The sequence below is a fragment of the Lynx canadensis genome, chromosome X (assembly GCF_007474595.2).
Source record: "Lynx canadensis isolate LIC74 chromosome X, mLynCan4.pri.v2, whole genome shotgun sequence".
Lineage (NCBI taxonomy): Eukaryota > Metazoa > Chordata > Mammalia > Carnivora > Felidae > Lynx > Lynx canadensis.
In genome coordinates, this window is record NC_044321.2 from 58,511,989 (window position 1) to 58,656,167 (window position 144,179).

General features: G+C 38.6%; 1 protein-coding gene and 1 long non-coding RNA gene across 17 annotated transcripts; one reads left to right on the forward strand and one right to left on the reverse strand.

The window, feature by feature from the left end:
• Positions 1–27,831: 27,831 nt before the first annotated feature.
• On the reverse strand, positions 27,832–81,104 carry LOC115507568. 16 transcript variants are annotated; one of them, XR_003966715.1, is made up of 9 exons: positions 80,942–81,093; positions 71,184–71,324; positions 70,157–70,344; positions 69,622–69,725; positions 40,819–40,947; positions 38,045–38,204; positions 32,427–36,058; positions 31,333–31,391; positions 29,494–29,968 (listed from the first exon to the last, which is right to left on the reverse strand). It is a non-coding gene; the product is annotated as an uncharacterized LOC115507568 (long non-coding RNA). The 16 variants fall into 16 exon arrangements; XR_003966720.1 differs by lacking the exon at positions 29,494–29,968 and adding an exon at positions 27,832–27,871 and having other exon boundaries at positions 31,333–36,058; XR_003966721.1 differs by lacking the exon at positions 29,494–29,968 and adding an exon at positions 28,439–29,082 and having other exon boundaries at positions 31,333–36,058.
• Positions 81,086–91,719, forward strand: ZCCHC13 (zinc finger CCHC-type containing 13). The gene is made up of 2 exons (XM_030305986.1): positions 81,086–81,167; positions 90,921–91,719. The coding sequence occupies exon 2, from the start codon at positions 91,154–91,156 to the stop codon at positions 91,667–91,669; it is 516 nt and encodes a 171-aa protein (XP_030161846.1). The 5' UTR covers positions 81,086–81,167; positions 90,921–91,153; the 3' UTR covers positions 91,670–91,719.
• The last annotated feature ends 52,460 nt before the right edge of the window (positions 91,720–144,179 follow it).

Below are 144,179 nucleotides of genomic sequence, written 5' to 3' on the forward strand. Positions count from 1 at the left end.
CTGAAAGTAAAGGAATGGAAAAATATTTATCATGCAAATGGATGTGAAGAGAAGGTAGGGTGACAATACTCATATCAGAGTAAGCTTTAAAACAAAGACTGCAACAAGAGACAAAGAAGGACACCACATAATGATAAAGGGGACAATCCAAAAAGAAAATGAAACAATTGTATTTATGCACCCAATATGGAACAACAAAATATATAAAGCAACCATTAACAGACATGAAGAAAAACATCAATAGTAATATAATGATAGTAAAGGGCTTTAATACTCCATTTATATAAATGGATAGATCATCCAGACAGAAAATCAACAAGAAAACAGTGACTTTGAATGACACATTGGAACAGATGGATCTAACATATATATTCAGAACACTCCAGCAAAAAACAATGGAATACATTCTTTTCAGGTACACATGGAATATGCTGTAGAATAGATCATGTTAGGACACAAAAGAAGCCTCAGTTTTTTTTTAATTTGAAATCATATCCTGTATCTTTCCCAAACACAATGGTATGAAACTAGAAGTCAATACCAAGAAAAAATCTGGAAAGGACACAAGTACATAGAGGTTAAATAACATGCTACTAAACAATTAATTAGTCAACCAAGAAATTAAAGAAGTTTGTAAACACATGGGAACAAATGAAAACGAAATACAGCAGTCCAAAATCTTTGGAAAGCAGCGAAGGCTGTTCTAAGAGAGAAGATTACAGCAATACAGGTCTATCTCAGGAAGCAAGAAAAATATCAAATAAACAACTTAACATTACACCTCAAGGAGCTAGAAAAAGAAGAATGAACAAAACCCAAAGCCAGTAGAAGGAAGGAAATAATAAAGACTAGAGGAGAAATAAATGAAATAGAGGCAAAATGAATTACAAAAATTCTATCTATTCAGTAGAACAGATCAATGAAACCAGGAGCTGGTCCTTTGAAAAGATCAACAAATTTGATAAACCTTCAGCCAAACTCAACAACAACAAAGCAACAACAACAACAACAAAGGAGATAGAAAAAGAGAGAGCGTACACTCAAATAAAATAAGATATAAGAGAAATAACAACTGACATGATGGAAATAAAAAGATTATAAGTGAATATTATACAAAATTATATACGAACAAATTGGACAACTTAGAAGGAATGGAGGAATTTGTAGAAACATATAACTTTACAAAACTGAATAAAGGAGAAATACAAAATTTGAACAGACCAATTACTAGCAATGAAGTTGGATCAGTAAAGAAAAACTCCCAATAAACAAAATTTCATGACCAAACATTTAAAAGAATTAATACCTATTGTTGTCACACTATTCCAAAAAATACAAGAGGAAAGAAAGCTCCCAAATTCATTCTATGGGTCCAGCATTGCCCTGATACCAAACCCTGATAAAGATACCACTAAGAAAGAAAACTACACTCCAATATTTCTGATGAACCAAATTCTCAACAAAATATTAACAAACAAAATCCAACAACACATTAAAAAAATCATTCACCATAATCAAGTGTGATTTATTTCCAGAATGCAAGGGTAGTTCAACATCTGCAAACCAATTAAAGTGATACATCACATTCACAAGAGAAAGGCTACAAACCATATGACCATTTCAATAGATGAAGAAAAAGCATTTGACAAAGTACAATATCCATTCATGATAAACACTCTCAACAATGTAGGTTTAGAGGGAACATATCTCAAAATAATAAAGGCCATAAATGAAAAACCCACAGCTGACATCATACTTAATGGTGAAAAACAGAGCTTTCCCCTAAGGTCAGGAACAAAACAAGGATGTCCTCTCTCACCACTTTTATTCAACATAGTACTCGAAGTCTTAACCATAGCAATTAGACAACCAAGAGAAATAAAAGATATCCAAATCGGTAAGGAAGAAGTAAAACTTCCACTGTTTGCAGATGACATGATACTCTGTAGAAATCCTAAAAGGCTCCACCAAAAATTGCTAGAACTGATACAGTTCTAAATACGAATTCAGTAAAATTGCAGGACACAAAATCAAAGTACAGAAATCTGTTGCATTTCTGTAACCTAATAATGAAGTAGCAGAAAATAAATTAAGAAAGCAATCCCATTTACAACTGCACCAAAGAGAATAAAATACCCAGGAATAAATTTAACAACAAGGAGGTGAAAGGAACTCTGAACACTATAAAACTTCGATTAAAGAAATTGAAGATGACACAAAGAAATAGAGGGATGTTTAATGTTTATGGGTTGGGGGAAACTATTTTTTAAATGTCCACACTATTCAAAACAATCTACAGATTTATCAAATCCCTGTCAAAATAACAACAGCATTATTCAAAGAAGTAGAATAAATAATCCTAAAATTTGTTTGGGACCACATAAGTCCCCAAATAGTCAAAGAAATATTGAAAAAGAACAAAACTGAAAGTAGCACAGTTCCAGATTTCAAGATATGCCACAAAGCTGTAGTAATCAAAACAGTACGGTACTGGAAGAAAATTAGACACATAGATCAATGGAACAGAATACAGAGTTCAGAAATAAACCGATGCTTGTATGGTCAATTAAAATCTAACAAAGAAGGCAAGAATATATAAAGGGAAAAAATACAGTCTCTTCTAGAAATAGTGTTGGGAAAACTGGATAGCTACATGCAAAAGAATGAAACTGGATCATTTTATTACACCGTACATAAAAATAAACTCAAAATGAATTAAATATCTAAATGTGAGGGGTGGCTGGGTGGCTCAGTTGGTTAAGCGTCCAATTCTTGATTTTGGCTCACATGATCTCATGGTTCATGAGTTTGAGCTCTGCACTGGGCTCTGCACTGACAGTGTGAAGCCTATTTGAGATTCTCTCCTTCCCTCTCTGCCTCTTCCTCTCTTTCTGTCTCTCTCCATCTCTCAAAAATAAGTAAATAAACTTAAAAAAATACCTAAATGTGAGACCTGAAACCATAAAATTCCAAGAAGAAAATACAGGCAGTAATTTTTTGACATCTGCCATAGAAACATTTTTCTATATATGTTTTATAGATATAAAGGAAACAACAGAATTAAAGTATTGGGACTACACCAAAGCAAAAAGCTTTTGCACAGTGAAGAAAACCATCAAGAAAGCAAAAAGGCAACCTACTGATAGGAGAAGATATTTGTAAATTACATATTTGATAATGGGTTAATATGCAAAATATATAAAAAGCTTATACAACTTAGAATCAAAAAACAAAGTCCCATCTTAGCTATAGACAACAGATGGTTACCAGAGCGGAAGGGGGTAAGGGGATGCATGAAATAGGTGAAGGGATTAAGAGTATACTTATCTTGATGAGCATTGAGTAATATATGAACCTGTTGAATCACTATATTGTACACCCAAAACTAATATCACAGTGTATGTTAACTACACTGGAATTTAAAAACAAACGAAAGAGCATCATGGCACTAAAAAAAATTGACTTGAATAATGCCATTAAAATGGTCAGAGGACATAAACATTTTCCCAAAGATGACATAGAGATAATGAACAGACACATGAAAAGATGCTCAACAACACTGATCAGGGAAATGTAAATCAAAACCAGAGTGAGAAATCACCTCACACCAGTCGCATGGCTAGTATTGAAAAGACAAGAAAAACAAGTCTGGAGAGGATATGGAGAAAAAGGAATCCTCCTGCACATTGGTGAGAATGCAAACTTGTGCGGCCATTGTGGAAAACAGTATAGAAGTTAATCTAAAAATTAAAAATAAAATTACAATATTATCCAGTAATTTCCCCACTGGATATTTACCCCACCCCCCCCAATAAAATCATTAATCAAAACAATATATGCATTCCAATGTTTACTGCATTGTTATTTACCACAGCTAAAATATGGAAGCAATCCAAGTGACCATCAGTAGATGAGCAGATTAAAAAATGGTATATATGTGTGTGTGTGTGTATATATATGTATATATATGTATAAATATATATGTATATATATGTGTATATATATATACATACACACACAATGGAATATCACTCAGCCATGAAAAAGAATAAAATCTACCCATTTACAATAACATGAATGGGCATAGAGAGTATAATGCTAAGTGAAATAAGTGAAATAACATATGAATTCACTCATGTGGAATTTAAAAACACAACATATGAACCAACAATGAAAAAAAAGAGACAAAGACAGACTCTTAAATAGGGAGAATACACTGGTGGTTGCCAGAGTGGGGGTCGGTAGGGAGATGGGTGAAATAGGTAAATGGGACTAAGAGTACACTTAACTTGATGAGCACTGAGAAATGTATAGAAGTGTTGAATCAGTGTGTCATACACCTGAAACTATATAGCACTGAGAATCAATTATACCTCAATAAAATAAAGAGAAATAAGAAAATGGTCCAATTGTACCAAACAGAATAAAATATCTAAGAATAAATTTAACCAAGGAGGTGAGAGAAATTGGGGATGACACAAATGTAAACATACACCATGCTCATAGTTTAGAATAATTAATATTGTTAAAATATTCATATGGTGTAAAGCAATCTACAAATTCAATGCAATCCCTTTCAAAATACCAGTACCATTTTTTTCCTTTGCAGAACTAGAACAGATAATTCTAAAATTTGTATGAAACCACAGAAGACTTTGAATAGTGAAAACAATCTTAAGAAAGAAGAATAAAGCTGGAGGTATCATAATCCTAGATTTCATGATATACTACAAATATGTAATAATCAAAACAGTATGGTACAGACACAAAAGTAGACACATAGGTCAACAGAACAGAATATAGAGCCCAGAAATAAACCCACATCTATATAGTCAAACCCACATCTTTGTGACAAAGGAGATGAAATTATACAATGAGGAAAAGACAGTTTTTCCATAAAAGAATAAAATTGGTTCACTCTCTTCGATCAAATGCAAAAATAAACCCAAATGGATTAAAGAATTAAATATGAGACCTAAGAGTATAAAACTTTTAAAAGAAAACATAGGCAGGAAACTTTTGGCTATCAACCTTAGCAATATATTTATGGATATATTTCCTCAGACCAAAGACAAAAGCAAACATAAACTATTGGGATGACACCATAATAAAAACCTTTCACACAGCAAAGGAATCCAATAGCAAAAGAAGTGTAAGAAAGTGATCTAGTTTCATTCTTTTGCATGTTGCTGTCCAGTTTTCCCAACACAATTTGTTGAAGAGACTGTCTTTTTTCCATTGGATATTCTTTCCTGCTTTGTAGAAAATTAACTGACCATATAGTTGTGGGTTCATTTCTGGGTTTCCTATTCTGTTCCATTGATCTATGTGTCTATTTTTGTGCCAGTACTATACTGTTTTGATTACTACAGCTTTGCAAAATAACTTGAAGTCTGGAATTGTAATGCCTCCAGCTTTGTTTTTTCTTTTTCAAGGTTGCTTTGACTCTTTGGGGGTCTTTTGTGGTTCCATAGAAATTTTACGATTCAAAATGGATTAAAGACTTAAATGTGAGAGGACTCTGGAAGATGGCGGCGTAGGAGGACGCTGGGCTCACCGCGCGTCCTGCTGATCACTTAGATTCCACCTACACCTGCCTAAATAACCCAGAAAACCACCAGAGGATTAGCAGAACGGAGTCACCGGACCCAAGTGCAATGAGAGGCCCACGGAAGAGGGTAGGAAGGGCGGCGAGGCGGTGCGCGCTCCACGGACTGGCGGGAGGGAGCCGGGGCGGAGGGGCGGCTCGCCAGCCAAGCAGAGCCCCCGAGTCCGGCTTGCAAAAGCGGAGGGGCCTGACGGACTGTGTTCCGACAGCAAGCGCGACTTAGCGTCTGGGAGGTCATAAGTTAACAGCTCTGCTCGGAAAGCGGGAAGGCTGGAGGACAAAGGGAGGGTGAGCTGCGGAGCCCCCGGACGACAGAGCTCAGTTTGGTGGGGAACAAAGGCGCTCGCCAGCGCCATCTCCCCCGCCCATCCCCCAGCCAAAATCCCAAAGGGAAACGGTTCCGGCCAGGGAAATTGCTCGCTCCGCGCAAACACCCAACTCTGTGCTTCTGCGGAGCCAAACCTCCGGCAGCGGATCTGACTCCCTCCGGCTGCCACAGGGCCCCTCCTGAAGTGGATCACCTAAGGAGAAGCGAGCTAAGCCTGCCCCCCCTGCCGCCGTGCACCTTGCCTTCCCACCCCAGCTAATACGCCAGATCCCCAGCATCACAAGCCTGGCAGTGTGCAAGTAGCCCAGACGGGCCACGCCACCCCACAGGGAATCCCGCCCCTAGGAGAGGGGAAGAGAAGGCACACACCAGTCTGACTGTGGCCCCAGCGGTGGGCTGGGGGCAGACATCAGGACTGACTGCGGCCCCGCCCACCAACTCCAGTTATACACCACAACACAGGGGAAGTGCCCTGCAGGTCCTCACCACACCAGGGACTATCCAAAATGACCAAGCGGAAGAATTCCCCTCAGAAGAATCTCCAGGAAATAACAACAGCTAATGAGCTGATCAAAAAGGATTTAAATAATATAACAGAAAGTGAATTTAGAATAATAGTCATAAAATTAATCGCTGGGCTGGAAAACAGTATACAGGACAGTAGAGAATCTCTTGCTACAGAGATCAAGGGACTAAGGAACAGTCACGAGGAGCTGAAAACCGCTTTAAATGAAATGCAAAACAAAATGCAAACCACCACAGCTCGGATGGAAGAGGCAGAGGAGAGAATAGGTGAACTAGAAGATAAAGTTATGGAAAAAGAGGAAGCTGAGAAAAAGAGAGATAAAAAAATCCAGGAGTATGAGGGGAAAATTAGAGAACTAAGTGATACACTAAAAAGAAATAATATACGCATAATTGGTATCCCAGAGGAGGAAGAGAGAGGGAAAGGTGCTGAAGGGGTACTTGAAGAAATAATAGCTGAGAACTTCCCTGAACTGGGGAAGGAAAAAGGCATTGAAATCCAAGAGGCACAGAGAACTCCCTTCAGACATAACTTGAATCGATCTTCTGCACGACATATCATAGTGAAACTGGCAAAATACAAGGATAAAGAGAAAATTCTAAAAGCAGCAAGGGGTAAACGTGCCCTCACATATAAAGGGAGACCTATAAGACTCGTGACTGATCTCTCTTTTGAAACTTGGCAGGCCAGAAAGAATTGGCACGAGATTTTCAGGGTGCTAGACAGAAAAAATATGCAGCCGAGAATCCTTTATCCAGCAAGTCTGTCATTTAGAATGGAAGGAGAGATAAAGGTCTTCCCAAACAAACAAAAACTGAGGGAATTTGTCACCACTAAACCAGCCCTACAAGAGATCCTAAGGGGGACCCTGTGAGACAAAGTACCAGAGACATCACTACAAGCATAAAACATACAGACATCACAATGACTCTAAACCCGTATCTTTCTATAATAACACTGAATGTAAATGGATTAAATGCGCCAACCAAAAGACATAGGGTATCAGAATGGATAAAAAAACAAGACCCATCTATTTGCTGTCTACAAGAGACTCATTTTAGACCTGAGGACACCTTTAGATTCAGAGTGAGGGGATGGAGAACTATTTATCATGCTACTGGAAGCCAAAAGAAAGCTGGAGTAGCCATACTTATATCAGACAAACTAGACTTTAAATTAAAGGCTGTAACAAGAGATGAAGAAGGACATTATATAATAGTTACAGGGTCTATCCATCAGGAAGAGCTAACAATTATAAATGTCTATGCGCCAAATACCGGAGCCCCCAAATATATAAAACAATTACTCATAAACAGAAGCAACCTTATTGATAAGAATGTGGTAATTGCTGGGGACTTTAACACCCCACTTACAGAAATGGATAGATCATCTAGACACACGGTCAATAAAGAAACAAGGGCCCTGAATGAGACATTGGATCAGATGGACTTGACAGATCTATTTAGAACTCTGCATCCCAAAGCAACAGAATATACTTTCTTCTCAAGTGCACATGGAACATTCTCCAAGATAGATCATATACTGGGTCACAAAACAGCCCTTCATAAGTTTACAAGAATTGAAATTATACCATGCATACTTTCAGACCACAATGCTATGAAGCTTGAAATCAACCACAGGAAAAAGTCTGGAAAACCTCCAAAAGCATGGAGGTTAAAGAACACCCTACTAACGAATGAGTGGGTCAACCAGGCAATTAGAGAAGAAATCAAAAAATATATGGAAACAAACAAAAATGAAAATACAACAATCCAAACGCTTTGGGACGCAGCGAAGGCAGTCCTGAGAGGAAAATACATTGCCATCCAGGCCTATCTCAAGAAACAAGAAAAATCCCAAATACAAAATCTAACAGCACACCTAAAGGAAATAGAAGCAGAACAGCAAAGGCAGCCTAAACCCAGCAGAAGAAGAGAAATAATAAAGATCAGAGCAGAAATAAACAATATAGAATCTAAAAAAACTGTAGAGCAGATCAACGAAACCAAGAGTTGGTTTTTTGAAAAAATAAACAAAATTGACAAACCTCTAGCCAGGCTTCTCAAAAAGAAAAGGGAGATGACCCAAATAGATAAAATCATGAATGAAAATGGAATTATTACAACCAATCCCTCAGAGATACAAACAATTATCAGGGAATACTATGAAAAATTATATGCCAACAAATTGGACAACCTGGAAGAAATGGACAAATTCCTGAATACCCACACTCTTCCAAAACTCAATCAGGAGGAAATAGAAAGCTTGAACAGACCCATAACCAGCGAACAAATTGAATCGGTTATCAAAAATCTCCCAACAAATAAGAGTCCAGGACCAGATGGCTTCCCAGGGGAGTTCTACCAGACATTTAAAGCAGAGATAATACCTATCCTTCTCAAGCTATTCCAAGAAATAGAAAGGGAAGGAAAACTTCCAGACTCATTCTATGAAGCCAGTATTCCTTTGATTCCTAAACCAGACAGAGACCCAGTAAAAAAAGAGAACTACAGGCCAATATCCCTGATGAGTATGGATGCAAAAATTCTCAATAAGATACTAGCAAATCGAATTCAACAGCATATAAAAAGAATTATTCACCATGATCAAGTGGGATTCATTCCTGGGATGCAGGGCTGGTTCAACATTCGCAAATCAATCAACGTGATACATCACATTAACAAAAAAAAAAGAGAAGAACCATATGATCCTGTCAATCGATGCAGAAAAGGCCTTTGACAAAATCCAGCACCCTTTCTTAATAAAAACCCTTGAGAAAGTCGGGATAGAAGGAACATACTTAAAGATCATAAAAGCCATTTATGAAAAGCCCACAGCTAACATCATCCTCAACGGGGAAAAACTGAGAGCTTTTTCCCTGAGATCAGGAACACGACAGGGATGCCCACTCTCACCGCTGTTGTTTAACATAGTGCTGGAAGTTCTAGCATCAGCAATCAGACAACAAAAGGAAATCAAAGGCATCAAAATTGGCAAAGATGAAGTCAAGCTTTCGCTTTTTGCAGATGACATGATATTATACATGGAAAATCCGATAGACTCCACCAAAAGTCTGCTAGAACTGATACATGAATTCAGCAAAGTTGCAGGATACAAAATCAATGTACAGAAATCAGTTGCATTCTTATACACTAACAAGGAAGCAACAGAAAGACAAATAAAGAAACTGATCCCATTCACAATTGCACCAAGAAGCATAAAATACCTAGGAATAAATCTAACCAAGGATGTAAAGGATCTGTATGCTGAAAACTATAGAAAGCTTATGAAGGTAATTGAAGAAGATTTAAAGAAATGGAAAGACATTCCCTGCTCATGGATTGGAAAAATGAATATTGTCAAAATGTCAATACTACCCAAAGCTATCTACACATTCAATGCAATCCCAATCAAAATTGCACCAGCATTCTTCTCGAAACTAGAACAAGCAATCCTAAAATTCATATGGAACCACAAAAGGCCCCGAATAGCCAAAGGAATTTTGAAGAGGAAGACCAAAGCAGGAGGCATCACAATCCCAGACTTTAGCCTCTACTACAAAGCTGTCATCATCAAGACAGCATGGTATTGGCACAAAAACAGACACACAGACCAATGGAATAGAATAGAAACCCCACAACTAGACCCACAAACGTATGGCCAACTCATCTTTGACAAAGCAGGAAAGAACATCCAATGGAAAAAAGACAGCCTCTTTAACAAATGGTGCTGGGAGAACTGGACAGTAACATGCAGAAGGTTGAAACTAGACCACTTTCTCACACCATTTACAAAAATAAACTCAAAATGGATAAAGGACCTAAATGTGAGACAGGAAACCATCAAAACCTTAGAGGAGAAAGCAGGAAAAGACCTCTCTGACCTCAGCCGTAGCAATCTCTTACTCGACACATCCCCAAAGGCAAGGGAATTAAAAGCAAAAGTGAATTACTGGGACCTTATGAAGATAAAAAGCTTCTGCACAGCAAAAGAAACAACCAACAAAACTACAAGGCAACCAACGGAATGGGAAAAGATATTTGCAAATGACATATCGGACAAAGGGCTAGTATCTAAAATCTATAAAGAGCTCACCAAACTCCACACCCGAAAAACAAATAACCCGGTGAAGAAATGGGCAGAAAACATGAATAGACACTTCTCTAAAGAAGACATCCAGATGGCCAATAGGCACATGAAAAGATGTTCAGCATCGCTCCTTATCAGGGAAATACAAATCAAAACCACACTCAGGTATCACCTCACGCCAGTCAGAGTGGCCAAAATGAACAAATCAGGAGACTATAGATGCTGGAGAGGATGTGGAGAAACGGGAACCCTCCTGCTCTGTTGGTGGGAATGCAAATTGGTGCAGCCGCTCTGGAAAGCAGTGTGGAGGTTCCTCAGAAAATTAAAAATTGACCTACCCTATGACCCAGCAATAGCACTGCTAGGAATTTATCCAAGGGATACAGGAGTACTGATGCATAGGGGCACTTGTACCCCAATGTTCATAGCGGCACTCTCAACAATAGCCAAATTATGGAAAGAGCCTAAATGTCCATCAACTGATGAATGGATAAAGAAATTGTGGTATATATACACAATGGAATACTACGTGGCAATGAGAAAAAATGAAATATGGCCTTTTGTAGCAACGTGGATGGAACTGGAGAGTGTAATGCTAAGTGAAATAAGCCATACAGAGAAAGACAGATACCATATGGTTTCACTCTTATGTGGATCCTGAGAAACTTAACAGGAACCCACGGGGGAGGGGAAGGAAAAAAAAAAAAAAGAAAAGAGGTTAGAGTGGGAGAGAGCCAAAGCATAAGAGACTGCTAAAAACTGAGAACAAACTGAGGGTTGATGGGGGGTGGGAGGGAGGGGAGGGTGGGTGATGGGTATTGAGGAGGGCACCTTTTGGGATGAGCACTGGGTGTTGTATGGAAACCAATTTGTCAATAAATTTCATATATATATATATATAAAAAAACACAAAACTCTAATTTGAAAAGATATATGCAGTCCTATGTTTCTTGCAGCATTATTTATAATAGCCAAGATATGGAAGCAACCTAGGTTAAGATGTGGTATGTATGTGTATATATATATATATATATATATATATATATATATATATATACACACACACACATACATAATGGAATATTAGTCATAAGAAAGAATGAATATCTTGCCATTTGTAACAACACGGATGGATCTGCAGGGTCCAATGCTAAGTGAAATAAGTCAGTCAGAAAGACAAATACCATGTGATTTCACTCACAAGTGGAGTTTAAGAAAAAAACACAAATGAAGAAAGGAAAAAAGAGAGAAACTGGGGCGCCTGGGTTAATCAGTTGGTTAAGCGTCCGACTCTTGATCTCAGGGTCATGGGTTCACCCTGCTTTGGGGTGATTGATGGTCATGAAGCCTACTTAAAAAGACAGAGAGAGAGACAGAGAGAGACAGAGAAAGAAAGAGGAGAAACAAAATACCAGACTCTTATATATAGAACAAATTGGTGGTTGCCCAAGGGGAGGTGGTTGGGTCAATAGGTGAAGAGGATTAAGAGAACACTTACGATGAGCACTAAGTAATCTGTAGAATTGTTGAAGCATTATATTGTACACCTGAAACTGATATAACATTTTATGCTAATTATGAATGAATGAATGAATGAATGAATGGAATAGTACATATATATTCATTTTTCATTCGGCTCTTTTTAAAAATTCTTTTCTTAAACATTTAAATCCAAGTTAGTTAACATATAGTATAATAATGGTTTTAGGAATAGAATTTAGTGGTTCATCACTTAAATATAACACCCAGTGCTCATTGCAACAAATGTCCTCCTTAATGCCCCTTGCCCATTTATCTCATCCCTCCCACCTAACACCCATCCAGCAACCCTCAATTTGTTCTCTGTATTTAAGAGACTCTTACGGTTGACCTCTCTCTCTTTTTTTGTATTATTTTTACTTCTCTTCCCTTATGTTAATCTGTTTCATATCTTAAATTCCATATGAGTGACATCATATGCTATTTGTCTTTCTCTGACTTATTTCGCTTAGCACAATACACTCTAGTTCTATCCATGTAGTTGCAATTGTCAAAATTTTATTCTTTTTGATTGCTGAGTAATATTCCATTGTGTATACATACCAATTCTTTTTTATCCATTCATCAGTCGATGGACATTTGGTCACTTTCCATACTTTGGCGATTGTTGATAGTGCTGCCATAAACATTGGGGTGCATGTGTCCCTTCGAAACAGCACACCTGTAACCCTTGGATAAATACCTAGTAGTGTAATTGTTGGGTCATAGGGTAGTTCTATTTGTAGTTTCTTGAGGAACCTCCTGACTGTTCTCTAGAGTAGCTGCATCAGTTTGCATTCCCATTAGCAGTGTAAAAGGGTTCCCTTTCTCCACATCCTCACCAACATCTGTTGTTGCCTGAGTTGTTAATTTTAGTCACTCTGACAGGTGTGAGGTGGTATCTCATAGTGGTTTTGCTTTGTATTTCCCTAAAGATGAGTGATGTTGAGCATTTTTTCATGTGTCTGTTAGTCATCTGGATGTTTTCTTTAGAGAAGCGTCTATTCATGTCGTTACCCATTTCTTCAGTGGAGTATTTGTTTTTTGGATGTTGAGCTTGGTAAGTTTATTTTTAGATTTTGGATACTAACCCTTTATCTGATATGTCATTTGCAAATGTCTTCTCCCATTCTGTTGGTTGCCTTTTAGTTTTGCTGACTGTATCCTTTACTGTGCAGAAACTTTTTATCTAGATGAGGCCCCAATTGTTCATTTTTGCTTTTGTTTCCCTTGCCTCTAAAGACATGTCAAGTAAGAAGTTGATGTGGCTGAGGTCTAAGAGGTTGTTGCCTGTTTTCTCTAGGATTTTAATGGCTTCTTGTCTCATGTTTGGGTCTGTCATCCATTTTGAGTTTATCTTTGTGTATGTTTTAAGAAAGTGGTCCAGGTTCATTCCTCTAAGTGTCACTGTCCAGTTTCCCCAGCACCATTTCCTGAAGAGACTGTCCTATTTCCATTGGATATTCTTTCCCAAATTATCAAAGATTAGTTGGTCTTACATTTGTGGGTCCATTTCTGGGTTCCCTATTCTGTTCCACTGATCTGTCTGTTTTGTGTCAATACCATACTGTCTTGATGGTTACAGCTTTGTAATACAGCTTGAAGTCCAGAATTATGATGCCTCCAGCTTTGGTTTTCTTTTTCAGGATTTCTTTGGCCATTCAGCGTCTTTTCTGGTTCCATATAAATTTTAGAATTATTTGTTCTAGCTCTGTGAAGAATTCTACTGTTATTTTAATAGGAATTCATTGAATACATAGATTGCTTTGAGTAGTATCTACATTTTAACAATATTTGTTCTTCCAATCCATGAGCATGGAATATTTTTCCATTTTTTGGTGTCTTCATTTCTTTCATAACCTTTCTATAGTTTTCAGCATATAGCTTTTTTACCTCTTCAATTAGGTTTATTTCTAGGTATTTTATGGGTTTTGGTGCAACTGTAAATGGGATCAATTCCTTGATTTCCCTCTCTGTTGCTTCATTATTGGTGTATAGAAATGCACCTGATTTCTCTACATTGATTTTATATCCTGCAACCTTGCTGAATTCATGTATCTGTTCTAGCAAGTTTTTGGTGGAGTCTTTTGTGGTTTCCATATAGAGTATCATGTCATCTGTGAAGAATGAAAGTTTGACTTCCTCCTTGTTGATTTGGATGCCTTTTATTTATTTGTGTTGTCTGCTCAGGATAGGACTTCCATCCAACACTATGTTGAATAATAGCAGTGAGCATGGACATCCCTGTCATGTTCCTGACCTTAATGGAAAAGCTCTCAACTTTTCCCCATTGAGGATGATACTAGCTCCAGGTCTTTTGTATATGGTTTTTTTGTATATGGCTTTTATGATCTTGGGGTATGATCCCTCTATCTCTACTTTCTTGAGGGTTTTTGTTAATAAAGGATGCTGTATTTTGTCAATTGCTTTCTCTGCAACTGTTGAGAGGATCATGTGGTTCTTATCCTTTCTTTTATTCATGTGATGTATCACATTGATTTGCAGATATTGAAACAGCTCTGCATTACAGGAATAAATCCCCCTGGATCATGGTGAATAATTCTTTTAATGTATTGTTGGATCCGGTTTGCTAATATCTTGTTGAGCATTTTTGCATCCATGTTCATCAGGGAAATTGTTCTGTAGTTCTCCTTTTTAGTGGGGTCTTTGGTTTTGGAACCAAAGTAATACTGGACTCATAGAATGAGTTTGTTTTGGAACAGCTGCAAAAGACTAGGTGTTACTCTTTCTTAAATGTTTGGTAGAAATCCCCTGGAAAGCCACCCGGCTCTGGTCTCCTATTTTTGGGGAGATTTTTGATTACTGATTCAATTTCTTTACTGATTATGGGTCTGTTCAAATTTTGTATTTCTTCCTGTTTCAATTTTGGTAGTTTATATGTTCTAGGAATTTGTGCATTTCTTCCAGATTCCCCAACTTCTTGGCATATAATTTCTCATAATATTCTCTTATTGTTGTTTGTATTTCTGTGGTGTTTGTTGTGATCTCTCCTCTTTCATTTGTGATTTTATTACTTTGGGTCCTTTCCTTTTTCTTTTTGATCAATCGGGCCAGGGCTTTGTCCATTTTGTTAATTCTTTCAAAAAACCAGCTCCTAGTTTCATTGATCTGTTCTGTTTTGTGATTTTGATATCATTGATTTCTGCTCTTATCCTTATTATTTCCCTTCTTCTGTTGGTTTTGGGCTTTATTTGCTGTTCTTTACCCAGCTCTTTTAGGTCTAAGATTAGGTTATGTATTTGAGACTTTTCTTCCTTCTTTAGGAAGGGCTGGATTGCTATATACTTCCCTCTTCTGACCACCTTTGCCACATCCCTGAGCTTTTGGGCTGTCGTGGTTTCCTTTTCATTGGCTTCCATGTACTTTTTAATGTCCTCTTTAATTTACTGATTGACCCATTCATTCTTTAGTAGGATGTTCTTTAATCTACAAGTATTCATTGTCTTTCCAAATTTTTTCTTGTGGTTGATTTCAAGTTTCATAGTGTTGTGGTCTGAAAATATGCATGGTATGACCTCGACCTTTTTGTATTATTGAGGGCTGATTTGTGTCCCAGTATGTGATCTATTCTGGAGAATGTCCCATGTGCACTCGAGTAAAATTTGTATTCTGCTTCTTTAGGATGAAGTGTTCTGAATTTATCTGTTAAGTCCATCGAGTCCAGTATGTCATTCAAAGCCATGTCTCCTTGTTGATTTTCTGCTTAGATGATCTGTTCATTGTTGCAAGTGGGGTGTTGAAGTCTCTTACTAATGATGGTATTATTATCAATGAGTTTATGTTTGTAATTAATGATTTATATATTCAGGGGCTTTCAGTTGAGGGCATAAATATTTACCATTGTTAGATCTTCTTGGTGAATAGACCCCGTGATTATGATATAATGCCCTTCTTCATCACTTGTTACAGCCTTTGCTTTAAAATATAGTTTGTCTGATATAGGTATGGCTAATCCAGCTTTCTTTTGACAATCATTAGCATGATAGATGGTTCTCCACCCCCTTACTTTCAATCTACAGGTGTCTTTAGGTTTAAAATGGGTCTATTGTAAGCAGCATATAGATGGGTCTTGTTTTCTTATCCATTCTGATACCCTATGTCTTTTGATTGGAGCGTTTAGTACATTGACATTTAGAGCAAGTACTGAAAGTTATGAATTTAGTGCCATTGTGTTGCCTGTAGTGCTTTTGACTTTTTTGTTTTGTTTTGTCTTTTCTCCACTCAAAGAGTCCCCCTTAAAATTTTTGCAGGGCTAGTTAAGTGGTCATGAACTCCTTTAGTTTTTGTTTATCTGGGAAACACTTTATCTCCTTCTATTTTGAATGACAGCTCTGCTGTATAAAGAATTCTTGGCTGCACATTTTCCTGATTCAGCATGTTGAATATATCCTGCCACTCCTTTCTGGCCTGCCAAGTTTCTATGGATAGGTCTGCTGTGAACATGAACTGTCTTCCCTTATAGGTTAAGGATTTTTTTCCCTTGTTTTTTTTTTTTAATTTTTAATTGTTTATTTACTTTTGAGAGCGAGAGAAAGACATAGAGTGTGACTGGTGGAGGGGCAGAGAGAGAGAGATACAGAATCCGAAGCAGGCTCCAGGCTCTGAGCTGTCAGCACAGAGCCTGATGCAGTGTTCGAACTCATAGACCAGAAGATCATGATCTGAGCTGAAGTCGGATGCTTAACTGACTGAGCCACCCAGGCACCCTTCCCTTGTTGGTTTTATAATTCTTTTCTTGTCTATGTATTTTGTGAATTTGACTGATATGCCTTTTTGATGGTCGGTTTTTGTTTAATCTAATGGGAGTTCTCTGTGATTCTTGGATTTTGATGTCTGTGTCCTTCCCCAGATTAGGAAAGGTTTCTGCTATAATTTGCTCACTGACCCTTTTTCTTTCTCCTCAACTCCTATGCTCCTATGATTTGGATGTTATTCCTTTTTAATAAGTCACTGAGTTCTCTAAGTCTTGTATTGTGCTCTTTGCCTTTGTTTCCCTCTTTTTCCTGCTTCATTATTTTCCACAATTTTTTCTTTATAGCTGATTCACTACTCTGCTTCGTCCATTCTTGTCATCTTGGCATCCACTCAAGATTGCATCTCGGTTATAGCAATTTTACTTTCGTCCTGACTAGATTTACTTCTTTTATCTCCACAGAAAAGGTTTCTAGGCTTTCTTCAACTCCAGCTAGTATTCTTAGTATCGTGGTTCTAAATTCTACTTCAGACATCTTGCTTACATCTGTGTTCATTAAGCTGCTGGCTGTCATTTCTTCCTGTTCTTTCTTTTGGGGTGAATTCCTTCATTTCATCATTTTGGAGGAAGAAAAATATTAATAAAATTAAAACTTAAAATTAAAAAATTAAAAGCCAAACAAAAAATCAAATAAAGGAGGCTAGAACCTAGGTGTGTTTTTGTCTGATTGTTGAAAGAGGTTTGATAGAGTAGAGAAAAATGGGAAAGAAAATAAAAAGAAAAAAAGTAAGAAAAAATAAAAAATAAAAAATATTTATATAATAATATAGAATAAAATGTAATAAAATGAAATAGAAGAAAAAATTTAAGAGAAACAAAGAATAAAGTAAAAAATAATAGAAAAAAATTTTAAAAATTAAAAAAAGAAAATTAAAAATTTTCCCTTTCTGTATCCATGAAAAAGAAAAGAAAGAAAAAACAACAAAAACAATTTAAACAAAAATAGAAACAAAAAAACATGGAATGGGGGCGCCTGGGTGGCTCAGTCAGTTGAGTGTCTGACTTCAGGTCATGGTCTCACAGTTCATGGGTTCGAGCCCCATGTCGGGCTCTGTGCTGGCAGCTCAGAGCCTGGAGTCTGCTTCAGATTCTGTGTCTCCCTCTCTCTGTCCCTCTCCCATTCATACTCTGTCTCAAAAATAAACATTAAAACAATTTTTTTAAATGGAATAAATGAACCAGCAAACAGAATGAAATCCAAATGAAGTTACATACAGTTTCCCCTTGAACTCAAACTATGAAGCACTCTGTACACTAAGCAGTGGAGGGACTCATGCTGGTCTTCTAGGGGATGTGCCTGGAGGGCACAATTGGGCGGGGCTTGGTGTAATGGCTCTATTCTCCACTAGGTGGCGCTGCTTACCTTACTGGGGTGGATCAGTCTGGTGTGCATGCACGTGCGTGGGAGAGGTGGAAGTGGCTTCACCCAACTCCCTAGTCTGACACAGGAACTTTGGGTTTTTAGCGACCCACAATCAATCACCCTCTGTCTCAGGCATCCATTTACTCCCTGCCTCTACCCTCTCCCTGTCCAAGCCATCCACCAGCCTGGCAGCACATCCCTCCAGAGTTTTATGTCAGATGGGGTTGTGTTTCAAGACCCCACACTTCAGAGACCCCTGTGGCTTGGACCTGTGATGACTCTCTGGGGAAGGGTCTCATTGAGCAATGGTTGGGTGCCAGCTTGTCACAGAAAATCTTCATGCTATCACGTAGCAGCAGAGGTTCAGAGATTATGCCAAATCACAACTCACATCCAGTGCCAGGGTTCACTGTCCTCTAGTGTCCTTGTCCCATTATCAGCAAACTTGGCTGCTCTCCGTGGTCCACTTAGATCTTTGCCTATGGTGAGGCCATATGGCCTCTACCAAATGCTCTTCAATAAGGGGAATCTCTTCTCCCCGTGTGGCACTCAGACCCTCAGACTCCGCTGCCTGCTCATGGGAATTCACCCTATTTCTTCACCAAAGCACTGCCAGGCATTGAGCTCTGGAAATTCAGACTCTGCACTCCCTGTTTATAGAATCCTGGTGCTAGTGAAACCCTCTCCTTTCTTCCTGTCACTGGTTTTGGGGAACATGTTTCTTGTTCAGTCCCCTGTGTTTTCACTCTCTATCTCTTTCTTTCCAGCTACTTTCAGGGGAGTGTTTTTCCTGCACTCTCCTGATATGCCCTACTCTCTTCCTTTCTCTGTTCTCTCTCCGCAAAAACAGCTCCCTACCCTCTGAGGCTTTTCTCTCCCCCAGTTCGCCTCTCTGCACTGCATACCTGCTGAGTTCTGTGGCTCAAGTTACGCAAATTGTTGTATTAATCCTCAGATTAATTTTCTAGGCGTGCAAAATGGTTTGGTGCTGATCTAGCTGCATTTCAGGGACAAGACAAGCTGAGGGTCTCCATGCTGCTCCACCACCTTCTCTTCTCCTTCATTCAGCTCTTTTACTTTTTATTTTCATAGATTTTATTTAAATTAGTTAGTTAACATACAGTGTACCATTTAGTCATTCAACACTTACATAGGACACTTGGTCCTCATCACAATAAGGACCCACATCACCTATTTAACATCTTCCTATCCACCTCTCCATCAGTTTGTTCTCTATAGTTAAGAGTCTGTTTCATGGTTTCTCTCTTTCCCTCCACTATGATTGATTTTTTTTTTAATTCCAGGTATGAGTGAAATCATATATTTGTCTTTCTCTGACTTATTTCACTTAGCATAATACTCTCTAGCTCCATCTTTATCATTCCAAATGGCAAGATTTCATTTTTTTCATGGGTAATATTCCATTGTATAACACATCTTCTTCATCCATTCATCAATCAGTGGACATTTGGGCTCTTTCCATAATTTGGCTATTGTTGATAATGCTGCTGTAAACATCAAATTAGTATTTTTGTATCCTTTAGGTAAATATCTAGCAGTGTAATTGCTGGATCATAGTGTCGCTCTATTTTTAACTTTTTGAGGAACCTCCATACTATTTTCCACAGTGGCTGCACCAGTTTGTATTCCCAAAAGTGCAAGAGGGTTCCCCTTTCTTTTTTGGGGGGTTCCCCTTTCTTTAAATCCTCACCAACACCTGTTGTCTTTTGTTGTTGATTTTAGCCATTATGACTACTGTGAGGTGATATCTCCTTGTAGTTTTGATTTGTCCTACCCTGATGATGAGTGATGTTGAGCATCTTTTCATGTATTTGTTAGCCATCTCTATGTCTTTGGGAAAATGTCTGTTCATGTCTTCTGACCATTTTAAGCTCGATTCTTTGTTTTTTGGGTGTTGAGTTTGATAAGTTCTTTATATTTTTTGGGCACTTACACTTTATCAGATATTTCATTTGCAGATACCTACTCCCATTCCATAGGTTGCCTTTTAGTTTTGTTGTTTTTTTCACTGTGCAGAAGCCTTTTATTTGATATTGTCTCAATAGCTTATTTTTGTTTTTATTTTCCTTGCCTCAGGATACATGTCAAGTAAGAAGTTGCTGTAGGCAGTGTCAAAGAGGTTACTGCCTATGTTCTCCTTTTGGATTTTAACGGTTTCCTGTCTCATATTTAGGTCTTTAATCCATCTTGAATTTATTTTTGTGTATGGTGTAAGAGAGTGATCCAGTTTCATTCTTTCAAATGTTGCTGTCCAGTTTTCCCAATACCATTTATTGAAGGGACTGTCTTTTTTCCATTGGATATTCTTTTCTGCTTTGTGGAAGATTAATTGACCATATAGTTGTGGGTTCATTTTGGGGTTTTCTATTCTGTTCTATTGATCAATGTGTCTATTTTTGTGCCAGTACAATATTGTTTTGGTCACCTCAGCTTTGTAATATAACTTGAGGTTCAGAATTGTGTTGCCTCCAGCTTTGTTTTCCAAGTTTGCTTTGGCTATTTGGCGTCTTTTGTGATTCCATACAAATTTTAGAGTTGTTTGTTCTAGCTCTGTGGAAAACGCTGTTGGTATTATCAGAGGGATTGCATTAAATGTATAGATTGATTTGGGTAATATAGACATTTTTAACACTATTTGTTCTTCCAATCCATTAGCATAGAATGTTTTTCTATGTTTCTTTGTGTCATCTTCAATTCCTTTCATGAATGTTTTATAGTTTTCAGAGTACACATCTTTCACCTATTTGGTTAGGTTTATTCCTAGGTATTTTTTGGTGCAATTATAAATGGTATTGATTCCTTGATTTATCTTTCTGCTGCTTAATTATTGGTGTATAGAAACACAACAGAATTTTAAAAAATATTTTTAAGTTTATTTACTTATTTTGAGAGAGAGAGTGTGTCTGTGCCTGAGGGGCAGAGAGCGGGAGAGAGAATCTCATGCAGGCTCCATACTGTCAGAGAGGAGTTTGACATGGGGCTCAAACTCAAGAATTGTGAAATCATGACCTGAGCCAAAACCAGGAGTTCAATGCTTAACTGACCAAACCACCCAGGCACCCCATAATGATGCAATAGATTTCTGTGCATTTGTTTTGTATCCTGTGACTTTACTGAATTCATTTATAAGTTCTAGAAGTTTTTTGATGGAGTCTTTCAGGTTTTCTATGTATAGTATCATGTCATCTGCAAATAGTGCAAGTTTTACTTCTTCCTTGCTAATTTGGATGTATTTTATTTCTTTTTGTTGTCTGATTGCTGAGACTAGGTCTTCCAGTACTATGTTGAATAAAAGTGGTGAGGGTGGACAACCCCATCTTGTTCCTGACCATAGAGGAAAAGCTTTCAGTTTTTCCCCATTTAGGATGATATTAGCTGTGAGTTTTTCATATATGGTCTTCATTATGTTGAAGTAATTTCCCTCTAAAATCTACTTTGTTGAGGCTTTTTATCATGAATGGATGTTGTACTTTGTCAAATGCTTTTTCTGCATCTATTGAAGTGATCATATGGTTCTTATCCTTTGCTGTGATGTATTATGTTGATTGATTCATGAATACTAAACCACCCTTGTGACCCAGACATAAATCCCACTTGATTGTGGTGAATGATTTTTTTAATGTATTGCTATATTTGGTTTTCTAGTGTTTTACTAAGAAATTTTGCATTCATATTCATCAGAGATATTGGCCTGTCTCTCTCTTTCTGGTCTCTCTGCCTGGTTTTGGCCTCATAGAAAGAATTTGGAAGTTTTCCTTCCTTTTCTATTTTTTGGAATAGTTTGAGAAGAATAGACAATAACTTTTCTTTTATTGTTTTGTAGAATTTGCCTGTGAAGCCATTTGGTCATGGACTTTTGTTTGTTGGGAGTTTTTAGATTACTGATGCAATTTCTTTGCTTGTTTTTGGTCTGTTCAAATTTTCTATTTCTTATTTCAGTTTTGTCAGGTTATATGTTTCTAGGAATTTATCCATTTCTTCTAGGTTGTCCAATTTGTTGGCATCTAGTTTTTCATAATATTCTCTCCTTCCTATATTTCTTTAAGCAGTTTCCTTTAGTACTTGGAAATAAATTTCTTTGAACTAATGGTTACTTTGAAGTCTTTGTCTCTTAAACATGACATCTGCTCTCTTTCACAGGCAGTTTTTGTTGCCTACTTTTTTTTCCTGTTTATGGATTACATGTTCTTGTTTTTTTGAATATCTCACAATTTTTGTGAAAACTAGACATCTCAGGTAATATGTTAAACATTGGATCTTAACCTCCAGCCCTCTGCAAGACTTTTTATTCTTCTTTACTTGGTTGTTGCTGTTGTTGTTTTGCAGCTAAGATGATTTAGCGAAGTCTATTTCTTTGTGGTGTGAAGCATGTGATATTGTTCTTCAGAGGATGGAGACTTGAGTATATGCATAGTTATCTTGGGATCTCAGAAAGTTTAGCAGGGCTCTCTTTGACTATCTCTTTTTCTTTTTAACATTTTTAAAGATTTATTTTGAGAGAGGGTGAGCAGGGGAGGGGCTGAGAGAGTGAGAGGGAGAGAGAAAATTCTGAGCAGGCTCTGCACTGTCAGCGTGAACTCATGAATCGTGAGATCATGACCTGAACCAAAACCAAAAGTTGGATGCTTAACGGACTGAGCCACCCAGGCACCCGACTACCTTTTTCTGATTTATCTTTTCAGATGTTTGCTCTATATGTTATTATACTTCACCTATTAGTATCTACTAATTGCTAGTTGACTGTTACAATGTTTTCAACAATGCTGTGAAGCATTGATTGCTTAGCAGTCTGATTTAATTAGATTCACAAAGGTAGAGTTTGAAACTATCTTTGTAGTTTGTTCTACTTCCAGAAAGGTTCTTTTTAGCTCTGTCTTTCCCTGGTTTCTCTGGCAAATTAGCTGGACTATGGTATAGCCTCTTCTCTTAAATGGGAGAAAATAATTATTTCAAGAGTGCCCTTAGACTTGAGCTTCCTACACTCTGCTTCAAATAGTCATTTGCCTTGGGTATAGCTTTAGAGTTCACTTTTCTTATGGACTGTCTCTACCCCCGGGAAAACTCTCTGAAAAACTACTATGGGTACTGGGTGGAGTGGCAGTCTCTTGACTTCTAGGCTTTTTCTCTCCGTGTTGAACCTCCACCCCATGAAACAGCTGGGGCAAGGGTGAGAAGCCAGAGTTGCGGTGTTCTAGTCCTGACACATCTGGAGTAGAATCTCCATCCTATAAACAGGGACTGGATAAAAGAAAAGAACCCTTACACTCTGGGCTGCACTCACCAGGAATTTGATCTTTTTGACTTGGAATTGGAGGGCAGAAGAAATGTAGGCAGCCAGGTGAGATATGGTAAGCCTTGATAGAGAGCTAAACACAGACTTACATGCCCCACAAAACTTTATTTAAAATGGATCATAGACCCATATGTGAAATGCAAAAGTATAAAACTTCTAGAAGATAAGAGAAGAAAATCTAGATAGCCTTCGTTTGACAATGGCTTTTTAGATACAATGGCAAAGGCATAATTCATGAAAGAAAGAAGTGATAAATTGGACTTTATTAAGATTAAAAATTTCTTCCCTGCAAAGGACACTATCAAGAAAATGTGTAGATAAGCCACAAACTGGGAGAAAATATTTGCAAAAGATATACCTGATAAAGAACTGTTGTCCAGAATGTACAAAGAACTCTTAAATCTCAACAATAAGAAAATGAACAACTTGATTTTAAAGTGGGAAAAAAATCTGCAGACATCTTACCATAGAAAATATACGTATGGAAAATAAGCATATGAAAAGATGCTCAGCATTATGTCATTAGGGAATTGCAAATTAAAACAACTAGATATTATTACACATCTGCTAGAATGGCTAAAATCCTAAATACTGGCAATACCAGATATCATCAAGGATTTGGAGCAAGAGGAACTCATTCTGGGGGGAATATAAAATGGTATAGTCACTTTGGAAGATGGTTTGGCAGTTTCTTATAAAAGTAAACATAGACTTACCATGTCATACAGCAATTGCCCTTCTAGGCATTTATCCAAATGAGTGAAAACATATGATTACACAAAATGCACACATGAATGCTTATAGCAGCTTTTTAAATAATGGCCCCAAATTGGAAACAATCAAGATGTCCCATAACAGGTGAATGGTTAAACTGAGATTCATCCAAGAAATGGAACATTATTCAGGGATAAAAAGAAATGAGATATCAAACCACGAAGAGACATGGAAGAAATTTAAATTTATATTGCTAAATAAAAGAAGCCAGTCTGTTAATTTATTTTATGAATTAGGATATAGTTTATCATGGTGAGCATCCCATGTGAAATTGCAACAATATGAATTCTACTTCTGATTGGTATAGTGTTATACAAATGTCAGTTATAAGTTGATTCTGGTGTTGTTTAGATCTATTCTTTTTTTTTAATTCTTTTTTTTTTAGTCTTAGAGAGACAGAGCACCTTTGAGCAGGGGAGAGGGGCAGAGGGAGAGAGAGAATCTCAAGCAGGCTACACACCCAGTGTGGGGCTTGATTCCACAACCCTGGGATCATGACCCTAGCCAAAATCAAGAGTCACCTAGGTGCCCCTAGATCTATTCTAACTTTTTAGCTAATTGTTCTGTTAATTCTTAAAAGTATTGGAATCTCCAAACATAATTGTGGATTTGCCTGTGTTTCCTTGCAGTTCTGTCAGATTTTGCTTCAGGTATTGTTATGTCTTCTTGGTAAATTGTCCTCATCACTATGTAATGTCCTTCTTTATCCTGAGAATATTCCCTGTTGTGAAATCTACTTTTTGATGTCAATATAGCTTTCAAACTTTCTTTTGAATAATGGTTGCATAGTATAACTTATCTATGCATTTTTATCTAAATAGAGTTTCTGGTAGAAAGCATATAGTTGGGTCTTGAGGAAGATTTGAGCAACTACTTAATATTTTATGTGACTATACAAACTTTCTAATTTTTATTGTCAGTTTTGTTAAGTTACATTTTTGTAGGAATTTGCCTATTTCCTCTAGATTTTCAATACTATTGGCATGAATTGTTAGTACTGTTCCCTGATCTTTCAAATCTTTAAGTTCCCCCCTTTTTTCATATTACTTCTATACATCTTTTTTAAATATTGATGAGTCAGCCAAACATTTGTTGATTTTGTTTAAAGATTTTGTTATTTTTTAAAAGTAATCTCTACACCCAACATGGGGCTTGAACTCACAACCCTGAGATCAAGAGTCACATGCTCCACCGACTGAGCCAGCCAGGCACCTTGTATTTTATTAGTTTTATAAAAGAAACAAATGTAGGGTTTTGTGGATCTTCTTTAATGTAGCTTTGTTTCCTATTTCATGAATTGATGCTTTTACTTTTAATACCTCCTTTTTTTCCCTAATGTTCTTACTATATTCTTAGCTTGAATACTAAGCTAATTTTCACACTCTTTTCTCTTCTAATAGAAGTATTTAAGGCTATAAATTTCCCTTGAAACGTGCTTTCACCATGTCTCACACGTTTTTAATGTGTTTTCATTATCATTATATTTTAAGATGTACCTCATGATTTCTTATTTGATATACAGAAGGAACTGTGATGCACTTTTGGCAGGAAAACTAGCTGGTGCAGCAATAGTGGAAAACAGTATAAATGCTCCTCAAAAAATTAAAAATAGAATTACCACATAATCCAGTAATTCCACTACTGGATATTTACCCAAATAAAATGAGAACACCAATTCAAAAAGATATGTGCACTCCTGTTTATCACAGCATTATCTGCAATAGCTAAGATATGGAAGCAACACAAGTGTCCATCCATACATGAATGGACAAAGAAAATATGGTATATATATACAACAGAATATTATTCAGCCATTAAAAAGAATGAAATCTTGCCATTTGCAACATGGATGGAGCTAGAGTATAATGCTAAATGAAATAAGCCAATCAGAGAAAGACAAATACCATATTTAGAAATGTGCTTTAAACTATGAAATATATGTAAATGATTTATTTACCTTTTTTGTTAATATAGAACTTAATTGCAGTGTGGGAAGACAACATGAATCTTATAATGCCAATATCAATGCCAATTATTAGTGAATAATTTTTGTCTGATCTAATGCAGAATCAATTCTTGTAACTATTGCAAATGTGCTTCAGATCAATTATTTCTGTAATTCTTCAAAGCAGAGTGCATATATTTCCATTTGGTGAGGCTTGTGAGTTGGGTTGTTTAAATCTTTGTATGCTGTTGATTTGTAGATGTGATTTCTCAATAATAGAAAGGGTGTTGAATTTCACTCTCTTGGAGTTTTTCAATTTCTCCATGGACTTCTATTACTATTTTGTATATTTTGAGGCTATTTTTAAGTGTATGTGTAATATTATGTAACATTTTCACGGAAGCAGCATCCCATCAACTTTGGCCATGCCCTATTGGTTAGAAGCAAGACAGATCTTGCCCACAGTTAAGGGGAGATTATACAGTGTAAGGATCATGACAGATCTTTTAGATCTACCAGTTTTTAAAAATGTTTCTTATTTAGAGAGAGAGCACAAGTGGGTGGGAGGAGCAGAAAGACAGAAAGCGAGAGAATCCCAAGCAGGCTCCACAATGTCAGTGTGGAGTCCAATATGGGGCTCGATCTCACAAACTGAGATCATGACCTGAGCCAAAATCAAGAGTCAGATGCTCAAATGACTGAGTCACCCAGGCGCCCCTACATCTACCTTTAGAATCTTACTTTTACAATAAATATTTATTATTAAAAAACCTCCAGGATAATATAAGTGGTTTAGAATGCTTCAGCTCCATTTATGCCCATTACTACTTATATTGTCATATATTTGACAAGGTGGGACTCATTAAATTAAACACTGTTGATCTGAAAAAGGCATTGTTAATGGTAAAACAAGCCACAAACTCAGAAAACCCATTTCCAAACAACATATCTGGCAAAGGACTTGTATCAAGAATATGAAGATTTCACTCACATGTGGAATTTAAGAAACAAAACAAAGGAGAAAATAACAGAGGAAGACAAAGCAAGAAACAGACTCTTAATTATGGAGGACAATATGATGTTTATGAGGGGTGGAGGGATGGGTGAAACGGGTGATGGAGATTAAGAAGGGCACTTGAGAAGAGCACTGGGCATTGTATGGAAGTGTTGAATCACTACATTGCATACCTGAAACTAATAGAACACTGTATGTTAACTGGAATTAAAATAAAAAATTTAAAAAAGTATATGTATGGAAATCTAAACACGTAAAAGAAAAGGAACAACCCAGTAAAGGTCAGGGGGCAAAAGATTTGAACAGACACTTCACCAAAGATAGCAAATAAGCATATGAAGACATGCTCAACTTCATTATGCCATTACGGAATTGCAAATTAAAACTATAGTGAGATAACACTATATTCCTAGTAGAACGGCTAAACATTTAAAAAATATATACGGGCACCTGGGTGGCTCAGTTGGTTGAGTGTCCAACTCTTGATTTTGGCTCGGGTCATGATCCCAGAGTTGTAGGCTCGAGTCCTGGTTCAGGCTCTGTGCTGGGCATGGAGCCTCCTTGGGATTCTCTCTCTCTCTCTTCCCTCCTCTGCCCCTCTCCACAGCTCATGCTCTCTAAAATAAAATAAATAAAACATAAATAATAATGCAAAATTCTGGGGAAGATGCGGAGCGACTGGAACTCCTATATTTGTGGTGGGAATGCAAAATGATACAGAAAGTTTGGAAAAGTTTGGTACTCATTCCCACTCCTAGGCATTTACTCTATATACCCTATAGAGATGGAACATTTATGTTCACACAAAACCAGTACCTGAATGTTTATAGCAACTTTATTCATAATCACCCAAAGTGGAAACATCTCACATGTCCATCAATTAGTGAATGGATAAAAAACTGTGGAAACATCTCACATGTCCATCAATTAGTGAATGGATAAAAAACTGTGGTACATTCATACAATGGTGTACAACAATAAAAAGGGATAAACTAATGATTCTCATAAAATTTTATTTATTTATTATTTATTTGAGAGAGTGTTCATGCACATACACACGGGGGAGGGACAGAGAGTGGGAGAGAAATTTCCAAGCAGGCTCAGCACTGTCAGCACGGAGCCCAATGTGGGGCTCAAACCCACAAACTATGAGATCATGACCTGAGCCAAAACCAAGAGCTGGGAGCCACCAGGCACCCCACACGGATGAATCTTAAATGCACTTTACTAAATGAAAGAAACCAGACCAAAATATCTATATATTGCATAATTCCAATCATACAACCTCTGGAAAAGTCAAAAACCAAAGAGATGGACAACAAATCAGTGGTTTTTGGAGACTGGGAATGGGGAAAGAGGTTTACAACAAAAAGGACAATTGAGCGGGCTCCGCGCTGACAGTGAGGACCCTGCTTGGGATTCTTGCTCTCCTCTGAGTGTGTGTGTACACTCTCTCTCAAAATAAATAAACTTTTAAAAAAAAGAACAATTGAGAGAAATTATTAGTGATAAAACTGTTTGGAATGGTACTGGAGTAGTATGCCTGACTATATTTGTAAAAACCCACCCAACTATAAATCATGAGGGAATTTTACTGTATATAAATTACAAATAAAAAGCTCTAATAGAAAAGATGTATACTTCTGCCTGTCAAATGAGCAGGGATTTATAAAGACAGAATGGCCATATTTTGATGAATGTATGGAGAAATATGCACATTTATACACCACTGATGGAAATGTAATTTGTACAACTATATTGAAGACAATGCAACAATACCTTTCAGATGCCTTAATAATACTCTCATTCAAACTCAGTGAGTCCAATTCTGGAAATTTATTGCAAAGAAATAATTAGAAATGCACATAATAATTAACATACAATTATGTTTATTACATTTTATAGGCAAAATTGGTAATATCCAACATGTCCAGTAGCATGTGATTTTCTTACATAAATTCTGTTAGAGTCATATGAAATATTATGTAACACCTAATACTGTGTTTTAGAGGTTAGAGTGGAGGAGAGCCAAAGCGTAAGAGACTCTTAAAAACTGAGAACAAACTGAAGGTTGATGGGGGGTGGGAGGGAGGGGAGGGTGGGTGATGGGTATTGAGGAGGGCACCTTTTGGGATGAGCACTGGGTGTTGTATGGAAACCAATTTGACAATAAACGTCATATATTGAAAAAAAAAACACAACAGCCCTGTAAAAAAAAAAATACTGTGTTTTCAAAGAATGCCAATGATGTAGAAATATGTTTATTTTCAAATGAAAAAAGTTAGAGAACAACATATACAATATGTCAATTTTGTTTTTAAGTCACACTCCTGAAACTAATAGAGTGCTGTATGTTAACTAACTGGAATAAAAAAAAAAACACCTTAAAAATTGTGTTCCACACATTCTTTTTTACAAGAACAAAGGGAAACACTCAAATGCTGAGTTGTTTTCTTGGTTATAATATTATAGGTGTTCTTTACTTTTTAATTTATACCTTTCGTTTCATTTTTCAACAATGATCATGTTACTTTTATGGTCAAGAAAAAAAGTATTTTTAAAATTTTGAACAAACAAACAAGCCCAGCCCAATCCAGCCAAGTCCGTGATCTCTTCTGTTGCTATCTTCACTTAGAAGACCACACTGTTGTCCCCTGAAGGCTTGTTGCCCTCTTTGCTTCTTCAAACACTGGACTTGTATTGCAGCTGAACACCTGTCAAAGCAAGAGAGTGGCAGGATCTCTCCAACAGCACGATACTTCTATGTTAATACTGGCCTATGCAGCCACAGGCTGATACTAGTGTCAACTTCCATGATCTAGGTAGGGAACAGAAGTCTTTATTTTTTTTTATATGAAATTTATTGTCAAATTGGTTTCCATACAATACCCAGTGCTCATCCCAACAGGTGCCCTCCTCAATGCCCATCACCCACTTTCCTCTCCCTCCCACCGCCCCCCCATCAACCCTCAGTTTATTCTGTTTTTAAGAGTCTCTTATGGTTTGGCTCCCTCCTTTTTTTTTTCCTCCCCTCCCCCATGGTCTTCTGTTAAGTTTCTCCATATCCACATAAGAGTGAAAACATATGGTATCTGTCTTTCTCTGTGTGACTTACTTCACTTAACATAACACTCTTCAGTTCCACCCACGTTGCTACAAAAGGCCATTATTTCATTCTTTCTCATTGCCAGGTAGTATTCCATTGTATATATAAACCACAATCTCTTTCTCCATTCATCAGCTGATGGACATTTAGGCTCTTTCCATAATTTGGCTATTTGGAACAGAAGTCTTTAAAAGCTGTAATGCCCATATTACATAACAGGAAGCTCCCCATCTTTTAAATATGTTCTCTGAAAGAATCTTTTAGAACTTTTCTCCAAAGCAGCTCTCCTTGTTCTTTTAGATAATCTATCACGCTCTGGGGAATGACAAATCAATAGGTCTAAGGGCTAACCTTTCATTATATTGTTTCCTAATGCCTTACCAGGGGTTTGGAGTTGCCTAGAATCATTGTGCCCTCTGCCTCTACCTCGCCCATCCAATAAGAAAAACTAGGCTATCTGGTACTACTTGTGCTATTTCCTCTGTCCTCAACCTCTTTAAAACTCTGTCACTGAACCAGAGAGTTCTAAGTCGCAAACCTTGTTCTGGGTTGTTTCTCATTAGGGGTCAACAGAAACCTCCACAAAGGCAGCTCTACCTGAGGACAGTGCCTGGCAGTGACTTAACACAAACAGCAAAAGAAATAGTGCAGTGCAACAATTCCTCTCCAATCCACCTTAATAAGTTACTGGTTTATGAAGCAAGTCTCAGCACTCCCTCCACTGAAGTGAAGGACTGTATGACCTCCCTCACTTTTCTCCCCTCTCTTCTTCCATTACTAACAGCAGTAAGGAGTTCACTCCTATCTTCACTCACAAACATCAGAATCTCAGGTTTGCTTCCTTCTTTCATGTAGGCTTCTAGGTCCAATATCCACTAAAATGTCAAATTTTTGTTACTCCATGATGGCATTTCATAGCCTTCTTTCTCCTTATATCCATAGAAAAACATGGGTGTCATTGTAAACACTCACTGAGGTTTCATTCACTCATTCACAAGGCTCCTCCCAGATGAAAGGCTGTTACAGACGGCCTGAGGAAGGGAAAAGAAAAAACACCTGCTGAAATCCATCAGGATGGGGCAGGAAATAAAAGGTGGTTAGTGAGAGCAAGGAACACACTAGGAAAGCTTTGAAGAGGCGAGACCCAGGATTAGGCACCAGATGGTGTGACCAAGGGTGTCCTGAGGAATCACTGGGAATATATTTGAAAGGCACAAGACTTACCACTTATCCTTATGCCCTATCCTGCCCATCCCCAAGAGAGATAAAAGGTAACCAGGACTCCTGATACTGTTTATGAGATATCTGTCCTTATGTAACATAGGCCCTAAGACAAGTCCTGATCTCTGATGACCAACTCAGAAGGGGGCTGGGGTGGGGCAAGCCCTCCTACTAGTTTTTCACAATCAGTTGAGACATCAGGAGTGAGTCTTGGGGCTGGGGTCCATACGGTTGCTGGCCTTAGCTACAGCTCCTCCAGTGGCTGCCATGATTATCAGGTGGAAGTGGGTATCAGGCTGATTAACATTAGTATTCCCCAACTGCAGGAGGTAGGTGTGACAAGTTCAACCCCAACTCTAGCATTCATGACTCTCTGGGTCTTAAGAGATGGGAAGAAGGAAGTGCTGATAAAGAGAGAGTGACTCCTAAAGGCATATACGTAGGCCAGAAAAGTGCCAGCAGAAGGGGAAAGTATGGCTTTTTTGCTTTCATCAGTGGTATCTTAGTCAAGGGGCTGAAGGAAAAAGAAATAATAAGAATGCAGGGATAGGGGTTACTTTCAAGTCAACCGACTGCCTTCCTTCCAGGAAGCTGGGGTCCTTTGTTTCCGAAACCCAAACTCATCTCTGGTGGCCTGTATTACAGCAGTGGAGATCCAGCAATTTGTGACTATTGGAAACCTAACAGAACAAGCATTATACCTTATTTTAGGGATTTTTTTTTTTTTTTGCTGTGAACACGGAGTAGTCTTTATGGGAAATGATAGTTCATACATGCACATACAGTACAATTTCTGAATGTAGGAAGTAGCTGAGAGGGCCAAACGTGCAATTGAAAAGAGCAACCTGTGGTCTGGAGTCTCAAGAGAGTAAGCCCTCTGTTGAGTGGTGCTTTGTGAAGCTGATATGAAGACAGGCTGTAGTGATTCTCTGCTTCTTTCTTTTTCTTCTTCCTCACACGAAGTCTTCTACCAGATCCTCCTGAGGAATAAATATAAAGCGGCCCCAAAGGAGGGGATGTACGTACGGTCTAAGGGCCTGGGAACTCTGTCTCAAGGGCTCTACCCCTTCATTGAAATATTGACTCATTCAAAGACTATAACAGAGGAAAAATGATGACATGCAGTGTCACAGGATTCATGGAGATTCTCTTCTCCTAAACTTTACATTCCAAGTCCTAAGGGACACCTCTCTGCATCAATTTCCAGCCCTTCTTCCCAACAACAACAGGGAATATGTACAATATGGCCACTAAACTAGATGTATCCTGACCTTAGAGTGGCTGTCACAAAGTGCTGTTGTTACACACTGATGGGAGCTTTCTTTTGTCTATCCTTTATCTTAAAAGCTCAATTATGTAACAGGGCCCCCTTGTTCTAGTTAATTAATCTGTGCTTTTAATGTGCTGTGCCTGTTGTTTTTTAAAGGACAGTTCTAGCATACTCCTCAAGTCAGAGACTCAGAAGTCAAAGTACATTATGGAACAGCCAACACAAACTTGTACCACGTGGATAAAGTTAGGTCAAGGTCAAGGAAAAATTTGGGTCGAAAAGAAATCTTTTGATGCCACTTCAAGCTGACCAGTCTGTAGACACGGCCACAGCATTCTGTCAATTCAAAGGGCCAGCAGCTCCCCTAGCTGTCCTTGCTCGGGAATGCTGCTCATTTTCTCATACCTGATATGTGACAGACCCAGACGGGGTAAATGGTTAGCACACAGCAAGTTGCTGGGTATAGAGCAAGCACCCGATAGAGGAGGGGATCACTTTAGCTAGGCATTCTGCAAGCCAACACCTCGGAGCAATGTGCAGATCATGGTTTTGGTAACTTCTAATGATCCCTACCGCTCCTCCGTGGCTCATACAACTATCCCACTACATCGTTTCTTCTCTTACACCTGCACAGTTGCCATGTGCCAACCTCTAAATCACTCCTCAGGCATCAAGGCCTGTTACACCTGGCCTCCAGAGTTCATTCCCAGCTTGGCTTTTGCTATAGTCCCGGGTCACTTCAGTATTTATGTAACTGACCATCTGACAACCTCACTTCACAAGTTACCTTGACCACTCTGGTTTTGCAATCTTAATGTTTCAAAATCCACTCTCTGATTACAGGTTCTATTATTCCAATTTCCAACTACCCAACAACCATCTTGATCACACTAGGGCCTTTTTTCATTCACAGACTTTCAGCTCACTTCTGATCTAACTTCCTTCCACATATAGTCTGGAGTTTCAAATTCATTTCTGTGTAGCCCCTCTCTTGCTAGCTGTCCATCCCTCAACCAATAAAGGTCAGTCCCAGGCAATCAAGTTACTTGTGACGGGTGGCCTAAGACCACTTTAAAGTTTCTCGAGTTTCTGGTTTCTTACTTTAATTTAGTATATAATTTAATATAATAGTATCTCACTTTAATAGACCGAAAGGCCCCACTCTAGCCTTTTGGCCCAAATATCCCTTGGACTCTGGTTTGTCCCATAATCCTGTCCCTGGATTATTTGTCCCCATAATCCTGTCCCATAATCCCTGTCCCATAATCCTGTCAGCTTCCTCTCCATCATCCACATCAACAATTACAAATCTTCAACACCCTTGTCACATGTTTCTCCTAACTCCTATCCCTATGCTCCAGCGAGGAGGTAATTCCTTTCATCTGAGGTGCTCTCTCTCCCCCTATTTTAGAGTCATAGGTTTCACCCTCCCTTCTGCCATCATTTTTCAGGAACTTATTCCATCTGTTAGTGTCTTTCTTTCCCCCATCAACAATGACTTCCTTCTCTGTTCTTCCTGCCCCGAAGTCTGCAAGCATACTCCATTTTCTCCCACATTAAAGGGCAGCTTATACGACTCACTGTAGCGCCCTGACGGAATCATTTAACTTGTACTCTATTTGTCACATCTTCTACCAGAAAGAAGGCTTCTCATGGAACAAGAGTCATTAATCATACTAAAGAAGGAAAAGGAAATAGGAGCCTGTTGAGTGGTGAACGGAAAGTGGAGGCCTACCTTTCACTGTAGGTAAGGGGATAGCTGAGGTAAAGTTGAAAGGGGAAACTGTGAATACCAGCCACAGGAGCAACCCCCAGACTGTGAGGATGAAGTTTCTGATCAATGATCACTTTGGTCCTACCCAAGGAGCAATCAGCAGCAACTGTAGTAGTAGTAGTAGCAGCAGCAGCAGCAGCAGCAGGCATGCAACATCTGCAAGTAGCCAAGACTAAAATACAGGCATGGAAACAGAATATTTCACGGAAAACATATTAAATATGATATATATGCGGCACTTAGGCTGCTATTCCCCCTTCTCCCACCTTCAGTAAACATAGCTAATTAGTTATAACTCTCTTTCACACTGAACTGAGTGAGACCTGGCTTCAGCATCCTTTTTGTGAAACATAATCGAGGCAGGTACTATTGACCGATTGGAGATGGTACTTGAGATGAAGTATATCTGCTATCTTTGTACTACACAGAAAAGTCCTCGGCAAAAGAGTGAGAAGATAGGAGTAAGCTCCAGGAGAAAGCATATTGAAGACAGCTTGGACGTTGTAGGCAACTGGCGGGGAAAAGCTGAGCCCATGGAGATCACAGAGCAGGCGCCCAATTAATGTCTGTTGATGATTCATTTTTTCATTCAACAAACATTTAATGAGGCCTACAATGTGCACGGGATTAGGCACCGAATACAAAGATGAACAAGGCACTGTCCTTGCCTGTAAGGAATTTAGAGTCTGGTAGACGAGAGCCATAGACACGGACAATGATAATACAACCTGATAAGTGCGAGGACACTTAGCAGGTTGTATTATATCCATCCGAGTAGGATTTCTTCAGAAGAGCACAACTCCAGGTTGAGGTTGGATCCATGCAGTCCTCCCAGCCACCAGGGCCCGCTGTTGTTTCTGTCACGTGGTGAGTATCCCAAGAACTAACAATGACAGCTATGACTTAGTGCTTATGACATACACTTCACAAATATCCTCAGAGAAACCCTGCAAATTATTATATTCGATGAAAAAACTGAGGTTCAGTGAGGTTAAGTAACATGTCTTAGATCACACAGCTAGTAAGCAGTTGAGTCAGGTTTCAAGTCCAGTTTTGACCAACTCCAAAGCATTTTTCTACATTTTTAGGATAACCTTTATTCAGGTGTAACACAACTTTTCAACAGGTTTCTATTTGGAAATAAGAGCAAAGGCAATAGATTAGTGATCAGGGCATGGAAAAATTCATCTGGTTTCCCAACCTATTTGGCAGAGAAGAAAAAGAAGGTAGAGAGTTGACTTCATACTAACATACCATTGAAAACCTTCAGGCCAGTTAGTTTCCCTTTCTTTCTCACACCTGAAGAGCCTCATTGACAACGTAAAACATAAGCACCTCTGGTTAACTATCTTCTTTTAATCCCAGACATGGTCAACATCATTATTAGTGGCAACGACAGTTGATAATAGCATTTGGCACATTCCAGACTTGTTCTAAGAAATGTACAATAATCCCATTAAATCCTTACACCTACCCCCATCCCCATCCAAATCATCACAGAAAAGGCCATTACCCCCATTTTACATGCAGAAAAGACCATTACCCCTATTTTACATAAGAGAAAGGCAAGTCCCAGAGAGGTGAAAAACCATGCTCAATACCACACTGGTGAGTTTAAGAGCAGATTTGAGCCTAGGATATTTAGTCCCAAGGCCCAGACTCTTACGTATTGCTTTGCCGTCCTACTCAGAGCTTCCTCTCCCAATCCTTCTTCCCCCTACTGCCTTCTAGGATGGCTACTCATAAGGTCCATTGAAAATACATAAGGTCTGGGGCGCCTGGGTGGCGCAGTCGGTTAAGCGTCCGACTTCAGCCAGGTCACGATCTCGCGGTCCGGGAGTTCGAGCCCCGCGTCGGGCTCTGGGCTGATGGCTCAGAGCCTGGAGCCTGTTTCCGATTCTGTGTCTCCCTCTCTCTCTGCCCCTCCCCCGTTCATGCTCTGTCTCTCTCTGTCCCAAAGATAAATGGATGTTGAAAAAAAAAATTTGAAAAAAAAAAAAAAAAAAAAGAAAATACATAAGGTCTACTTAAATATAATCTCCTATTAATCATTCTAGTCACAGAAATCCATTCTCTGAATCCCTAAGGTCACTACTCTGAGCCTTAGGTGGAGAACTGTCCACAGAACATTTTTATATTGCTTTGAGAAAACAGGAAATGAATACTGAATATGTTTAGATTTTTGATTACTGGATATATTTTACTTGGAGATGTAACCACAAACCTTGTAAAATCCCTAAGCTGAGTCCATGGAGATTACAGAGCAGGTGCCCAATTAATGTCTGTTGATGATTCATTTTTTTCATTCAACAAACAATAAAACAATTGAGACAGTCACAACTAGGGCCATTTCTCCCCTGAGTGGGTTTTAGAGGGAAAAGCTTCCTCTCTGACTTTGGGAGACAATGTGATGGTGAGGGAAACCTACTACTGATGAGAAGGGCAAGGAAATAAGTAATACTATTAGAGGTCTACAGCTGTTCAGATGTCTTTCTGAGAATCAACATTTCATATACAGCTGCCATCCCAGAACAAAACTTATCAAATCTGTACAGTCAAGCTCTGGTCCAAAAGAAATCAATAGCAATGCCCATCTAAAAAACATGAGAGGATGGGGTCCCTGGGTGGCTCAGTCAGAAAAACCTCTGACTCTTGATTTGGGCTCAGGTCATGATCTCACGGCTTGTGAGATGGAGCCCCACGTTGGGCTCTGCACTGACAGCATAGAGCTTGCTGGGAATTTTCTCCCTCTCTCTCTGCCTCCCCCCAACTCCCACTTTCTCATTCTCAAAATAAATAAATAAACATTCATAAACATAATAAAGGTAAACATGAGAGGATCTCAACAAGGCCAGGAATGGAAGTAGGTGGACGCACATTTGCCAAAGTCTGAGAGCCCTAATTTTTCCCTCTTTACCACCTTAATTTTTCCATGTTCTAGAACTGTCCATGTTTTTATAGCCTCTTATTTAAGAGTCTATCCCCTCTTCTCCACTCCCAATCCTTTTGGCCTTCGATCATTTATCATCTTCTCTACTATGGTGTATTTCTAACTAATCTCCCTGTCCAGGTTTGAAAATCTTCCAGAACATACTCTATAGTACTGCCAAAGTGACCTTCAAAAGCATCCCCTACTTAAATGCTCCAAACGAAATCCAAAGTTCATGTATGAATACTTATTAGGATCTATTCTCAGCTTACATTTCTAACCTAATTTCAGGAACTACTTGCAGTTCCCCCATTTCATCATTCTATTTCCAGTGTCCATGCCTTTGCTTAAAAGGTCCTTCTCTGTTTTCTGCCTGGCCAACCTTTACTTCCTTTAAGAATCCACTTAAGCATCAGTTCCTCCAACCTCAGGCATTTCCCCACTCAATCAAATGATTTCTCTTCTGAACCCCATAGTATCTTGTACATACCTCCATTGTAGAGCATACCATATGTTGTAATTATCTGTGTACATGTCGAACTCTCTCACTAGACTGAGAACTCCTGAGGGCAGGAACTGTGTCTAATTCGTCTCCATATCCCCATCACCCAGCACAGTGCCTGGCAGCTCAATAGGCAGCAGAGAAGAAACTGAAGATGCAGGAGACAGAATAAAGCAATATTCTTAAGTTGGGGTACAATACAAATATGCTGATTAAGTTGAAGCTGCGGAAAAATATATTTTAGCTCAATACTGCAGAGGTCTTGAAAGAGACAAACTGACTTAGGAAGGACTTCCCCATAACTGTCACTGATTATAGTTACCTACAGGCTAAAAGGCCATTTGTTGGGTATATTTTATTTATTTATTAATTTGTTTATATTTTAAGAAGAGTTTATTTTTAATTTATCTTATTTTAGAAAGAGAGAAAGAGAGAGAGAGTATGTGAGTGGGGCAGAGGGAGTGAGAGAATCTTTTTTTAAAATATTTATTTTTGGGAGGGTGCACAAGCAGGAGAGGGGCAGGGGGGGCAGATAATCCAAAGTGGGATCTGTGTTGACAGCACAGAGCCCAACGTGGGGCCGGAACCCACGAACTGTGAGATCATAACCTGAGCTAAAGTCAGATGCTTAACGGACTGAGCCACCCGGACATCCCTTATTGGGTATATTGTAAAAGAACTCAAATTAGGATCAAATTGAAATAAGCTGGTTTGGATAGGAGACTTTTAAGGTCCTTCCATTCTTGAGGTGCTAAATCTGCAACCCATGCTATATTCAAGAGAGCCATCACTCTTGAGCCTATGTCACAGACTCATGAGTGAGAGACTAGTTAGCTCCCAGCAAGGGCTGGGGCTTCATTCCCAACCATACTAGAATGACTGCAAATGGACAACATAAACCATTCTCTCCTGCCCTGCTTCCCAGGTGTCCCTTGAACCTGGAGCAGGAAATACTTAATGCTTTCAGGGCTACCAAGAAGGACCTCATGACCCAAAATATCTTCCATAGCCTGCTCCCTAAAGCCTCAAATTTTCTCCTTAAACCTTTAGTGCCTTTGAACAATGTTTATTAAAACGCCACTTAATCTAATGTGGTGGGTTGGCATTAATCAAGCGTACACTAAAGGATGGATAAAAGCAACATAACACTTCTGTACCCCCAGGAAATCAACTAGCCTGACCTTCCCTTCCCCCAACACAAATCAAAGAATACCTACAAAATACCCTGATTTTTACTTATGGTACTCAGTTTCCTCAACTGCAAAATATGGTAGTTATATTGAACATTCTCCTAGATTCCTCTTGCTCCACAGAAACTCAAGGAGTTTCTAAACCTGGGGCACCTGGGTAGTTTTGTCAGTTAAGCATCCAACTCTTGATTTCAGCTGACAGTGTGGAGCCGCCTTGGGATTCTCTCTCCCTCTCTCTCTGCCCCTACCCTGCTCTTGCTCTCTCTTTCAAAATAAAAGAAGTAAACTTTAAAAAAAAAAGAGTTTTTAAACCTATGTTTTTCCACTTATAAAACAGACATGTGGCATCTGTTCTTCCGATTTTACCAAAGGGTCAAATAAAACCATGCTTGTGAAAGGTTTCTAAATGATAAAGCGCTATACAAACTTAAGGAATCACTACTATAAATTAAGATACACGAGAGAGGTAAAAGAAGTATACTCTGCCATTAATTAGATTAGTTGCCTTAAATTTATTCTACCTCTCTGGGATGCTCAAAAAGTTGTAGTAATTATTGAATGGGAACATGTGAAGTAGGCACACAATAATAGTTGCATTTGTCCTTACTGAGATAATCAGAATCTCAGAAATAAATGTGACTTTTAAGTGCATGTAATCCAGTATCTCATTACATGCAGGGAAATTCTCAAATTCTATTCCAAGTGGTCATAGAAACCACTAGGTTATCAGGTCATAGAAACCACTAGGTTATCACTTCCAAGAATGTTTTCATCTTTGGACAGTTCTTAAATTTGTTTATTCATTGAAGGCATTAATTAGAACTGCCTTGAAAAGCAGCAAAAATCAACCGTTCCCGACTCCATAAAAGATCTGGAAACAGATCATCAAACTCCTTATTCCGGAGGAATTGTCTCCCACCATCTAAACAGCTCTAATTCCTATGATGCTTCTCATAGGATCTAAGTTCAAATCCCTCTCAGAATCCTGGATGTTCTCTAGCTTCCCTCTCAGAGAGATGCTCTTAAAATGGAAACAGAACCAACCATCAAGTGGGAACAGAACTCTAACCGTTCTGATTCTACACTTTTGTAGTGATAACACAAATAGTTAGCCTTATATTGGAGGCCATGGAGGTCTTCAATGGGTGCATATCCTGTAAACAATGAGCACTGAGTTCCCAGAAGCAGGATGGAGGAAGCACTTCTAAATGGGAAAGGAGAGGGTCAAAGGGATGCTGATGGCACTAAAAAACAAAGGGCTTACTACATAGTTTTCCTAATATTAGAAACCACCTCTGTACAAAACAAGGATATGGAACATTATAAATAATGCAGACTTCTAGGGCCATGTGGAAGAAATAGTACCATTATATTGAAAAAAAAATGTTTTGTATGACCTTTTATACTGAAGAATCTAGTCTATGTAGATGACATCTTCTCTACTTTGCCCAACAGAATCTCAGTTCCTAAGACATCTGCCTATTTCTTTCAGAAACCAGGAAAAAATATTGAAGGTAATAAGTGGAACAGACATACACAATACTTAAGATCTGAATAAAAGGAGAAACATACCACATTCATGTAGGAGAAGATTATAAAGATGATCGCTCTCCAAAAATTAATCTACATGTTTAATGCCATTCCAACTGCAATTCCAATGGTATTCATGGTGAGAACTCAACAAGTTGTTTCTAAGGTCGCCTGGAAGAATAAGCACATGAAAATAAAGATATTTTTTAAAAAGAATGAGGCACTTGCTCTAAGGAAGTTATTAAGAACTCGGTATGTACAAAAGGACAGTAACCACACTAATCACAATGCAATAAAACAATACATATACTGTATATGTAATTATATATGTAATAAAAACACATAAGTTTACATATATACTTATAATATATACATAATTATATAACACATATCATGTATGTATAAGGCAGTTCAAACCAGAAATTCTCAATAGGAAGCATCACAGTAAATAATGGAGTCAAAAAAGAAATGTAATTATGATCGGGGCGCCTGGGTGGCTCAGTCAGTTAAGCGGCCGACTTCAGCTCAAGTCATGATCTCACGGTCCGTGAGTTCGAGCCCCGCATTGGACTCTGTGCTGACAGCTCAGAGCCTGAAGCCTGTTTCAGATTCTGTGTCTCCCTCTCTCTGACCCTCCCCCGTTCATGCTCTGTCTCTCTCTGTCTCAAAAATAAATAAACGTTAAAAAAAAAGAAATGTAATTATGATCAAACATATTTAACAAACAACAAACAATACTACTTATGAGATTGAGCCAGTACTACACAGAACCTTAAGTTCTCTTATAAGATAATGAAAAAGAATTAGTAAAGATAACAAACATAATGGGAGTCAAACAAAGGAGAAGAGGACAGAAAGAATATGTGAATGAATAATGGCCAAAACTTGCCAAATCTGATGAAAATATTAATCTATACATCATGTAAGAAGATCAATATATGCCACAAGGATAAACTCAAAGATATTCAAATCAAACCTAGACTCATAATAATCAAATCATCAAAGTAACTTCAGAATCTTGAATGCAGCAAGAGAAAAACAACTCATCGTATGTAATGGATCCTAAGAAAGTTAAAGCTGACTTTTCATAAACCATGGAGACCAGAAAATAGTGGGATGATATATTTAAACTCCTGAAGGAAAAAGAATGTTAACTGAGAACTCGGTATCCAGCAAAACTATCCTTGAGAAATGGAGAAATTATAACATTCCCAGATAAACAAAAGTTAAAAGAATTCAGTGCTAACAGATGTGCCCTATAAGAGATACAAAAGAGTCCATCAGGCAGAAATGAAAGGACACTAGACGGTAACTCACATATAAATGAAAAATAAAGAACATGAATAAAGGTAACTGCATAAATAAATTTAAGAGACAAAAAAAATCTATTTTTATATGTAATGTTTTTTCTCATTTCTGACTTAAAGATAAGAGCATAAAGGAGTAACTAGAAGATTGTGTTGATATGTTTACATTGCACACAGAAGTAATTTGTATAATAACAGCACCAAGAAGAGGGGAGGGAACAAAGATATAGTGGAGCAAATTTTGTACACAATTGAAATTAATCTGAAAACAATTATTTTAAGGTAAGATGTTAACTGAAATAGCAGAGCAATCATGAAAAAAGTAAGTTAAAAATACAGTAAAAGAAAAAAGGAATTAAAACAAAAAGACATAAGACACATGGAAAACAAATAGGAAAACAAGAGACATCAGTCCTACCTTATCAGTATGTTTTATTTCATTAAACATAAATAAAAATAATCTAATAAAAAGTCAGAGTTTGGCAAAAATAGATAAAAAAATATAACCCACCTATATGTTATCTGCAAGACATGTATTTTAGATTCAAAGACACAAAATGTTTGCAAGTAAAAGGATATAAAAAGATATACCAGGCAAACAGTAACCAAGAGAGCTGGATAACTATACTAATAAAAAATAGAATTAAATATTCTCCAGGTAGACCATATGCTAAGACATAAAACAAGTGTCAATAAACTTAAAGAATTGAAATCATACAAAGTATGTTCTCCCACCAAGAAATGAAATCAGAAATCCATAAACAGAATAAAATTTGGGAAATTTGCAAATTTGGGAAAATTAAACAACAAACTCTTAAATAACCAATGGGTCAAAAAAATAATCATAAAGAGAATGAGAAAATACTTTTAAAATGTAAACAAAACATATAAAATTTATAGAATGCAACAAAAACATTGCTTACAGGGAGAATTGTAGCTGTAGTTACCTATATTAAAAATGAAGATCTCGGGGTGCCTGGGTGGCTCAGTAGGTTGAGCGACCGACTTCGGCTCAAGTCATGATCTCACGGTTTGTGAGTTCGAGCCCCGTGTTGGGCCCTGTGCTGACAGCTCAGAGCCTGGAGCCTGCTTCTGATTCTGTGTCTCCCTCTCTCTCTGTCCCTCCCCTGCTCATGCTCTGTCTCTGTTTCAGAAATAAATAAATATATCAAAAAGTAAAAAAAATAGTAATAAAAATGAAGATCTCAGAATGCCATGGTGGCTCAGTCAGTTAAGCATCTGACTTTGGCTCAGGTCATGATCTCATGGTCCGTGAGTTCAAGCCCTGCATCAGGCTCTACGCTGATAGCGTGGAACCTGCTTCAGATCCTGTGTCTCCCTTTCTCTCTGCCCCTCCCCTGCTCATGCTCTCTCTCAAAAATAAATAAACATTAAAAAAATGAAGATCTTAAATCAATAAACAAACAATCTTAAATTTAAAAAGGGGCAAGCTAAACCAAATGAGTCAGGAAGAAGGAAATAATACAGGTTGGAATAGGAATATATAAAGAATAGAAAAAACAGAAAATCAAGAAAACTGAATTTGGTTTTTTTGAAACAATAATAATAAAAGACAAACCTATAGCTAGAGTGACCATGAAAAAGAGAGAGAAAATTCAAATAAATATGATCAGGAATAAGAGAAGGCACATTGCCAACCTTATAGGGAAAAAAAAGAATCGCAAAGAACTATCAAAAAATGTGTGCCAACTAGGTGAAATGGACACATTCCTTGAAAGACACAACCAAATCTGACTCAAGAAGAAAACTGTGAACAGACCTAGAAAAATAAATTTGATAATTAATCTATAAAAGTTCCCAAAAGAAGAGTCCATGAAAAGATGACTTCATGCTAATTCGGTGAAATGTTTAAAAAGAACTAATACCAATCCTTTGTTTAATGTTCAAAAAAAAAGAGACAGAAATGCTTCCCAAATCATTCTCTGGGGCCATTAGTAGTCTGATACCAAAGCCAGACAAAGATAAAATGAGAAAACCACAGAGCAAAATGCCTCATGAATAGAGAGTTCCAAAAAAGTCCAACATAATACTAGCAAACCAAATCCAGAAATGAAATGATTATATACCATGACCAAATTGGATTTACCTCAATACAGTTGGTTTAGTATCTGAAAATGAATGAATCTAATACACTATACAAAATAAAGATAACCTCATGATCATATCAACAAACGTAGAAATTTCATGACAATCATTCATGATTAAAAAAAATGAAAACCTCAACAAGCTAGGAACAGAAGGGAACTTTCCATACTTGACAAAGGGGATTTAGAAAAATTGTACAGCTATCATTGCAATTAAGGGTAAGTATATTTCCCCTAAGGCCAGGAAGACTGCTCTTGCCAATAATGTATAGGAGATTCTAGTTAGGGTAATTAGGCAGAAAAAAGAAATAAAAATCAATGAGATTAAAAAGAAAGAAGTACAATGATGTGTATTTGTAGGAAATATAATCTTATACATAAAAATCCTAAGGAATCTACCAAAAAGAAACTCACCCCACCTAACATTAAAACTATTAGAATAAAAAGAAGCAATTCTAATGAGTTCAGAAACCTTAGAATATACAGTACCAATAAAAAATAATTTTACTTGTATATACTAGCAATTAATAATCAAAATGAAATAAGAGAATAGTTCTGTTATCAACATTATGAATAAAAGTGGAGCATATAGAATAATTTTTTAAAGGTTTATTTTACAGAGAGAGAGAAAGAGAGCTTACATGTGCAGGTGGGAGGAGGGGTAGAGAGAGGGAGAGAGTGGGAGACAGAGAATCCCAAGCAGGCTCTGCACTGTCATTGCAGATCCCCATGGGGCACGATCTTACCAACTGTGAGATCATGACCTGAGCTGAAATTAAGAGATTCTTAACTGACTGAGCCACCCATATGCCCTTAGAATAGTTTTAAACAGAAATACAAGACTTTCTATACTGAAAATTACAATGTTGAAGAAAATTAAAGACTAAATTAATGGAAAGACATTCCATATTAATGAACTGAGAGAACAGTTAATGTGGCAATACTCCACAAAGCGATCTACAGGTTAAATGTGATCTTCATCAAAATTCCAGATCTTAATTTATAGCAATTGACAAAATGATCCTAAAATTCATATGGAAACTCAGGGTCCAACAATCTTGAACCAAGTCGAAGGATTCATAATTCCAGATTTCAAAATTTACTATAAAACTAAAATAATAAAGACAGTATTGCCTGGATATAAGGATACACAGATAAGTGAAAAATAATTTATAGGCCCCAAATACACCTTTGAATTTAGAGTCAATGGATTTTCAATACAGGTGTCAAGATAATTCAACAGGATAGTCTTTTCAATAAATGGTAGTAGGAAAACTGTATATCTACATGCAAAAGGATAAGGTTGAACTTATACTTCATACCATATATAAAAATAAATGCCAAATGGAGCAGACCTCAGTGTAAAATAATAGTGTCTTTGTTATGGCACCAAAATCAAAAGTGACCAAAAAATAGAGAAATTAGATTTCATCCATGTTAAAAACTTACGTACTGCAAACAAGAAAGTTAAAAGACAACCCAGAGAATGGAATAAAAAATATTTACAAACCACATACCCAATAGGGGTCTATTATCCAGTTGTATAAAGAATTCTCACAATAAAATGACAAAAAGACATATAACCCAATTCTAACGAACAAAGGATTTGAATAAGCATTTCTCCGAAGAAATATAAATAGCGAATAAGCACATACAAAATTGCTCAACACAGAAATACTGGTCAAAGCCACAATGAGACACTCCACATCCACTAGGATGGCTATTTTTATAGAAGACTGAAAGTAACAAGTGAGACTAGGGAAGAGCTGAAATCCTCACACATTGCTGGTGATACTGTAAAATGGTGCAGGCACTTTCATAAACTTTTTCAAAATTACAACATTAAAAATAAAGTTGCCATATTACAAAGCAATTCCAATGTTAAATGTAGGTATACTCAAGGAAATGAAAATATGTCCATGTAAAAACTTGTATACGAATGTTTATAGCACCTATTCTTAACAGAAAGTGGAAACCCAAATGTCCTTCAACAGATGAATAAACAAAATGAAGCTAATCCATAAACTGGAATGTTAATCAGACATAAAAATGGATGAAACACTGAGATATACTATAATATGGACAAACCACCAAAACATGCTAAGTGATAGAAGTCAGATATAAAAGACACATTGAATGATTCCATTCAAATGAATGTCTAGAATAGACAAATCCACAGGGACAAAAGTTAGATTAGTGGTAGCAGGGTTGGCAAAAGAGGAAAAGGAGGAATTACTGCTAACAGGTATAAGGCTTCTTTCTGGGGTGATAAAAATGTTTTACAGCAATACAGAAATGATGATTGCACAATTCTATGAACGTACTAAAAGCCACTGAAGGGGCGCCTGGGTGGCGCAGTCGGTTAAGCGTCCGACTTCAGCCAGGTCACGATCTCGCGGTCCGTGAGTTCGAGCCCCGCGTCGGGCTCTGGGCTGATGGCTCAGAGCCTGGAGCCTGTTTCCGATTCTGTGTCTCCCTCTCTCTCTGCCCCTCCCCCGTTCATGCTCTGTCTCTCTCTGTCCCCAAAATAAATAAACGTTGAAAAAAAAAATTTAAAAGCCACTGAAAAGTAAACAGGTGAATTTCAGGGTATATGAATGATGTCATGATTATTATTTTTTTTAAGTTAATTGCCTTATTCAGAGTCAATCTGATTAGCAGGGTTGCTAAGATAGGTGTTTAATCTTCTAAAGCATTTAACCTTATTACAAAATTGAGAGGACACTTGTTAGCTATAAGTCCATTGACAGGTTGCCCCCAAATAGTGGTTACTGGTATCTTGGCCATGTGTGAAGGTAAAGGATTTGTAAAGGATCAAACTGCCCAGTAAGTATAGGTATAACACATAAACATGTAAACAAAGATTAGAGACAAAGGAATACCAACTACATGGAGATTAGCCCTACCACTGAAATATTTTCATCCACTAGGAGATATAAGTTTTCCAGTAACACCGTGGAGTCAAAACAAGATCCCATATTATAGTTGGGCTAAATAATGATCTAGTAGTGAAGTACCAGAGGCAAGACTCGACAAAGAACCGTCACTACAGAACTTCAAAAACAGAAGGTACTCCTACATTTAACCACAGGTGGTAAAAAAAAAAAAAAAAAATCCTTGCAGGACCGTATCTACAGGACAAAGGAACTGCTGAGTCAACAACTAGACAACATATACTTTCTGGCAACAGATAGGAAAATATGATAACTCACAACCAAACAAGACAGTGGAATAGCAAAATTGTCTTTTTTTTTTAAGTTTATTTATTTATTTTGAGAGAGAGAGAATCCCAAGCCCCGAGCTGACAGTGTGGAGCCCGACACAGGGCTTGAACCCAAAATTGTCTTAATGTGGAAAAAGTCTAAGACTTTCCAAATAGATTTGAATCATCATGGTGACTATGGTTTAGATTAATACTATTCAACAAATAATGAGAGCACACCACGATAAAATTGTGGGTACATTTTTTTTATTAAGTCAACAATGGCAGTATAACAACTCATGGACTTACGGTTTCATAATATGGCAAATAACAGTACTTCCAAAACTACTCATCCCATGGTTGGCAGATCCTAATACTTAATATTTTGGTAACAGACAAAATTCCAGGCGGTCAACTGAACTGAAGGGGCAAAAGGCAGTTAAATAGCTAATACTATTAGAATATACCCAATCTAAATAGCAACACTGAACTAAAACTAAACAATGAACAGTTACACATGTAAAGCACTGTAATGTGCTGAGCCACACAGGTAACAACACTAAAGCAAAATAATTTGCAGCGAATTCTTTAAAGCCTCATTGTATTGGCATAGAATTGAGGGATCCTAATGAAATGCAACTGGAAAATACCCTGAGAAGTGGGTATGTAATGACATCTCTAAAGGGGCAATGCAGAATAGACCATTAGGAACTCCATAAACCCATACTGTTGTTTGTAAGCCTCTAGGCAGTGTTGTCAAATGAAGGGAAGATGACTGAAGCTATAAGTATAGGACATTAGTAACATGAGCTAATGTGAATACATAAATATGTAGAAGTATAGCTATCCAGGTTTCCAGTATTATCATAGCATCTGATTACAATATCAAATTTCCCACAGAAAATTGTTATCTGATAGCAAAAGACTACATTATTGCACTATAGAACACAGTTAATGCTTCAGTATTTCGAAAATGGGTGTCCAGGCTATAATCTTTTTTTTAATGTTTATTTATTTATTTTGAGAGAGAGAGATAGATAGTGAGTGAGCAGGTGAGGGGCAGAGAGAGGAGACAGAATCCTCCTAAGAAGGCTCTGCACCATCAGTGCGAAGCCCGATGCAGGGCTCAAACTCATGAACCGCGAAATCATGACCTGAGCAGAAATAAACACTTAACTGACTGAGCCACCCAGGCACTCCCAGTCTGTAATCCTACTGGGCAACTTGATTGTACTATTTGCACAGGATGGAAGTAGCCCAACTAGGAAATAGGCTTTCTAACTAATATTAAACATTGCACCTAAAACATAGTGGCTGATGTGTATCCCTGTGTGTTTATATGTATATGAATGAATACATAATTCCAAAAATCAAAAGCCCTTAAGATGCAGTATTTTTTAATAAGCAGCAAAATTTTACTAGGTCTAAACTTGGAACAGAGCTCTGCACTAGAAGGACAAGGTTGCAGTTACATATAAAAGATTTACTTGCTTCTCATTTGTCCATACAGAAACCAAAATTGGAAATTCATTACAACCATACACATGGGAAGATAATCCTTTGCTGAGTTTAGCTGCTGACTGGATGTTAAGTCCCATGTAAAGAATCAGTTAAGCTAGAAAAATAAAAGCAGCACCATGTCTGAGATCTTTATTCTACTTCAGGACAGCAATTCTCCAGCGGTGGCTGTCAGCAATACAATACAGGGTCTACAAGAGCATACTTAGGAAGGGCAGATGGATAGTCAGAGAAGTATGACATTAGCACACTTTTAAGAAAACAAAATATCCCAAAAGCGTTTATTAAAAAATTGCTAAGCTTAGCTACACTACCAATGTAGGAAATTATCTGTATAATCTTAACTTTATGAAAATTTAAGTAATATGTCTTAGGCAGTAGAATGCTTGAAATGAACAATAATGGCTACCAATAGTAATAGACATTAACAAACTAGAAAAATACAACCCAGCCCATCAGGGGATAGTTGAGAACCCCGGTGTTTTTAGAAGAACGCCAGTTGGCTAGGGGCACCTGGTTAACTCAGTAGGTTAAGCATTCAACTCTTGACTTCGGTTCACGTAATGATCTCATAGTTTGTGAGTTTGAGCCCCATGTTGGGCTCTGGGATGACAGTGTGAAGCCTGCTTGGGATTCTCTCTCTCCCTCCCTCGCACATGCACACGTGCACATGCGGGCTCTCTCTCTCAAAATAAATAAACTTAAAAAAAAAAAAAAAGAACACCAGTTGGCTAAGACAAAAAGTGCTAGCACTACACTAAAACAACTTCTTGTCTGCTTGCAGGAAAACTGGCCTTGAAACCAATGGGTGGAAATGCTATTGCAATCATATGGTTCCCAAAGAGCAGGGGCACTAAAGGCAACAAAATCCTATTAGAACATTTTCAGACAGCAAACATGTTGAAGATAGGAACTAAGACTAATTAGGCATTAGAGAATTCCACCACTTCAGGAGTCCCTGGAGAAGGAGTACAGCCTGACTTTCAAGAAAGCTGCAGTCAACACCAGAGACACAAAATCTGACACCCAAAGCCCACTGTCCTTCTACCCTGCCAAAGCAAGTTTCTGTCAGGGCAGTGAGCACTAACAGCCCCAACCACTGCCACAGGTATCTTTGAAGAACACAGTGTTCAAATCTCCCTCTGTGCACAGCTGTTTTCTTTCCTATTGAAAAAAAAAGCTTACTGGCGGGTATTATGCTAAGTGAAATCAGTCAGAGAAAGACATATCATATGATTTCACTCATATGTGGAATTTAAGAAACAACAAATAAGTGTAGGAGAAGGGAAGGAAAAATAAGATAAAAACAGAGAGGGAGGCAAACTATAAGGGACTCAAATACAGAAAACAAACTGAGGGTTGATGGGGGTGGCAGGGTGGGGAAAATGAGTGATGGGCATTGAGGAGGGCACTTGCTGGGATGAGTACTGTGTATTGTATGTGAGTGACGAATCATGGAATCTACTCCTGAAGCCAAGACTATACTGTATATTAGCTAACTTGAGAATAAGATTAAAATGTCACATAAAAAAAAAATCTTACTTAGAAAAACTGTCTTGTTGGAGGAGCCTAACTGCACTTTCACTGAATCAAAAGTGCAACTGCTAAGGAACCCTATGTTTCTCTTAGACAAGGACATGCGTGCATACAGCTCATCTGTGGCCAGGATGATATTGGGAAATTTTCATGTGTGAAGGTTAGCCATGCTTATCATTCTGTGATATAACTGAGTTAACTGAATCCTAAATAATTCAAAGCTTTCCTTGGAATGTGAAATGCCATAAATTGAGCCTTCAAATTCAAACTATAACTTAAAAACATTCTGATCTCATTGAAATTCTCTCTCCCCATTCACACTTTCATGATACGTATAATTTAGATGATATTAACACCAATTATAATTAACTCATTAGAGAATGTGGGGAAGAGAATATCTGCAATGCCCATGGTACATAATAATCAATAGGAATAGTGGTACCTGCATGGCTCAGTAGGTTGAGCGTCTGACTCTTGATTTTGGCTCAGGTCATGATCTCATGGTTCATGGATGGAGAGGACAGCTTGGAGTCTGCTTGGGATTCTCTCTATGTCCCTCTCTGCCCCTCCCCTGCTTGCGTGCACTCTCTCTTTCTCTCTTTCAAAATAAATAAATAAACTTCAAAAAATAATCAATAGGAATATAGACATAAGATACTCAGGACATAGTAAAGCTATGTTGTTAATGGGTTTTCTGTAAAGTTTTTTTTATGTTTGTTTATTTTTGAGACAGAGAGACAGAGTGCAAGCAGATGAGAGGTAGAGAGAAAGGGAGACACAGAATCTGAAGCAGGCTCCAGGCTCTGAGCTGTCAGCACAAAGCTTGACGTGGGGCTCAAACCCACGAACCATGAGATCATGGCCTGAGCTGAAGTCGGACACTTAACCAACTGAGCCACCCAGGTGTTAATGAGTTTTCTTTAAAATCAATCAATTGGCTAATGCATATAGTTCATAATTTATTCTGTAGTTTAAATGAATAAAAAATTTTCCCCTCTGACAGAAAGCCCTCTTCCCAAATGGGATAGTATGACTCCTCACCTGAGACTTAATTCCACAATCCTCAGTGAACATGATGGGGAGTCAAATGGAGGCTGAAGACCTGAAGGTAGAGGGAGTTCAATTTCCAAAACTGGGGCAAAACAATTGACTTGATGACGCATTGGTTCCTAGGAATCTGTCCCAGCAGCCAGATAAAAGAACCAAAAGGCATATATCTACTTGGGAAGCCAATGGAGTACTTTGGAACAAGTCTCATTTTAAAGGGCTTCCCCCCTGGAGTGTGGCTAAGTTGCAAAAACATGTGCATAAAATATTGGCAGGGTGGAGACATCACAAGAGGAAACACCAGAGATGTCAAGGGTATCAGCAAAGCCCGAAGAGGACACTGTAGTATCCCAGGGCAATTAAGAATTTAAGCCTTTGCACCATAAGACATGGGTTCAAAAAAGGAGTTTACAATTTACTGGCTGGACATTCATGGCCAAGTTCTGAACTTCTCTTGGGTTGAAAACCTGTCTCTGAAATTTACTAAAAACCATACTAGCATGAGTGTTGGTGAGATTATTATATCAAGTAGAAATGATCAAAACAATCATGTTTGGCTATCTTTAAAACAAACCAACCTTGGGAGGAAATGGCCTTTATTAAAGGTCATTTCTGAGGCTCATTGTGCCTGCCATGTTTGAAAACCAGATGTGGGGACATGGATCACATCCAGGTGTTCTGCTAGAGAGGTGCCCCAGTTAATCCTGACACTCCTATCCTCTAAACTCTTCTAACCGTATCTACTATGCTGGACCAGCATTTAAACTTAAAAAAAAAATACTCTTAAAGAGTTCCTAATCCTTGCAGGAACACAGTCACCATCAGACACTGAAAAGGACCTCATTTTTTTTTCTTTTTTGAACCACAACTAAAGCATCATTGATAAAGAAGAGAGAGAGAGCCTATAGAGACTGTGGGGCCAAACTGCCTGCTCTGTGACATTTGGGGGCAATGTTACCGAGTGTAACTGACCTCAATTACCTCATCTGAAAAAGTAAAGGATAATATTAGAATGTACTTCCTGAGCATTAAAACTGAGTTAATGCACATGTAGAACAGTGTGTAATGCTTACTGTGTGTGCTCAGCTAACGTGAACTATTGTTATTAAAAGACTAGTATAAACAAAGAATACTGTATAAAATGGAATGCTGCCTGAAATAGAACAAATAGATAAGAGATAATTAAGAGGTACTGAAATGAAAAAAAAATAGATGTATTTGGTAGAACGTGCCAGGAAAACCAATTAAAATGGTAAAACAATCTTATGACCATTAAAAGTATATCATTTTGTGAGAAAGAAAAATCTCATAACAGAGGGCTGAGAGAGGAAAGCAAAGAATAGTGGATGATAGCAGGGCATGAGATGATTATGTTTGTCAGAGGTGAGAATGAATTAAGTGTGAAGAGATGTAGGGGATATATGAACAATATTTGCTCTAATTACTTTACACTTGACTTTGTTCACATTAGCTAATCAAGAGATGCAAAATGGACAAAAATAATCAGTGTCTAACAAGATTATAGTAAAACAAATAATCAAGGAGATATGCACAGAAAAATGTTTCTACAAGTACGTTAACGACGTTATGTTCAAGTGTTTAAAAAAACTTAAAATAATCCTAATGTTTAAAAAAATATGTAAGTATTATATAAAAAATCATGGCCCAAATAAAAGACTTGTGTGTATTCCTAAAGATATTCCTAAAGATAGGAAAATGTTCTTGGTAACTCAAGAGCCATCTAATCACTAAGTTGTATACCTGAAACTAATTTAACATTTTATGTTGACTACACTCAAGAGTATCTAAAAACCTTATTAATACACATATACTAATTATTTATGTAATATACATACATACTAGAAAGAAAGAAACCAACAATCTGTTTCTGTGTATTCTTTATTTTTTAAAGATTTTTTAAAATGTTTATTTATTTTGAGGTAGAGAGAGCATGCATGTGTGAGCACAAGTGGGGGAGGGGCAGAGAGTAAGGGGGGGGAAGGGGAGAGAGGGAGAGAGAGAGAGAGAGAGAGAGAGAGAGAGAGAGAGAGAGAATGCCAAGCAGGCTCCAACGTGGGGCTCAATCTCATGACTGTTAGATCATGAGGTGAGCCAAAATCGAGATTTGGATGCTTAACCGACTAAGCCACCCAGGTGCCCCTCTGTGCATTCTTTTTAAAAAAAATTTTTTTTTAAATTTTTTTAACATTTATTTATTTTTGAGACAGAGAGAGACAGAGCATGAACGGGGGAGGGGCAGAGAGAGAGAGGGAGACACAGAATCGGAAGCAGGCTCCAGGCTCTGAGCCATTAGCCCAGAGCCCGACGCGGGGCTCGAACTCACGGACCACGAGATCGTGACCTGAGCCGAAGTCGGACGCTCAACCGACTGAGCCACCCAGGTGCCCCTAAAAAAAATTTTTTTAATGTTTATTTATTTCTGAGACAGAGAGAGACAGAGCATGAGGGGGGGAGGGGCAGAGAGAGAGGGAGACAGAATCCGAAGCAGGCTCTGAGCTGTCAGCACAGAGCCCGACGCGGGGCTCGAACTCACAAACTGTGAGATCATGACCTGAGCCGAAGTCGGACGCTCAACCAACTGAGCCACCCAGGCGCCCCTGTGCATTCTTTTTTAATTGTGCTATGGTTCTTTCAAATTTTTTACAATGAATATCTATGCCTTTTATACTTTAATACAATGTATAATGGAGGAAAGAAAACAATTTTTTGAGTGATAGGTATAGATTTGAACTTATTCTTCCCTAGAGAAACTGACTAAAGGCCCTGAGAAAGTATGAAGAGAATAAGAAAGAAAAAAGGAAAGCAAAGAGATGTTTGGGAAGTGGATAATAATACAATTCTACCTAGCATACACTATAGCCTACATTAAAAATAATGGCTAAAAGAAAAATACTTTTTAAATCACCAAACTACTCGCCCAATCAGTGTTACTGTTTAATTTTAACTGAGGAAAATATACGATGATGCCAAAGGTATCACACCTAGAATAAGAAAACATTTTTGTTAATTTTTGGGTAAATTGTGCTAATATTGATACAGATACTTCCTAATTCCAGTGGGCTGAAGTTTTATCTTGATACTCCAGAGACATTTTCAAGATTTTATTGCAAGAGTTAAATAACTTCCTATTGCATAGTTTACTATGACCAATTTAATCAGACTAATGAAATGTGATAACAATTAACCAAAAATATGTTCTACGGCAGTGCTATCCATTAGCTAGATGGTAAATAAAATATGTATATAAATAAATATATACTAATGTATGTATCTATAAACAAAACATGGCACATATACAAACTGAATGGCTAAACAAAATGTGGTATATACATACAATGGTATATCATTCAGCCATAAAAAAACATGAAGTTCTGGCACATGCAACAACACAGATGATGAACCCTGTGGATTTGTTAAGTGATGCAAGCCCTACACAAAAGGACAAATATTGCACTGCTCCAATTCTGTGAGGTACCCTGAACTGACAAATTTACAGAGACTGAAAGTAGATTAGAGTTTAACAAGGGCTGGGGAGAGGGGGAATATGACAAATGTGCCATAGTAATATAAGATGTTAATATAAGGGAAACTGAGTGTGGGGTATATGAGAACTCTTTGTAACTTCTTTGTAAATCTAAAACTTTTCTGAAAACAGAAAGCTTATTTAATACTGAACAGAATGGTGGCATCCACCCCAAAAAAATGTTTACTTCTATAAAGAGGTTATCACACATTTTGATACTTTGTGTGTGTTAAAAATTAGACTTAATACAAATTCAATAAAGCAAATTGAATCAAGTTTATGATATCCTTGTGGGGCCCCCCTAGTGTTCAAGGAAAGTTTTGGAAAACCTGTTTTGTGATATAGTCCTAAATTACAGGTTAAGCAGTCCATAGTCTTGTATATTTTGAAGAAAGTTACTTAAGCAACTATAAAATACTTAAATAAAAGCACTATGGCTTATATTAAAATAGTTTTGGACAGGCAATTTGGGAGGAACTTTAATAAACAAAAACTTCATATTTTTTTATCAACTTTTGGGGCGCCTGGGTGGCGCAGTCGGTTCAGCGTCCGACTTCAGCCAGGTCACGATCTCGCGGTCCGTGAGTTCGAGCCCCGCGTCGGGCTCTGGGCTGATGGCTCAGAGCCTGGAGCCTGTTTCCGATTCTGTGTCTCCCTCTCTCTCTGCCCCTCCCCTGTTCATGCTCTGTCTCTCTCTGTCCCAAAAATAAATAAACGTTGAAAAAAAAATTTTAAAAAAAGAAAATGGGTAAGTCTACAGCTTACATTACAGCAATGTAATTTCAGATCCAGGGTGCAATGCTTATATAATATACCAATTATTTGATCCCAGGTACTGACAGACATAGTCTGCCAGTCTCTTAACTAGAAAATAATCAATCCCAAAGTATCAGATTACCAATCAGAGATCAGTCACTAAAATTACAAGATATACTGACCCCTTGGGATTACTACACAGTAAAACCTTGGTTTATGAGCATAATTCCTTCTGGAAACATGCTTGTAATCCAAAGCACTCATATATCAAACTGAATTTCAAGAACCATTGGCTTAGTTCTGATCATGTGATGTCTGGCGTCACGTACTACTCATATTGCAAGATGTTGCTCATTTATCAAGTTAAAACTTATTGGAAATGTTTGCTCGTCTTGTGGAACACTTGCAGAACAACTTACAATCCAAGGTTTCACTGTATGTGGTCTAATGTCAGAGGGACCATAGTGGGACAAAGACATGCCCAAGCAGAACCTAAATCAGACATTTAACATTACTTCAACAAATTTTTAAGTTTCTATGAAATGAACATAATCTGGAAATTACTTCAGGCTACCAAAGTACTATGACTCTGAGAGAAAGGAATGGATGATGACCAACAATTTAACATGAAATAAAAATGGACAAAATTTTATCTGAGGACATCATGAAAAAGGCTGCATTTATGACTGATGTGATTCCTTACCCCAAATTATAGTTATTTTAAAGTTTATTTTTGAGAGTGTGTGCATGTGCATGAGCAGGGGAGGGGCACAGGCAGAGAGAAAGGAGACAGAGAATCCTAAGCAGGCTCCTCGCTGTCAGCACAGAGCCAGATGCAGGGCTCAAACTAATGAACTACGAGAGATAATGACCTGAGCCGAAGTTAAGAATTGGACAGACGCTTAAGCAACTGAGCCACCCAAGCACCCCCAAATTACAGTAATTTTAGCAGAACACCTAATGCACAAAATCAGATCCCTTGGAACCTCCAATAGTTGAAATTTAAGCCCTAAAAGTATTATTTACTGGCAATATATACATATATGGTGCTAAGTCTATTCCGACAATACCAAAAGTCCTTCAGAGAACAAGATCTACCAATGTCAGCCTGGTTAGTTGTTCCCAAAGTGGGATTCTGCCTTAGGATATCACTTTGGTAAAAATTCCCCTGAGGTCCAATGTTACAAAGTCTTCCTCTCCCTTCCTATCTTGGCTTCATATCTTCTATACTATTAAGTAACCTTCCTACATACCCTATTCTTAACTCTATTATACTTCCCTTAGCTTACTGAACTTGCTGAGAAAACCTAGAAATTACTACATGCACAACTGTATGTCCAGTATCCATGGCATAGGAGGCATTTAATTTATACAAGTTGAACAAAAAGCTAAGCAACATGGTATACTTTTATTATGAAAAAAAATCAAGGAAACCAAAACACTCCCCCCAAAATAACAACTACTAATCTACACCTGTCTCAAAAGATAACCAATGTGAACATTTTGGTGTGTAGATTTCAACATTTTTAACTTTACCAGGAAAATGCATCAAAGACTTTACAACAATTCCTTTAATTTCTCATAATGGGTAAAAATAGTTATTACCTAAATTGAATTATGCCCAGATAGCACAGTTCATCTGTTTTTAAATTTTAGTCAAATGGAAAAGTTTATTTTAAACCGACTTTCAGTTTTCTAACTAAATTCATGCGAGGCCACGAACAAAAATTTCACATTCCCTTAAGACTTTTCTTTCTTTCGAAAGAGAGCATGCGAGTGGGGAAGAGAGGCAAAGGGAGAGAGAGAGGGAGAATCTCAAGCAGATTCCACACTCAGCACGGAGCCCAAAGTTGGGCTCAATCCCATGACCCTGGGATCATCGCCTGAGCTGAAATCAACAGCTGGAGGCTTAACTGACTAAGCCACCCAGGAGCCCCTAGACTTCTTTTTCTTTCTTTTTTTTTAAATGTTTCTTGAGAGAGAGGGAGAGAGAGAGCGAGCATGAATGGGGGAGGGACAGAGAAAGAGAGGGGGGACACAATCCGAAACAGGCTCCAGGCTCTGAGCTGTGAGCACAGAGCCTGACATGGGGCTCGAACTCACGAACTGCGAGATCATGACCTGGGCTGAAGTTGGACGCTTAACCAACTGACCCACCCAGGCGCCCCTTGACTTATTTCTTAAAGAACAGTTTCTTGAATGTCAAATTCCAAAGTCATGTGTGGGGAAGGAATGATGCACAAAGGAATTATCACACTTTTCACAGTTAACTTTTGCAACAGTACGAGAAAAAAAAAGGAAGCAAAAAATAGTGAATATATCAAAGATTTTGTTTAAAAAAGTTTACAAATAAGCTTAGATCACTCTTTGACATAAAAAAGTCCCAAATAGGCACTCTCAATTTTTTCACATGTCCCCAACAAAATGGAAATCATGTATTTAAACTTCTTCCTATCGAAGTGGCCCACCCTCTTCCCTTAAACAGGGTCTGAATGTGGTCAATTATAGAATGCTCTTATTTTGATCTTTTATTATACATCCAATGCATGTACACAGAGAAAAGTTAATGTAAGCAACCCTAAGACTACTATCTCAGAAAGGCCTGCTTCTCAAGGTTAGCCTTGGCTGGCATCTGGGAACTTTATGGGTAAACAGGTCCCTATGCTGGTAGAAAACTTTCCCTAACTAGTAAGAGTGGCTCACTGTATCTAGGTTACTGGTATAAATAATGTGGATCATGCTGAACACCTACTTTCCTTCTGGAAAGTGGAATTTTGGTACCTGCTAAACAAGACAGTACCTATGTGACCAGTCCACAATAAAAACCTTTCCTGTTGAGCCTCTATAACAGGCTTCCCTGGCAGAAACATTGCACACAAGTTGCTGCATTTCTATTGCTGGAGGATGTACTCTGTGTGACTGCTCACGGGAGGGAGAGCAGAAAGAGGACTGCATAGGGATTCCTCCACACCCTCCTGCACCTTCTTCCCTTTCAATAACCTTAGAAAGGCTGTACACTGCGGCACCTTGGTGGCTCAGTCAGTTAAGCGTCTGACTCTTGGTTTCAGTTCAGGTCATGATCTCGTGGTTTGTGACTTCGAGCCCTGCATGGGGCTCTGCGCTGACAGAGCACAGCCTGCTTGGGATTCTCTCTCTCTCCCTCTCTGCCCCTCCCCTGCTCACTTGCTCCCAATATAAATAAATCAACTTAAAAAATAAAAAAAAAGAAAGGCTGTATATCCTTACTATGTTGCTATAATAAATCTCAGCTGTGAGTACAACTATATGCTGAGACCTGTGATCTAGTGACCCCCAACATCCCACCTATTTTGTGATATTGAGATGCCAAATCATGTATTTTCCTCCATGTTTCAAAATTGCATTTTCAACCACAATTATATGTAACACATATTTACATTAATAACAATTGGATGTTTTGGTGTGTTATTGTCAAGATTTGTAAAAAATCACTGGATTAGAGCTATCAATAAATGAGGTTACATCTATAGAACATAAACAGAGCTTAGTAACTACTTTTGACTTAGAACAAAATGTCAAGCTGGTCTTTAAGGGAAAAAAATGCATCTTCCTAGCTAAGCAAGTCATTTTGTTTTGTTTTTGAGAGGGTACCTTTCAATCAATCAATCAATCAATAAGGTAGGGAGGTGGTACAATTGTTTCCTTAGCTTGTTCCCGGCAAGACATTTTTCTTCTTTAGTGATGCAGAAGTTCTTTTTGGGTGTTAAGGTGTTGGTCTCAGTTAAAATATATCATATATCCTATTTTTAATTAGTGACATTACTATCAAGTTCCAGATGAAAACAGTCACTCATATTTTTAATTTAAAAAGTTCAAGCAATTCTCTCTACTTGGAAGACTTCGAGGACTTCTGTTTATTTTTGAGAGAGAGAGACAGAGACAGAGACAGACAGAGCATGAGCTGGGGAGGGGCAGAGAGAGAGGGAAACACAGAATCCAAAGCAGGCTCCAGGCTCTGAACTGTCAGCACAGAGCCCAACGCAGGGCCTGAACTCATGAAATCGTGAGATCATGACCTAAGCTGAAGTAGGACACTTAACCGACTGAACTACCCAGGTGCCCCTAAACCATATCTAAACCATATTTAATGGCATGGAACATGTTTGAGATCTGCTAAATTTAAAAGACCAGGAAACAAGATTTCATTAATGACCCTAACTTCAACACCTGACAAAGACTGCCACCCTAACCAAAAACTCACTGTTAAACAGAAACAAAAGAGTAAAAAATAAAACAGAAAATAACATTAAAAATAGCAAATTTAGGAAACCTAATTCAAAATCATTATAAAGTAAAAAGTTTTCTTCTAGAGATGCAAGGTAGGTTCATTACTAAGAAAACGATTAAATAGAACACATACAACAAAAGGTCAAAGAAAAATATTTACTTCCATGTCAAAATAATCACTTACTTGACTGAGATGGCTGTTCCTTTGTCCAGATCTCATTTTTACATAGCAATGGATTAATTCCTCCTATCCTGAATGAGAAATTTAGGTTTTGACACAGCAAATTACCAAAACCACTGCCTCCTACCTTGACTAAGGACAGTGTTTCCATCTAAGGTAACCTCTATATTAGACTCACTTATGGGCCTAAGTAGCAGAGAATACATATGCTGGTGAAGAACATAAACACTAGAACTGATAAAGTAAGGATAAGAAAAAATGACATAAATATTCCAAGTCATGCAAAGAAAAACCTATCATACCAAACCCAGACAAAGATGCTACAAAAAAAGAGAACTATAGGGCAACAGCAAACCGCATTCAGTAATAGATTAAAGGAACATTAATCATGATCAAGTGGCATGTATTCCAGGGATACAAGGATGGTTCAATATTCACAAATCAATCGACGTAATACACATTAACTAAACGAAGGATAAAAATTATAACAGCATCTCAATAAATGCAGAAAAAGCACTTAACAAAATTTAACATCTGTTCATGATAAAAACTCTCAACAAAGTGGGTTTAAAGAGAATATATCTAGGGGCGCCTGGGTGGCTCAGTCAGGTAAGCGTCCGACTTCAGCTCAGGTTATGACCTGACAGTCCGTGAGGTTCAAGCCCCACGTCGGGCTCTCTGTTGCCAGCTCAGAGCCTGGAGCCTACTTCAGATTCTGTGTCTCCCTCTCTCTCTGCCCCTCCCCTGCTCATGCTCTGTCTCTTTCTGTCTCAAAAATAAGTAAAAACATTAGAAAAATTTTTAAAGAGAATATATCTCAACATAAATAAGGTCACATACGAAAAACCCACAGCTAACATCATATTCAATGGTGAAAAACTGGGAGCTTTTCCTTAAGAACAGGAACAAGACAAGGATGTCCACTGTCACCACTTGTATTCAACACAACAACAGCAATCAGATAAAAAGAAATATGGGACGCCTGGGTGGCTCAGTCAGTTAAGTGCCCAACTTCGGCTCAGGTCATGATCCTGTAGTTCGTGGGTTTGAGCCCTGTGTCAGGCTCTGTGCTGATAGCTTGGAGCCTGCAGCCTGGAGCCTGCTTTGGATTCTGTGTCTCCCTCTCTCTCTGCCCTTCTTCTGCTTACGCTCTCTCTCTCAAAAATGAATAAAGATTTAAAAAGTTAAAAAGAAAAGAAAAAGAAATAAAAGGAATCCAAATTGGTAAGGAAGAATTTAAACTTTGGCTATTTGCAGATGACATGATACCTTACATAGAAAATCCTAAAGTTTTCACCAAAAAACTATCAGAATAAATGAATTCAGTAAAGTTGCAGGGTACAAAATTAATACACAGAAATTGGTTCTGTTTCTATACACTAATAATGAAATAGCAGTAAGAGAAATTAAAAACAATCCCTTTACAATAGTACGCAAAATAATAAAATAGGATTAAACATAACCAAGGAGGTGAAAGACCTGTACTTTAAAAACTATAAAACACTGATAAAAAATATTGAAGGTGACACAAGCAAATGGAAGCATGTTCCATGCTCATGTGGTGAAGAATAGTTCAAATGTCCATGCTATCCAAAGAAATCTACAGATTCAATGTGATCCCTATCAAAGTAGCAATGGCATTTTTCACAGAGCCAGAACAAATAATACTAAAATTTGTATGGAACCCCAAAGGACCCAAATAGTCAAAGAAATCTTGAGAAAGAACAAAGCTGGAGGTATCACAATCCCAGATTTCAAGATACTACTACAAAGCTGTAGTAATCAAAACAGTATAGTACTGGCACAAAAATAGACACAGAGACCAAGGGAATAGTATAGAGAACCTAGAAATAAATCCACAATTATACAGTAAATTAATCTATGAGAAAAAAGGCAAAAATATACCATGGGAAAAAGCTAGTGTCTTCAATAAATGGTGCTGGGAAAACTGGACAGCTACATGTAAAAGAATGATACAGGACCACTTTCTTACATCATATACAAAAATAAACTTGAAATGGATTAAAGACCTAAATTGAGACCTGAAACCATAAAAATCCTAGAGGAAACCACAGGCAGTAATTTCTTTCACATCAGCCTTATCAAAACTTTTCTAGACATGTCTCCTCAGGTAGGGAGAGAGAAGGAGAGAGAGAAGTGGGGCTCACCCAAAGTGGGGCATAAGCTTCACCTGATGTAGGACTTTAACTCACGAACTGTGAGATCATGACCTGAGCTGAAGTCAGACACTTAACGAATGAGCCACTCAGGTGCCCCAGGAATTGGCAAATTTTCAGTGAAGGGCCAGATGATAATGCTTAAGGCTGTGGACCATACAGTCCGTTGCAAATACTCAACTCTACTGTAGCACAAAAGGCAACCACAGACAACAGAGAATCAGCATGATTCTGTGTTCCAACAAAATTATATTTACAAAAACAGGCAGCCAGCAAGTGGGCCACACCTTGCCAAACCTTAGCCTATGCCAACTATCTGGACACCTCACCAGCAATAAAATTTACATAAGTATTAATTGATAGGTATCCCTATTATTTTCCACTTGATACAGAGTAATTTTATCAGTATTGTCTGCTAACAGAATGCACTATTTACGCTGAATTCCAGCTGGGACATCCTGACATGCACAGCAAGCTGCTCCAGCCCCTGATGAGCCTGTACCTGAGTTAATTCTGCAAGCAATGGATTTTCAGTTGTGACTCTGACTCTTGCAATTCCTTTTTGTTTGGTGTAGAAGAAAGTATAACCTCATGGAAATCATCCAACATAAACATTATGCAGGAGGGTGGGGGTTATAATAAAAAGTAAAAAGACAAAGATAAGCACACAGTGAATAGCTGTGATGCTAGTTCATCTAAAGTGGTCATCTTTAGAAACTAAAGGGATCCACACATCCCTCACACCATCCCTCTTGCACATCTGAACCTCCCTTTGAAAACAAACTCTTCACAGGACACCTGGGTGGCTCAGTCGGTTGAGCGTCTGACTTTGGCTCAGGTCATGATCTCACAGTTCGTGAGTTCGAGCCCCACATTGGGCTTGCGGCTGTCAGCCTATCAGTGCAGGGCCCACTACGGATCCTCTGTCTCCCTCTTGTCCCTCCCCACTTGCGTTCTCCCAAAAATAAATAAATGTTTGATAACAAACCCTTCACATATGCCCCTATGTCCTGGAAGAAGACAGTGACAAGGATCCCATAAGGAGGCAGGTGGTCCCAAAAACTAAGAATATGCTTGTCATATTCTACCACTTCAAGTAGAGTAAGGTAGTCAAGATCTTTAGAGTATGACACAATACAGCTCCACCACTGGCTCCTAGTGGCATGCTAGTGGCCATCACCTCTCTGATCCTCAGTTTTATTATCTGTAAAGTAGGAACAAATCATACATCCCAGAATTACTATTAAGTTAAAATGAGACAACAAATATGTGTAAAACACTTGCCTAGAACATAAAAGACACTGATAACTAACTGAATAATCATTGTTATTGATATTACATGACCTCAGGAAGAAAACTTTCAAAAATTGTGCATGGGTGTTACTATGGGAGTGATGACTAGCCTAAACAGAAAGACAAAAGAAAAAAAAAACCGCAACAGACCCAGCTGTCACAAAAGTAAAGAATGGATAATGAGGATAGGGAAATCCCAGGGAAAAAACTGGGATTCAGAGAGCAAAAGCCAGATTTATACAACCCGTTTTGGCCCATATAAAGAAAGAGACAGGAAGACCTTTTTTTTTTTGGACAGCATACTAACATTCCTATCCTTATACAAGACCAATGTTAGGTAGGTAGGTAGTTAAGTACAAGTGGGAGAGGGGCAGAGAGAGAGAGGGAGAGAGAGAATCCCAAGCAGGCTCCACACTGTCAGTCCAGAGCCCAATGTGGGGCTCGATCCCACGAACTGTGAGATCATGACCTGAGTCGAAATCAAGAGTTGGATGCTTATCGACTGAGCCATCCAGATACCCAAAGACCAATGTCATTTTAAAGTCAGCTGTAATATACACGGAATGTGGGAAATCCCTTTGTACTAACCCAGGCTTCTCCCTAGTGAAAAGACAATTTTCCTATCATTCAGGTTCCTCGTGCAGGCTAATTCTCGAATTCTGTCAATAGAATTATCCAAATATTCCAGAGGAACATTATGCTATGAAGGCACCATCTCAAAACCATCCTCATGGGAAAAGGTGACCTTTATTACTTTTATGAAAAATGGCAGATACTGGCATTCTGGTTATTAACTCTGGATGGAGGCATTACTAGCTTAAAGTAGGGATGGGCTCTGTAGAGATCTCCCAGGAATGGCCATATTATAGATGCCTCCTACTTTAACTATGGACCTTTTTGTTTCCGTTGTAGAAAAGATTTAATAGTTTAAAGTCGATTTTAAAATGAGTGATTATCTATGAAGCCAGTATTACTTTGATTCCTAAACCAGACAGAGACCCAGTAAAAAAAGAGAACTACAGGCCAATATCCCTGATGAATATGGATGCAAAAATTCTCAATAAGATACTAGCAAATCGAATTCAGCAGCACATAAAAAGAATTATTCACCATGATCAAGTGGGATTCATTCCTGGGATGCAGGGCTGGTTCAACATTCGCAAATCAATCAACGTGATACATCACATTAACAAAAAAAAAGAGAAGAACCATATGATCCTGTCAATCGATGCAGAAAAGGCCTTTGACAAAATCCAGCACCCTTTCTTAATAAAAACCCTTGAGAAAGTCGGGATAGAAGGAACATACTTACACATCATAAAAGCCATTTATGAAAAGCCCACAGCTAACATCATCCTCAACGGGGAAAAACTGAGAGCTTTTTCCCTGAGATCAGGAACACGACAGGGATGCCCACTCTCACCGCTGTTGTTTAACATAGTGCTGGAAGTTCTAGCATCAGCAATCAGACAACAAAAGGAAATCAAAGGCATCAAAATTGGCAAAGATGAAGTCAAGCTTTCGCTTTTTGCAGATGACATGATATTATACATGGAAAATCCGATAGACTCCACCAAAAGTCTGCTAGAACTGATACATGAATTCAGCAAAGTTGCAGGATACAAAATCAATGTACAGAAATCAGTTGCATTCTTATACACTAACAATGAAGCAACAGAAAGACAAATAAAGAAACTGATCCCATTCACAATTGCACCAAGAAGCATAAAATACCTAGGAATAAATCTAACCAAAGATGTAAAGGATCTGTATGCTGAAAACTATAGAAAGCTTATGAAGGAAATTGAAGAAGATTTAAAGAAATGGAAAGACATTCCCTGCTCATGGATTGGAAAAATAAATATTGTCAAAATGTCAATACTACCCAAAGCTATCTACACATTCAATGCAATCCCAATCAAAATTGCACCAGCATTCTTCTCGAAACTAGAACAAGCAATCCTAAAATTCATATGGAACCACAAAAGGCCACGAATAGCCAAAGGAATTTTGAAGAAGACCAAAGCAGGAGGCATCACAATCCCAGACTTTAGCCTCTACTACAAAGCTGTCATCATCAAGACAGCATGGTATTGGCACAAAAACAGACACACAGACCAATGGAATAGAATAGAAACCTCAGAACTAGACCCACAAACGTATGGCCAACTCATCTTTGACAAAGCAGGAAAGAACATCCAATGGAAAAAAGACAGCCTCTTTAACAAATGGTGCTGGGAGAACTGGACAGCAACATGCAGAAGGTTGAAACTAGACCACTTTCTCACACCATTTACAAAAATAAACTCAAAATGGATAAAGGACCTAAATGTGAGACAGGAAACCATCAAAACCTTAGAGGAGAAAGCAGGAAAAGACCTCTCTGACCTCAGCCGTAGCAATCTCTTACTCGACACATCCCCAAAGGCAAGGGAATTAAAAGCAAAAGTGAATTACTGGGACCTTATGAAGATAAAAAGCTTCTGCACAGCAAAGGAAACAACCAACAAAACTAAAAGGCAACCAACGGAATGGGAAAAGATATTTGCAAATGACATATCGGACAAAGGGCTAGTATCTAAAATCTATAAAGAGCTCACCAAACTCCACACCCGAAAAACAAATAACCCAGTGAAGAAATGGGCAGAAAACATGAATAGACACTTCTCTAAAGAAGACATCCAGATGGCCAACAGGCACATGAAAAGATGTTCAGCGTCGCTCCTTATCAGGGAAATACAAATCAAAACCACACTCAGGTATCACCTCACGCCAGTCAGAGTGGCCAAAATGAACAAATCAGGAGACTATAGATGCTGGAGAGGATGTGGAGAAACGGGAACCCTCTTGCACTGTTGGTGGGGATGCAAATTGGTGCAGCCGCTCTGGAAAGCAGTGTGGAGGTTCCTCAGAAAATTAAAAATAGACCTACCCTATGACCCAGCAATAGCACTGCTAGGAATTTACCCAAGGGATACAGGAGTACTGATGCATAGCGGCACTTGTACCCCAATGTTCATAGCAGCACTCTCAACAATAGCCAAATTATGGAAAGAGCCTAAATGTCCATCAACTGATGAATGGATAAAGAAATTGTGGTTTATATACACAATGGAATACTACGTGGCAATGAGAAAAAATGAAATATGGCCTTTTGTAGCAACGTGGATGGAACTGGAGAGTGTGATGCTAAGTGAAATAAGCCATACAGAGAAAGACAGATACCATATGGTTTCACTCTTATGTGGATCCTGAGAAACTTAACAGGAACCCATGGGGGAGAGGAAATAAAAAAAAAAAAAAAAAGGACATTAGAGTGGGAGAGAGCCAAAGCATAAGAGACTGTTAAAAACTGAGAACAAAGTGAGGGTTGATGGGGGGTGGGAGGGAGGGGAGGGTGGGTGATGGGTATTGAGGAGGGCACCTTTTGGGATGAGCACTGGGTGTTGTATGGAAACCAATTTGTCAATAAATTTCATATATATAAAAAAAATAAAATAAAATAAAATAAATAAAAATAAATAAATAAATAAAATGAGTGATTAAATTTGAATTGTGATCATGGTATAAGGTGACAGAGAACTGACCAGTCACGGTGAATTCTTCTAGTCCTATTTTACCCTTCTGGAACCTTATTTACCGCCCCTCCCCCATCAACTTTTTGCCCTGATCCCTGTGTGAACTCCTTAGACTACCTACCCCACCTATAGGTGAAATGATGAAGGGGACATTCTGTACTTGTTTATGTCTTGGCTTGTACAGGCTCAGGCTCTTCAGAAAGGTGTGTGCTCTGCCAAGGTTTGTGGCAGAGATCTGCTTACCAGCAGTGTTGTGTTTTCATTCCCTGCCTCCCTTTTCTCTGATGAGATGGGTTGTGACCTTCTGGTCTTTCCCTGTCCATGAGGGCAAAAGCTACCTCTCAGGATGGCCCTGATCATGGTGGCAGCCACAGGTCAAGCCGTGTGACTGGCTCTCCTAGGCCAGCTGGTCCCACCAGGCTGGCCTGCAGCCTGAGTCTGCTGTATGGCAGTCACTCCTGCCCGTTCTCAGCCCCTCCTACCAGTGATGCAGCAGAAAGACCTGACCTCCCCTAGTGTCTGAGTGTTGGTTCCCAGCTGGTCCATATACGCATGGGGCAAAGGAAACTGCTGAAAGAGGTAGACCACTCCAGATTGGTAGGCAGTGGTTTTAATAAGCAAGGGAACTTATGAGGCTTGTCTCGGGCAGCCAGAGACTAGCAGATGTCTGTACCCCTCTGCCAGAGTCTTAAAGGTTTGTAGGTATAGAGGCCTTAACGTGGTTCAGTCACATGTGCCATCCAGACGGTCTATACCACACCTTACCTTTTCAAGGCTCCATCCTTGAAACAGTTCCTAGTGCAGAAACTGTACACTCCAAGGACAGGGAAAGAGTGAGGAACCTCCATTTGCCTGGGTCAAGCTCAAGGGTCAACCAGTGGTCACGTCGTGTCAATAATCTCCTCCAACACTGGGGTCAGCAGGCCAACTCTGACAAAGGCACTTTCTTACTGAAGCCTTTGTTAACTGCTGTGCTGCACGTGTGAAGGGGTTATTTACTGGGTGTCTAGCTCTGTGTTAGGAAGGAGGAGGAAAATGAATGAAAGGAGAGGACCTGGTGCCTGTGCTCCACTGAGGGCAAAAGTCTTTCTGCGTTGTAGGTATTCCATGTGGGTTGGCTTGTCCGTGCCATGATTGCAGATTCTTAGGTTCAGACAAAGTGAGTGAAAGTGGTCTACCAAGATTTGGACCCACTGATCCAGACATCTGAGGTAATGAGTTCAAGGGTGGTGCCAGAAGAGCACTTTTCAGTGGTGTATCAGACTCAAAGTGGTGTCCAAAACACAGGGGCTTTATTGGCCCCAGACTAGACCAGTGTCAGCAAAGAACCTGATTTTGTGCCTCTCTTCTCTTAACTATGGACCATTTAAATGCTCCCTGGATCCCATCAGGGGGCTGATCCCTTAGGAGTCCAAAATGAACACTAGTCCAATTGGTTTAAGTGCAATCCAGAAGACACTGCTATCTCTGAAATTACTAACTTGGCTACCGCTGAAATATGGAGCCTCTGCTATGAGCTGACTTTCGACAAGATGTAGCTCCACTGTCTGATAAAAACTCTCAACAAGTCTGGTTAAAAAGACACTCTCCCCTTAAGAGGAGTATAATTAGTGTCCTGCCTTTATTTGTGACTGTAGCTTATGTTGCCTAGTTTACTTGGCAACCATTTTAGTTCTGATCCTCTGCAGGGGTGATTACAGACTGGGTAAACAAGATAATTTACCCCAATTGTTTCAAGAAAAATGTATTACAGAATAAACTACAGGCTTTAAAGTCATGTGATATATATATATATACCATATATATATACATATGTAAAATGGAATACCACTCGGCGATGAAAAAGAATGAAATCTTGCCATTTGCAAAAACATGGATAGAAGTGGAGGGTATTATGCTAAGCAAGACAAGTCAGAGAATGACATATCATATAATTTTACTCATATGTGGAATTTCAGAAACTGAACAGATGAACATAGGGGAAGAGAAGGAAAAATAAGATAAAAACAGAGAGGGAGACAAACCATAAGAGACTCTTAAATACAGAGAACAAACTGAGGCTTGATGTGGTTGGGGGGGGTGTGGGCTATACATGGGTGATGGACATTAAGAAGGGCATTTTTCGGGATGAGCATTGGGTGTCATATGCAAGAGATGAATCACTGGGTTCTACTCCTGAAATCGTAATTACCCTGTATGTTAATTAACTTGAATATAAACAAACAAACAAACAAAATTTAAAAAGAAAGTAAAAGTATTGACACCCAGAAATGACATTTCTAAGAGCCTCCCTGATAGGAGTTAGGGCAAAGTCATCCTTTCCTCCCCTATTTACCTTAATCACTGAGAGGATCCTCTCTTCTGCTACACGTTCACTCATGTGGGAAAACCAGTAGACTCTCTAGAACACTTTTCAAAAGACATCCTTCACAATTTAGCCTAGTGAGGGTAACAAAAAGGAAAAAGATTGCTTTCATCACCTATAACCCTCTCATACTCAGCTTGGTCAGCCTCCACTGCACTGAAAGACAGGGGCAGGTATTAAAAGGAAGAATGGGAAGTGGGGAAAATACACAAGGTGTTGCTTAGCCTAACCCACCCATTTTTAACACAATTTTCATACCATAATGGAAAACTTCTGATGTAACATGTATGATACTTTATGCTTTCCCTGGTTCTTTGTTCCTCTGTCTACTCTCATAAGAATGAAAGTTCCAAGATGGCTGAACTTTGTTAATATCTAGAATAGTCTCTGGCAACTAGTAAGCACTTAGTAACTGTCTGTTTAAGGAAGCGGGGGAAGTGTCCATCACAACCGTCTCTTCTCTACTACCAATGGGGGAACCCCACCCAAACCACTGGCAGCTTACCAAGACTTCCCAGCTGCCTCACAAGGATCCACACACAGCAATGGTGATTCATTCTGGCTTGCTGATGAACCCACCGGGCAGGAAGCCTCAATATAAATGACAGGTGGGTCTTAGTGTTGCTCTTGACTAGTGCAAGGTTTCTGGCTGCCCAGAAATCTGCATTTTTAACAAGCATTCCAGATGATTTTCTGCATAAAAAAAATTTACACCATGAAAATTTCCTTCATTGGGAAAGAACAATATCAGAGGCTATTATAAAAATCTTTCAATGTGAGGGGCACCCAAGGTAGCTCAGTCGGTTAAATGTCCGGCTCTTGATTTTGGCTCAGGTCACGATCCTACAGTTTTGTGAGTTTGAGCTCTGCGTCGGGCTCTGTGCTGGCAGAATACAGGCTGCTTGGGATCCTCTCTCTCCCCCTCTTTCTGCCTCTCCCCGACTTGCAATGTCTCTGTCTCTCTCAAAATAAATAAATAAACTTAAGAAAAAATTTCAGTGTGAAATAAAGACATTTCTCTCTCATATGGCCTCCTTACACTTAGATGGAACCTAGAGGAAGCACTGGGTAAAAAGACACAGTACTGGCTTAAATTCAAATCCATTTCCTACACTAACTAGCTATAATCTTGGGCAAGATATACAAAATGAGAGGATGAAAAAATGAAAGGTTGGGGGCACCTGGGTGGCTCAGTCAGTTAAGCATCTCTTGATTTTGGTTCAGGTCATGATCTCAGGGTTCGTGAGTTCGAGCCCCACACTGGACTTTGAGCTTGCTTGGGATTCTCTCTCCCTCTCTCTCTGCCCCTCTCCAACTCATGCTCATGTTCTCTCTCAAAAAAATTTAAAAAAGAAACTTAAAAAATGAAAGGTTAGGCTCACTGCTTTCTGTGTAGTCCGAATATTTTAAGATGCTTTTTATTCATACCATGATGGGGAAAATACCAAGTAATTGCCTAATATCTATTAAGACTACCTTCCCTGTCCCTTCCCAGTAACTGGGCTAGCCTACTAAAGCCGCTAACCACTTACCAAGACTTTACAATGATTTGATAACCATGTGCAGGATACTTATTTAAGCCTTTCCCAATTCTCTAGTAACCTCACTGGGCCAGGCCGGGTTCAGTATATCTCTTCACCATGGGCATGGCTTCTGATCACATTTGGTGTCACCTATAGGATAGAGGGAAGGAAGAAGAAACAAATGTAACACAGGATAGCCAAGTTTTGAGATACAGCTTTAATTTACTTTTACCACCTCAGTCAAGTCATCCAGCCCACACCATAGATCTCAGATTTTGCTCTTGGTAAGCATTACTATTAGCGCCAATTATATTCTCTATCTGGAAGACTGTTCCAATATCTACAATTATTATTTAATAAGAATTCTTGCATCCATTTTAAATGAGATAACTTGCATTTACAGGCACCAAGAAAATAGATGTATCAAAGTGTTAGAACTCAGATATGAAGTGTGATGTTTAATCTTCCTAGCTACCTCCAAGCCTTTACCCTCTTTAGACCTCAATATCCTTACCTTTGAATGGGAGTAAACTTGATTTCTTAGGGGTCCTTCTATGTCTGGCAGATATGACCCTCCATTCTGTATTCCTGGCTAAAAGAGCTCCGAAAAAGTGAATGAAACCTCCATCTAGCTAGTCATTGGATGGCATTTGGTTCACACTAATGAGAAAAGGTAACAAAACCCTGGGCTCTGGGCTATCATTTACAATCCCAACTTCCACCAGGACTCACCTTAGCTGTACGTGAAAAGGAATTGAACATATCTATCCCCTTATCAGCTGCCCGGGTTACCAAAATGATTAAAGGGAGGGAGCTAGGTAGGCCAATGCCTACTCCCCTATCTCCAAGACTCAACCACTAGGAAGAATGGAGCTCTGAGACCTAAGACCCACACAGGATAAGTTAAGATCCCCAAGTGTCCTTTCTTTCTAAGGAAGCAGCCTATTGCCTCTAAGTTTCCCAGTCCCTAGCTGCTTAGCATGAAAAACAACCCACCCCAGGTTATTAATAGCATCAGATGCTGGTAGCACAAGCTAACGCAACTAGGTTTCCTGTCACCCGGTGAGATGCAGACAACCCTCAAACCCCAGAAAAACCCAAGGAGCAGTTTCTCAGGGCTCATTTTTAACTGTGTCATTAGCCACCAACAAAAATGTCTTATAATCTACTAATAATCATGACAGCCAGGCAGAAAGCTCTCCCACCATAAATGGGGAAGATTTCATGCTGGCCAAGCACTGGGGGAGGGGAGCAGGAGTCTTGATGAGTTTGAGCCATCTCTTTATTGGATAAATCAATGCAGGTATTACTAGAGTAAGATCTGGACACCTACAAGCAGCTGCTGCCACTAGTAATTATTTTTAGCTTGTTACATACAGACCAGAGGGACAAGAATGGGAAAGAAATTTGTAAAGGGCAGAATTGGGAAATAAATGGTAAATGTAAACCCTGATGCATGAAATGCCTTCACTAAGGAGTCAAGAATAGAGTAGCTGGCAGTTATGGACTTTCTCTGAAGACAGAGATTTTCTTTCCACCACTCCCTTCCCCCACTCCATCTAGCTCTTTTCCAAACGAAATTGCTCCAGTTTCCGGCCCCCCTACCACCCAATTTATTCCGCTTCTGTTTAGGTCAACAAATTTCAAAATGGAAATAGCTTCAGTGTTCGTCTAACTTTGAAAGTCATAAATGTACACTGTGAGAAAAAAATTCCAGGAATGTATTAAAGATAGAAAGTAAAAATCATAGAATCCCAGCAAGTTTAACACTGAGTATGTTCTTCCAACTACTTATTGTACACAAACATTTTTATTTTACAAACATTAGATGAGAACTGTATTATTACTCTCTAGCCTTTTTTTCAATTAATATACTTGATACACCTTTCCAAGTAAAATATTCATCTGTAAGACTATTTTTATTTAAGGTTTTTATTTTAATGCCATATTATAATATTGCATGAATACATCAAAATTTATTTACCCAAATTATTCATCAACAGGCAATTTTCCATTTTTTATTGCTATGAACATTGTGAACATTCCCATACCTACATCTTTTAGAATAGCCTTAGAATATTTCTTTTAGAATATTTTGGGGTATAGCCCTAGAAATGAAATTGCATGGTCAAAAGTCAGACAATATTTATTCTGCCCACTAATATATACTGCCAAACTGCCCCTACAAAGAATTATACTGAAATTGGGTAACCCCACTAACACTAGTGTAACATTTTTTAACATTTGCCCATGTGATGGGTATTAAATGCAATAACGCAGTTTCTTATGAATACAAACATTTATTACTAAGAGAATTACAAAGATGAGTAAGATACAGTCTCTGCCCTTGAGATTAAATGAAGGGAGACAGACACAAACTGGAAATGTTTACCATTATCATGTTCATAATGAGGATAAATTAAGATTTCAGTTCATGGTGATTCCTAAATGGACTCTGCAGCTGTTGCTAATAGAAAAGGTCCACAAGAATATTATTTGACAGTACTCCAAATTAAAAATCCATCTGCTAAAATTGCAAGGAATTGTGCTAATGCTAAATCACCTCAGTGGCATTTTGATGTGACTTCGTTGTTTTTTCATCAAGTCTAAAAGGTAAGAACCAAGTAGAAGCTGCTCAGAAAACCACCTGCTCCCCCACCCCTGACCCCCGCAAGGCAGTGAAGTGAATGGAGTGTAGAACAATATACAATTAGAAGATTCACTGACACTGGAACCTGGACTTCCATCCTTCCTTCTCCTATCATTTTCACTAAACAGTGAGCAGCAACCATTTTCTTTCAGAAACCAAATGGCTTCTCTCCCTGGAATCTCACTGCCAGGCAGATCAGCCCACATATTTAGGCTGCAGTAGTATCCATGCCAACTTGCGAAATACAGAGAAGAATCCAAAGAAACTATTTTTTCAGTACCATGTGGGTCAGATACAGATGAGATCAAAATGGATGACAACACAAACATTTTAAAAACCTATCTGACAAAGATGGATGAATATGCAATAAAGCAAATATGGCAAGACGTTAGTTGTAACATCTAGTTGGTAGATAGATGGGCTTTCAATGTACAACTCTTTAGCTTTTCTATATGTATATTTAAAATTTTTCATACTAGAATGCTGGGAAAAATCCAGCAAGCAGCTTGAAAAATAATGCTGTAAGTAAGGCCTTTCTCTCCATTTCACTCCTGAAATGAAACTATCCTATATTCTTTCCATTTTATTTTTTTTAGATCTAGCTTTCTTGAACTGGACTTGGGAGCTCTCAACTTTTTAATGACCTGAAATGAATCACAATATATCCACAGGCAGGTAACCAAGACAACAGTGTGGGAGGTTAGGGATGGTAAAGGGGAAGGTCCTAAGCTCTTGGAAGTCCAGGCTCCTTAACTGTATTAAGTCTAAGCAAGTGAGTATTTCAGAAACCCCATTTCTTTGTGCATTAGCATTCAGACCTGTAAACATTTGCCTCAGCCTACCTGTCTGCCTTATCTCACATTAATTTGTTATTTTCCATATTCTCATTGCAAAGAGCTGTGTAGGAAGGAGGGGGTCAAGGCATAAGGCACCAAGGTATGATATGGCCACATTCTTCAGGTTAGGATATAACAAAAGGAATTTCTAGAGATGAAGCTCAAAACTTGATGTTGAAGTACATGGTATAACTGACTGACTGTAGGACTCTGGTGGAGGCCTTATAAGCATCTAGTTTGATGCGTTCTAGCTGGCCCATCTGTAAAATAGGAAAAAGACTTGTTATAAGCAGTAACGAATGAGGTAAATAAATGAGTTTCTGAGGTGCCAGAAGTATCTTTGGTGAATGGAGAGGGAAATTAAACCATCACTGTTAAGTAATGATCCAAAGCAAGGTAGGCAATCATTTTCTGTAAAGGGTAGGCTTTATGGGCCAGCTGGATCTCTGACGGAGCTATTCAACACTGCCTTTGCAGGCCAAAAGGGCCACAGACCAAATATCAACAAATAACACATGATCCAATAGAACTTTATCTGCAAAACCAGACAGTCCATGGGCTGTATTTGTCTACCTATATCTAGAATGTGGAGCCCTACCTAGGAACACCATTTGAAGGATGATCTGAGGAGGGGTGAAAAGGGGATGATTCTACAAACAGGAACCATTGAGCAAACACTGGGCAGTGAGGATGAGGCTCATGATCTGGCAGCTATCACCCAGGTCCCACCAAGGAAGAGGCTGTCAGCAGCAACAACAGTAGCAACATCTGTAAATACCAAGGACTGAAATCCAAACACACAAAAAAATAGCATTATCTCAGAAAAACTCTTACGATAGATACATAATTAGAAAGAAACACCAAGTTTCTGACCACATGCATTTTGAATAAACAGTTGACAGTCCAGAGCCTGTGGAGATCACCTTAGCAGGCACACGATAAATGTTTGTTGATGAGTCATTCATTTATTCATCCAATAAACATTTACTGAAGCCTACTAATGTGCCAGGCTGGGCTCTGGAGAAGACTCTGTCCCTGCCCTCAAGGAGCTCACAGTCTAACTGATAACATAGGAAAGGAGACAGGCATATACACAGACAATTACAATACAACCTGGTAAGTGCTGTAACACTTATCAGGTTGTATTATAATGGCCGATGTAAAATTTCTTTCCAGGGGCGCTGCTCCAGGCTGCTGCTGGCTGTAACAACAGAGGGGAGGAACAAATTGTGGAAATCAAAGGTTAAATGCTTTTAGGCTATTTCAAATATCCAGGCTCTCCCTAACTCCTGATCAGACATGGGTTCAGGAACTAGATATTGGCATGATAGGATTCTTATGCTTAAGGTAGGCATAGACCTCTAGAAAGGACCTTCTCCACCACCTCCTCTACAATGCAGGCTCTGTTCTTGTTTTGTTTTGCTGCTTATACATCTGTCAACCTCCCCACCCCCATACCTAAGCCTGGTTTAACATCTGCAACTAACAAAATGCTGAAAAATGGGAACTTATGACTAACTAAATTAACCCAGTGTAACTGGATAGCAAAAAGCAATACGTAACAAATGACTTGGCACCTCTAAATCCTATAATCCCCCCCATTAACTGAAAATATAAAAATTAGAATGTTTTTAAATACATATATGAGATAGTATATAGCTCATGTATTGGGAATAATAATTTAGAAAGATTTACTTAATAAATATAATTAAAGATTCTCTAAATTACCTACCTCATAATAAATAAGAAAAATGAAATGAGGTAATACACTCTTCCCAACCACTTTTCAAACTGAGTTACAGTAACAGACTTCTTGTGAAGAGATTACTAGTCACTTGGCTCAGATGGTTTTATACAAAGACAGGATGGAATTTTTCTGCATCCCATACTGTTCTTAATAGGGCCTATGTTTTTAATGGCTCTTTTGTGTCTGCACCAGCAAATTGAGCTGATGACATCAATAAACTGTTGCCATTTACACTGGGATCCCTGTCTTGGGATTCAATGTCTCTGAGGCCACTATTTTATACGCTTAACACATTAGTTTCCCCTGAAGTCATTATATTGCTCTTGCCTACACTGTTCTATTCTATCACGATCAGCCCACACTCACAATGCCTTCTCAGGTGTTACAGTTTGTTCCTACCAGCATTTTACACCCTCAAAGTGCTTAGTGTTCTCTCTATATGTGGACATCGCACTATGTCCATACTGTCTCCCACATCACTCGTGAATATTCAAAATAAGATCAGTCCCAGAATGGATGGGGGCGAGGGTACTACTGTTTTGTGTGTTGTATAAGTTGGTTTCTTATTAGGGACAAAATGTTGCCATGTCTTCTTCCCACATCCATAGCCAGGGTGCAATAATGCTATGCAGCATTCAAGACTGCTCTCCTTTAGATAAAAAGAAATAGCTATCTATTTAAAGGACAAAGAAACGTTATCTCAAAATGGCTACCAAGAATCGGACAGGTATTCCACAAAGCAGTTGTCTTTGGAATCACAAACATTTTTTAAGACTCAAAGGCAACATATGCTAGGAGTATATGTGCAACAAATCACATGTATCCTTTGCAATAAATGACAAGGATAATAGATCCTTATACAGAACACATAATATACAGCTCTTACAAATACTTAACATTCATACCCAAATTGAATAGTTCACAAAGGGAAGAGTTAATAATTAACATTTGAGAATTCAGCCTCACCAATAATCAGAGAAATGGATCATAAAACAAAGATACCGTTCTTTTACATATAAAGTTAGCAAAAAAAAATATTCTAAATACCTAAATAGCTGGGCACAAAAAAATGACATATTTTTTTGGAATGTTACTGTAGCAAATCTCTATAATGTTCAAACTTTTTGATGAACCATTCTAATTCTGGAACTCTATAAAGAAATAACTCAAAATAGATAAACAATAAAAACTAAATGAAAATGAAAAGACATTCATTGTAATACTTTACTGAAAATCCTAAAATATTTCCATACAACAATATATCATGAAACCATTACATGACAACTGCAAACAATGTTTAGCATGGAAAAATGCATGTTATAATGTTAAACACAAAACAGAACATAAAACAGTAAAAATACATGATCAACTGTAGAAAAATGCAGGGAATGAAAAGATGTGAACACATTTATAAACACTGGTTATCTCTGGGTGGTAAAATTACAGATCCTTCTTCCCTATACCTGATGGTTATCCTCAGACAAAGCTATAATGAATATTTACCAAATTTCTAGATTGAGGGAACTATTCAAACTTAATGGAAAAAAAATCACAAAATAGAAGATGGACAAAGTTACTACTTGCTTTCAAATCTCTACGAACCAAATATTTGAAAACAAAAATTAAAAGGTAAACAATAACCTGGAGTATATAACAATGCAGAAATCTGAGTAATAGCCTTTATTTGAAAAACACTTTCAAACAGATAATAACAATAACACTAAACTAAAAACTCCAACAGATGAATCAGTGTAAGATATGAACTAACATCACTTGAAAGAAAATTAAACTGCTAAGAAATATATGGAGGAAGGAGTCCAAACTCACTAATAACCAAAGAAATGCAAAATTAAAATAATACTTGTTTTTATCCATAACATCTTTTTAAAAAACAAACACCACTTAATACTTGTATGAGTAAAATTTGGTACGACCTTTTCGGAATGAACTTTATCAGTACATATTGAATGTTAAAAACGCATTGATACAGTAATTCCAATTCAGTGAATCTATCCTAACCAATAATAAAGGAAATGCATGTATTTTCAGTCTTCTATTATAAGGGGGAAAAAAGGCAATAACCTGACTTTACTATTGGACATTTGTATTAACACACCATAATATTAATAATGGGTAAGAAAAAATCTCTACCGCAGCAAAAGACTGCTTTCTCAAAGCATTTGACCAGATCTCAAATCAGGCAAAACAAGATGGGTGTGTCCAGCCTGCCGCAGTCGGCCATTTTAAACCCTCGGCAGAACAAAAAGCATAGAAGACAAGGATAGATAAGGATGGCCGCCCCGGTAGGCTGCAAATCAACAATTTTTACGTTTTGTCTTCTACATATGTAACCCTGTAGGACGCACCGAGTAAAAAGTAGCCAAGAGCAAACAGGTCTCCCTTCTTAAACAGCACAGGTAAGTTACAAAAAAATTTTTGAAATCATAAAAGAAGGGTCCCTTAAATTTGCCCCCTCATTTTAGGGAATTAAAGCATAATAGTTAAGAACACAACATTATGGACCCATACAACCTGGACAAAAATCCAGTTTCAGCCATTCAAATGGATGTAAAGCCTTGGGCAAATTACTTAATCTGTGTCCCCCACATTTCTCACGTGTAAAATCTGAATAACGGTACTGCTATTTAGTAAGATTGCCGAAAGTACTAAATGAGTTGAGGCACGTGTAAAAGCAGGTAGACAAGTACCTGGCACATAGTTTTAAGTGCTACAGACGTTTGAATACAATTATTATTATAAATAGAGAAATAGGCCCAGAGAAGGAAAAGGACCACTACGATATCACAACTAGGATCACTGGAAAAGACCTGTCTCTTCAATTTTGAATCCTGTGCCCTTTCTGCTACATATTTAAGTGCTAAACTGTTAGTTTTAGTGATTTACAATAGATCCTCACTGACAGCCCTCTTGAGATCCACGACAGTAGGGCTACCTAAAAAAGTCCTCCCCCTAGGCTAAAATTTTGCAGAAAAAAATAATTTCGAGGAAAGGGTATGAACCCAGGTCACCTTCACACCACCATTTCCATTTACCCAAATCCTGGGTTTAAAGTGTAACAAGCACTTGGAAACAGCCAAATCCTCAGCCCTATGTTCTGCAAGTGAGAAAAGCAAGGGCTTCCGACCAACTAACAGTAGACTCACAATACTGCAATCACCGTGTTCTGCAAATCTGAAGGGATGAGAGAATGTGTCGAGTGCCAAGTACAGCGGCCCAAAGTCTGACAGAGAGCCCTCCAACTGTGTATTGCCAGAATGTGCCCTGTCCCCAAGGCTCCCGTTTTACGCATTTCTTACACACACCAGCTGCCGAAACCTTTCACAGAGTCATCATCGCCTCTGCATTTTCAAACCCACATTTATCAATGGACCACTGAAGGGCTAAGATTCTAGGTTAATTTCTGGTGAATTTGGCCACAGCCTAGGGCAACTCCAACTCGGCAGATCCTTTCACCCAACCAGAAAGGTAGCTGTACTTCTCTGCAGGGCCCCCCAGCCCAAAATGACCTAGCAAAGACAACTTACCTCCCCCCTCGCCATTTTGCAATCGTAACCACACCTACAGTGCGCGCCTCCCCTCCCCGTCATTCCGTCTGAAATACGCATGCGCCCCTCTCCCCTCCTAAAGCCAACCGTCACAATGTCGTCTCAAATACGCATGCGCGCCTTCACTTTCCCTTCCAACCGTGGCTGCCAACTGTGTACTGGGAATTCCGCTCTCTTAAATACGCACTCTATTCCCCCCCCCCCACCCAAGCTTGCGCGTGCTTACCTCCCACTCTCCCGAGCTGGGGCCCCTTCCCCCTCACATCAGGTCTTCTCAAATATGTGTGCGCGATCCCGCGCCTCCCCCAACCTCCCAAATACACATGCGCACCAAGACCGTCCTCCCCTATTCCCTGCCCTCCTTCCTCCTTGGTTTCTTATATATACATGCCTGATGCTATCGGGATGTGTCTCTCGCCATACTTGTGCCTCAGTGCTCAAGGAGAGCCACTACCAGCGTTTCCTAATGGAGGTAGGTGTGATAAACTAGGGAAGTGGAATATGGGAAAGACGGCATTGCAGGTGACGGCAGAGAGCAAATCTAGATGGACTCTGAACCGGCCCCCAGGGAGGAGATGGCGTGCCCTCAGATTCCTTAATAAGACCCACCACCCTTAACAAAGGCCAAAAAAAAAAAAACCCAAACAAACCTCTCATAATTGGATAAGCCTAGTCCTAAGGCCCACCCTTTAAACACACCTTCTGCTACGTAAGAGGAACTCCCAAAATATTTAAACAGAGAACGTCATGGGAAATGACAACGCTCCTGTGCCTCAACCCTGATTAGAAGAAAGGAGTCTGTATCCTTTCCCAATGGAAAGTAAATGTTCAATATCCTTTTGTAGGCCTGAGGCCCGTGCTGTCCCCCACTTATTCCTCTCGTGAACCGCGAGAATACACAAATCAAGGGTCCCCCCGGCCCGAATTCCCTCCTCCCTCCTCCGTGTTCTTCTACGACGTTATTTTACCTCCTGGCTGAATCGAGTGTCGTAGCATGAATTCTTAGCGCTCGCCGCCGCAAGATATGGTGGACAGAGCAGCTGCACAGAGTTCGCAGATCCAGGGTGGTTGCACAAGCCAAGGTGGAACTGGACAGCGGGCAGAGAACCAGCCGCGCCTCCAGCCGCAGCGCTGATGCCAGTTAAGAACTGCCTCTCCTGGATCGCCGCAGTGTACTTCTGGCGCATGCGCTAAGTACGCCCTCTTCTCCCCACCCCCACCCACTACTGCCTTTCAGAGGTTAACCCTCTGGCTTTCACGTTTTCCCTAGGGCCCTATCCCATCCGCTTTCTTCACCTATCTTCCCCTAGTTCCCACCGGCTTCCACCACCATCCCTTCTTCAGCCCATCCTTCTTTCGTCAATCCCTCTCCTATTCTTAGTTCCACTGTTTCACTTCCAAATCTCCTAGTTGCTCTTCGTGTTCTTTTTTGTTGCTATAGCAGTTTTATTGAGATGTAATTTCGTGTCATACAATGCACCAATTTAAAGTGTACAATGCAATGGATTTTAGTGTATTCAGAGTTGTACAACCGTCACCACCATTGTAGAATTTTTCATTACTCCAAAAAGAAACCTCATCCCTATTAGTGTATCTTTGTGTTCTTTAAATTTTTGTTTAAATATGTAATGTTTTAACATCACCATTCTTATTTTTATACATGTAACAATGTGTCTTTTAACTATTTTTCCATGTTTCTAATTGTCTTTATCTTTTTAAATAAATGGACAGCCCTCATTTTTTTAAGTATTGTTAAAATTGAGGTCAGCACCTAATAATTCTTACAGATGGAGTTACTTGCTCTTTCCACTTCTCTTCCTTTTGACAAAACTTCCCTAATCTACAATGGTCCCATCTGAAGAGAAATTCAAAAAGGAGGCACAAGTTGTCAATTTTGAAGCCTATAAAATACTTAGATTCCTGGGCCTACCGATTTGTCTGAACTTCCCAGTTTATATGCAGGTTCTTGGGAGCAGTAAAGGAGAAATTTGGAGAACTCTACTGTATCTACCCATTTTAGGCTAACATTCTATTTCCCTCTTTTCCCTCACCTTATACCCTTTCTTAGAAGATGTGATGGTTAATTTTATGAACCAACTTTGCTGGGCTATGGTGCCCAGATACGTGGTCAAATATTATTCTGGATGTTTCTGTGATGGTGTTTTTGGATGAGATTAACATTTAAATCCGTGGGCTTTGAGTAAAGTAGATTGCCTCCCATACTGGGGGTGGCCTCATCCTTCAGTTGAAGTGCTGAATTAGAACAAAAGACTAACCTTTTCTCAGCAAGAGAGAATTCTGCCAACAGATAGCCTGTAGACTTGAACTGCAACACCATCTATTCCCAGATTTTGGACTTCACAGATAGATATAGATACATAATTATAATTATAGATATATAATTATAACCATGTTGGAAATATATATATATCATATTGGTATGGTCATATATATTCAGATAGAGATATCATGTTGGTTCTGCTTCTCTGAAGAATCTTGACTCACATGGGGGGTTTCCTGAAACCTGTGAATACCCTGAATTGAGGTTGGGGTGCAGGGAGGAGTGGTAGTCAAAAAGAATATTCTATTAAACCCTCGAATACAGCTTTGCCTTGTCAAATTGTACATCAGCTAAATCTGACATAGAACTGGACTTAACTTTGCAAAAGCTGTCATTACAAGGATGTAAAACAACTGAGGAAATGAGTACCCTTGTCTTCTCAGAGTCGAATAATTTTTCCATGATGGCACAAGAACTTGTCTGTTCTTTGTGATTTTGAGGAATGAGGGAACAGGATAGCAGAGACTGGCAAGATGGTACAGTAACAAACTCATGTTAATAAAGGCCTTAATTTCATTGCTAAAAGTTAATTAGTTTGAATATGTGAACAAGATGGCTAAGAGACCAAGTAACAGGATTGATTTGTTTATTGACTCCTGATAAATTACTTGGAGAATGATCTGTTGCAACAAAATCCAGGCAGGGGGCAAATATAAGTTATACTAGGGCCTAGAATCCATCCACCCACTCTTGTGTATGGGCAATATTCCCATAATCTTGCTGGTTATAAAGCAAAGGTGTGTCACTTAAGAGGATGTGTATGTTTTTAAGGAGGTCATAATTATAAATTTGGGAGATGTTTTTATCAATCAGGATTCATTTCAAGGAGCAGAAAACCCATCTGTATTTTAGATGTAGGAAGGAATTTAATATAGAAAATCACATGTTTACAAACTATTTGGAAGGAAAAGAGGAACAGGTTCTAGGCGGAGTCCAAGGAATAACTCCTAGAAAAATATGGAACTGACCAACCAGAGTTCTCTCACCACTGCTACTGCTATCTCAGTCTTGCAAGCACATTCCCCAGGCCCCACCCCAGGCCCCTGTCTTCCCTGAAGCCACCACCTTTCAAAAAATGACCTAACAGAGAACATGACTAAGACTTAGGATTCCTGAGGGGGAAAAGGGGTGAGGTGGCCACTTTGCCCCTGAGCCCATCCCCTCCCCACAGAATATGCATTTCTGGCAGCTGGACATTGAGGAATAATATGAGGCCTTCTGGTGGGGACCTGTCCTCTGGCTGGGGCTTGAAGGTGCCATTCTTGAGGGCTTGAAGTCCCCTCCCAATTCAATACATCCCCATCTGGCTTGAGGGGCCCTGGACTGAGTCTATGCATATGCAACATTAAAGGTAGGGGTCCTGGTCTGATGGGTTCTCTAGATGGGGGCTTCAAGTTGGTGTAAGCCATCTTCAATGTATCTGTGTGCTTGAATCTGAGATCCAGAGTCCCAGAACTGGACTTAGGGGTCTTGGGAAAGCCAGGGGCTCAGATCAGAGATTCTCAGCCTACAGGCCCTTAGGACAGTGTTTAGGAAATCCAGAATGTGGGCTTGAAGGTTTAAGTACTCCCAGAAGAAGGATTACAGTGTTGCCACTGGGTCTATAGACTCCAGTCTAAGATAGTGAGTGTGAACCCTTAGGCCCAGGGTAATGGGGTCCCCATTAGAATTGGGAGAATGGATCATGGGTCTGGTGGCCCCACCTAGGGCAGAATTTACACAGTACCTCTCAAAACAAACAAAAACAAAAATAAAAAACGGACTAACCAGAGTTGCTATTATCTATGAGGTTATGACTGCATCCATGAACTCCAGAATATACCAAAACCAAAATGAAAAACCATCTGCTGTCACCACCATAACTGATTATTGGCAAACAGTGCTGGTGAATGAACATCGAAATGTTATTTGTGCAGCAAGTCTGCACAATTTGCTTGCCAGCAGGAATGGGCAAAATGTAACTGGAAGATGCCACATTTGTCTTCCAAATCTTGAGGAGTTGATTCTGATTGATAGACCCTATTTTACATACAGAACTATGGCTGCAAGTGAGTATAGAAAGTGGAGTTTTTGACTTTCCAACTTCTCAAATGAGAAGGATAATTAAATGAAGATTGAATAAGCCAATCCAAAGTACCCAGCTCAGTGGTACATACAGTAAAGGGAGTATTCAACTGGGAGTTTGGAAGCCTGGGATGTAGTCTTAGCTCTGTCACTATATTAATTTGATCTTGGGAAGATTACTTCCTCTCTTGGACCTAACACAGTTTATCTAGTAATTATTGTGGAGAAATATTTTAAGCAAGAGAATGATGTGGTCAACTTTTCATTTTAGAAAATCACTTGGTCAAGAGATGATGTAGACCTGCTTTAGAGTAGTAGTGTGATGGAGATAAATGTGACACCTTGGAGAAATATTTAAAAGTTTAAAGCATTTTATAATGATAAAAGGGATGATTCATCAAGAAACTGTAACAACTAAAAACACATATGCACCTAACAAAAGATCCCCAAAGTGCTGGGGAAAAAACAGACAAAATTGAATAGATACATGAATAATCCAACAATAATAGTTGGAGACTTCAATATCCTATTCTCAATAAGGGATACTACAAGTAGACAGAAAATCAGCAATCAGAAAACTGGAACAATACTATCAGTCAAATTGACCTAATTGACATCTAGAGAATGCGCCAACCAATAGCAGCAGAATAAACATTCTTCTCAAGCACTCATGAAACATTTTCCAAGAGAGACCATTTGCTAGGTCATAAAACAAGCTTCTATAAATGTAAAATGATTGAAATTATACAAAGTATATTCTCCAATCATAATGGAATGAAATTACAAATCAATAACAGAAGGAAATTTGGGGAATTCACAAAAGTGTGGAAGTTAAATACTGCATTCCTGAATAACCAGTGGCTTAAAGAAGTAATCACAAGGAAAATTAATAAACACCTTGAGAAAAAGAAAACACAACATACTTTAAAGAAGCTTAAAGAAGTAATCACAAGGAAAATTAGTAAACACCTTGAGAAAAAGAAAACAACATACAAAATTTATGGGATGCAGCTAAGGTAGTGTTCAGAGGGAAATATATAGCTGTGAATACCCATATTATAAAAACAAAGGGGATCTCAAATCGATAACCTTAAGAAACTGAACAAAGAGCAAACTAAGCATAAAGCAAGCAGAAGGAAAGAATAAAAATTGGAGTGAAAATAAGTGAAATAAAAAGTTAAAAAAAAAAAAAACACTAGAGAAAACTGACAAAGCCAAAAGTGGCTTTTTCAAAGAGCAAGAAAATTGAAAAAACAAAACAAAACAAAACAAAAAAAACCATGGCTGAACTGGCCAAGAAAAAAGAAAAGACTCAAATTTCTAAAATCAGGAGTGAAAGAGAATGCATCATACTGACCTTACAGAACTAAAAGGAATACTATGAACAACTGTATGCCAATAAATTAGGTAATCTAGATGAATTAAACAAATTCCCAGAAGACACAACTGGCAATGCTGCCTCAAAAAGAAATAGAAAACCTGAATAGAGCTACAACAAACTAAATTAGTATTTTACAGAATTCCCACAAGAAAATCCCAGGCTGAGATGGCTTACCTAGTGAAAATTCCCAAACATTTAAAAGAGAAATAGTATCAATTCTTTACAAACTATTCCAAAAAGTAGAAGATGTGGAAAGTCCTCAAAAATCATTCTTTGATATCAATATTACCTTGAAATGACAACCAGAGATATCATTATCATCATCATAAAAATGCTACATGTCAACATTCTTTATCGATAAAGATACAAAAATACTCAAGAAAATACTAGCATACCAAATCCAGCAGCATAAAGAAAGGATTATACACCTTGATCAAGTAGTATTTATCTGACGAATGTAGGGTTAGATGAACATAAAAATCAACATAATACACCACATTAATGGAATAAAAGACAAAACTACATGATCATCTCAATAGCCACGAAGACATTGACAAGATCCAATGAACTTTTATGATAAAAAGTGCTTAGCAAACTTTCCTATTTGCTTAGCAAAACTATTCCTATAGGAAGGAACTTTCTCAATCAGATAAAGGGCATCTACCAAGAACTCACAGCTAACATCATACTTAATGGTGAGACTACATTTTCCCCTTAAGGTCAGGAACAAGACAATAATGCCCACTTTCACAACTTCTATTCAACTGGTGGTTCTAGCAAATGCAAAAAGTCAAGACAAACTCAAGAGATGCAGAAAAAGCTTTTGACAAAATTCAACACCCCTTGATGATAAGAACATTCAACAAAGTAGGAATTGAAAAGAACTTCTTCACCTGAAAAAGAATGTGTATAAAATACCCATAGCTAACACCATACTTAATGGTCTTAAAGACTGAAAGTTTTCCCCCTAAGATCAGGAATAAGACAAGGATGTTGGTTCTCACCACTTCTATAACATTGTACTGAAAGTTCTAGTCAGGGCAATTAGGCAAGAAAATGGAATAAAGGACACCCAGATTGGAAAGGAAGAATTCAAACTATCTCCACTTGCAGATGACATAATCTTGTCTATCGAATCCTAAGGAATCCACTAAAAAACAATTGGTACTCTAAATCAGTTCAGTTTATCAAGGTAGCAGGATAAAAGATCAATATACAAAAATAATTGTATTTTTATATACTAGCAATGAACAACTCAAAAATGAAATTAGGAAAATAATCCCATTTACAATAGCATCAAAAAGAATGAAATACTTAGAAAAAATTTAACAAAAGATGTGTAAGACTTATACATTGAAAACCACAAAATATTATTGAGTGAAAATAAAAACCTAAATAAATGACACAACATCCTGTGCTCATGAATTGGATGACTCAATATTGTTAACACTCTCCAATTCTATCTATAGCTTCCACAATATATATCAAAATCTAATTTGCCTTTTTTTTTTTGCAGAAATTGACAAACTGATACTAAAATTCATAAGGAAATGCAAGAGACTCAGAATAGTCACAACATTTTGGAAAAGAGGGGCAAAGTTGGAGGCCTCTAACTAATTTCAAAACAAAATACAAAACTACAGTAATGAAGACTGTGTGGTACTGGTATAAAAGTAGCCATATAGATCTGTAAAATAGAAATGAGGTAAATGTATGAGAAACTAAGGAAATGAAGAATGACAATAACTAACTCCAGGAGACAAAAAGCTGTGCAGGTAGTGAAAATTGATCAGAGTATTCATGGCTGAGCCATGAGTAGCATTTACATACTTATAGTTATGTAAATGTTGGATATTCTCCTAATATTAGGAGAAAGGTGAAACAGTGGGGGGTGGGTTGGGGGTGGAGAACTTGAAATGTGTAAGTGTATGATGTGGACCAAAAGATGGTGTAGGTAACAGAGGGCTAAATGTTCATTCTCTGAAATGGAAAACCATAGATAAGTTGAAACATCTAAAATTGAAACATCAAGAACTCATAAGCATTATCTAAAGTTATGACTCTTTAATTCAGTGTGTTTTGAAACTGTCAGTTATAATCATGTAATGTATTTAAGAGATCAATGTAATGGGTCACCACCAGCATTTATTACAACGTGAATAGAAAACATCATAGCCAAACTATGGAAAAAGCCCAAACATCCATCAACTGATGAATGGATAAAGAAGAGGTCATATATATACATGAATATACAATGAAATATTACTCAGCCATAAAAAAGAATGAAATCTTGCCATTTGCAATGACGTGGATGGAGCTACAGAGTATTATGCTAAGTGAAATAAGTCAGAGTACGACAAATACCATATGATTTCACTCACATGTGGAATTTAAGAAACAAAACAGATGAACATAGGGGAAAGAAAAGAGAGAGGCAAACTAGGAAACAGACTCTTAACTATACAGGACTAGCTGAGGGTTACTGGAGAGGAGGGGAGGATGCATTAAATAGGTAATGTGTATTAAGGAGGGCACTTGTTGTGATGAGTACCAGCTGTTGTATGTAAGTGATGAATCACTAAATTCTACAACTGAAACTAAAATTACACTGGATGTTAATATTAACTGGAATTTAATAAAACCTTGGAAAAGAAAAAATATAAAACTAGGGTGTTTGCCTGATGGGGGAAAAAAAGAGTGGCAGGTGCTCACAAATTCATCACTTATCTTTGAAATTTCATATTGCCTTCCCATATATTAAACTGAATTAGATTTTTAGGATTTTAAGCCTCAAGAAAAACAGGAAAGAATATATTTTCTTATAGAAATCATTTGCCCTCCTAATTCAAAATTTATACCATAGTGTCTACTGTACTATACATATCAAATTAATATTAATTTCCTCTTTCCCCTTGTCTTACCCAACAGTCCCAGGCTAGGCAAATACAGCTGGTGGTGTAATGAACCTAAGGTATATAGATATAGACATATAAATTTCACTGTTACTTCATCATTTTAAGTTCCCTTTTGCCATGTACAACTTTTAATACATTCCAGTGTGTAGCTTACATTACATATGATCCTACTTTTTATGTGGGCTCTTTCTTAAATATATTGGAAGTTTCTAAATTTAAAAAAAATTAATGGGATAGAGAACTTGTTAGATTTTCTACTTGTATCTGTTATATAAGAAATTCATAGAAATTTTATAAGAAACTCTATAAGAAATTCATCCATTATATTAGGTTATCAAATTTATTGGCATAGTAAATTATTCTTTTAATATCTAAAATAAAAGAAAATATCAAAGTGAATTGCACACATTAAAGGTAAATATTTTTTTCTTAAACTTATTTGAGTTATAACATACACACATATCCTCTGTTGCGATGTAAAATGCAAGTCTTACTTCATGTCCCAATTAAAGCTATTTGAAAATCAATGCTCTTAACTATGGGCATGTATTACTTTAATAAAAGTATAAACCTTAGGGGGGGTTTAAACATGATAATAAGGTTAATTTAATAAGCATATATCAAATTTTGAACCAGGGAGAGAATTTTTGCTTTTTGAAACCATTTATGCAGAATCATTTAATTGTTTAGGAATAAAACTCATTTCATTACTCTATATATGGTGATTGCCCATGCTCTTTGGCTCTAAACGTATTAATTTTTGAAAATATTTATCTTTGTCATTGCATTTATGGAATCAGTTGTACATTCCAATCAAGTCACATTCAAAATAAAGACCAACTGCTACATTTACTATTCTCATGCCTATGCTTTACCAAATACATTTGTATTGGCTGCCTGGAAAAAATTCATAAGCAAAACATATAGTTAACTAGTAGCTGAAGGAAAAATATTTATTGTGCAGTTTAAAAATTACCAACAAACTAAATTCATTTCAAAAATTGTAAAGTATAGAAAAGGAAAATAAGGAGAAAAAATTGTATTCAATCATATAGCCCCAAAATAGCTATGGTGGATATTTCAGTACCTACTTTTCCATACTTATTTTTATAGCTATATAAATGAACATGTCCATAAATCTTTATATGGTTTATGTAAGATATAAACAATTTGGAAAACAACAGAGAGGAAATCTGTCCAATATTTAAATTACAGTTTTGTAATTTATTTTCCAAGTAATCATTTATTCTTTATACTGAATGCTTCAATCGGGTTATGTTTCATAACTTAAATGCTGGTGATTATATTGAAAACTAACATTCCTGCAATAAAATATGGAAGAATGTGAGTAAATTTCACTGTGGCATTTTAAAGATTTTTTTTTCTGCTTTATGTATCTCATATCTTTGTGGATGTTTGTATTTTATTTTTTTAAAACAAAAAAGGAAGTTAGTCTACTTTGCTATAATTTGTTTCTTTCATGTACTGGATTAGATACATCTCATACATATTTTTCCTATGTCCATAGGGCGTATATAAAAACTGGTCATCTACTAGATCACGGAGAACACCTAATTCTTTTTTTTTTTTCAATATATGAAGTTTATTGTCAAATTGGTTTCCATACAACACCTAGTGCTCATCCCAAAAGGTGCCCTCCTCAATACCCATCACCCACCCTCCCCTCCCTCCCACCCCCCATCAACCCTCACTTTGTTCTCAGTTTTTAACAGTCTCTTATGCTTTGGCTCTCTCCCACTCTAACCTCTTTTTTTTTTTTCCTTCCCCTCCTCCATGGGTTTCTGTTAAGTTTCTCAGGTTCCACATAAGAGTGAAACCATATGGTATCTGTCTTTCTCTGTATGGCTTATTTCACTTAGCCTAACACTCTCCAGTTCCATCCACGTTGCTACAAAGGGCCATATTTCATTCTTTCTCATTGCCACGTAGTATTCCATTGTGTATATAAACCACAATTTTTTTTATACATTCATCAGTTGATGGACATTTAGGCTCTTTCCATAATTTGGCTATTGTTGAGAGTGCTGCTATGAACATTGGGGTACAAGTGCCGCTATGCATCAGTACTCCTGTATCCCTTGGGTAAATTCCTAGCAGTGCTATTGCTGGGTCATAGGGTAGAAGACCTAATTCTTAATATAAGAAATCCTACAGGGTACATTGTCTGAGCAGGGAGGGATTCAAACAAACTTGAAGACCCAAGTATTTTTTTTTTTTTTAATCAGGAAATACCATCACTGAGCCATGCTTTTCACTTCAAGAATGGAAGGAAAAGTCAGGCGGGAAGGGCAGCTGGAATGCCTGTGACACGTGAGTGGGGTCGTGTGCAAACCTTGTGTGATGTCACTGAGGCACCTAGAGAAAAACGGCCACTTGTTTCTAAGCCGCCCTAAGGAGAGGTGCGTCGGAGCCTCAGGGGCAGTGGTGGGCCCGCTCGCCCTAAGATCTCACCATCGCCATGAGCAATAAGGAATGTTTCAAGTGTGGACGCTCTGGCCACTGGGCCCGGGGATGCCCTAGAGCAGGAGGAAGTCAAGGGCGTGGAGCTAGAGGCCGTGGCAGAGGTTCCCAGTGCAGTTCCACCAACCCGTCTGACATCTGTTACCGCTGTGGTGTGTCTGGTCATCATGCTAAGAATTGTGATCTTCTCGAGGACATCTGCTACAACTGTGGGAGAAGTGGCCACATCGCCAAAGATTGTATTGAGCCTAAGCGAGAGAGAGAGCAGTGTTGTTACACTTGTGGCAGACCAGGCCATCTGGCTCGTGATTGTGACCGTCAGGAAGAGCAGAAGTGCTACTCTTGTGGTGAATATGGCCACATTCAGAAAGACTGCACCCAAGTCAAATGCTACCGGTGCGGTGAGACTGGCCACATGGCCATCAACTGCAGCAAGACGAGTGAAGTCAACTGCTACCGCTGTGGCAAGTCTGGACATCTGGCCCGGGAATGCCCCATTGAGGCTACCGCTTAATTTTTTTTCCTTTGTCCCTCCCTCCTTTTGTTGATAGATAATTGTATTATTTTCTCTCAAACCATTTCACTGACCAAAAGTTGATAGATGGAGCCTACTCCCAGGCTAGGAGGAAAGGGCTGGAAAAAAAATCTCCAAATAAGTTGTTCACTTTTAGATGTCTTATACTGTAATTAATGGGTTTCTGCACCATTGGTGAATCTGATTATTGGACAGTCATTCTGGGTATCAGCCAATTTCTAGGTTCTTTGTGTTTTGCTTTAGCATTTAATTAAGGGCTACTACTGTGTGCCAGCCCCTGTTGGAGGAATTGAGGATATATCAGTGAACAAATAAGATCGAGTTTGGGAACATAGGCCTAGAATCTATTGAAAAATAATATAATGTGTCAGTGGAGATAAATTGCTGTAGAGAAAAAGAACACCAGGTAAAAGAATGGAATGTGCATGGGGAGGGGACATGTGGTTCTGTCTTAGATACACAAAGTACCCTGAGATGACATTTCCTCAGAGATTCATTGCATAAATAAAGCTGATTCTAAAAATGTGTATGACCTTGCTAAATAACTTTAACTTTATTATATATTGATTGCTTTGAATTTTCTGATCTCATTAGCTTTTAAATAACATTGAAAGACATCTTTACCTGGCCCTACAAAGAGTGTATAGTTTAGTGAAAATAAACCAGAAAAATATGTATAATGTATGTAAGTAGCTTTGAGACAGAGCAATGACAAAAAAACAAAAAAAACCTTCAGAAAAAATTGTTGACATAAACCTACTTATGGGAAAGTTTGGACTTAAATATTTTTTAAAATCTAAGAAGTGTAGACATTAAGATTGGAACTTTGGCGATTAAAAAAATGCTCATTTTCATAGATAGGAAAGTTATATTTATATTTAAGAGTTTCTGAAAAATGTATTGTCACAGTTATAAAAATGTTCAGTTTCATATGCTGAAATCTATTTTTAAAAATCAAATCTGAAAAGCAATTGAAGTTCGAAAAAATAGAAAAGACACTTTTAAGGGGCGCCTGGGTGGCTCAGTCGGCTAAGCATTCAACTTCATCTCAGGTCATGATCTCATGGTTCCTGAGTTCAAGCCCCATGTCAGGCTCTGTGCTGACAGCTCAGAGCCTGGAGCCTGCTTTGGATTCTGTGTCTCCCTCCCTCTCTCTCTCTCTCTCTGTCTCTCTCTGTCTCTCTGCCCCTTCCCTGCTCGTGCTCTGTCTCTCAAAAATAAACATTAAAAAAAATTTTTTTAATTAAAAAAAAAGAAAAGGCACTTTTAAATTCTAAATAAAGGGGCGCCAGAGTGGCTCAGTCCGTTAAGCGTCTGACTCTTGGTTTTGGCTCAGGTCATGATCTCATGGTTCATGAGTCCAAGCCTGCATGAGGCTCTTCGCTGATAATGCAGAGCCTACTTGGGATTCTCTTTCTCTCTCTCTCTCTCTCTGCCTTCCTGCACTCTATCTTTCAAAATAAACAAACATACAAAAATAAAAATAAATTCTAAATAAAACCTGGGATGGTGGAGGTAACTATTGTGTCAAGAAAAAAATTGAAGTTGTAATGAAAAAATGATTTGAAAATAATAACTACACATTAAATCCCAAGGATCTGATGGAATTTATACTAGAAAAGATAGTGTAGGGGCGTCTGGGTCGCTCCGTCAGTTAGGTGTCTGACTCTTGATTTTGACTCAGGTTATGATCTCTCGGTTCGTGGGTTCAAGCCCCACATTAGGCTCTGAGCTAGGAGTGAGGAGCTTGCTTGGGATTCTCTCTCTCTGTCCCTCTCCCATTTGCATGCATACTTGTGCAAGCGTGCGTGCTCTCTCAAAATAAATAAACCTAAAAAGAAAAAGATAGTGTAGAAGGTACAATTTTTGCTCCATAAATTCATGAGGTCAAGGAAATGTAACTGATTTTATAACTGAAGCCACAACCTTTTATGAACCTTTATAAAACCTGATGTATAATCCTTCATTCCCATCTAAAAGATTCCTTCAATACAGCTGAGTTTCAACTTCTGTGACCCTCTTGGCCTCCTAGAAATTGATTCTGTTACTCTGTGCTGTCACAACAAAATAAACTCAGGCACACCCCCAGCCCCTATGTGAGGCAATCTCAGTTCAATCTGCCAATTCACAACATGAAACCCCTGCATCACACTGAGCCAAACAAATTCTCATTTGTGATGTGGGTCTGAGCTCTAGGAAAGAATTAATACAGATTTCTGCATTTGAATCCCCCCCAAACCATCTGGAATTTCTTTCACTGTGTCCTCAGAAGTTTGTCCCAGAGCTGGAGGGGGAAGATAAGCTATCTTCCTTTATAAAGGACACACTCAGCTTTTAAGTCCTCTTTACATTCCCCCTAGGCAATCTGTTTCTAGGTTAAGAGGAAAGGAAGCCTTATTTTGACTCATTAGTATCTGTTTCAGAAGTTACAAAATGGCAGCCATTTACTGAATCAGGTCCATAGTGTGTTTAGTCTGACCCATATATTAACAATATTCATGAATTAGATGTCAACATTTAAAAATTGGAACATTTTCCATAGAAATTCTTATTTTTTTGGTCTCTCTGGAACAAAAAACAAAGATCAGGAAACAACAGGTGCCCATTTCTGTGAATCTTGGAAAAACCCTGGAAAGCATTTCTCATTAACTTTACCTGCCAGGCCCCTCCAGTTGCTTCAGTCTATAACCTTTGCTGTATGCTTGGGGATAGGGGTAAACAACTACCTAACACTCACCACACAAGCTTATTATTATTATTATTATTTTAAAATGTTTATTTATTTTTGAGAGAGAGAAAGAGACAGAATGCAAGCAGGGGAGGAGCAGAGAGAGAAGGAGACACAGAATCCAAAGCAGGTTTCAGCTGCCATTTCAGAGCCCGATGTGGGGCTTGAAGTCACAGACTGCAAGATCATGACCTGAGCTGAAGTCGGATGCTTAACTGACTAAGCCACCCAGGTGCCCCTCACTACACAAGTTTAAATAAAGCTGTTTATATTCTTATATTTGTAGATACAATCAGGAAAGCACATTATATCAATAGAGGCTAAAAAGACATTTTATCTAATTCAAGTTACTTTCTAATTTAAAAACAAAATAAAACATCTCCTAGAAAGTAACTTACTGTAGGGTTTCATGGGACTTCTGCTTCCAAGAAGATTGAATAGATATACTTTTACCTATTCTTCCCATTCAGTTCAATAAAAACCTTGAACATTATAAAACAAACATAAAAAGACTCTGAAAGGTAGAGAGAAAAAGATGGGCAAGTGCTTCCAGATCAAAGGAACTACATAGCAGTGAGTTCCCAGAGCAGTGGGTTTTCTTTTTGCCTCATATATCCTGGACTTGAAGCTGAAGAAGCTAGCAACCCAGGAATTTTAACAGGCCCAGAAATAAAAAGCCCCAACAAAAGCCTACTTTGACGAGCCAAAGGGCCAGGAGAGAGGCAACTTAGAAAGATAGAAAACTTTTAGACAGTAACTGCTCTACTTTAGCCAAACATCACAAGTAAAACTATGGCCCCAGGGGCACCTGGGTGGCTCAGTTGGTTAAGTGTCTGACTCTTGATTTTGGCTCAGATCATGATCTCACGGTTTGTGAGTTTGAACTGCACTGCAGTTGGGCTTGTAGGGCTCTGCACTGACAGTATGAAGCCTGCTTGAAATTCTGTCTCTGCCCCTCCCCCACTAGCACTCTCTGTCTGTCTCAAAATAAATAAAGTTAAAAAAAACACCTATGGCCCATCCCCACCAGCAAAGGCCTAATTAGGATCCAAGACTTACATCCTGATATAATTGCAACAAAGTGCCCCAGCACCTCAGTTGGAGTACTGTCCACAGAAAGCCCAGTGGTAATGAAGTGACTTTTTGAAAATATTTTACAAATTGATAAACCTCTAGTAAGGCTAACAAAGAGAAAAAAAGAGGAGACATAAATTACCAATGTCAGGAATGAAATAAGGGATATCACTATCAAGCTTGCAGACATCAAAGGAATAATAAAGGATTATGGTGAACAACTCTATATACATAAATTACACAACTTAGATAAAATGGACCAATTCTTTGAAAAACACAAACTATCACAACTCACCCAATATAAAATGGATAGTGTGACTAGCTCTATAACTACTAAGGAAATTGAATTAGTAATTAAATATTCCCCTCAAAAAATCTCCAGGCCTATGTGATTTCACTGTAAAATTCCACCAAACTTTTGAGAAAAAATTCATACCAATAAAAAGCCTCAAGAAAAGCTTACTTTTACTATCTAAGGATAGGCAGCCTAGAAGGATAAAAAATAGAAGATGAAGGAACATCTTTTGATACATTTTATAAAACTAGAATTACCTTAATAGCAAAATTAGACAGTGACCATGAAAAAAAACTACAGATCAATATCCTTTATGAATATAAATGCAAAAATCCTTAACAAAATATTAGCAATTAAAATTCAGCAATATATTACAGGAATTATATACATCATAACCAAATGAGATTTTTTCCAAGGATGCAAGGCTGGTTCAATATTCAAAAATCAATAAATGTAAGCCAACATATTAATAAGCTAAAGAAGAAAAACCACATAGTCATGTAAAATTAATGCAGGAAAGGCCTTTGATAAAATCCAACGTTCATTCATTATATAAACTCTCAGAAAAATGGGAGTAGAGGGAACTTCCTTGACATGATAAAAAACATCTACAACAACTATGGTTAACATTATATTTAATAGTGAAAGACAGAACACATTTCTTTGGAGGTCAGGAAAAAGGCAAGGCTATAGGCTGTCACCACTCTTATCACAAGTTGAAGTTAGTGCCATCAGATAATAATGGGAAATGGAAGGCATACAAAGTGAACAGGAAGAGTTAAAGTTATTCCTTTTGGCAGGTGACATGAGTGTCTACTTAGAAAATCCCAAGTAATCACCAAAAAAACCCTCCTAAAAGTAATAATTTCAACGAGGTTGCAGGGTACACAAAAAACACAAAACTCTATTGTATTTTTATATCCTAGCAATGAATACATGAATACTGAAATTAAAAATTCAATACCAGTTATAATCACTCAAAAAAGAGAAATACCTAAGTGTCAATTTAATAAAACATGTACAATAATTGTATACTGAAAGGTACAAAATGCTGATGAAAGAAATCAAAGATCTAAATAAACAGACAGACATGTTAATGCAAATCCTATCAAAATCTCAGCAAGATTTGGGGTGCTTGGGCGGCTCAGTTGGTTAAGCACCCGGCTTGATTTCAGCTAAGGTCATGATCTCATGATTGTGAGATCAAGCCCTGCATCAGGCTCCATGGAGCCTGCTTAGGGTTCTCTCTCTCCCTCTTTCTCAGCCTCTCTCCTGCTTTCTCTCTCTCTCTCTCTCTCTCTCTCTCTCTCTCTCTCTCTCTCAAAAGAAAGAAATGAACGTTAAAAAAATTCTCAGCAAGATTTTTTTTGTATATATAGATTATTCATTTATAGGCAAAGGCAAAGTAGAATAGTTAAAGCAATTTTGAAAAACAAGAATAACATGGGAGGAATTGGTCTATCTAATTTCAAGACTTATTTTATTGCCATAGTAATCAAGACTGAGTGGTATAGGTGGAGATATAGACATGTGTAGATCAATGTAACAAAATAGAAAACAGGAGTAAATTCTTATAAATATGCACAACTGAACTGTGATAAAGGTGTACAATCAATTCAATGGAGTAAAAAAAAAAGGAACCTTATCTTAAGTCTCACATCATACACAAAAATCAACTAAAAAATCAATCACAGACTTAATTGTAAAATTTAAACTATAAAAGTTTTAGGGAAAAGAAAAAAATTTTGGGGAATCTACAGGTAAGTGATAAGTTCCTAGGCATGACCACAAAACAAGACCATTAAAGGAACAATTGGTAAATTGGACATCATCAAATTTCAAAACTTTTGCTCTGAAATACCCAACTGACAGAATGAAAAGACAAACTGCAGAATTGAAGAAAATATTTATAAACAACATATCCAACAAAGGATTAGTATGTAGAATATATCAAGCAACTCTCAAAACTCAACACTTGCAATTTCAAATAATCCAATTAGAAAATGGGTAAAACACATGAAGAGACATTTCACTAAAGAAAATACACAGAGATCAAATAAAGAAACATTAAAATGTTCAACATCATTATCCACTAGAGAAATGCAAGTTAAAGCCACAGTAAGATACCATAATATATTTATCAGGATTGCTAAAACAAAAAATAGTGACAACATCAAATGTTGGCAAGAATGTAGAGAAATTAGATTATTCATACATTGCTGGTAGGAATATAACATGGTACAGCCACTCTTGAAAATAGTTTGGCAGATTCTTTAAAAAGTACACATGCAATCACCATACAACCCAGCAATTGCACTCTTAGGCATCTAACCAGAATAATGAATACTAATATTCACATAAAAGCCTGTACACAAATGTTCTTAGCAGCTTTATTTGCCAAAAACTTGAAACAATGCAGCTGTAGTTCAATAAGTGTATGGTTAAACTGTGATTATATCCATAATGGAACATTACTCAACAATAAAAAAGAATAAACTATCAATTGATAAACATATGAAGATGAATCTCCAGAGAAATAACATTGAGTGAAAAAGCCAATACCAAAAGGTCATATACTGTACGCACCACTTATGTAATATTTGTGAAATCATACAGTTATAGAAATGGAGAACAGACTAGTGATCATTGGGAGTTAGGGAGGGAGAGTGATGTTATAAGATGTTACCATTGGAGAAAACTTGGTACATGAGATATTTATGTATTACTTCCAACAATTATATATAAATCTGTGATTGTCTTAAAAAAAGTTTAATTAAAATCTAAAAAAAATTTTTTTTACATTCATTTATTTTTGAGAGACAGAGAGACAGAGTGCAAGTGGGGGAAGGGCAGAGAGAGAGGGAGGCACAGAATCCGAAGCAGGCTCCAGGCTCTGAGCCATCAGCACAGAGCCTGATGCGGGGCTTGAACTCATGAACCGTGAGATCGTGACCTGAGCCCAAGTCGGACGCTCAACTGACTGAGCCACCCAGGCGCCACTTAATTAAAATTTTTAAAATATTTATTTATTTTTGAGAGAGACAGAGCATGAGTGGGGGAGGGTCAGAGAGAGACACACACACAGAATCCGAAGCAGGCTCCAGGCTCTGAGCTGTCAGCACAGAGCCCTACATGGGTCTCAAACTCACGGACTGCAAGATCATGACCTGAGCCGAAGTCGGATGCTTAACTGACTGAGCCACCAGGGTGCCCTTGAAAGTTTAATTTTAAAATATAGGGCTTCACAGTAGAAAAACCTGACAAACACTGCCCAAAGCAGGTGATCAAGTTCAACATGCACAGTCACAAATAATGTTGATAGTATGTACTCATTTTTTTAATTTAGTTTTTAATTCTTATATAGTTAACATACAGTATTACATTAGTTTCAGGTGTACAATATACTGATTCAACAATTGTGTACATTGCTCAGTGCTCATCATGATAAATGTTTTCTTTAATCCCCATCACCTACTTCATTCATCTCCCCACCCACCTCCCCTCTGGTAACTATAAGTTTGTTCCCTAGAGTTAGGAGTATATTTCTTGGTTTGTCTCTCTCTCTTTTCTTTTTCTTTTCCTCATTTTTTTTTGTTTCTTAAGTTCCACATATGAGTGAAATAATATGGTATTTGTTTCTTTGACTTGTTATGCTTAGCATTATACTTCATAGCTCCATCTATGTTGTTGCAAATGGCAAAAATCTCATTCTTTTTTATGGCTGAGTAATATTCCATTGTGTATATATACCACATTTTCTTTATCCATTTGTCTGTTGATGGACACTGGGACTGTTTCCATAATTTGGCTACGACAAATAATGTTGCAATAAACATAGGGGTATGTGTATCCTTATGAATTAGTGAGTTTGTAATTGGGGGTAAATGCCCAGTAGTGTGATTGCTGGATTGTAGGGTAGTTCTGGTTTTAACTTTTTGAGGAACCTCCATGCTATTTTCCATAGTGGCTCCACCAGTTTGCATTCCCACAAACAGTGTGCGAGGGTTCCTTTCTCCACATCCTTGCAAATGCTTGTTGTTTTTTGTGTTTTTTATTTTAGCCATTCTGATATGTGTGAGGTGATAACTCATTGTAGTTTTGATTTGTATTTCCCTGATGATCAGTGATGTTGAGGTATGTACCCTTGATAGATTGTTATTAAAATGATACTTCATCTTGCAATCTTTCTCCTCCAAACATGTAACCCTAGTCTAATCATGAGAAAAATCATCAGACAAACTCTGAGAGAAAGGATTTTTGCAAAATACATGACAAGTACTCCTCAAAACTGTCAAGGTCATCAAAGTTCAGAGCAGCATCAAAATGATCACAGCCAAGATGAGTCTAAGGAGGCATGACAACTAAATGTAATGAGATGTCCTGGATGGAATCCTGGAGCAGAAAAAAAGACATTAGTTATAAACTAAGGAAATCTGAATGAATTATGAATCTTAGTTAATAGTTAGGTGTCAATATTGGTTCATTAATTATTACAAATATGCTATACTGATAAAAACTGTTTAATAGGGGAAACTGGATGCAAGGTATATGGTAATTCCTTATACTATCTTCTCAATTTTTTTTTTGTAAATCTAAACTGTTCTAAGAAATAAAGCGTATTAAAAATTAGGGATCTGGGGCACCTTGGTGTCTCAGTCGGTTAAGCATGCAGCTTCCGCTCAGGTCATGATCTTGCAGTTTGTGAGTTTGAGCCCCACGTCAGGCTCTGTGCTGACAGCTCAGAGCCTGGAGTCTATTTCGGATTCTGTGTTTCCCTCTCTCTGCCCTTCCCCTGCTCACACACTCTCTCTCTATCTCAAAAACAAATAAACATTAAAAAAATTTACAAAAAATTAGGGCTCTTGAGTGAGAGGATTCTGGGAAGATGGTCGGGTAGGAAGCAATAGGAATCTGTCTTCCCTCCTAGACAATTGCACTGGCAGAAACTGTTTTATGTAACTATTTTTGAATTCTGGAGTGTATTGAAAGATCAAAACTTTCAGGGGAAGGCTTGGATGGCAAATTATAGTCAATTTTGGTCAATTTCAGCTCTTAACACAGTAGCAGCCACAGGCAGGCAGCTGTGCATGGGTTCCTGGAGCAGCTTGCACACAGCTTGCCAGGGTAAGTGAAAAGGACCCTGTCCTCCAAATATCAGGGATATGCCTTATGATCACCAAATACTGCTTCTAGTCACAGAGGTACAGACAAAAAAGCAGTGCCTATTGTTGCATCTTCCTGCATTTTTGCAAACTCAATTCCCTTTGACTAAAATGACACCCAGTGGATTTAAAAGGCAGGTGCCCTTTACCTCCTCCCCTCTTGGTTTCTCTCTTTTTCCTCTTTTGACAGCTAGACATTAGAGATAAGGACATTTTTTAAAACTTACATATATGGGTAAATTAGAAAGTGATTATGCATGCCCACAGAAAGACTCGAAAAAGACCTGAGAAGATCTTAAGTTTCTCCCATGGAATGAATATCAGCATAAAGACAGCCTAAAACACTATAATAATAATAATAATAATAATAATAATATAGCAAAAACCAGACAACTCTGTGGAATGGGGAGAATCTAATTTCCAGAATTACCACATTATTAGATGCAAATGTCCAGTTACAAAGTAATCATGAGGCTACAAAGAGAAAGGAAGTATGACCCATTCAAAAGAAAAAAGAATCAACAGAAATTGTCCCTGAAAAAGACTTGATGACAAGTCTACTAGAAAAATACTTTAAAAAACAGTCTTAAAGATGTTCAATTACTTGGAGGAAGATGTGGATAAAGTCATGAAAATAATGTATGGACAAAATGGAAATATCAATAAGGAGATAGAAAATCTAAAAAGAAACCAAAAAGAAATTTTGGAGATAAAAAGCACAATAACTAAAATAAAAAATTCACCAGAGGGATTCAAAGAGAGATTTGAACAGGCCTAAAAATGAATCAGCAAACTACAAGATGCAGCGCCTAAAAATGAATCAGCAAACTACAAGATGGGGCCAAGGAAGGTACTGAGTTTGAAGAACAGAAATATTGATGAAAAGTGAACAGAGAGGGGCGCCTGGGTGGCGCAGTCGGTTAAGCGTCCGACTTCAGCCAGGTCACGATCTCGCGGTCTGTGAGTTCGAGCCCCGCGTCGGGCTCTGGGCTGATGGCTCAGAGCCTGGAGCCTGTTTCCGATGCTGTGTCTCCCTCTCTCTCTGCCCCTCCCCCGTTCATGCTCTGTCTCTCTCTGTCCCAAAAATAAATAAACGTTGAAAAAAAAATTAAAAAAAAAAAAGTGAACAGAGCCTAAGGGACCTGTGGGACACTATTAAGAAGCTCAACATACACATTGTGGGAGTCCCAGAGGGAGAAGAGAGAAGACAGAGGCAGAGAAAGCATTTGAAGAAATCAGGGCTGGAAACTTTCCAAATTTGATGAAATACATGAATACAAACACCTGAAATGCTCAATGAATTCCAAGTAAGATGAACTCAAAGGGACCAAATTTTCAAGTGCCAAAGAAAAAGAGAATATTGAAAGCAGCAAGAGAGAAACAAGGGAATCTTCAATAAGATCATCAGCAGGCTTCTCATCAAAAACTTTGGAGGTCAGAGGTGGTGAGGTGATACAATCAAAGTGATAAAGGAAAAAAAAAAACCATCAACCAACAATTCTATATTCAGAAAAACCATCCTTCAAAAATGAGGGAAAAAAGCATAGGAGACTCTTAAAAACTGAGAACAAACTGAGGGTTGATGGGCGGTGGGAGGGAGGGGAAGGTAGGTGATGGGTATTGAAGATGGCATCTTTTGGGATGAGCACTGGGTGTTGTATGGAAACCAATTTGACAATAAATTTCATATATTAAAAAAATGAGGGAGAAATCAACACATTCCTAGGTACACAAAAGCTGAGGGAGTTTGTTACCTCTAGATCAGTCCTGTAAAAAGTCCTCAAGGGAGTCCTCTAAAACACTAGGAAGTAACTTGAAGCCATATGGAGAAATAAAGATTTTAATAAAGGTAAAAAGTAGGCATTTATAAGAGTTAGAATTATTGTAACTTTGGTTTGTAACTCCAAATTTTGTTTTCTACATAATTTAAGAAGCTAACACATTTAAAAAGATAATTAGTTTATGTTTTGTGACACAGAGTGTATAAAGATGAAATTTTGTGACATCAAGAACTGAAAGGGGTGGAGACAGAGTTGTGAAGGAGCAGAGTTTTAATATGTTATCAAAGTTAAGCTGTTATAAGTAGAAATTAGTGTTATAACATTAAGGTGTTTAATGTAGTCCCCTTGGAAACCACAAAGAAAACAGCTACATATACATAAAAGTAAATGAGGAAGGAAATTAAACGTTACACTACAAAAATCAACTAAACACAAAAAATGACAGTAATGCAGGCAATGAGGACAAAAAAGCTATAAGACATATAGAAAACAGATTGCAAAATGACAGAAGTCCCTCCTTATCAGTAATTATCTTAAATGTAAATTGTTTAAACTCTCCAGTCAAAAGACAGAGACTCAAAGAATGGATAAAAACACACGATCCAACTATATTCTGTCTACAAGAGACTCAATTTTATTATTTATGTATGTATGTAAGTATGGAGGTATATATTTATTTATTTTAACGTTTTTATTTTATTTTTTTGGTATTTTTTTCAATATATGAAATTTATTGTCAAATTGGTTTCCATACAACACCCAGTGCTCATCCCAAAAGGTGCCCTCCTCAATACCCATCACCCACCCTCCCCTCCCTCCCACCCCCCATCAACCCTCAGTTTCTTCTCAGTTTTTAACAGTATCCTATGCTTTGGCTCTCTCCCACTCTAATCTCTCTTTTTTTTTTCCTTCCCCTCCCCCATGGGTTTCTGTTAAGTTTCTCAGGATCCACATAAGAGTGAAACCATATGGTATCTGCCTTTCTCTGCATGGCTTATTTCACTTAGCCTAACACTCGTCAGTTCCATCCACGTTGCTACAAAAGGCCATATTTCATTCTTTCTCATTGCCACGTAGTATTCCATTGTGTATATAAACCACAATTTCTTTATCCATTCATCACTTGAGGGACATTTAGGCTCTTTCCACAATTTGGCTATTGTTGACAGTGCTGCTATAAACATTGGGGTACAGGTGCCCCTATGCATCAGCACTCCTGTATCCCTTGGGTAAATTCCTAGCAGTGCTATTGCTGGGTCATAGGGTAGGTCTATTTTTAATTTTCTGAGGAACCTCCACACTGCTTTCCAGAGCGGCTACACCAGTTTGCATTTCCACCAACAGTGCAAGAGGGTTCCCATTTCTCCACATCCGCGCCAGCATCTATAGTCTCCTGATTTGTTCATTTTGGCCACTCTGACTGGCGTGAGGTGATATCTGAGTGTGGTTTTGATTTGTATTTCCCTGATAAGGAGCGACGTTGAACATCTTTTCATGTGCCTGTTGGCCATCCGGATGTCTTCTTTAGAGAAGTGTCTATTCATGTTTTCTGCCCATTTCTTCACTGGGTTATTTGTTTTCCGGGTGTGGAGTTTGGTGAGCTCTTTATAGATTTTGGATACTAGCCCTTTGTCCGATATGTCATTTGCAAATATCTTTTCCCATTCCGTCGGTTGCCTTTTAGTTTTGTTGGTTGTTTCCTTTGCTGTGCAGAAGCTTTTTATCTTCATAAGGTCCCAGTAATTCATTTTTGCTTTTATTTCCCTTGCCTTTGGGGATGTGTCGAGTAAGAGATTGCTACAGCTGGGGTCAGAGAGGTCTTTTCTTGCTTTCTCCTCTAGGGTTTGGATGGTTTCCTGTCTCACATTCAGGTCCTTTATCCATTTTGAGTTTATTTTTGTGAATGGTGTGAGAAAGTGGTCTAGTTTCAACCTTCTGCATGTTGCTGTCCAGTTCTCCCAGCACCATTTGTTAAAGAGGCTGTCTTTTTTCCATTGGATGTTCTTTCCTGCTTTGTCAAAGATGAGTTGGCCATACGTTTGTGGGTCTAGTTCTGGGGTTTCTATTCTATTCCATTGGTCTATGTGTCTGTTTTTGTGCCAATACCATGCTGTCTTGATGATGACAGCTTTGTAGTAGAGGCTAAAGTCTGGGATTGTGATGCCTCCTGCTTTGGTCTTCTTCTTCAAAATTCCTTTGGATATTCGGGGCCTTTTGTGGTTCCATATGAATTTTAGGATTGCTTGTTCTAGTTTCGAGAAGAATGCTGGTGCAATTTTGATTGGGATTGCATTGAATGTGTAGATAGCTTTGGGTAGTATTGAAATTTTGACAATATTTATTCTCCAACCCATGAGCACGGAATGTTTTTCCATTTCTTTATATCTTCTTCAATTACCTTCATAAGCTTTCTGTAGTTTTCAGCATACAGATCTTTTACATCTTTGGTTAGATTTATTCCTAGGTATTTTATGCTTCTTGGTGCAATTGTGAATGGGATCAGTTTATTTATTTATCTTTCTGTTGCTTCATTATTAGTGTATAAGAATGCAACTGATTTCTGTACATTGATTTTGTATCCTGCAACTTTGCTGAATTCATGTATCAGTTCTAGCAGACTTTTAGTGGAGTCTATCGGATTTTCCATGTATAATGTCATGTCATGGCATTATATCATGCCATGTATAATATCATGTCATGGCATGTCATGGCAAAAAGTGACAGCTTAACTTCCTCTTTGCCAACTTTGATGCCTTTGATTTCCTTTTGTTGTCTGATTGCTGATGCTAGAACTTCCAACCCTATGTGAAACAACAGCGGTGAGAGTGGACATGCCTGTCGTGTTCCTGATCTCAGGGAAAAAGCTCTCAGTTTTTCCCCATTGAGGATGATGTTAGCTGTGGGCTTTTCATTAATGGCTTGGATGATGTTTAAGTATGTTCCTTCAATCCCGACTTTCTTGAGGGTTTTTATTAAGAAAGGATGTTGAATTTTGTCAAATGCCTTTTCTGCACCGATTGACAGGATCATATGGTTCTTATCTTTCCTTTTATTAATGTGATGTATCACGTTGATTGATTTGTGAATGTTGAACCAGCCCTGCATCCCAGGAATGAATCCCACTTGATCATGGTGAGTAATTCTTTTTATATGCTGTTGATTTTGATTTGCTAGGATCTTATTGAGAATTTTTGCATCCATCTAATCAATTAACTCTGATAATCTTAATTTGCCAATGTAAACAGGTGCCTGAGAGGTTGAACTGTGCCTTTTGAGTTTAGGGGACAAATGTTGAAATTCAGGGTCCACAGTAGGTGAGAGCTCTGGTAAACTATAACCCATTCATGTTGGACTCAACAAGGAAAGCAGAAATCATATCTTCACATATTTACATATATAAATCACATATTTACAACAGAAGAAATGTATTGCAGAGAACTGGTCACACAGGTGACAAAGGACCTGAAATTAAAATAGATGCCACAGATTAATAAGAGCAAGATGCCACAATCATTCCTGGATTTGAGAGAGAGCTAAGAGACAATGTCACAGAAGCTTAGGAACTAGAACTGTAGCAGACCTATCCAGCTGGAGCCACAAAGGAATTGGAGCCAGTGCCAGAGAAGTTGCCCAAAGTACAGAGAAATACCCTGGCATCTTTATTCCTCCCATCCATGGAGGCTTTTTCCCAAAAGGTTGGAAACCAGGAAAAGTAGAAGAGTAGTTTTGAGGGCAAATACAGCCATGAGCAGCACATACCTCAAAAAGTTGCCCCCCAGGGATGAGAGTGAACCAGAAATAAAACATCCCCTTCCATTATAGCTTATTAGACCATTGCTCCATTTTAAATGCAGATGACTCAAAGCCACTGTATTCACAATGGAGTACAAATTAGACCATCTGGAACTATGTTGGAAGACTTAACTTTGTGATTGATGAGATGACTGTCCTTGTATCATATTTTTCCTCACTTTTTCTTCTAACCATGTATTTGTAGAACCATATATTTTGTTGTTAGATATCCACAGGCAAATTTTTCCAGGGTTTTTAAAAAATCTTGATAAAATATGTATCATGTAAAATTCACCATCTTGATCATTTTTAAGTGTACAGTTCAATAGTGTTAATGTTAAGCGTATTTGCATTTTTGTGCCAGATCTCCAGAAATTTTTCATCTTACAAAACTGAAATTCCATTCCCACTAAACAACAACTCTCTGTTTACCACCCCCACCCCCCCAACTCCCTGGTAACCACCATTTTTCTTTCTTTTTCTATGAATTCCTCAGGGATTTTATATGTGTGTGCGCACACACACACACAAACACATACATGTGCACATGCAAAAGGAGACATTAAATCAAATATGACAAGATGTTAACATTTGTTCAATCCACATAGTGTTTATATAGAGTACACTGTATTATTTTCAGTTTTTATTTTTCATAATAAAAATATGGATAAAAGTAATTAAATGATAGTAGTGATAAGTTAAAAATGGACATTTCCAGTGAAACAAAAACTGAAAGAGTTTGCCTCCAGAAGACTAGAACTAATGGAAATTCTAAAGGATGTTCTTCAAGAAGAGAGAAATGAAACAAGATGTTAGGTCAGCTATAAGGAAAAAGTGAAGAGCAGTGAAAATTGTGTGCACTGTTGTGGAAATAATGTCATTGACACTAGAGATGAGGATGATGTATTATTTGAGGGTAACAATGACTCAGTTTTTAATTTAGTGAATGCCTAAAATAAAGAAAGTTCTCTACATACATTGGTGATGAAATATCTTCTTGCTCTAAAGGTAGTGAGTTTCTGGGCTTTGAGGATGAAGGTAAAAACTTTTTGGGGTGCCTGGGTGGCTCAGTCAGTTAAGTGACTGACTCTTGATTTCAGCTCAGGTCATGATCTCACAGTTATGGGGTCGAGCTCCATGTTGGGCTCCACATTGAGCATGGAGCCTGCTTGGGATTCTCTCTCTCACTCTCTCTCTGCCCCTTCCCTGCTCATTCTCTCTCTCTCTCTTTCAAAATACATAAATAAAGATTTAAAAAAATCTTTTCAGGGTGCGTGGGTGGCTCAGTTGGTTAAGTGTCCAACCCTTGATTTCAGCTCGGGTCATGATCTCACAGTTTGTGAGTTTGAGCCCCACATGAGGCTCTATGCTAACAGTGTGAAGCCTGCTTGGAATTCTCTCTCTCTTTGTCCCTACCCTGCTTGTGTGCTTTCTGTCTCTCAAAATAAATAAATAAACTTAAAAAAAAACTTTTCAAAGATAAAAATAAATATCTGGTATGACAGTTCTTCAAAAAATTAAAAATAATATTACCATATGATCCAGCAATTTCACTTCTGGAGACGTATCCAAAATAATTGAAAGTAGGTTCCTGAAGAAATATTTGTATGTAGCATACATAATTCACAGCAGTATTGTTCACATTAGCCAAGTGCTGGAAGCAATCAAAGTGCCCATCAACAGATGAATGAATAAACAAAATATGGTAAATACATACTATGAAGTATTATTTAGCCTTAACAATGAAGGAAATTCTGACACATATTATAACATGGATGAACTCTGAAGACATTATACTAAGTGAAATAACCAAGACACACAAGGGCAAATTTTACATGGTTTCACAAAATGAAAAGGCAACCTACAAAATGGGAAAAAGCATTTGCAAACTATATATATGATAAAGGGTTAATATCCAAAATATATAAAAAATTTATACAATTAATTCAATAGCAAAAATTAACCTGATTAAAAAATAGACAAAGGATTTGGATAGACATCCTTCCAAAGATATACAAATGACCAAAAAGTATATGAAAGGGTGCTTATTATCATTAACCATCAGGGAAATGCAAATCAAAACCATAATGAAATATTATATCACAGAATTGCTAATATAAAAAAGAAAAAAGATAACACATGTTGGCAAGGATGTGGAGAAAATGGAACCCTTGTACACTGGTTGAAATGTAAATTGATACAGCCATTATGGATCACAGTATGAGGTTCCCTCAAAAAAATTTAAAGTAAACCTACTATATGATGTGGCAGTCCCCCTTTTGGGCATGTATCCAACGGAAACAAAAACAGGATCTCTAAGAGATATCTGAAGCCTCATGTCATTGCAGCATTATTCACAGTAGCCAAGACATAGAAACAACCTAAGTGTTGCATGGATGAAGAAAACGTGGATCATGGAGATGAAAAGTATGGCATAAGGAATATAGACAATAATAACGTAATAACGTCGTATAGTGACAGGTGGTTACTACATTTATCATGTAGCATTGAATAGTGTATAGAATTGTCAAATTAATGTGTTGTACACTTGAAACTAATATAGTGTTTTATATTCATTATAAAATAATAATAAAAAAGAGAATATTATTTGGTCATGAAAGAGAAGGAAATTCATTTGTATCAATATGGATGAAATTGGAGGGCATTATACTAAGTAAAAAAAAGCCAGAAAAAGACAAATACCATGTGGTGTCATCTATATGTGGAATATTAAAAAAAAAAAAGTTAAAGTCACAGAAACAGTTAATAGAATGATGGTTACCAGAGGCTTGGAGGTGGGGCATATGGAGAGATATTGGTCAAAGGGTACATACATTCAGTTATAGGATGAATAACTTCTGAGGATCTAATATACAACATGTAGTATATGTAAAACTATAGTTATAATACTGTATTGTATCCTTGAAACTTGCTAAAAGAATAGATCTTAAGCATTCTCACCACACACAAAAAAGGTAATTGTGAGGTGATGTGTTAATTCACTTGATTGTGGCAATCATTTTACAATGTATATGGGCATTAAATCATCAAGATGTACACTTTAAATATATGTAATTTTATGTGTCCATTATACCTAATGAAGCTGGGGAAAATAGTTGAGATGATAAATATTATGTTATATGAGTTTTACAGTTAAAAATAAATAATAACAAAAGTACTTCTAGTTGTATCTCTAGTGGTGGATAAATGAATGTTGATTTATTATTACTGTACATATTAAAATATGTTGTATGTATGTTATTTCATAACAGTTTTCAGGTGATTTATAAAGATGCCAATTTTTCCTAATTTACAAATTCAACAATATGCCAAGAAATATGCTTACATGGTTTCTTTATTTGATTGTTGTTTTGAACTAGGCAACCTGACACCTTAGTTCATATGGAATATACATGTAAAATGATGCAGAAAATCTTTGAAAAAGACAAGCAATTTGAAATAACTCGTTTGTTCAGCGTTTTAAACATACAAGGGTGTTGAACTTTGTCATACTTTTTCTGCATCGATTTTTCTGTATCAATAGTCATGTGGGTTTTCCCCCTTAATCTCTTAATGTAGGCAATATTAATTTATTTTTGTATGTTGAACCACCTTTGCATTTGAGACATTTCCTCTTGGTCATAGTTATAATCATTTTCTCACAAATTCTCTTTATTGTTATAAATTTGTTCACATATTCTATGTCTTGAGTCAGTATCAGCAGTTTGTGTTTCTAGGAATTTGTCTATTTCATCTAGGTTATCTATTTTGTTAGGATATAGTTGTTCTTAGTGTTCCCTTATAATCCTTTTTATATATAATTAGAAAAAATCCTAATAGAAAGATGTCTTCTTATTTTCCTTTGCGAGGCACCATACTACTTACACCTACACTAAAAGCCCCTGGCTTTCTTCCAGACAATCTGCCACTTACTGAGTACAAATCATGGTATGCTGATCAATCTTAGGTTATTTGTTTAGTGTACAATATTCCACTCATAGCCTACTTTCTCCAACTCTGTTATGGACTGTGTAAAATCAGGAATGTATAGGCTTTAATATAATGCCCTAAATTTGAATTTTTAAAATATGGTCCCTTAGAAAACCCATAAAGCTAGCTGCAGATTTCTCAACAGAAAGTTGGCAACCCAGAAGGGATTGGCATGATATATTCAAAGTGTTGGATGGGAAAAATTTGCAGCTAAGAATACTCTATCCAGCAAGGCTATCATTCAGAATAGGAGGAGAGATAGAGTTTCCTAGACAAACAAGAGCTAGAGTTCATGACCACTAAACCAGCCCTGAAAGAAATATTAAAGACTACTCTCTGAGCAGAAAGGAAAGACAAAAATAAGTAAGGGATAGAGAAAATCTCCAGAAACATTAACAAAACAAGTGATAAAATGGCAATAAATATATATCTATCAATAATTACTCTGAATGTAGGCAACTATGTGGATGGAACTAGAGGGTATTATGCTAAGCAAAATTAGTCAGAGAAAGACAAATATCATATGACTTCACTCATATGAGGACTTTAAGATACAAAACAGATGAACATAAGGGAAGGGAAGCAAAAATAATATAAAACAGGGAGGGGGACAAAAACATAAGAGACTCTTAAATATGGGGAACACAGGTTACTGGAGGGGTTGTGGGAGGGGTATGGGCTATATGGGTAAGAGGAACTAAGGAATATACTCCTGAAATCATTATTGCACTATATGCTAACTAACTTGGATGTAAATTAAAAAAATAAATTAAATAAAAATTTAAAAAGTAATTGCTCTGAATGTAAATGGACTAAGTGCTCTAATCAAAAGACATAAGGTATCAGAATGGATTAAAAAAAGACCCATGTATATGCTGCCTTCAAGAGAATAATTTTATTTTTATTTATTTATTTTTAAATATATGAAATTTATTGTCAAATTGGTTTCCATACAACACCCAGTGCTCATCCCAACAGGTGCCCTCCTCAATACCCATCACCCACCATCCCCTCCCTCCCACCCCCCATCAACCCTCAGTTTGTTCTCAGTTTTTAAGAGTCTCTTATGCTTTGGCTCTCTCCTCCTCTAACCTCTTTTTTTTCCATCCCCTCCCCCATGGGTTCCGGTTAAGTTTCTCAGGATCCACATAAGAGTGAACATATATGTTATCTGTCTTTCTCTGTATGGCTTATTTCACTTAGCATCACACTCTCCAGTTCCATCCACGTTGCTACCAAGGGCCATATTTCATTCTTTCTCATTGCTATGTAGTACTCCATTGTGTATATAAACCACAATTTCTTTATCCATTCATCAGTTGATGGACATTTGGGCTCTTTCCATAATTTGACTATTGTTGAGAGTGCTGCTATAAACATTGAGGAACAAATGCCCCTATGCATCAGCACTCCTGTATCCCTTGGGTAAATTCCTAGCAGTGCTATTGCTGGGCCATAGGGTAGGTCTATTTTTTGAGGAACCTCCACACTGTTTTCCAGAGCGGCTACACCAGTTTGCATTTCCACCAACAGTGCAAGAGGGTTCCCGTTTCTCCACATCCGCGCCAGCATCTATAGTCTCCTGATTTGTTCATTTTGGCCACTCTGACTGGGTGAAGTGATATCTGAGTGTGGTTTTGATTTGTATTTCCCCGATGAGGAGCGACGCTGAACATCTTTTCATGTGCCTGTTGGCCATCCGGATGACTTCTTTAGAGAAGGGTTTGTTCATGTTTTCTGCCCATTTCTTCACTGGATTATTTGTTTTTCGGGTGTGGAGTTTGGTGAGCTCTTTATAGATTTTGGATACTGGCCTTTCTCTGATATGTCATTTGCAAATATCTTTTCCCATTCCGTTGGTTGCCTTTTACTTTTGGTGATTGTTTCCTTTGCTGTGCAGAAGCTTTTTATCTTCATGAGGTCCCAATAGTTCATTTTTGCTTTTAATTCCCTTGCCTTTGGGGATGTGTCAAGTAAGAGATTGCTACGGCTGAGGTCAGAGAGGTCTTTTCCTGCTTTCTCCTCTAGCGTTTTGATGGTTTCCTGTCTCACATTCAGGTCCTTTATCCATTTTGAGTTTATTTTTGTGAATGGTGTGAGAAAGTGGTCTAGTTTCAACCTTCTGCATGTTGCTGTCCAGTTCTCCCAGCACCATTTGTGAAAGAGACTGTCTTTTTTCCATCGGATGTTCTTTCCTGCTTTGTCAAAGATGAGTTGGCCATACGTTTGTGGGTCTAGTTCTGGGGTTTCTATTCTCTTCCATTGGTCTATGTGTCTGTTTTTGTGCCAATACCATGCTGTCTTGATGATGACAGCTTTGTAGTAGAGGCTAAAGTCTGGGATTGTGATGCCTCCTGCTTTGGTCTTCTTCTTCAAAATTCCTTTGGCTATTCGGGGCCTTTTGTGGTTCCATATGAATTTTAGGACTGCTTGTTCTAGTTTTGAGAAGAATGCTGGTGCAATTTTGATTGGGATTGCATTGAATGCGTAGATAGCTTAGGGTAGTATTGACATTTTGACAATATTTATTCTTCCAACCCATGAGCACGGAATGTTTTTCCGTTTCTTTATATCTTCTTCAATTTCCTTCATAAGCTTTCTGTAGTTTTCAGCATACAGATCTTTTACATCTTTGGTTAGATTTATTCCTAGGTATTTTATGCTTCTTGGTGCAATTGTGAATGGGATCAGTTTCTTTATTTATCTTTCTGTTGCTTCATTATTAGTGTATAAGAATGCAACTGATTTCTGTACATTGATTTTGTATCCTGCAACTTTGCTAAATTCATGTATCAGTTCTAGCAGACTTTTGGTGGAGTCTATCGGATTTTCCACCTATAATATCATGTCATCTGCAAAAAGTGACAGTTTAACTTCCTCTTTGCCAATTTTTATGCCTTTGATTTCCTTTTGTTGTCTGATTGCTGTTGCTAGAACTTCCAACCCTATGTGAAACAACAGCGGTGAGAGTGGACATCCCTGTCGTGTTCCTGATCTCAGGGAAAAAGCTCTCAGTTTTTCCCCATTGAGGATGATGTTAGCTGTGGGCTTTTCATTAATGGTTTGGATGATGTTTAAGTATGTTCCTTCTATCCGGACTTATTTGAGGGTTTTTATTAAGAAAAGATGCTGAATTTTGTCAAATGCTTTTTCTGCATCCATTGACAGGATCATATGGTTCTTACCTTTTCTTTTATTAATGTGATGTATCACGTTGATTGATTTGCGAATATTGAACCAGCCCTGCATCCCAGGAATGAATCCCACTTGATCATGGTAAATAATTCTTTTTATAAGCTGTTGAATTCGATTTGCTAGTATCTTATTGAGAATTTTTGCATCCATATTCATCAGGGATATTGGCCTGTAGTTCTCTTTTTTTACTGGGTCTCTGGTTTAGGAATCAAAGGAATGCTGGCTTCATAGAGTGAGTCTGGAAGTTTTCCTTCCCTTTCTATTTTTTGTAATAGCTTGAGAAGGATAGGTATTATCTCTGCTTTAAACGTCTGGTAGAACTCCCCTGGGAAGCCATCTGGTCCTGGACTCTTATTTGTTGGGATATTTTTGATGACTGATTCAATTTCTTCGCTGGTTATGGGTCTGTTCAAGCTTTCTATTTCCTCCTGATTGAGTTTTGGAAGTGTATGGGTGTTTAGGAATTTGTCCATTTCTTCCAGGTTGTCCAGTTTGTTGGCATATAATTTTTCATAGTATTCCCTGATAATTGCTTGTATTTCTGAGGGATTGGTTGTAGTAAGTCCATTTTCATTCATGATTTTATCTATTTGGGTCACCTCCCTTTTCTTTTTGAGAAGCCTTGCTAGACGTTTATCAATTTTGTTTATTTTTGAAAAAACCAACTCTTGGTTTCATTGATCTGCTTTACAGATTTTTTAGATTCTATATTGTTTTTTTCTGCTCTAATCTTTATTGTTTCTCTTCTTCTGCTGGGTTTGGGGTGTCTTTGCTGTTCTGCTTCCATTTCCTTTAGGTGTGCTGTTAGATTTTGTATTTGGGATTTTTCTTGTTTCTTGAGATAGGCCTGGATTGCAATGTATTTTCCTCTCAGGACTGCCTTCGCTGCATCCCAAAGCATTTGGATGGTTGTATTTTCATTTTTGTTTGTTTCCATATATTTTTTAATTTCTTCTCGAATTGCCTGGTTGACCCATACATTATTTAGTAGGGAGTTCTTTAACCTCCATGCTTTTGGAGGTTTTCCAGACTTTTTCCTGTGGTTGATTTCAAGCTTCATAGCATTGTGGTCTGAAAGTATGCATGGTATAATTTCAATTCTTGTATACTTATGAAGGGCTGTTTTGTGACCCAGTATTTGATCTATCTTGGAGAATATTACACGTGCACTCGAGAAGAAATTATATTCTGTTGCTTTGGGATGCAGAGTTCTAAATATATCTGTCAAGTCCATCTGATCCAATGTATCATTCAGGGACCTTGTTTCTTTATTGACCATGTGTCTAGATGATCTATCCTTTTCTGTAAGTGGGGTGTTAAAGTCCCTTGCAATTACCACATTCTTATCAATAAGGTTGCTTATGTTTGTGATTAATTGTTTTATATATTTGGGGGCTTCCGTATTTGGTGCATAGACATTTATAATCATTAGCTCTTCCTGATGGATAGACCCTGTAATTATTATATAATGCCCTTCTTCATCTCTTGTTCCAGCCTTTAATTTAAAGTCTAGTTTGTCTGATATAAGTATGGCTACTCCAGCTTTCTTTTGACTTCCAGTAGCATGATAAATAGTTCTCCATCCCCTCACTTTCAATCTGAATGTGTCCGCAGGTCTAAAATGAGTCTCTTGTAGACAGCAAATATATGGGTCCTGTTTTTTTTTTTAATCCATTCTGATACCCTATGTATTTTGCTTGGCGCATTTAGTCCATTTACATTCAGTGTTATTATTGGAAGATATGGGTTTAGAGTCATTGTGATGTCCGTAGGTTTCATGCTTGTAGCGATGTCTCTGGTACTTTCTCTCACAGGATCCCCCTTAGGATCTCTTGTAGGGCTGGCTTAGTGGTGATGAATCCCTACAGTTTTTGTTTGTTTGGGAAGACTTTTATCTCTCCTTCTATTCTAAATGACAGACTTGCTGGATAAAGGATTCTCGGCTGCATATTTTTTCTGTTCATCACGTTGAAGATTTCCTAGTATTCCTTTCTTGCCTGCCAAGTTTCAGTAGAGAGATCCGTCACGAGTCTTATCAGTCTCCCTTTATATGTGAGGGCACGTTTATCCCTTGCTGCTTTCAGAATTTTCTCTTTATCCTTGTAGTTTGCCAGTTTCACTATGATATGTTGTGCAGATCGATTCAAGTTATGTCTGAAGGGAGTTCTCTGTGCCATTTGGATTTCAATGCCTTTTTCCTTCCCCAGATCCGGGAAGTTCTCAGCTATTATTTCTTCAAGTACCCCTTCTGCACCTTTTCCTCTCTCTTCTTCCTCTGGAATACCAATTTTGCATAAATTATTTCTCTTTAGTGCATCACTTAGTTCTCTAATTTTCCCCTCATACTCCTGGATTTTTTTTATCTCTCTTTTTCTGAGCTTCCTCTTTTTCCATAATTTTATCTTCCAGTTCACCTCTTCTCTCCTCTGCCTCTTCAATCTGAGCTTTGATTGTTTCCATTTTATTTTGCAGCTCATTTATAGCATTTTTTAAGCTCCTCCTGGCTGTTCCTTAGTTCCTTGAACTCTGTAGCAATAAATTCTCTGATGTTCTTTATACTGTTTTCAAGCCCAGCAATTAATTTCATGACTATTATTCTAGATTCACTTTCTGTTATATTGTTTAAATAGTTTTTGATCAGTTAGTTAGCTGTCGTTATTTCCTGGAGATTCTTTTGAGGGGAATTCTTCTGGTTCATCATTTTGGATAGTCCCTGGAGTGGTGCGGAACTGCAGGGCACCTCCCCTGTGCTGTCTTGAATAAATTGCGTTTTAGGCGGGGCCACAGTCAGACCTGATGTCTTTCCCCGGCCCATGGCTGGGGCCACAGTCAGAGTGTTGTGTGCTTTCTCTTCCCCTCTCCTAGGGGTGGGATTCACTGTGGGGTGGCGTGGCCTGTTTGGGCTACCTGCACACTGCCAGGTTTTTGGTGCTGGGGACCTGGCATAATAGCGGGGTGGATCGGCAAGATGCACAGGGGCCGGAGGGGCAGGCTAAGTTCACTTTTCCATCAGTGATCCACTTCACAGGGGCCCTGCAGCACCGGGAGGGAGTCAGACCCACCGCTGGAGGGATGGATCCGCCGAAGCACAGAGTTTGCGCGTTTCAAGCCAGTTCCCTGACAGGAACTGGTTCCCTTTTGGACTTTGGCTGGAGGATGGACAAGGGAGATGGTGCTGGTGAGCGCCTTTGTTCCCCACCAAGCTGATCTCTGTCATCCGGGGCTCAACAACTGTCCCTCCTGTTGTCCTCCAGCCCTCCTGCTCTCGGAGCAGAGCTGTTAGCTGATAACCTTCCAGATGTTAAGTCCCGGTTGCTGTCTGAACACACTCTGTCTGGCCCCTCCGCTTTTGCAAGCCAGACTCAGGGGCTCTGCCTTGCTGGGGGGATGCCCCTCCGCCCCGGCTCCCTCCCACCAGTCCACGTAGCACGCACCGCCTCTCCACCCACAAGAGACCAATTTTAGATGTAGAGACCTGAAGATTGATAGGGAGGGGATGGAGAACCATCTATCATGCTAATGGACACCAAAAGAAAGCCAGCATGGCCATACTTATAATAGACAAACTAGATTTTAAAACAAAGACTCTAACGAGATGAAGAAGGTCATTATATCATAATTAAGGGGTCTATCCATCAAGAAGATCTAATGACTGTAAATCTTATGCCCCCAGCATGAAAACACCCAAATATATAAATCAATTAATCACAAACATAAGCAGACTTATTGACAATAACACCATAATAGTAGCGGACTTCAATGCCCGGCTTACAGCAATGGACAGATCATCTAAACAGAAAATCAACAAGGAAAAATTGGCTTTGAGTGACACACTGTATCAGATGGACTTAACAAATATATTCAGAACTTTCCATTCTAAAACATCAGAATACACATTCTTTTCAAGTGCACATGGGACATTCTCATGAACGGATCACATAATAGGTCACAAACCAAACCTCAATAAATACAAAAATATTGAGATCATATCGTGTATTCTTTTATGACCAAATGCTAGGAAACCAGAAGAAAAAATTTGGAAAAACACAAATACATGGAGGTTAATCAACCTGCTACTAAATAATAAATGGGTCAACTGGGAAATCAAAGGAAAAATTAAAAAAAAATGTGAAAACAAATGAAAATGAAAACACATGGCCCAAAACCTTTGTGATGCAGCAAAAGTGGTCCACATAGGGAAGTATATAGCAATAGAGGCATATCTTAAGAAACAAGAAAAATCTCACAAAAAAACCTAGCCTAACTTTACACCTTAAGGAGCTACAAAAAGAACAACAAATGAAGCCTAAAGCCAGCAGAAGGAAGGAAATAATAAAGATGAGAGCAGAAATAAATGATATAGAAGCTTCAAAAAACCAATAGGACAAATTAATTAAACTAGGAGCTAGATCATTGAAAAATTTAGTAAAATTGATAAACCCATAGCCAGGCTTATCAAAAAGAAAAGAGAAAGGACCCGAATATATGAAATCACAAATGAGAGAGGAGAAAGAACAACCAACACCACAGAAATACAAATAATTATAAGAGAAATTAAAAAAAAAACTATATGCTAACAAATTGAACAACCTGGAAGTAATGGATAAATTCCTGGAAACATATAAACTACCAAAACAGAAACAGGAAAAATAGAAAAACTTGAACAGACTGATAACCTTCAAAAAATTGAATCAATAATCAAAAATCACCTAACAAACAAAAGTCCAGGGCCAGATGGCTTCATAGGGGAATTCTACCAAACATTTAAAGAAGAGTTAATAGCCTATTCTTCTCAAACTATTTCAAAAAATAGAAATGAAAAGAAAATTCACAAATTAATTCTATGAGGCCAGCATTACCCTCACACCAAAACCAGATAAAGACTCCACTAAAAAAGAAAAAAGAACTCCAGGCCAATATCCCTGATGAAGATTGATGCAAAAATTCTCAGTAAAATAAAAAGCAGATCAAATCCAAGAGTACATTAAAAGAATCATTCACCACAATCAAGTGGGATTCATTTCTGGTTTGCAAGGGGATTCAATATTTGCAAATCAGTCAACATGATACACCACATTAATAAAAGAAGAGAACCACATGATCCTTTCAATAGATGCAGAAAAAACATTTGACAAAGTACAACATCCACTCATGATAAAAACCCTCAACAAAGTAGGCTTAGAGGGAACATAACTCAGCATATTAAGAGCCATCTATAGGGGCGCCTGGGTGGCTCAGTCGGTTAAGCGTCCGACTTTGGCTCAGGTCATGATCTCGTGGTCCATGGGTTCGAGTCCCGCATCAGACTCTGTGCTGACAGCTCAGAGCCTGGAGCCTGTTTCAGATTCTGTGTCTCCATCTTTCTCTGACCCTTCCCTGTTCATGCTCTCTCTCTCTGTCTCAAAAATAAATAAACGTTAAAAAAAATTAAAAAAAAAAGAGCCATCTATGAAAAACCCACAGGTAACATCCTCAATGGGGAAAAACTGAGAGCTTTTCCTCTATGGCCAGGAAGAAGACAGGGATGTCCACTCTCACTACTGTTATTTAACATAGTATTGGAAGTCCTAGTCACAGCAATCAGACAACAAAAAGAAAAAAAGAATCCAAATCATCAAGGAAGAAGTCAAACTTTCACTATTTGCAGAAGACACAATATTCTACACAGAAAACGCAAAAGACTTCACACAAAAAAATTGCTAGAACTGATACACGAATTCAGTAAAGTTTCAGGATTCAAAATCAGTTCACAGAACTCTGTTGCATTTCTGTACATCAATAATGAAGCAGCAGAAAGAGAAACCAAGGAATCAATTTCATTTAAAATTGCATCAAAAACCATAAGATACCTAGGAATAAACTTAACCAAAGAGGTGAAATACCTGTACTCTGAAAACTGTAGAACGCTGATGAAAGAAATTGAGGGGGGCACAAAGAAATGAAAAGATATTCCATGCTCATGGATTGGAAGAACAAATATTGTTAAAATGTCTATACTACCCAAAGCAATCTACACATTTAATGCAATGCTTATCAAAATACCAACAGCATCTTTCACAGAGCTAGAATAAACAATTCTAAAATTTTTATGGAAACACAAAGACCCTGAATAGCCAAAGCAACCTTGAAAAAGAAAAACAAAGCTGAAGGCATCACAATTCCAGACTTCAAGTTATATTACAAAGCTATATATCACAAAGTAGTAATCAAAACAGTATGGTACTGGTACAAAAATAGGCACATTGATCAATAGAACAGAATACAAAATCCAGAAATGAGGGGTGCCTGGGTGGCTCAGTCAGTTAAGCGTCCAACTCTTGATTTCTGCTCAGGTCATGATCTCATGGTTTGTGAGATCAAGCCTCTTGTCAGGCTCTGCGCTGACAATGTGGAGACTGCTTGGGATTCTCTCCTTCCCACTCTCTCTGCCCCTCCCCTGCTCACACTCTTTCTCTCTCTAAAAAATAAATAAATAAACATTAAAAAAAGAAAATCCAGAAATGAACCCACAATTATATGGTCAAAGCATTATTATATGCTTTGAAAAGCAGGGAAGCATATCCAATGGGGAAAAAATAGTCTCGTCAACAAATGGTGCTGGGAAAACTGGACAGCAACATACAGAAGAATGAAACTGGATCACTTTCTTACACCACACACAAAAATAGATTAAAAATGGATAAAACACCTAAATGTGAGACAGGATACCATTAAAATCCTAGAGAACAGCAGCAGTAACCTCTTTGACTTTCGCCATAGCAACTTCTTACTAGATATGTCTCCTGAGGCAAGGGAAATAAAAGCAAAATAAACTTTTCGGATTAATATATATATATATATATATACTATTGGGACTAATATTTTATATAGTTATATTTATATTATACTAATATATATATACATATATACATATTCCAGGAATGAAATTCCAGGAATGAAATCTTGCCATGTGTAACAACGTGGATGGAACTAGAGAGTATTATACTAAGCCAAATAAGTCAGCCAGAGTAAGACAAATAGCATATGATTTCACTAATGTGGAATTTAAGAAACAAAATAAAGGAGCATAAGGAAAAGAAGACAGAGAGAGGCATACCAAGAAACTGACTCTAAACTATAGAAAACAAACTGGTAGCAGAGAGGACATAGGTGGGGGAATGGGCTAAATAGGTGATGGAGATTATGTAGTGCACTTGTTGTGATGAGCGGCAGGTGTTGTATGGAAGTGTTGAAGAAGTATATTTTATACCTGAAGCTAATATTACACTATATGCTACCTAACTGGAATTTAAATAAAAACTTTTTAAAAAAGAAAAAAATATGGTCCCTTAAATGACAAATTCTTCTTGAATGTTCCTGGAAGATCAGGATTATGTAATGCTATTTGATACTGTTCTAAATTCTATTCATGGATGAAGCAAATCTTACTTCTAGCTCATGGCTTACCTGCTAAAATTATTCACATTTTTGTTGATTTTGAAATGTGTGTTTGATGATAGTATTGTGGTTATGTTTAAAAAGAAGAATCCTTGCTTTTAGAAGTACATATGGTTACATAACAAAATTTTTACAGGTAAAATTATATGTTTGGAATTGTTTCAAAATATTCCAAAGGTTGGAGTGGGGAAGAGATGAGGAGGAGGATGAGTGGAGATATAGAAGAATCAAGATTGGCCATGATTTGATAATTGCTGAAGCTAGGCGATTGGGTTCAATTTGATATTATGTGTTTTATTTGTGTTTTGTGAGTAAACACTGATATCAAAGTTTTCTTTTTTAAAAATTTTATTTAGTTTTTTTTGAGAGAGAGAGAGAGAGAAAGGGGGAGGGGTAGAGAGAGAGGGAGAGAGAGAATCCCAAGAAGGCACCACGCTATCAGCATGAAGCCCAATGTGGGGATTGATCCCACAAACCGTGAGATCATGACTTGAGCCCAAATCTAGAGTCTGATGCTTAACCGACTGAACCACCCAGGCACCCCTGATATCAAAATTTTCTAAACACAGTCTCTGCCAGGCTTTCCCCACCTCTTCTTCCAACAGCCTCCTGGTTGGGCAGATTAGAAACTGCCTCATGCTAGCTATGGTATATACTAATTAACTCGTGGAAAATGTATGTAAAATGCAACTAAATGTAGCTCTGAAGGTGCTGGTGTCAGTAATGAACCAAAACTTTAAAGAGCTTGAATATGTCCCTAGTGAATGCAGTACATCCTGCTCAACCCGTGGAGCCTGAGCTGCCCACTAGAGAAATGTCTACATTTGTTCTCCCCTCCATAACCCCTTCTAAACTTTAACCCCAAGTTATCTTCATTTATGCCACAACCTCCCAATTTTAGTTGGTCTTGAAGGGGACAAATGTCACCCAGAACAATTGAAAAATGTTAGAATCCAGAAATTTTAGTTAGAAATGGTGAACCAGATATTCCAGAAAACTCACAAAAATGACAGTAATGGGATATTATGAAGGTATAAGTGTACCAAGATCTAGGTAAAGGGAAACAAATAAAAGGAACATAATTTTGGGAGAAGGAAACAATGAAATTGACTTTGCACACCTGAGGAAGCTGAACCCCAAGCAATGGAAAAAACTGAAAAATAACCCAATTCACCCTGAGAAACCCTCAAAAGGGTCAGGAATTGGCAATACTGGGTACTTCTGAAAATGGGAATGAAGATGATGATAAAAACTGATGGTTGATTGTCTAAATTTTATCTAAAACCAGTTAGATCCCTGGATCCCCACCCCACTGAACACAGCTAGTCAACTTCCTTTCTTCCATCTTGGCTAAAGATTAGGGATTTATTCTTTAGAAAGGGTAAAACAATTTCTGGAGCAGGGAACCCAGCCACAATTGAAGTGAGAAGTACTACACTTAAAATAGTATAATTCATTTAAATGAAAGTTTACATACTTAATATTGATACCTACCTCATCCCAGTCTCTGAGATTACTGCTATTTAGATTTACTCCAGGGGAAAGATTGGATGACTGTGAGGTATCTGATCACCCCAACAGAAAAGATTAAAGATATTGACATGGGGAGTTGCCCCTCAAAAAGGAGCAATCAGAACACCCCACAGAGTTAGTCTCTAAATCCCACCCACATGCACAGCACTTCTAATCAGCTTCCTACTATTCAAATCTTAAGTAGTCAACCAAGAATCACCACACATTTGAGGAAATATGAATATAAATAATATGAAAGACAGAGGACCAAAATCAACAGAGAGAGTACTTTGGAAAAAAAAAGGAGGCCATACACAGAAAGGAAAACTTAAGGAAATCTAAACGTTCCATTTATCTAACAGTTCCTTAGCATTTTTATTCCATGGTTTAGTCTTCCTTGTCTGGAACCTATTTTATTACCTCGGCAAAATCCTGAGCCACTTTCAGATCTGGTGTGTGCTAGGTCTTCCTACCTCTAGTAAATTGCTCATGTTTGTGCCTTACCTCTCTAGAAACAATTGAACTTTCTTTTAAAATTTTGCATCATAATTAAATATTTAGGAATAAAGGGCTTTGACATCTACCATTTATTCTCAAATAGTTTAACAACAACAACAGCAGCAGCAACAGCAGCAGAAGGTATATGGGAATTCCCTATACTATTATTGCAACTTTTCTACAGAAAACTTTTGCAAGTTTTACATTTACATTATATGAACATTTTCATTTACAAAAACACAATTTTTACATTTTTAAAAAGCAAAAGGTAAACAACATTGTGTTAGACAACACGTGTATATATACAGCCCTTTGTTGGCCACCTTCCCTTGAGATTTATCAAGGGAAATTTTATTTAGAAACAGCTCAGCAAGCACAGTTCCAATTTTCCATTTTAAATACTGCCTCTTGAAGGTCACTGCATCCAGTGACTCTAAGGTAAAGAATTCAGCTCTCTATCATATCCCTCTCCCTTTAAGAGAATATTTCAAACACGGTTGCATCTCATGAGTTCATCTTAATTTCTTTGTGTGATTTTTGTAACAATCTGAATGCCAGAAATGGACATCTCTTGGCTCAAATTTAAGGCATGCTTAGATTTAAGTAAAGTTGAATGTGACTCTATAGTTCCATTATAGTTCATGGAAAAGTCCCCCAAAGATAATCATTATAAATACTGCACCCATGAGGTCCAATTGTTGTAAGGAGTTGTATTCAAGGAAGCACATTCAAAAGATCTTAAATAATTTAAAAATATTTTACATGTTTATCTTATGTTCCTTTCAGAATATGAAATAGAATCCAATTTATACATACCAACAATATTTAAAATTTTTTAAGTTTATTAATTTATTTTGAGAGAGAGAGAGCACGAGTGGGATGGGGCAGAGAGAGAAGGAGAGAGAATTCCAAGCAGAGTCCATGCTGTCAGTGCAGAGCCCAGGGCGGGGCTCAAACTCACCAACCCTGAGATCATGACCTAAGCCAAAATCAAGAGTTGGGCGCTTAACTGACTGAACCACCCAGGTATCTCACCTGCAATACTTTTTATATACTCTCTCTTCTTTTCAATTTTATTACATACCCCACCTTAACATGTTTGGCGCCTCTTATCTGCAAAAATGCCTTCAAATACTCTTGTTTTTTCTCGCCAATATTTTCTCATTCTTTATTATGTAGGTTAATTTAGCTTCTCTCTCTTTACATCCTTTATCTTTTTGTCGACCTTTGAGATATTGTTTTCCTCAGTTTATTTTTCTATTTCTACATTGCAAAACGTTTAAGAACTTACTTGGTAGGGAATTGGTCTCCTGATTGGGGCTTCTAAACCTGGAAAGATTCCATCTGTTTACTTCCTTGAGGGGCAGAGCAGAAATTGAGAAACTTGACACCTCAATAATTTTTTGCCCCTTACGTAGGCAAGAAGAGAAACAACATCCAAGGACCAACTCCTAGGGCAATCCAAATAATTCCATCTGACAATCTCCCCCATGGGGCCACTTTTAACAGATCAAACTTGTAGAAAAATTTGCCTATATTACTCTTTAAAAAATTATTTGTTAGGTTTTGAAATGCAGAAAAATATTAATAAGAAAAAAAAGACCTATAACTCAATGCCCAATAAATTTCCAATGACAGTATTTTTTTTTTTTTTACAAGGAAAATAACTTTGTTTTGTTTTGAGGTGTGGGCAGATGCCTAACCTCAGAACTTCTGGAACTGCTTTTTGGTGCCAAAAGCCTTGGTGACCTTGAGTGTGTTGAAGCTCACAGTTTCTCTCAAGGGCTGGCACTCACCCACTGTGACAATGTTTTCAATATTGACATTCTTGAAACAGGGGGACAGGTGCACAGACATGTTCTTGTGTCATTTCTCAAAGCAGTTGTACTTTTGGATGTAGTGGAGGTAATATTGGCAGATTACAATGGTCCTCTGCATCTTCACTCTGGTCACCATGCCAGACAGAATGTGCCGTTGGGTGGAGACATTATGAGGAAAGGAGCATTTCTGGCATCTTGAATCCCAGACCAATGGTTTTGTAGTATTGTGAGAGCCTCTTCTTGCAAGTTTCTTCAAGTAGACCCCCTCCTTATTTTGATAGGTTATTAGTTGGTTTTGTTGGGCATGATAACTGTGAATGTATGCCATCTTACTGGCCACCCAAAGATAGTATTTTTAATAATAAAATAAACACATGCATATGGAGAGAAAATTCAAACAAAATGGAAGGATAAAAAGAAATGTTTTCCTTCACCATCTTGCTCCCAAGCTTTTCTCCTCAAAGGTAAAGGAACTGACAATAATTTCTTATTTATTCTTCCAGAAACACGTTAATGCATATGCTACCATGTGTGTACTCCATAGTATTATCTGAAAAGCTCTAGACAATATTACAGTCTGAAAATTATTTTCCTAAATCAAGATGATAGAATAAAATTAGTGACGTATAGCTAAACATATAGCTAAATGTTTAGCTATATCTGAACCTTGTGCTCTTGGCGATCAGAGGTGGTTGAATAATCCCCCTATCCTTTTGTGATCTGAGAAATGGCTAACCACAAAGGGTCATTCTGCCCTCATGTATTCCCCTCCACTCTTCCTCATAACTTAGACAAAGTTTGCTGTCCACCTTTCCTCATAGCTTTCTTGTTTATCTGCCTCTATAAAACCCAGGTCCCTTTCCTTTTCTTTGAGACATTCTTCCACAGAAATGAACACTTTCCCTATTGCAATAGCCTGAATAAACTAATTTCTTTCATTGTCAAATGCCTTTGTATTTCTCATCGATGTCAAAGAAAAACTATTCTGACACTTGTTAAAAAATGGTAAGGAAGATTTTATTCAAGTGCCTATTGCATTGGGAGTGGGAGTCAGTGTGTAATAAATTACTATAAGGTAGCATCAGAGGTAAAGGAAGATTGTGATTTGACAGGATTCCTGTTGAAGAAAGGCCAGTGTGATCAGATATTAAGGGTGAAATATAAAGAACTTAATCAGATATCAAGAATAATCATATATTGAATATAGGGATTCTTGCTAAACCAATGTAGGAGGGTTTTTGCTAAAATTGGGCAATGCAAAGACAAACATGGAAGTTCAAAGGTTGAGGCCTAGTTGGAAAGAAGTTTGAGAGGAACCTGACTAAAAGTTAGGTCATGGAGAGAGCTTTTGTCACTAATAACTGAGGAATTTTGCTTTCTTTCCATAAGCAAAGATTAATCCTCAAATTAGGCTAAAATATGTGTGTGACTTTTACTCTTGGATCTTTCTAATTCCCAACTTTAAAATACAAGAAGTAAGGTGCCAGGCAATCCTTTGGGTTCCTGACCAGAACTTTCAAATATCTAAAGATGCATTCTTAAAATATTTTAATACTATCATTTATCATAGATAAATGTATTTCCTAGGGAAATACAAAGAGCACAGGGTTTGGAGCCTAATGCAAGTTTCAGTACTTCCCTAGATGCCAACACAAATGGAGAGGACTGAATTATCCAGAAGTAGAAGTTGCCAAGTTTATCTGTAATGGCAGGGGAACATGAACAAAATGTCTCATGGCAATAACATTCTGAGCTGTCTCATTGCTTCTATCCTTGCCTACAAACAGTCCATTCTTGGCACAGTCACCAGAAAGATCCAGTTCATGACTAGATGAAGTAATTTTCCTCCTCTCCCAAAACTGCAATGGCTTTCCACTTCACTAAATAAAAGCCAGCTTCCTTATCATGGCCTACATGGCTGTATATAATCAGACTCACCAATTCTCTGCCATCAACTCCTAATATTTTAAGTACCTCACACTCATTATAGGAACATTAGTCTTCTTGTTGTTCTTCAAACGTGTCTCAGGGAAATATAATTGTTGTTCTTCCTACCTGAACATCTTCCCCTAGATAATCATATGGCTTGTTCCTTGACTTTCAAGTTCTTTCTCAAATGTCACTTCCTCAAAGAGACAGTAATTAATGGCCAAATATAAAAGATAGATGTTCACACTATGTATCCTGCAACATATTATATATTCCTATTGATTTATTTAGGATTCGCTTTCTTCTATTAGAATGTAAGATCGTTGTGGGCAGAAGATTTCATCTATTTTCTTTTCATTGCTGTATTCTGCATCTGGAATAGTGTCTGCCACATGTCAAGCAAACAATAATAACATGTTGAATGAATAATAATGGAGGATTAGCAGTCTATCTCCAAATACCTAAGCTTACCTTTATAATTCATTAGGAGTTGCCTTGTGTCTTCTGAAACAAGGGTAAGAGGCCTGCGTTCTCTGGGTCTCACTTCCTAACTCTGAAAAAGAAGGGACTGGATGCAGCACACCTGTACTTTCTCCCTCAATGATGGTCAGACAGCGGTGGGGTTCAGTATGAGGAAATAAAGGGAGGTAGAATCCTGGGCCCCAAAGGAGTGGACGTGCACTGCTTTCCATGGGCACAGGCCCCACATCAGGGCCAGTGGCGAAAAGGGAGCCTACATATGGATGGAGAGTCTTGGGTCGGAAAGGCCCAAGGGACAATAGGGCCCTTACCTTTTTGATCCAAGAAAACATGCAGCTCCTTGATGGTTCAGCACTTACAAAACAGCCTGGAAGCAAATAGACTCAGAAACCAAACAAATAGGAATGACGAGGCAGCTAAAACAAGACATTTCCTTATATTTTTCCCTGAAAGTGTCACTTAAACATCTCTACATGTCACTGGGATCAGTAAATATAGAATCCACAGGACACTTTCCATACCTGCCCCCTTGTTTCCTGTGTCACTTCCCACCACACACATAGGAGAAGAGCAGCAAGGATGGAGAAAAGGGGCAGCCTTGCTCAGTGCCCTTGCTCAGGTGCCCTTTATATTAATTGTCAAGATCAATGGAAGCTAAATCACAAACACAGGTTTGAAGAAGAAAACGACCCTCTGAATGAGTAGGGGGATTTGTTTTTCAGAACAATTTAACTTCTGACACTTTTTGAGTCCCCACAACCCACACTTCACATCACCATAACCAGCAAGAAAAAGGGGCCAAGTTCATATGCAATGTCTGCTCAGAAGAGCCACTGAACACTCAACAGTGATCTTGAGGATCCCAACCAATACTTCAAGAACCCTTGTCTATAGAAGGGGAGCCTCACCTCTCCTCCAAGCCCCAGAAATTTCCCAGTTCTTGCTGAGATAACAAAAAGTTCCTGAGGGTCATCCACATCCTTGACTATGCCTGCCTGACCTGAAGAAGGGAGACCAATTGCTTCCCACAGCTACCTTCCCAACCAACCAGAACTGACTCCTCCAGAAATGGGCACAGCCATGGCAGTGCCTGTAGCATAGGACTACACCTGAGCCCCTGAGATAGGCTCCACTGGGTTCCCACAGCTGCTGGCTTCCTTTAGCCTGGGAGTAATTCCCTGGGTTGGAATCTCCTCTTGAGCACTTGCTTGCCTAGCTAGGTTGCAAACTCTGAGAGGGCAGGGACCACATCCCACTTGTTCACAGTTCGGTTCCCAGTAACTTAGTCACTATTTGTTGAATAAATAGAGTACCTGGGAGACTCAGTGGCTCCTGGTGGGGTGGCCAAGTTAGAGCCCCAGCTCAGGCACTTGGTAGTCAGCAATGTTTGTGACCTCTTCTGTGAGGTGTGTGTGTGTTCCCCCAGGAGAACCTGGGAGCTCCCTGATGGTGGGTTTCGTAAACTGGTTTTAGTTTAGTTTTGTGACCTTGGACAAGTCCGTGTTTCCTTGTCTGGAAAATGGGGAAGTTGGGCTACATGGAGGGCAAGGAGCTGATCAGTGTCACAATTGTTCATCTCCGTGATGTCTGAACACTGCTGCCTCCTGATCACCTCTGGGATTGGGAGCAGGGACTGCAGGGCTTCAGCCCCACTCTCCCACGATTGTGACTTGAGTTGTGCATTCTAGTCCATGAAAATGCCTATTGCCCACCCAGGTACTTCTGGGACAATGAACATGCTTATCCAGACGTGGGTCTTGGCAGGAGAAAACAAGCTCAAAGGCAGTAGGAAACAGGCAGGAAGACCCTCCTGACTGTAAAGATAGTTAAGAACAGTAACAATTTACCAAGAAATGTTGTGGGTCTCCCTTTCCTGGAGGTCAGAGAAATGTGGAAGCTAGTGGGCCCCTAGAGATCATCTGGTCCAATCCCTTCATTGTATAGATAAGGAAACTGAGACCCACAGGGAGGAAATTGCCTGCCCAGGGTCACCGAGCAGCATAATGAAAGAGCAGAGACCCAGACCTGACATCAGGGCTCTCCAGCCAGAGCACATTTTATTGTTCCAAGCTGAGAGGGCTCCTTCAACCACAAGACAACCCAGCCGATTCTCTGGAGTGTCTTTGCTGCACAGATGAGGACTCCCTGATGCCTTCACAGGGTAAATGGTCTATAAAAGGGAGGGGTGAGGCCAAAGGCCCCTGTCCTCAGGATGTCTGGCTACTCCCTGGACACTTCCTTGCTTCTTCTGAGGACACGAGAGACTGCTTTCACTCTGCAGTGTCTGATGGTTGCTCCTTCCTGGGGTCCAGGAACTCTCCTCCCGAAGACTCAACTGTCTTTCCAGCACACCCACCCTCCAGAAGGCCCCTGACTCAGGCAGTCAGTGAGTAGGCCCTCCATTTGGGGAGCATCTTCCAAATGCCTCTGGGTGAGCCTCAGGTGGGGAGGGTCACCAACATCCAGAGCCAAGTTCCTTGCACTCAGGGAGTTCTGAGTGAGTGGGAGACTGACGCACATGCATCCAAAGGCAGATACTTGGGAGGAAAGAAATGGTCCAGGGCAGTCAGAAGAGGTGGGATTGCATGGGTCTTTCACAGATGTTGGGTAGGACCTGGACTAAGAGGTGGTCAGAAGAGGCCTTCCCTGACTCCTTCTTAAAGCCTTCTTTTACCTATTTGGAGGCAGGACAGGTTGGGGGGGTGGTGTGGGCAGAGTATGGTTGCCAGGACTCACACAGTGAGGAGTTTGGACTCCTGACATGAGTTACTGGCCTGGCCCAGAGCCTCATTAGCTGGGGGACCTTGAGCTGTTCATTTCACCACTTTGAATCTCAGTCTCCTCATCTTAAGATTTGGAACTAATAATGCCTCACACAGCTCACAGTAGAGCTCACAGGAAGTCTATGAAGAGCCCAGGGGTCAATGGTTTCCAGGGTAATTTCAATTCCTTGTTATGTCACTATATTATGGGCACCCACTGGGAACCCTAGAGTTGCTATAAAGATTAGTTTAAGCTGAAGACATATGCAATTAAACAGATAACAAGGGGGAAAAAAGCCTTCTTGGAGCTTCCCTTATCTGACTAAAAGCAGCAACTTCTGGGAAATGAGGTGGTTATAAATTCCTTCTCAGGCCATCTACTCCCGGAAGGTAGACCGTGAGTAAAATTTACCTCAAATCTCTTCTCCAGGAGGGTTTTGTGGCCCTGAAAGAGACAGAAAGACCACTCACACCTGTAGAGACAAACATTATCACAAACTTTCCTATCAACTGTTGGTTCTCCTGAAAACCCATTTATCTTTCCAAAAAGGCATTTGTTTTCCAGGAAGTGCCTTTCTCTCCCAGCCCTCACCTATTAAGATGGTATATAAGCCCCAAATGCCAGTCACTCCTTTGAGTTATCATCACTGAGTTCTGCCATGCATATGGAGGTTGCACATTTAAAGAAATGCTGGTTTTCCCCTCCAGCATTTTAGTCTGTGTTTTATCAGCTCAATTTACACATCTCAGTTACTGAGCTTAAGAGACTAGAGGAAAAGTTTTCCCTCCCTTACAATATTCAGGAAGTGGAATCCATAAATTAATGTGTAGACTTCATTTAGATCCTGACCCAAATAAACTGTTAAAAAAAAAAAAAGACGAACCCTTCATGATACTGATGAGACATTTAAAATTTGAACACCAACTGGGTATTTGATGATATTATGGAATTACTGTTAATTACTTTAAAATAACATTGTAGTTCCATACAAATTTTAGGATTGCTTGTTCTAGCTTCGAGAAGAATGCTGGTGCAATTTTGATTTGGATTGCATTGAATGTGTAGATTGCCTTGGGTAGTATTGACATTTTAACAATATTTATTCTTCCAATCCAGGAGCATGGGATGCTTTTCCATTTCTTTATATCTTCTTCAATTTCCTTCATAAGCTTTCTATAGTTTTCAGCATACAGATCTTTTATATCCTTGGTTACGTTTATTCCTAGGTACTTTATGATTCTCGGTTGCAATTGTGAATGGGATCAATTTCTTTATTTGTCTTTCTGTTGCTTCATTATTAGTGTATAAAAATGCAACTGATTTCTGTACACTAATTTTGTATCCTGCGGCTTTGCTGAATTCATGTATCAGTTCTAGCAGACTTTTGGTGGAGTCTATCGGGTTTTCCATGTATAGTATCATGCCATCTGCAAAAAGTGACAGCTTGACTTCATCTTGTCAGTTTTTGATGCCTTTGATTTCCTTTTGTTGTCTGATTGCTGATGCTAACACTTCCAACACTATGTGAAACAAAAGCGGTGAGAGTGGACATCCCTGTCATGTTCCTGATCTCAGGGGGAAAGCTCTCAGTTTTTCCCCATTGAGGATGATGTTAGCTGTGGGCTTTTCATAAACGGCTTTTATGATGTTTAAGTATGCTCCTTCTATCCTGGCTTTCTTGAGGGTTTTTATTAAGAAAGGATGCTGAAGCCAAAGTAATATTGAAGAAGAACACCAAAGCGGGAGGCATCACAATCCCAGACCTTAGCCTCTACTACAAAACTGCAATCATCAAGACAGCATGGTATTGGCACAAAAACAGACACATAGACCAATGGAATACAATAGAGAACCCAGAATTGACCCACAAATGTATGGCCAACTAATCTTTGACAAAGCAGGAAAGAGTATCCAATGAAAAAGGACAGTCTCTTTAACAAATGGTGCTGGCAGAACTGGACAGCAACATGCAGAAGAACGAAACTAAACCACTTTCTGACACCATTCACAAAAGTAAACTGAAAATGGATAAAGGACCTGAATATGAGACAGGAAACCATCAAAACGCTAGAGGAGAAAGCAGGAAAAAAAACCTCTCTGACTTCAGCCGCAGCAATTTCTTACTTGACACATCCCCAAAGGCAAGGGAATTAAAAGCAAAAATGAACTATTGGGACCTCATGAAGATAAAAAGCTTCTGCAGTGCAAAGGAAACAATCAACAAAACTAAAAGACAACCCACGGAATGGGAAAAGATATTTGCAAATGACATATCAGACAAAGGGCTAGTATCCAAAATCTATAAAGAACTCACCAAACTCCATACTCGAAAAACAAATAATCCAGTGAAGAAATGGGCAGAAAACATGAATAGACACTTCTCTAAAGAAGACATCCAGATGGCCAATAGGCACATGACAAGATGCTCAACGCCACTGCTTATCAGGGAAATATAAATCAAAACCATACTGAGATATCACCTCACACCAGTCAGAGTAGCTAAAATGAACAAATCAGGAGACTATAGATGCTGGAGAGGATGTGGAGAAACGAGAACCCTCTTGCACTGTTGGCGGGAATGCAAACTGGTGCAGCCACTCTGGAAAGCAGTGTGGAGGTTCCTCAAAAAATTAAAAATGGACCTACCCTATGGCCCAGCAATAGCACTGCTAGGAATTTACCCAAGGGATACAGGAGTGCTGGTGCATAGGGGCACATGTACCCAATGTTTATAGCAGCACTTTCAACAATAGCCCAAGTATGGAAAGAGCCTAAATTTCCATCAACTGATGAATGGATAAAGAAGTTGTGGTTTATATATACGATGGAATACTACTTGGCAATGAGAAAAAATGAAATATGGCCCTTTGTAGCAACATGGATGGAACTGGAGAGTGTTATGCTAAGTGAAATAAGTCGTACAGAGCAAGAGAGATACCATATGTTTTCACTCTTATGTGGATCCTGAGAAAGTTGACAGAAGACCATGGGGGAGGGGAAGGGAAAAAAAGTTAGAGAGGGAGGGAGCCAAAACATAAGAGACTTTTAAAAACTGAAAACAAACTGAGGGTTGATGGGGGGTGGGTGATGGGTACTGAGGAGGGCACCTGTTGGGATGAGCACTGGGTGTTGTATGGAAACCAATTTGACAATAAATTTCATAAAAAAATAAAATAAGTAAAATAAAAAACTTTTTAGTTATGTTAAAAAGATAATTCTAATGTTCCAGAGCCAGAGCCACATACTGAATACTTGCAGATACAATGATGTGGTATCTGACCAGGAGTTAATAATTGCTGATGCTGGGCGGTGTGCACAGGAGGGCTTATTATGCCATCCTACTTAGTGTGTGGGCTTGAAATTTTCCATAACAAGAGGTTATAAATATGAATAGAGAAGGGTGGATCAAGGAGGTATTTATCCATATGTGGGTTATTTGTCTGATTTTGAAAGGCTTTTCATCATAGAGCATAGTGATTGAAAGTTTAAGAAAATGTGTAATTTGTGAGCACCAGCAGCATTGCTGGCAGAGGCTTATGACTGGAGACAGAGATTTTGCCCCTCATTTCATCCCCCTCATTAGGCAGCATCTGTGCTGCTCTTCTCAGCCTGTGGCAGTCCTTTGGTTGCCAGGCAATGGAAGCCAGAAGCCCTTTTCTTGGGAGGGAGAAAGGAGGAAAGGGAGGGAGAAGCAAGAAGCTGGGAGTGGGGGGAAGGGTAGAGAGAAGTTGCCCAGGGAAAGGCTTGTCCCTGCCTAGGGGCCTGACTCAGGGTGAGAGATGGGGATGGGGTCGCTTGTTAGATGTCAGTTTCCCACAGCACCCACTTTCCATGGTTTATTTCTAGGGGGCAGCCCTGTTGTCAGAGCTCGAGGCCCTACAGAAGAGGTGGAGGAGTGCACCCACGTGCACCTCCTGTGAAATCCAGTGAGATCTGAGATTAAGATACCAGCAGCCCCCATTCATAGAGTCAGAATTCTGATCCAGCCTCTCCTGGGGGACACTCCTGAACTCTTATTAAGTTAAAAAAAATCTAGGAAAGCAGCTCATCAAATGTGAAGTCTGCACCAATGATCACCCTGAGCTGGGGCCATGCCAAAACGCAGGAGGGCAGAAGGCTTCTTCTTTGTGGTGCAGAACCCCATGCTCACTGTCTTTTGGGGAGTGGAAGCAGAAGCCTCTGGAACTGCACAGTGGCCTGGCAGTGTCATGGATGCTGACTGTGTTGGGTTCAGACCCAGCTGTCACTGAAATGTTGTGTGGGTCTGAGCCCATCTGACTCTCAGTTTTTTGACCTGTAGAAGTGGGGATTTATCCCTTGCCTCCCTTCAGGCTCAGGTGGACTGGGATTATAATGCACAGTCCCCTACATCCAGGGCAGGAATTGCTCTCACCCAGAGTTAAAGGAGCCTGGCCCACCCACCAGTCAGACTGGAGGAGCCTATTCAGCCAGTGATCTCTGTCACTGGTCACTGGAAGGTGAGGGCACTGCCTAGAGCCACCCTGCTGTGATCATGAGCTCCTTCTGCTGGTCTGGGAGGTAAGATTCAGAGAGGCTCCAGGCAGGAAGAATGGGTGGGGGTTGAAATCAAGGCAGCTTCCCCAGAGATCAGGCTTTCAAGACCTGGCATCTGAGAAAGGAAGGGTGTGTGTACTCGATGAGAAAAACATCAGGGAGGCCAGCAGTCAGGAGCTGAGCGAGAGCAGGGCCCAGACAACCCCCTCTTTCTGCAGCATCTTTGTGGCTTCTGGTTGCCAGGAGCAGGCCTTTCTGTTGCTAAGCAACTGGAGCCTGGTGGATTAAAACCAATTTTCTGAGCTCACTGGCAGGGGGAGGGAGAGAAAGTGCAATGCAGATGCCCTGGAGAAGCTCATTCCAGCCTCCAGGCTTTGATGGGGGATGTGGGTAGTGGGTGAAAGGAAGGTGAGGTGCAACTCTTAGCTGATCCCTAGGGAGAAAGAGGGTGGGAGGAATAGGGAGAGGAGTCTGCACCAGGTACTCACTGTAAAAACTAAAAGGCAGACAGTGAGACTGGCAATTAAAATGCCGCTTAGAGCACTACTGAATGCTAATGCTGCTCCTTTTTTGAAACTTCAGGAAAGGGCTGCAGTCCCTGGGGTGCTTCTGAACCACCTGACTGGGCCAGACAGGACTGGGCAGGGTTTGTCCTTCAAAGATGGACCATTTTAGGGTCCATGGACCCTCAAGCGTCCTGGGGTCCAACCCCTTGCTGATTGCCAGAGGCTCCTCTGCATGTGGCCCTCTGCTCTCTGCTTAGATAATAACCTCAGGATGACAGGGAGCTTACTTCTTCCTGGGGAAGCCCTTTCTGTACTTTACCCTTAGAAAGTGCCTTGTCCCTTTGTAGCCCAAGTCAATCTCACTGTGGCTCTTTCCCTCAAGGGCTAAGGGAGCTAGTCCAATCTGCCTTGCTATAGGGACCTGTAGTGTCTCTCTTTTGTGAGCCCTGCACCCCCACCTCTTGCCACTTCTTGGGAGACAGCGTTGGTGGAAGCCTTACCATGACTGGTGCCCTCTGGTCCTCCCCCTCAGCCTGATCGTTAGCCTCCTTAAAGGGCAGGCCATTAGGGTGGACAAATTTACAGAGGTCCTGGATCCAATTTGTGCCCCAGAGTCCGGGCTTTTTGCAGTGCCCTGCTCAGGTGGAGACATCCTGGCCCAGGATCCTGTCAGTGGGCAGATGTTTATCTTTCTGGTGGGATTTGTGTTTTACACGAGACAGATAGGGTCAGTGGAGGAGGCCAATGAGCCCTCTCCCTGCTGGGTATCTGTGATGATCCTGAATGTCTTTAGGCCTCAACTCCTGTTTCCTGCCCAGGAGTGGTCTTTGTGCTTTGGACTGCATGGGCTTTGGCTAGCTCAGTCTGTCTTCTTCATGCCTTTAAGTGATCAACCTGTAAGTGATCAAGGGCATATTTAGCTAGGCTAAACACTTTTTTAAATGTTTATTTATTTTTGAGAGAGAGAGAGAGATAGAGAGAGAGAGAAATCACTAGTGGCAGGGGTGGCAGAGAAAGAGGGAGAGAGAATCCCAAGCAGGCTCCATGCTGTCAGTGCAGAACTGGCTGTGGGTGCTCGATCCCACGAACTGTGAGATCATGACCTGAGCCGAAACCAAGAGCTAGACGCTTAACTGACTGAGCTACGCAGGCGCCCCAGGCTGAACATTCTCTTTTTGTCTATTAACACTTGCCATCACGTAATATGTATTTTCAATATTATGTTGTTTTTCTGTTTCTCTGCCCTGTTATATAAATTCATGTGGGTTGAGATTTTTCTGTGTTTATTGCTTTATCTTTGTGCGTAGAGTAGGCCTGACAGCAAGTAGTTACTCACCAATTTTACGCTGAATAATGAATATATTCTTACATATACAGATAAGCTATTTACATAATCATGTATCATGATATCCAAGCTAAATCCAGACTGAAAAAAAGCAGGGTACAGAACAGTATGCATAATATGGTACTTTTTGTGTGGGAGGGCAAAAGAAAAATATATAAAAGAGAAATTTACTTTTGTAAATGCTCAGAAAGTCATTGAGAGGATAAAGAAGAAATTTGACTCAGGGCAGAAGACTTTGATGACTGAAAGAACAGGCATAGTCTACACAGTTTTCATGAAGCATCTCTGCACATTTTGAATTTTGCACCATTAACATGTATTACTTAGGGGCATGTGGGTGGCTCAGTCAGTTAAGCATCTGATGCTTGATTTTGGCTCAGGTCATGATGTCAGAGTTCGTGAGCTCAAGCCCTGCATCAGGCCCCCCGCTGACAGTGTGAAACCTGCTTGGGATTCCCTCTGTCTGTCTCTCTCTTTCTCTGCCTCTCCTGCATATTCTTTCTTTCTTAAAATAAATAAACTTTACACGAAAAAACCCCAGGTATTCCTGAAATGTTTTCATTAAGAATTTAAAGCTTAGAAGAATTTTACCCTCCCCCCCAATAAAAGCCAACTCATTGGATCATTTCCAATAATCTCAGGTGCTACTGTTTGTCAGATTGCCAGACCCAATTCACATGGGCCTATGTCATGTGATCCCATAATTGCTGTTCTTTTAGGCAATGTATACTTATTTATAAATTACAACTGATAACTTGCCCATGTCAAATTGTTATGTTTAAACAGCTAGCTCATATTAGAGGTGTATGCCAAACACTTTCAGCTTCAGTAGTTGCAATAGGACCTCATGCTTTCCTACCAAAAGCTTACCAGTCTTTTCCTTTTCTGCAACATGAGGATATGGATGTCTTTGGTGAGATGAACCCTCTAATTCATTGCCTTTGGGAGCACAAATTAGTATGGTTTTTCCTGAAGTTGGTGTATTGATATGTACTAAAGCTTAAAAATATTCATCTTCATGAGCATCCACTTGTAAATACCATAAAGAAAATATTAGAAATTTGCATCATATTTTATACATAAGTATATTTGTCATGGTGTTGTCTACAATGGGAAAATATTTTAAATCATATAAATATCCAGCAAGAGGAAAATGGTATTAAAATAAATTTTGGCAAGGCTATGTGATAGAATATCATGCAGCCATTAAAAACTATGTTTTCTGGAAAACTGAATTTAATTTTAATGAAGAATGTTTAAGGATGTGGTTAATTATATGTACCAGATACACGGTCAGGAGCAACTGTAGGAATTATGAAAAACAAAATGTCAGAACAAGCCTGGTAAACAGAATGCCAGAGTAAGCCTGAAGAATTATGAAAAATAAGACTTAGAATAAGTTCATTGTAACAAGTGATGTAAACTGAGTATCAGTTCATTATTCGCCAAAAGTAAGATGATGTATAACACCTATGGCTTTAATTCCTTATAAATGCAAATGAAAATCCACTAAACATTGTAGTCACTTGCTTGCTACATGCATGCATTCCAGACATTTGCTTTGTTCCATGACAAAATCTGCTAATTCTATATAAACTGGTGCTTTTCTTTGGGTCTTGCTTCCCCTCCCCCAATAATTCAGCAATGAGGATAGGATTTCTTCAATGAGTCCTTCTTCTAGATGAATTTATCGGAGGATTTGTGGCCACCTTTGATCAGGTGAGACTCTGGCTGTTTGCTAAATAGTCTTCCTTTAATTATTTTAGCTAAGTTTAATTGGGTTTCCGGGGGAAAATTTCAAACCCCTACAGCAAAATTTGAGTTACTATTAAGCAAAATAGGCAATTCAGGTTCTAAGATCCCGTCTGGTTCACCATTAACTCCAATGGTAGAAAAATATGAGAAAACCAAAATGTTGCTGGTAGGTGTCTCTATTAAAAGGCTGATTTCACTCTGTCATGTTTGGAATGGGGATACTTATGAATACCCTGTATTTCAATGGCCAGAGGAAGGCTTTTTAAAGGTAGATAATTTGCTGTACTTATAAGAATATTTAGAAAAGTTCCACCCAACAAATGTATTATTGAGATGACTACTTCTCAGGAAATAAATGCAAGAATGAATTGGATAGCAATTGGATAAGCAATGAATTAATATACTAGAGGAAAAGATTAAGAGACTGAAAGCTCTTTGTATTTCTCCAGGTTTGCAGTGCTTCCCTACTGTTGCTCCTTCTGCTCCCTCTACTTTTTTTTACTGTTATTTGCTTCAATCTGAGACCTAGGACAAGGAGGGGTTGATGACCTCTTGGATGGATGGTTCCCATTGGTTATGGGACCCAGAGATGACTTCCTTTGGTAAGGGAAGAACTGCCAGTTTTATTCAAATAAATGTCCTGATATGGGCTACCCAAATCTCAATTTCACTTCTGAGATTCTCTGAAAACCAAACATACAAAACATAGGGAAGCGGAAACAATTAAAAGGAAACAACAGGGAATCATTGAGACTTTGGATAAGAGACTGTGTCTTACAATGAAGGTGGTGGATTGCAAGACAAAGAATTAAAAAAGCAGTCAGGCTACTAAATGGCCAAATGGGAATGGAAACTACAGTGCCTTTCAAATCTCCTTACTTTTCATCTCAACATGAGGAAAATCAATCCTACCCTCTTGGAGCTCCAAAGACTCGAAGGCCTCTTAGAAGTTATCCAGGACTACTGGGAAGACCAGAAATGGTAAGAGTTCATATGTTCTTTTACCAGCTGATATTACTATCTTAAGAGCTCTTTTACAGTGCTCCAGGAAGATGTGTAAAGTTTTGCTGAGGTCCTCTGCAGAATTTTTTCAGTCTATAGCCTTATTCATGAGGATGTGCCCTGCCTGCTTCATAAACTGTTGCTTCTGGTTGATTTTACTCAACTAATGGAACAGCACAATGTAGCTGGCTGTATTAGATTCCTAGGGATGTTGTAACAAAGTACCACAAACCAGGTGGCTTCAAACAATAAAAATTTATTCTCTCACATTTCAGGAGGCTAGAAGTATGAAATAAAAGGGTCAGCAGGGTCATGTTCCCCCTGAAACTCTAAGTCCTTCCTTGCCTCTTTTTACCTTCTGGTAGTGGCTGTCCTCCCATGGCACTCTTGGCTTGCAGCTGTAGCATTCCAATTTTTGCCTCTGTCCTCACATGTTTTCCCTGTGTGTCTCTGTTTTCGCATGGTGTTTTCCTCTTCTTAAAAGGACGCCAACCAAGGGCACCTGGGTGGCTCAGTCTGTTGAGAATCTGACTTCTGGGCTCAGATCATGATACTCAGGGTTCGTGAGTTCAAACCCCATATCAGGCTCACTGCTGTCAGCAAAAAGCCTACTTCAGATCCTGTCTCCCACTCTCTCTGCCCCTCCCCTGCTCATGTGCTCTCAAATATAAAAACATTAAAAATAAATAAAATAAACAAATAAATTTTTTTAAATGTTTATTTATTTTTGAGACAGAGAGAGACAGAGCATGAACGAGGGAGGGTCAGAGAGAGAGGGGACACAGAATCTGAAGCAGGCTCCAGGCTCTGAGCTGTCAGCACAGAGCCCGACGCGGGGCTCGAACTCACAGACCGTGAGATCATGACCTGAGCCGAAGTCGGAAGCTCAACCGACTGAGCCACCCAGGCGCCCCTAAACAAATAAATTTAAAAAGGGATACCACTCATATTGAATTAAAGCCTACCCTTCATTTGATGACATCTGCAAAAATTACAATTCCTAAAAGGTCACGTTTTCAAGTGTCATGGATTAGGACTTCAACATATCTTTTTTGGGGACATGATTCAACTCGTAACAGGCACCAAGTAACTCATCAGAAAGTGCCATGGCTTCAGGAAGTCTACTGTTTACCTCTTCCAAAACTTAGGCTGCTCTTTGAGCCTTAGAAACTCAATGCAAGGGATTGATTATGGTAACCCTTGAAGCTTTTCTGCAGAGAGTGAGCTGGAAGAAAGTAAAATGCTGCACCCAGAAGCTGGTGAATCCTCATTGATTTTCACGGTAGTTTACTAAGGCATTATCTAAATTTACAAGGATGGATCCAGGAGTGGATTATTCTCTACTTTTGTGGTAGCTTTTTTGCCTGGAACTCAAGCAAAAGTAAGGGAAACGTAGTTATATTGCAAGGACAATTTCTCAGGTATTGGCAATGGCAGCAACTCCGTTTCGGAAAAAAAAAATGTGGAGACAGATAACAACAAAAAGAAACCGAAGACCTCAGAGTTAACTTCTCAGAATTCTTCATGAAAGGAACAAACCATTATTGAAGCCCTCCACATATACGAGGGAATCCCCTAATGTAAAGCCTACATGTCACTATTATTAAAAGAATAGGGCATTCGAAAAAGTAATGCTAGAAGAGATTGAGGAAGATGGAAGAGATGGACACTAATTCTGAAGCTCAGAAAGATGGAAGGGATGGACACTAATTCTGACTCAAAAAGAGAAACCAGGAAAAAGAGTCCTGCAGGAAACCACACAGGAAATAAATGCAAATAGTGCAAACTAGTAAGCAAAATTGGCACAATGGGGGAATCTTGGAGCTGAGAATGGTAAAACACTTACATGTCTGTTATTTTTCCCTGCCTTAGTCTTTACCTGACAGTTCTTGTGGATACTGGAGGGATTTTCTGCATTTTATTTTTTATTATCTATCATCTATCTATCTATCTATCTATCTATCTATCATCTATCTTAGTTCCAGTATAGTTGACATACAGTGTTATATTAGTTTCAGGTGTACAGTATAGTGATTAGCAAATAGACTTTATAGAGTGTCCTACTCCATTTGGGTAGGACAGAATATAACAGAATATCACATACTGGGTGTCTTATAAATAACAAAAACATATTTTTCATGGTTCTGGAGTCTAGAAAGTTTAAGATCAAGGTGCTGGCAGATTTAGTTTCAGGCGAAGGTCAAGTTCCTGTTGCATAAATGGCTGTCTTCTTGCCATATCCTTACATGGCAGAAGGGGTGAGAAAGCTCTCTAGGGTCTCTTTTATAAAGGCACTGATCTCATTCATGAGGGCTCTACCTTCATGACCTAATCATCTCCTACAGGCTCTACTTCCAAATACCATAACATTGGTGATTTGGTTTCAACATATCAATTTTTGAGGGAACATATTCAGTCTATAGCATAGAGTTCTCACCTTCAGAAGGTAAGAAGGATTGATTCATATTATTGTGTATGATGTCTAGATTGCCAAAAGTGTTCTTAGCAGCTAAAGGAGATATTCAGTGTTTCATGGACTTATTGAATAATATCATCTCAACCTTTGGAATTCCTGAATATCTAGAACCTGATAGGGAAAGTTATTTCATTTCTGTGGTAACTCAGGAGCTCTGTAAAAACCTAAAGATACCAATAATGTACTCTACTCCTTATAATTCTCAGTCTTCTGGACAAGTGAAACAAATTAACCATACTCTAAAGAATTCTTTGGCTAAATAATATCAAGTCACTGGCTTACAATGGCCCAGAGCTTCACCATTGGCTTTATTAAAAAATAAGGTCAACTTTCCTCTAGCAAGCTTGGTTATTTCTCCTTTTTTGTTATTGTTTGGAAGATTTATGAATTTAGAGTTTAAGCCTGCCTGCTTTAAAAATTCATGAAATTGCACCCAATATCTTCTAGACATAGATAAAACAAACCCTGTAGCTATGAAAGAACTCAAGCTGATGCTGCCCATTGATGCTTTCTGACCAAGAGTTTCCTCATCTTGCTGCTTAGTGACACCACCGGCACACATAAACCCCCTCTTCAATTCCGCTTTCCCTTGGGAGTTCTGTTGCCCTCTTCCCTTTCTGAGTGGTGGCCGGGTGTGGCTCTCTGGAAGGTTTCATGCTGTGAAGGACTTTTCTCATGCTACCTGTCCAGCTGCCATCCAAGTTACACTTGTTACATGCTACTGTCAACTCATGGTCATACCTTAAAATCCTTGTGCTCACTATGAGTGGTGATGAGACAGGGTTTTCATTACAATCAAGGAATTGGCATAGGGTACACCCCATCAGTTGGACAAGCAATTGGCAAATTGATTACAGAAACCCTTAGGTGATTGGGACTCAGAATTTGGAATGCTTCTAAGTCAGTTTGGCATGTTATTGCTCTTTGTTGTACTTTACTCTGTATTTTTACTGCTCCCCACTATACTTCATTAGCCTGGCCAAGTGGTAGCGCCAGCATTTGAGTGAACCCACAATATTGGAACTGACTTTTGTAGTCAGAGGTGCCAAACTGGCAGAGGAAGATGTGCCCACTCACCTGGGTCCCTCACTAGGCAGGTATTGGAAGTTGTAAGACCCATGGGGCTGAATAGGAAAAGGAGAGGAGTGCATGCTTCAGGATTAGGGGCAGGCTGACCCATCACCATAACAGGCTATAGTAGGAAGGACTCCCCTTAGCCAGGTTGGTGATTTGGGGTACTCTGAGATGAGAGGGCATCCTTGTCATGGGGGATGCTATGGCAGGCAAAGGAGCTTATAGAGCAGACATCAGGCTGAAGCTGGTTTCCTAAGCACAGTTAGGTGAGAGCTTTTGCAAGCAGCTAGCATGCCTCTGCTGTTGCAACACTCAGTTATGTTGTTGCAAATGTTGTCATTCTAGCCCTTCCCCAGAAATAGAGTTCCCAATCTTTGGGCTGAACTGGCTAAAGCATTTATTAAAGTAAATAAGGCAAGAAAATCTATACCCCTGCCTCTTTCAGAACTCTGAAGGAGGTCATTGTCCTGTTGAACAGATACCCAAAACCATAAGACTAGAAGGTTAGCCCCTGCTGTAGTTGGCAGCATGCCACCTAGAAAATAGGTAGGAGCACAAACTCCCTGGGGAGACAAGACGGGGTAGGGGGGAAGACCCTGGGGAGGAGGACTGGTGTTCTCTAGAATAAAAAGCAGCATGGAGGGGCGCCTGGGTGGCGCAGTCGGTTAAGCGTCCGACTTCAGCCAGGTCACGATCTCGCGGTCCGTGAGTTCGAGCCCCGCGTCAGGCTCTGGGCTGATGGCTCAGAGCCTGGAGCCTGTTTCCGATTCTGTGTCTCCCTCTCTCTCTGCCCCTCCCCCGTTCATGCTCTGTCTCTCTCTGTCCCAAAAATAAATAAACGTTGAAAAAAAAAATTAAAAAAAAAAAAAAGCAGCATGGTGTCACCACAATAGTAACTAAGATAATTTGCCCACTGCTTTACTGGTGACCACTCACAAATTAAGATAGAAATGACCAAAGGGGAGGACCAAGACCAAGGGGATGGTTTTCACTTGTAGGGAGACACATCTTCTTTTTCATCCTGGGGCTTAGTCCCTCCTTAATGACCTGGTTAAGGAATTAGATTAAAAAGGGGCTGCCTAGGTATCTATAATGTACCTGTCAAGGAGCAAGCACTACCTAACAGAGGCTGAAATTAAACAACTGGGTGCCACAGTATGAAATTGAATAATGGAATCCTGAAGGATCCTGCACAATTTGTGCAGAAGGTTGTAATGATATCCAGAGGAGGCTTTGGACATTGGTCCAGATTTATACTTTGTTAATGTGGATTTTTATGGCTTAGAAGGCTACCCACTCTACGTTTGGCCTTATAAAGACCCAGGCCATCTATCAATGGAAAATGTTAACCAAGGTCAAC

What these genes read in the sequence shown, in the direction of transcription:
- ZCCHC13 (XM_030305986.1), top strand. Translation starts at nt 91,154, where the DNA reads ATGAGCAATAAGGAATGTTTCAAGTGTGGACGCTCTGGCCACTGGGCC.